Genomic DNA, 132,560 nt, shown 5'->3' on the forward strand with positions numbered 1-132,560 from the left:
TAATGACTTACAATTCTTAATGGAAATTTTCGACACTTTGGATATAGTTACCTGGAAACTATTTCAATGGTTCTCTCTCCCTCTTCCTGTTTTTTTGTTTGTTTGTTTGTTTTGTTTTTGTTTTGTTTTGTTTTGTTTTTTGTTTTTTCTGTTCTAACAGAATCTGCTCAAGGTGGTCTGGATAAAGCAGAGTGCCTCAGGCAATATTTTGCTGCTGGTTTGTAGTTATGGATTACCTTATATCATTGGCTTCAAGAGCGAAGTGACTGGGGCACCTGGGCGGCTCACCTCGGGTTATGATCTCATGGTTCCTGAGATGGGACCCCCGTGTTGGGATCTGTGCTGACAGGTCGTGATCTTATGGGTCATGGGTTCGAACCCCATGCTGGGCTCTGTGCTGACAGTGTAGAGCCTGCTTGGGATCCTCTCTCTCCCTTTGCCTCTGTCCCCTCCTGCTCACACTGCGCGCTCTCTCTCTCTCTCTCTCTCTCTCTCTCTCTCTGGGTCTCTTTAAATAAATTGATTAACATTAAAAAAAGAACCTTTTCAAAATCCCCATATTCACTTGAGTTTTCTGTGGGCTCACAGTGTGTGTGTATGTGTGTGTGTGCAGGTGCGTGCTGGGGGAACAACCTGACCACTCTCTGGTTAGGTAAGTATATTAACTTTAATTACCTAATATTGATGTCATTTCCCTAACTTGCCTTTAGGTCTTCTCAGCCTTTATTATCAACTCTTCATAGTCCCGACTGTAGCACCTGGCAAGGTGCTTTCACACCTGGAAATGAAATCATAATAATTCAAGGGCAACCTAACCGCCCCATATGCAGGCACCATTTATCTTTTGGTGCCAGGTTTGAACCATTTATCTTTTCTTATCAAGTGGCTTAGCTATACATTTGGGGAAGTTAAGTGAGGAAATGAGAAGCACTGTTCGAGACTGGCAGTGGTCTAAATAATAGCTTTAAAGTGAAAGTTCAGCCACCTGATTCATCTTCCAACTGGGCAGGGGCTCCTAGGGAATAAGAGGGCAAAGTTAAATGTGAAACTCAAAATCTGAGGCAAAGGACTCTCATCACCTGGACTTTCCTTCTCCCTAAATGGGGCAGCAGTACTGGAAATAGTGGTAATTAAGCTTTAGAGAGCATTTCCGGGGTACTAGGCACCATTGTAATGAACTCATTTCATCCTCACAGAGTCACAGGGAAGGGAACCACGTTGCCAACATTCACACAGCTTGGAGTAAAGCCAGGATTCTAATCTGGGTTATCTGGCTTCAAAGCCCATGTTCTCAACAGGCTCTCCTGCCTCTCTTGGGGAGGACACCACGAGAGGTCCCACTCTTGACTAGACTCGCTAGAGGGCCTCCTCCAGGATCTGGACTGGCACATCCCAGGGACCTCCACAACTGCCTAAGGCCTAGGAAAGAGAATGTCTCATCAGTGAGCTGTACTTCTGTCCATTCTGCTTCCTACACAACAACTGTCACCATCACCACCAGCAACTGGTAAATATTGATCGAGCTTCTCTTCTATGCCAGGTACTATGGATACCAAAATGAAAAGGAGACTGTGATCCTGCCCTCAATAGACACCTAAGCAAACAAGCCAACGAGATCGCAAACAGCCTCTGGTAAAGTCCAAAAGAAAGCTGTGGGAGTCCAGATGGGCGGGGTCCCACCTTGCCTGGATTCGCAGTGCCATGATTTCCTTCCTCTCTCACTGAGTTTCTGTTACTTCCTTGATTTCTTCTACTTACAACTCACAAGCCCAAATGGCAGAGATTTGAAGTTCTCTCTACAAGGTGTTGAGCTGTTCAGGAGGAAGATGTACTGTTCATTTAATAAATAGCTTCTGGATGAATAGAGGCTCCGACTCAGCATATGTTTATCTGCTTCCCCCACCCCAGGAAACAGAGAACATTTATATCTAAGTTCCTCCTTATCCGAGGTTCGCTTTCCAGGGTTTCGGGTGCCTGCAGTCAACTGTGGTCTGGAAACAGATGATCCTCCTGACGTATGATCAGAAGGTCTCTACTAGTCAATACGACGTCACAGTGCCCACGTCATTCACCTCATTTCATCTCGTCATATAGGCATTTTATCATCTCACATCATCAGTGAGGAAGAAGGGTGAGTACCGTACAATATTTTGAGAGAGAGAGAGACCACATTTACATAAATTTTATGATAGTATGTCATAATTGCTATTTTACTGTTGGTGGTTTTTAAAAAAATTTTTAATGCTTTATTTTTGAGAGAGAGACACAGGGCACCAGTAGGGGAGGGACAGAGAGAGAGGGAGACACAGAATCCGAAGCAGGCTCCAGGCTCTGAGCTGTTAGCACAGAGCCCGACGCAGGACCTGAACTCATGAACCTCGAGATCATGACCTGAGCTGAAGTTGGATGCTTAACCGAACGTGCCACCCAGGTGCCTCTGTCGGTGTTTGTTGTTAATCTCTTCTGGTGCCTAACTTATAAATTAAACTTTGTCATAGGTATGTGTGTAGAGGAAAAACATCATTATGTGTGGGCTTCAGTACTCTCCGTGGTTTCAGGCATCCACTAGGGGATCTTGGAATGGATCTTCAGTGGACAAGGGGGACGACTGTACTCTCCCTTCTTCCAGGACAGGCACCTTCTGTTCCACGTGCAAGCTATGCTAGCAGCCTTGCCCACTCTTTGTATCCCTACCTACCACAATAACAAACAGTGTTGCTGAGGCATTGTTGCTGATGTGTTGCCTTTAAAAAACACCCTCTTGTCATGGGATAAGCCCCTTCCTGACGATGGCCCATCCTTATCTGGCCTGCCAAGCAGCCCTGTTGCCATGGAGGGCCGATGGGATGAGGTGTGTTTTTCGCCTGCATCACTCCCACCGGGGTGTAACAAGGACTCTTGTGCACGTCATGCGTGGCTGGCCTGTGGCAGCCCGGGGGCCAGGCTCTTCCTGTAGGTAAAACCCAATCAACTGATCAGCTGCAGATAATATCAAGCCCTCTGTTTGATACGTTAACAGTGACAGACATGCTTCCACAATTCACAGCCCCGTACCCTTTGGCAACAGAGTCGTTGTGGGTGAAGAAAACACTCCAGTCACCAGCTTTGGGATGAGAGGGCTCGGGTTCATATAAACAGAACCTCGCGTCACTGCTTGTGACCACAGACTGTTTTGGGTCTTTGCATTCACCCTCTGATCTTGATTTCCTACATGACAACGTTCTCGGTTTATATGCCCTTTGGCAAGTGCAGCAAGCCTGTTTCCTGTTTCTAAACTTGTAGACAGCCATTCATGTGTCTCGCACTTGTCAATTTTAACCAGAAAACACCGGCCCCTTCTTGTTGCATTTTTACCTTTAGCCCAGGTGAAGAGGACCATAGAAGTAAAGCTGTTGATTTATTCGATAGAAAATTCTTCATTAATTTAAATAAACTTCCATAGGACTTGCAATTTCAAGAAGGAAGTAAGGGGAAATACACGCCTCCTTTCCTAAAGCCTAAAAAAATAAGTGGTGACAAGGCTAAAGATTTGAAAGCATTGAAACAACACACGATTTAGTTTTTTTCTTCTCTGTTTGTCAAGAGTGAAGGAAAGAAGAAATGGTCGATATACTTGTAACTGGCAGATGACCACCAAAATAAGAAAACTCTAAATACAGCAAGTAGGTCATTCGTCAGAATCAACAGGACCTGTGCACACTTTGTAGGTCAAACACATTTTAATTACCCTAACAATTTGTGTATACCCTTACAATAAAGTTGATTAACCTCATTCACTGGTGAATGTTACCTATGTAGTGCTACTATGTGCGAGACTTTGAACTTTTTCAATCTTAAGAGAATCTTTAAAAAAATCTTTAAAAGTCTTTAAAAAAAAAAGCCTAGGCTTTTTCTCTTAAGATGCTAACATTCTGTGGGTACCTGGGTGGCTCAGTCGGTTGAGCATCCCAACTCTTGATTTCGGCTCAGATCATGATCCCAGGGTCATGGGATTGAGCCCTGTGTTGGGCTCCATGCACACTTAAAGATTCTCTCTCCTTCTGCCCCTCTCCCCTGCTCATGCTCTCTCTTTCTAAAATTAAAAAAAAAAAAAAAGATGCTAACTTTCTGAAACCTTTACAGTGTACAATAAGCATTTACAAAAGTAAAATATGCCCATCCAACAATTTGAAAAATACATTAAAGCAGAGGAAAAAAATGTTACTCAGAGGTAAACTCCATTAACAGAGTAGGGCATATTCTTGCTTTTTGCTGACTGAGTTTGTGTGGGTGTTTTAAGCAAAGCTGACAATATACCATTTATATAATTATCATTTACTTTTTCTTTTGCTTAGTTTTTGTTTTTTACAAACTCTTCATAAATAAACTTATTGGTTATATAACAGTTATCTTTTTTTTTGTAATAAATATTCTTTTTTCCTATAAACATGTTGCATAGATCACAGATTTCTTAATTTCTAAGTCAAAAGTTTGTCTTGACTGCACTAAGATTCTTTGGAAAAGTTAATCTCATTCATGTTTGGGGATGACTACCATTCTTCTGGAGATATAAACACATACGCGCACGTGCACACACACGCGCGCGCACACACACACACACACACACACACACACACACACATCCTGGAACCTGACGCTAACTAAAACTGGAGATATGGGGTTCTTCTGGTCTTCCATCCAACATGACTGCCATGCCCCAAGCTCCCTGCTGTGCCCTTGTGGTGCCTCCAGAAGTAGGGGGGTGATCCTCCTGATGAGCAAGGCTTTCATGTCTTTTCTGGTGAATTCAAGACATGGTACCTCATGTTTAACTTCCCTCAGTTAAAGGAAGAGGAGAGCAGGTGGGGGAGAGGGGGCACACTGGACATTTCCTAACATCTCCCCCCTCCAGTTTGGTGCCTGCTAGGTCCTTATCTTCTAGGTAGAGGCTTTGACTCTCTTTATTGCCACTTGGATATACAAAGACACTCTTACTTGAGTTGGGAAGGGTGAGAATTGCCTGAGCGGGGTTAGAAAGCAAAGCCTGGATCTGTGGACTCCCATGTCCTTGAGTAAGTCAAGAGAGTAAAATTACCTTTTTTACTCTTGGGAGTCTCCTCAGATGATAGAACAAAATAGAAACTATTCTCCTAATAGCTTGTGTTTTCATGTAATAGATGTGGCATAATTTATCAAACCATTGCTCTCAGAGTAAAATCCAAAGTTCTAATACAATGTACAGAGCTGTTCCCCATTTGGCTCCTGTCCGCAGTTGGCTCCTTGCTCCAGCCCTGCTGAACTTCCAAGTTCTCCTCCAGCCGATATTTATCTCCAGGTCTTTGCATGTACTGTTCCTTTTTGCTGGAACACTCTTCCCTTCCGATTAACGTTTTCCCATTTCGGTTTAAACATCACTTCCTTTGATCAGGTTCCCTCTGCCCTTGGTTTCTGTAGCAAATGTCACAATTGTTTGCTTAACTGCTTATCTTCTCCCGAACTGAAAGTTCTGCAAGGGTAAGGACCAGGTCTGTGTCGTATTTGACTTCTGTTCTAGCTCAGTTTTTCACACATAGTAGATACTCAATGAAATATTGAAATGAGTAGTGGACATTTAGGACACATCCCGTTTTTATAAGCAATGCTGAAATGAGCAGATATTATGCATGATTATTTGTCCATGTTTTTGGAAATTTTAAATTACTGATGATAAATTCTTGGAAGTAGGATTAGTAGGTCAAAGGATATAAACATCTTTGAGGCCTCTTGAGAAACAACAGATTGCTTTCCAGAAAGTTTTACACTCCTGCCAGCAGTGAATGAGATTTCCTGTTGCATTGTACTCTTATCAGCACTATTAGGAAAAGAAATTATTTTTGCTAACTTGATAGTAAAAAATTTTTCCTTCTGTTTGCCTCAATTTTGCTGTGGTTAAGTGGTGAGATGGATATTTTCCATCTATTTTAAAATTCATTTTTATCTGCTCTATTGTGAATTATCTGGTGTCTTTTGCCCATTCTTATTCTGAAATTTTCATGTTTTTCTAATCAATTTTTATAAGCTCTTTAAGGTTTTTTTAAAAATATTTTAATGTTTATTTAGTTTTGATAGAGAGAGAGAGAGAGAGAGAGAGAGAGAGAGTGGAGGAGGAGCAGAGAAAGGGGGAGACATAGAATCTGAAGCAGGCTCCAGGCTCTGAGCTGTCAGCACAGAGCCCAATGCGGGGCTTGTACTCACAGACTGTGAGATCAAGACCTGAACTGAAGTGGGATGCTTAACTGACTGGGCTGTCCAGGTGCTCCAAAGCTCTTTATGTTTTAAAGATGTTAGGTTATGGGGTGCCTGGGTGGCTCAGTCGCTTGAGTGTTTGACTCTTGGTTTCAGCTCAGGCCGTGATTTCAAGGTTTGTGGATTCGAACACCACATCGGGCTCTGCTCTGACAGTGTAGAGTCTGCTTGGGATACTCTCTCCCTCCTCTCTCTCTCTCTCTCTCTCTCTCTCTCTCTGTCCCTCCTGTGTGCTCTCTTCCTCTCTCTCTCTCTCTCTCTCTCTCTGTCCTTCTTGTGTGCTCTCCTCCTCTCTCTCTCTCCCAAAAATAATTAAGTAAACTTAAAAAAACCCACCAATTTTATTTCACTTCAGTGTATCTTCCTGTAGTGAGTCAGGTTCTTCTTCACCCTGCTAGGACTCAGAGAGAGACTTTGAGGGGCAGGGTAACCTTCTCCTGCATTTGTTCTCTCCTGGGCTCTGCCATTCTCTCTTGTCTGCCTACTGGGAGCAGACTCACTGAGGCTCGACTCTGAGGCATTTAGGGAAAGTTGGACTCAATATCTGAAACTGGTCAAGGCACAATGCATTGGCATGAAAACCTACCAGGCTAATTTAGTCACATTAATAAATGTCTTTCTAGCATTATCAGAGTATAGCTTTCTTTGGTTTGTCTGGCATTAGATCTAAAAACACACAGCTTCTGAACAGATGCTCACTTAAAAAGTAAATACTCTGACAAGGACAGAATATCTGCAGCCTAGTATCCTAGTATTTAGAGACCTGAGTCTCTATGGTGATGGTTTCTTCTTTTACACAACACCATGCATTTGTACAAAGGGGGGAATGCCAGTCTTAACTAACTAAGACAAGAGTCGACAAAATGTTTCCTTTACAGGAAGCCACTAGCCACACACACTCAGAAAGGTGGTTGGGAGTAGACACCTCTATATTAAGTTAATGTGCTCTTTCTCTCTCTTTCATTCTTTCTTCCTTGCTTTTTTGCTTCCTACCTTTCTTGCTTGTTGGCATTCAACTCAGTTACACAGTGTCATAGTTCTTGCCAGCTGGTCCCTGACAAATTAGGCACAGAATTTAACATCTCAAGTTATGAAACATTGTCAATATTAATTTTCTGCATTTTCCATAAATTGAGCATTGGAAATAGACACAAGAGATTATTTTTAAATTTTAAGAGGCAATGGGAGGAAAGGACTCTTGCTGCTTCAGGAAAGTATTGTAATTTATTCCAAAATGCTGTAGGATTTATTTTTTAAGAGTTTTTTAATATTTATTTTTGAGAGAGAGAGACAAGCAGGGGAGGGGCAGAGAGAGAGAGGGAGACACAGAATCCAATGCAGGCTCCAGGCTCTGAGCTGTCCACACAGAGCCCAACGCAGGTTCGAACTCACCAACCGTGAAATCATGACCTGAGCTCAAGTAGGATGCTCAACCAACTGAGCCACCCCGTGCCCCAAAATGCTATGGGATTTAGATGGAAGCATTTAAAGACCTGCTCAAACCCTGCCCAAAAATGTGGTCTGTGTTTTAAAATAAATTAGTTCAATATTTATCCTGAATTCAAATGCAACATTTTTTTTTCCTCCTTAGGCAAATCAAATTGACATTCCTTTTCTTTGCTATTTGTTTATATATTTATGTATGTGTGTATTTTAGTCTATTATAATTTCTGCTTCTGGATGTGTATTTGGATGGTGTGGAGGTGTTACAAATATTCAAAATGTTCTAAAGGGTTGTAGTTTTATTTGCAAGTAGTAGACAGCAAGTAACAGAAAAACCAACTCATACCGGCTTACATGATAGAGAACCTATCCCCCAGCTCCTACTCCCCCAACCTCTACCTCCTTACCTTGTACTTCTTTGCCTTTTTCCCACAGCACTTATCACTGTCCAACATACTATCACTTTATTTGTTATGCTTATTGCCTATTGTTTGTCTCCTTCTCCACAAGGACAGGGATTTGTGGATTTGTATTGGTTTCATGCATTAATGCATTCTAAGGGTCTGGTACTGTGTCTGGCACATAAGTAGATACTCAATAAATATTTGTTGACCTCAATTTCACCAACTGATATCCCTGAAAGGTCCAGGTGTCTGGTGAGGTAGAGTCCTTTAGCTCAATGATGTCATCCAGGACCTAGTTCTTCATCGTTTTCATGGTCTACTTTGTGTTCCTTTAGTGTTGACTCTATCCTAAGTCAGGCCCCTCCTGTGATCCACAGACAGCTCTATCTCCGGGGATTGTCATTCAAATACAGCAAGGGGGTACAGAAAAGGTTTATCTTGCATTCTCAGCAGGAGGTCTGAGAGTCACTCTGAAGTAACTGGCTTAGGTCACAGTCATGGTGGCCAGGAGAAAAGATGTGCTGATGGCTTAGCCTCAGCTACATGTTCCCTCTTTACCACCAAGATGGAATTAGCCTTTCAGGAAACACATGGGTCCCCAAGCAGAAATTGAAGGGCTGCTGGAGAGGGGAAAGTGCAGAATGGATGTCCATGCTAGTCAGCAAGAAGCATGTTAACCAGTAAGGGTTTACCATTACAAGCAAACAGAATTTGGGAAATCCCCTCTCTGTGACTTCTTCTTAGTTTATGTGACCGGAGCTGAGATTAGACTCAGTTTATGTGGTTAGGCTGAGTTTATTTTCTCATTTTTTGGTGAGTTTGAGATTTCCTGAGTTGAAGGAATCTTCTAAAGGGATTCAGGAGAGCGAACAAAAAAAAAGCCGACTTTAAGGATTAAAACAAAAAATTGTTGCTTCTTCATTCTTTCAATTGATAGAACTTGACAGTGTTGTAAAAGAAGCAGTCACGTCACCCCTTTTCATTCTTATTCTGCATTGGCTCACCAGACGCTGGTACTTCTTCTTCTCCATCTTGGATTTATCGTCCAAGTCAGGTAGTGTAGAGAGAGGTCCCAGGTTTGTAGCCAATGGCCATGAAAAGGGTGTCACCCAGAGCTGCTCCTGACAAGGCCAAACTCATCGCTGCCTGGAGAGGACCAGCCCACTGTGCTAATGACTCCTTCCTTACCCTTCTGTGTCCCTGTATTTACTAACTCAGTATCCAACCACAAGTACAATGCTGTTTGATTTGGCTACCCATAATTCTTTAACACAGGTGCAGGTTACTACAGGGAGGTGCTGGATGTGGCGTAATTTCCTAAGTTATGTACCAGGTCAGCATATGTGCCAGAAGGTGTAATTCAGTCTCCGGGATCTTGATCTCCTATTTTATTCATGAGGGAAGCACCCTCACTTTCTAATACCTCAGCTTACAGAAGTAATATATAGAAATATATATTACAGAAATATTACTTTCTAATACCTCAGCTTACAGAAATAATATATAGAAATATATATATATATATATATATATATATATATATATATATATATAAATAATATAAGGGATCATTGTCTTCATTACTCCAGCTGGCTCCTCAGGACAATTTTGTTCCTGTGGAGTAGTGTTAATCAAACATGAATTACGTGAGGACGAAATATGGCCACTTACCTGTGCGTGGTCCAGTCCCTGCCGGCCTCGACAACTCCATCTCACGCTGATTTCCCCTTTGTCATTCTATTTCAAACACACTAGCCTTTAAGTTGCTGAAATAATCCAACATCTTTCCTTCTTTAGGGTCTTACACTGCCTGGAGTCAAGTTTTGCCTTCATCACTTGATAGCTGTGTGACGAAGGTATTATTTATCCTATGTTTCGTTTTACTCATCTGTGATGTGGAGCTAACAATAGTTCTACTTCACAGGACACTGTGTTAGCATTAAAGGGTATATATGAAGTTCCTAGAATGTTCCTAGTTCATAGTAACTAAAAATGTTAACTCCTCTCCCTCCTCTTCCTATTCCTTCACCATCTTCTCTTTCTTTTAGAAACTCCTTCCCTTCCCTTTTCCAAGTCTGTTTTTTTTTTTATTGAAGTATAGTTGACACAAAATGTTACATTAGTTTCAGGTGTACAACATAATGATTCAACAAGTCTACACGTTATGCTATGCTCACTGCCAGTGTAGCTACCATCTGTCACTGTACAACACTATTATAATACCATTGCCCATGTGCCCTATGCTGTGCCTTTAATCTCTGTGCCCAAATCTGGATTTTCAGTGACTTAGTTGTTATATGAACTGTCACTACTTCAGAGGCCTTTTCTGACCACCCCATCAGAAGTGGCTCTTTTGTTCCTTTCTTGCACACCCCTCTGTCTTCACTGCATCTGTTTCAATTTGCAGTTATATATTTATTTGCTTTTATGTACTTGTCTGTTACCTTTCTCCATGAATAGACTGAAAATTCCATGATAGCAGCGTCCTTAGCTGTTTCATTCGTTGCTGTGTATATTACATGTGTCTGCACAGAGCAGGGAGTCAATACATATTTAGAAATGAAAGCCTGATTCCTCTGAACGGTAGAGGAACTGCAAGGGGAAACTGAAATTCTGAATTACGAGTAATTCTGTAATATACTGGGCCAGAAGCCACGCTGCTGAGTAACCTCCATGGGGTTGGGCATGGGGTTGGGGAAAGGAAGCATCCCTCCTATCGAAAAGAGAATGCCATGCAGGCTGAACGTCTCCAATTTCCAGGGCCTCAGCTATGGAAGTAGAAGGAAGTGCCAAGCAAGTGACAGTGTGATGGCCAGCAAATGGCCGGGAGAGACCTTAGACTAGCTCCATGCAGGGACCTGATTCACCAACACATGGAAGATATCTTCTAGGGACCTCCAGAAGTATTTGAAAGATGCCTTTCAGGGAGGGTTGAAGGTCTGCTATTCCCAGGCTACAAAAGAGCCAAGGAATTTGAGTTGGTGTTCTCATCTGCAGAGTTGGGTAAGACCACAGGAAACTTGAATTATAGTATTAATGTTATCACAGCCAGGACTCATCCCCATGCACAGGATTCAGAGAGAGAAATATTCCAGTAAAGGGCCATAGTTTGTCCACTGAAGAGTGTCACAGTAAGGGAGGAAAGTACACAGTTTTATCAAAACTCCCATATCATCACCTAGGTGACCTTAACAGGCTGTAGAACGTATTGATGGGGAAAATGGATCATTTTCCATTGTACTGAAGCTTTTAAAAAATCACATTTCCAGCATTACCCAACAGAAAAGAATGTGGAATATGTTTATCTTATATTATCTGGACAGCAGGGAAAGGGGCAAGCTGATAAGCATTTTTAGTAAGCTGGGAAAAATTTGCCCTGACACTTTTAATGGAGACGGTGACCACCTGAGAGGAAGTCACACCTGTGCTCTTTTTACCCATTACCAGCTCCACTTTATGTTTATTTCTTTAAAAAAATTAAGTTTCTTTCTTTCTTTCTTTTTATTTATTTATTTATTTCTTTCTTTTGAGGGAGAGAGAGAGCACAAGCCGGGGAGGGGCAGAAGGAAGGAGAGACAGAATCCCAAGCAGGCTTCATGCCATCAGTGCAGAGCCTGATGCGGGGCTCGAACTCACCTACTGTGAGATCGTGACCTGAGCTGAGATCAAGAGTCAGCTGCTTAACCGACTGCAACACCCAGATGCCCCTTACCAGCTCCATTTTAAAAACTTGCAACAGGGGGCGCCTGGGTGGTGCAGTCGGTTAAGCGTCCGGCTTCAGCCAGGTCACGATCTCGCGGTCCGTGAGTTCGAGCCCCGCGTCAGGCTCTGGGCTGATGGCTCGGAGCCTGGAGCCTGTTTCCGATTCTGTGTCTCCCTCTCTCTGCCCCTCCCCTGTTCATGCTCTGTCTCTCTCTGTCCCAAAAATAAATAAAAGTTGAAAAAAAAATTAAAAAAAAAAAAACCTTGCAACAGGAGTGTATAACAAAAAATGTGACAGCCTTCCTCCTCTGTTGCTTAGCCAATCCTATCCCTTAGAGATAAACCACTATTAAGACAGGCTTTTGGACATTCTGTCACTCCTTCCACATATGTAATCACTTACACATGCCCCCATCACTTTGAATGATCAGCTTTTGATTGATAGACGTCCTCTTATTGATAGGCTGTTTCCAGTATTTCTTGACTACAAACAATGCTGTGACGTGAGCACTTGTACAAATATCTTTGTATATGTATTTTAGAGTATCTGTGAACTAAATTTCTAGATGTGTAATGTCTGTGTCAAAGTTATGGGCATTGAAAATTTCCAGGGCCTAATTTTTTTTTCTTTAATTTTTTAAATGTTTATTTTTGAGAGAGAGAGAGACAGAGACAGAGACAGAGACAGAGCATGAGCTGGGGAGGGGCAGAGAGAGAGAGAGAGGGAGACAGAGAATGGGAAGCGGGCTCCAGGCTCTGAGCTGTCAGCACAGAGCCCGACATGGGGGCTCAAACTCACGAACCATGAGATCGTGACCTGAGCCAAAGTTGGAGGCTTAACCGACTGAGCTACCCAGATGCCCCTCCAGGGCCCAATTCTGACTGGACATCTACTGGCAAATGCTGATGTGGGCACCCTGCTTTGAACTGAGTTTGGACTAGATCTTTAAAAGCCCTTATGGCTCTTACAATGGTTTCAGTAATGGTTTTGAGCAAATGCAGCTGACAATGAGCCCATGTTTTCCATAAATGTCAAGAGAGGACAGAATCGATTCAGCATGGACTAAATACCCTTAGCTATCACGATAAGATAGAGCTGAAAGGAGGGCTTCTCCCATGAGCAGATAACATAGATGTTTGAACTCAAGAGTCTTGATATATAAAGAGATTCAATTTCTTTGTACCGAATGGAGGGCATTGCACCAGGATTGGCACCAGCCCAACCCATAACCTTTGAGTTGAAGTCCTCGTGACTGTGTCATCAGCTGGTTTCATAAGAGAACATGGTTCAACCTGCCCAGTCCTTGGCTGAGGATCCTTTTAGGAAAATCCAGCTTACTGCTGAAGTGTCGTAGGTGACTCAGGTAGTAGAATTCTGCCTTTGAGTCAGGACAGAATTTTATCTTTTCCCTGGCGTGGGGGTTTAGTCACTAGAGCTAGGCTCTAAAGTCATATTTCAGGACCTATAAAAATTCCTTACAGAATATGTTATCTTGAAAAGGCAGCCTCATTTTAATCGAAAGATTCATGAACTTTTTCCTAAAGATTCTACTTCAAGTCTAGTTTAAAATATTATTCATTTCCTTTCTAGGAATAGTACATTTGACCCTGGAGAATGATCACCATGCTTCCATTGGTAAGTCAGATACAACAAGAGTGTCCAAACCCTATGACAGAGGTTTTAGGGTGTTCTTAAATAAAAACCAAAGCTAATCTTACAGCAATTATCTCTAGATAACAGGTAAAGCTTCTCCTTATTACAATTTTGAGTTTTTTTCCAATTTAATTGAGCAGCACCAGATCCTCAATCTATATTACTGAATTTTCTTAAATTTTATGAAATGGACAATGGAAGAGTGCTCAAAAATCACTGGATTTTATGGGAAGGAATACAGAAAATTGAACCAATTTATTAAACAAGACATGTAAACATGCATGTAAGTACAGGAGAGAATTTCTCTAAAATAGCACACCAAGAATAACTTCAATGAATGCTCTAAAGATAAGACCCTGACCTGCACACATGTTTTTCTCTTTGGGGCTTAAAGGTGCTGCCCCCAAGATGTTAATAGCTACATTTATTTCTCCAACATAAATCTATATTGTTACCAACCAAGAAAGGCCGGGATAAAGAAGTAGTCAGATGTACACATGATAAGATAGAGCTAATAGATGGTTATGTCCTGTTTAGAATCCCCAAACGATCCCTAAATTATTATATTGAATATAAATTACTATTTCTGTTTCTAGCCAAACTTTCACCCCAACACTGATGACTTTACTAGCATATTACATGGAAGTTTGTAGAGCTTGTTTAAGTGATATATCATGCTCTTTGGTTCTGTGGCTGAGATGGCAAATTGCCCCCAATATCTAGCTTTGCTCCATTCTCAGTGATGGACTTTTGGCTGGGTCCATGGCTATGCAGAAAACGACTGAATTTCTCAGGATCCCTTGCAGCTAGGTGTGTCTGAGTGATAAACTTCTGACTAATGGCTTGTAAGGGGAAGTGCCACATCGGTGGTAGCTTCTGGGAACTTTCCCTAGCAGACCAATGATATCTGTGCTCCAAGCCCTTTAGGCTTCTTCTTTCCCCTCTCTTTCTACTGGTAATGTAGGTCTGATAGTGGTACCTCCCTCCTGGACCAGAACTTCAGAACCAAACCTTTGGGACAGCAGAAGAGAAACCTGGGTGGAACCTGGGCCTCCAAAAAATTTGGGAATGAGAGCTGCCATACCAGACCCAGGTTCCTACCTCCAGACTCTTATGTGAAAAGAGCCTTCTATCTTTTCTTAAGCCACTGTTAATTTGTATCCAGTTCCCATTATTCATCACTTATTCCTTTGATGGACATTAGCCTGATTTTCCTTGATAAAAAAAACCTGACACATTTTTTTCTGAAGTCAGTATCAGGCTATATGATCCAATGCATGGCCCAGCAAATGGACAAGAATGTTTCGAATTGAGATGATGTTGAATAAGATCCAGAATGGAAGGTTGCCATGTGTTTAAACTACATATATGTCAGTAGTTTAGGTGGTGGCATTTTGGTTAGAATGGTTACAAGTAATTTAATCCCTAGTGATACTGAAATATGTAGAATGTTGATGGAACATTTTAGGGGGAGAGGCTTACGGATCTTCCCTTAGCTTTACTATGTCAGGATCAGTGAGCCTCTCTATTTTAAACCTCAAAAAACCTTGGCTGTCCAGTTCCTCTCCACCCCCCATCAAACACACCTCTTGTTAGGAGGTGTGAGAGTATATGTAAACGTACACTCTTTTATCTCTAATTTATCTGCTTTTTTTTTTCTTTTCCAAATAGTTTTCATGCCAGAAATTCTTAGAAAAAAGAAAAGAATGAAACAAAAAGAACAAGGCAATATCTTGGTACTGCTAATGAGCCATATATCTGGATAAATCAGAGGCAATGACAAACGAACTGGATTATTGTTTTACTGGTCTAGTTAGGAAAAGCACATGTTTAATTTATTTACATTTTAATTTATTTACATTATCACACAGCAATCACACTTCGTTGGCTTTTCTTCTAAAGCATCAGATGAGATAAGTTAGTGTCACTGCTCTCTTATCCTGTTTCAATGAGATGGGCCTTATCTTTTATTTTATTGTCATTTTTTTTTTAAATGAGAACGACTTTAAACCTAAAAAGCTAAATAATATGCAAGATATTTGCAGAAGGCAGAAGTGGTCCCCAAATTCCTCTAATAAAACCATAGATTATTCTTATTCTTAAGCCCCCAGCTTCCCCATGATTTTGCTCCAAAAGCTTCCTCAATCCAGGAAGTTTTATTGTTTGATTTCACATCCACCCTATCTACCCTCACAGCTACTTTCCTGTAATTCTGAAATTCCTTTTAAACTCGACTTGCATCATTTCAAATCCCAGAACTAGCCCTTCGGTCATCGCCATTTACCTCACTGAAGACATCCCAGAAATGTGGCTCAAAGGAAGGACCCTCTTGGAGAACGGGGTTGCCCGATAAATGATTCATTCACTACCGAGGTGGATTTTTTTAAATGTCATTTTCACTCTGGAAAGTAGGAAACTGGGTTTCCTGTCTTTTGAAGCATCACCACACAGCCAGAAGCTGAAGATCAGAGCTCCCAACTGCGGAAGCTTTCAATGACATGGAAAAAGGGTGATCCCAGAGGTTTGAGATCTGAGAAGGAGGTCTGAGAGCTCACGCCTATCTTTCTCTTTCCCTGCTTGATGAACATGCAGAAGCAGCCTCACTAACGTGCAGCCGTGATGTGACTCACGGTCAGCTGACAGAGCAGGAAGTCACCTCAAGCTGCACTGACAGATGGGAAAGTCCAGAGTAGATTGAACGTACTTTTTAAGTAAAGGAAATAGGGCACTCTGTAGCTGATGGGCTGTGTCACAAGGTCAGAAAGCCCGATTACATTTGGTAGTGCTGTGCAAGGCAGTAGCCTGGGCATACATTGATCTGTGTATCAAGTCATTACTATAATACTTGCAAGCCACACATGCATGTTTCAGTCATTAAATACAGAAGAGAACTCTTCCTGGAAGGATGAAATCACCCAGTTTTTACCAGGCTGGATTAAATAAGAAATTAATTGCTGGGGTTGGCGGGGGTGGTCGTAAGCAAAACGTGAAGCGGGACATCAGCTCTCTCAGTGTGGTTGCCTGCTTTTTGGAGTCCTCCTCTTGTCCCAGGGGTCCAGAAATCTCAGGAGGCCCTTTTTCTTTGAATGAGAGAAAGCGAACTGTTTTGTCAATCAACAAATCTGGAAATATATGCAGACCTGTGGTGTGCCAAGTACCCTGCCAGGGAGTATGGAAAGACCAGATCTTTTAAGAGCTCTGTCTAGTTGAGGCAATGAGATGTAAATATATTGATAGATGAGTAGCAGCGTTAGAGGTGTTCGAGGAAGTATATGATGAATTACCAAGGCAATATCAAGAGGACAGATACGCTGTGGGCGTTAATAGGAAGGTGAGGCTGGTGTGGACAAGGTTGGCCAGGGAAGTGTTTGTGCCAACAGTGGATCTGGAACTACACTCCACTTTGAAATTATAAGTAGGGGCGCCTGGGTGGCTCAGTCGGTTGAATTTCCACTCTTGATTTAGGCTCAGGTCATGATCTCACGGTCTTGAGATTGAGCCCTGCATCAGGCTTCGTGCTGAGCACGGAGCCTGCTTAAGACTCTCTCTCCTTCTCCCTCTAGCCCTCCCCCTGCTCAAAATAAAGAATTTTTTTTTTTTTTTAAGTACAGCTATCGGTAAGTGGCAAAGATCAAATCATCTCTCCCAGGAATGGCAAAAGCCAAGGTAGATATTTGAGTAGGATGCTGGTGCAGGTATGAGAATCTGAAGATCTGGGTTTGTTCTGGTTTAGAAAGACTATTGAACAGAGAAGCTTCTATTTCCTCATCTGTAGAATGGGTGTAATAAAGGCCCTACCTGCCATTCAGATCAAGTGAAATAATGTGAATCATGGTGTAAACTATAACTCATATAATAAACTTAAGTTATTGCTAATGGTGATGATATATTATGAATTTAGGAATATAATTTTGCATATAGAGGTATTGCTTAACTTTAAGGGCTTAAGTGACAATTTAAACATCAATACATAGGTTACAAAGAAGAGTTAGAGGTGTGGAGGGTTAACTGTAGATATGAAATCACAATGAGCACACACATAACCTTGGTTTGAGGTCTTGGGTGAAGGCATTAAAAATATTATGACTAACGCAGATATTATTTTTCTAGGAATATTTCCTTTTTTCCCTAAGAGTGAGGATAATTTGCTCACCATGTCCAAACTAAACATTACATTTTTAATCTGAACTTATAGAGCTTGCACATTGCGTGGTGCATATCAAGAACCCAGTCTATATTGAGTGAGGGAACTTTCTGGATTTAAGGTGCAATCTGGTAATCATTGCTTCTAATCTGGGGAATGGGGGGCATTTTTTCCCCTCTTAACCTTGATGGAAAAATGCTTGGAATATTTGTAGTGGGATCAAAATTCACACAAAATGAACCAGATATTCATAAAAAGAAAGAGTACATCTTTCTTTCTTTTTCTTTACAAGCTCATCTTGCTCAGAGCTCCTGTTTATCCTGATGAGAAGACGGGCATCTTTTCCTTGACAATTTCTGTTCTCTCCAGGCCAGCAAAGGTTCTGTGGGGTAAATACTGAATCCATTCAAAGTTTAAACCCTCATTCAGGACAGTTTCTCCCCTTTGAAGAACTTCCCTCCCCCTCTTCTCTTGCTCAAGACTGGAGGACTGTGTGGGGGTGGAAGGGTGAGGGGGTTCCCAAGTTGCCCACTGCAGCCCCCATCCTTCTGTTGGGGAGTGGGCTCCCTGAGTTCTGCTGTTCATAGAGGGGTGATTAGCCCCATCCTTCCTGGATATTGTGCTGTTGTTCCCCACCGATGTTCAGGGACCTGCTCTCAAGGTCTCCATGGGTCTGTGGATTGTCTACTCTGTCCTCAGGCCTCATCCAGTCAGATAGTCCCCTTCGCATGTATATCCTCCCTTCTCCCCCAGTCACATGTGCTCCTTGCCATCTTAGCGCCACGCTGCTGTGTGTGAGCCCTCTGGAACCCTGGGCAGCCCCAAGCCAGTCCATTCCTTCAGGTCAAGGGTGCTGAAAGTCTGCAAGAACTGACTGTTCTCCAAGCTCACGCTGTGTTCCCAGGTTCCCCGAAACCTCTCTAATTGACCCTATGCTCTGGTCCAGCCCTGGCCTTTCTCCTGTCCCTCCCATCTGGCCATCCAGTTCCTTTCTGCAGCCCAGGAAGGGTGCTGTGGGATTTAGTGAATTAGTCCCTTCTTGGGGTTAAGAACCACCTGTCTCTCCGTTCTGCCCCAGAACCAGTCCTCCAACATCAAGCCCATCAGACCACACACATTTCCTTTTTAACCCCTCCTTTTTTTTTTTTTTTTCTCAGCAAGGCTCAGCTTTTGCAAAACAAAAGTGTTTCTTTTCAGACATTTGCCTAACTGTAATCTTTTAAGATCCATTTTCAAACAAAGTGCAGTGGCAGCTCTCATTCTCATTGAGTTCTGCCCAATGGATCCAATGGGTAGTAACTTGTGAGACATTTCCAGAAAAGGAATCGCTAGAAACAAAACGATATTGACTCAATGCTTCAAAAATGGTAATTCTGTTACAGAAGTTTAAAGTATTTTGGTAGTTGTGACACTACTATGAAATGAGTTATGGCAACATCAGTCCCCTGGTTGGGACAGACTTGGTCATTCATTCTGCAACTGAAATGTTCCCAGGTTATGAGTCATTCACAAAATATTTGTTCAACAGCTACTTCATTCCCAATGTGGGAGAGGTGGACCATGTTTTGGCAATTGGTTGCTAAACACCAATAGGTAAACCACCCAACATGAAACAATTAATGGGATAGGAATAAAGGTAGAATTTTGGAGGCCCCAAACAGTGGAAAACCCTGGAAAAGTAGTGGAGAAGGACCTTGCCAGAATAGTGCGCCACAGTTTGAAGCCAAAGGTAACCAGAGAAAAGTGCCTTATACCGTCAGGAACCAGAACAAACCTAAAAGGCTCAAGGGCAATTAGCCATATACAATAAAGGAGCAAGTCCCAGGAGATCCAGCCCTGGAGGGAAGGAAGGACAGCAGGGCGAGGAGGGCCCTTACCTATTTTGAACCAAAGGATGTAGTAACTGGTCCAATTCAGAAGAGTAGACTTTTCTGCTGACTTATTGGACTTTTACCATTCTGGGTTTCTTCCCCTACCTTACTTTTGGTTTTTGCAATTCTTGCTTGCTAAAAGCTTGAAGCCACAGGTGAATGTTCAAAGAGAAATGGGAGTCTCTAGGCCTTCAGTTATTTGTGGTGGCAGCCACCATTTCTATTCAGGATTCCAGGGAGATGTGAACACAGATGTGGAAAAGCTAGGCAGGGTAGGGTTAGGATTGAATGATGGCAGACGCTGTTATCCTTCCTGCTTGGATGACGCAATGCAAGCAATTTTAACAAAAAATCATGCATGTGCTGTGTAAGGTCCGTATGTTTTCTTCCTTAGAAACAGCAAAGCTCCATCAGCCCATCACGACCTGACTCTCTGCTGGTAGACGTGACTAATAATGTCATGCGGGCAAAGTGAACCCAATGCTAAGCTGCAGTATTTCACCCACACTAGACCAATATGGGGGAAAGCATTTTTAATTTAAAGTTTGGGGTGTAGAAGTCTTTGGTCCTTAATCTCAAGGAATTGATCTATATAGGCGTGCCCTGTTCACGGGTGTAGTCACTGCCACGTGTGACTCCCTAAACGAATTATAATTAAATAGAACTAAACGTTCAATCATATTAGCCACATTTGTAAGTGCTCAATAGCCACATGTGGCCAGTAGCACGTTATTATATTGGGCATTGCGAATACAGATTTACATCATCACAGAAAATTCTACTGAGCAAGACTAGTACAGACCGTAGTGCAATAGTGTGGCAAGAGGAGAACAGAGGTTCAGGACATCTGTTGATAGTGTTGCTTTTTTTTTTTTTTTTTAAGTTTATTTATTTATTTTGAGAGAGTGAGCATGCGTGGGAGAGGGGCAGAGAGAGGGGAGGGGAGAAAGAGAGAATCCCAAGCAGGTTACACACCCACCGTCAAGGCAGAGCCCGACACGCAGCTTGATCTCATGAACGATGAGATCTTGACCTGAGCTGAAATCAAGGGTTGGATGCTTAACCAACTGAGCCACCCAGGCCCCGCTGTTGCTTTTTAATAACATGGTTTGGGAGTGGGAGTAGAGATGAAAAGAAGAGAAACCCATCATCATTTTCCTCAGAAATGTGGCCCAGTCACTCTCTTTACCCCAACTGAAGCTACGTGAAATAGCACTGTGAATTTGGAAACTGAAAAGGAAACTTGGAGAAATCAGCTGTGTTTAAACACTCGCAGCCATGACTCAGCCCTTCGGTGCCTGGCTTAGCAAATAGCCACAGCAGGCGGGAAGATCTACAGTGCCCCTCTGTCCTATAATCAGTCCCACTGGGTTCAAGTCCAGTTGCTCCATTCACTAGCTGTCCTCATTGTGGGGCAAATTGGTGCTTTTGATAGCTCTGATCTTGAATTTTATATCTTGTAAAGGGAAAATAATTATGCCCATCTACAAGCATTTCAAGCAGAGTCAACGAAAACATATACAAAATATTTGGCACCTAGTAGGTAGTCAATAAAAGAAGTTTCCAGTTTGGAAATTTATCTTACTAAGAGAATAAATGTAAACATATTAGATTTTTAACCTCATGGAAACCCTTAGTTATAAAAAGATCAGACCATAAACATTTTAGAAAGCATGCATGGGACACCTGGGTGGCTCAGTCTGTTAAGCATGGAATCCAGCCCCATGTTGGGTCTAGCTGACAGTGTGGAGCCTGCTTGGGATTCTCCCTCTCACTCTCTCTGCCTTTCTGCTCTCCCTCTCTCTCAAAATAAATAAATGTTTTGAAAAAAGGAAAAGGTACGTAAATATTTACCAGATCTTTGTATGTGGAAGGGTCTTTCAAGTTTAAAGGTAATGAGAAACAGAGAACACTGATAAATTTGATAACATAATTTTTTGAACTTTGGTGCAACAAACGAACTACATACACCAAATTAAAAGGCAAATAAACTGGGGAATATATTTTCAACCAACATGACAAACAATTGTTATATTTGATTTTTTCAAAATAAATGATAAAAATCTCTGAGAAAAACTCCAATATAAGGAAAAAATGCAACATTGCATGAAACTAAAAAGAAATAAAAATTGTTAACAAATGAAAAACATTTCAATGTTAGGAATTTAAAATATTGAAATTAAAATAACTGAAGATTATTTTTCTTCTCTCTCTGGCTCTCTCTCTCTCTCTCTTTTGTCTGTAAATGTGGTGATTCAAAAAAATAAATAACAATTACACTTCAGGAGAGGCATATGAAGCAAGCACTCATGCTGTACCCAAAATAATAATTGTGAGATGAGGATCTAAAGTTTTAGATAGTACAGGATGCATTTTTGGGTGGGATATTTACTAATTGCTAGTTGTCTCCTGGTCCCATGTCAAGGGTTGAGCCTGGACTCAGACCATACGGTTCCTATCATTGCATAGAAAAGACTTCCTTTGGGCCTATTATAGTTAGACCATATGGTTTTACTACCTTAGGAAGAGGAGGTCCAGCCAAGGAGAGGTGATGTCAAGTCAATGCTTTCCCGCCTAGGGGATTGTGGGAAGGAAAAGGGAATAGGGCAATTATAGAAGTGTATTGTCAGTGTTCTGATTCTCTTGAACTTAGTTTTTTAAGCAGGATTGTTTGGGCAGGAGTGAGGTGATACGGTAGAAAGTTCAGAAAGGACCAGAGGACCTGGAGAACAGCCATACCAGTAGCAAGTATGGCTCTAGAACCGCTTTGTCACAAGTGTTGGTGTTGCCCTGGTAGATGGAATTGTCTAAGCCAGAGGGTCTAAGGTGGTGGCCCTGGTTGCTGACAGTTTGGTAAGGAAATAAAGGAATGGTCTGCGGGCTAATATACCAGAGACCTGAGGCTGGGGCTTTGGGGCCAGAAGCAAATGACCAGGACTTCAGGGTTGGGTTGGAACACAAGACTTGGGGGTTAGGCTGGATAAGAATACAAAATACTTAACACAGCGTTTGACAAATAGGGCATGTTAAATATCATAATAGCAAGAATAAAGTCAACTTTTGCATGATATTAACATGTTTATAATGTTTTATCGTATGAAGAAGTGTTTATTACATTTTTAAGGAAAGGATGTAGGGTGTGTTTCCTTAATATTATATATGCACAAAAAAACCCATAAAGAAACATACCATAGTTTTTACAGTGTATCCCTAAGAGATGAAGTTATATATACTTCATAAGTCTACCAATATTTATCCATTTTACTGCTGATGGACATTGGGGTTGTTTTTAGTTTGGGGCTGTTATGAATCACGCTGCTACCAACATTCTTGTGCATGTCTTTTCATTCATTTACAAGGGCACATACATTTCTGTTGGGTTTGAACCTAGAAGTAGAATATCTGGATCCTCCAGTAGGTACACATTTAGTTGCCTTAGCAGTGATGCCAAACAATTTTCCAAAATGATTGTATGAATTTCCACACTCACCAGCAGCTTTGGAGCGTTCCCATTGTTGCACATTTTAATGAACACTTGGAGTTATCAGTCATTTTAATCTTAGCCCTTTGGGTGGGTGTGGAGCGGTATCTCAGGATGGTTAATTGCATTTCCTTGTCAACTAACGAGCCCCTTTTCATGTGTTGACTGGCCTTTCATGACTGCCTGTTGGAGTCTCTCACCCATTTTCTTCTTTTCTTTCCCCTCTCCTTTCCTTTCCTTTCCTTTCCTTTCCTTTCCTTTCCTTTCCTTTCTTTAGAGAGAAAGAGAGAGAGAGCAAGTGACTGGGAGAGAGGGACAGAGGGAGAGAGAGAGAGAGAGAGAGAGAGAGAGAGAGAGAGAGAAAGAATTTCAAGCAGTCTCCACACCCAGAACAGAGGGTGGGACTCAATCCCATGACCCTGGGATTATGACCTGAGCTGAAATCAAGAGTTGGATGCTCAACTGAGTAAGCCACCAGGTAGTCCCATTTCTTTTCTTTCTTTCTTTCTCTCTCTCTCTCTTTCTTTCTTTCTCTTTCTTTCTTTCTTTCATGTTTTTAATGTTTACTTATTTTTGAGAAAGAGAGAGGTAGAGTGCGAGAGGGGGAGGGGCAGAGAGAGAGGGAGACACAGAATCCAAAGCAGGCTCCAGGCTCTGAGCTGTCAGCACAGAGCCTGACGCGGGGCTCAGTCCCATGAACCACAAGATCATGATCTGAACCTAAGTTGAATGCTTAACCGACTGAGCCACCCAGGTGCCCCTCCCCCCCCATTTTCTTTCATAATCTTTATTATTTATAGTATTATTTATAATTTTCTTTAATAATACTTTAATAATCATAAAAAGTATTATTTCAGGAATGCCTGCGTGGCTCAGTCGGTTAGGCATCTGACTTTGGCTCAGTCACGATCTCATGGTTCATGAATTAAGAGTCCCACATCGCGCTCTCTGATGTTGGCACAGAGCCTGCTTCAGATCCTCTGTCCCTCTCTCTCTTTCTCTCTCTCTCCCTGCCCCTTCCCCCCACTCTCTCCCTCTCTCTTTCTCTCTCTCAAAAATAAAGTAAACATTAAAAATATATTATTTCAACAAAGAAAGGGAATTAAATCACATTTTTTCCCTGCCCTTAATCACATTTACATAAGCAATCTGACTGAGGGGTAACATCTTACCTGGCTATCCATAAATGGACCACCAACTTCTTGATCTGCTGTCAAATGCTCGACCCCTGAGCTATAACCCCACACACCGGACCACCAACTTTAAACAGACATTGCTTTATCTGTTCCTTCCCAAAAGTGATTATCATTTTATACATCGCTTATTGTTATTTATGTGCTTATCTTATGTCTTCTTCTAGACCATTAACTCTCAAACAATGGCCACTTTTTGATTCCCTTTGGTGTAATGCACCTAGCACTGAACACTGCCCACAGTAAAAGCTTTTGGAATGAACAGGAATGCATGGCTTTGAATAGCTTTTTATAGGACCTAAGCACTGGGATGCAAAATTCAAATAATCTAGTCTGCCGTTTCCTTTCAAAGGCAACCAAATTGAGGTCCAGAGACCTGGGTCTGAGAGCAAATGAGCAATGAAATAGGGCAAGTACCTTGATCCCTAGTCTCCCTCTGTTGCCCTTACACTACACTATTTCTAAGAGATTAGAAGGAGATAAACAATGAATTATAGCTCCCTCCAAATGTACACCACAGAAACTCTTCCAACTAAATAATTTTTTAAAATTAAAAATTTTTTTTTTTTTTTTTTTTTTTTTTGAGAGAGAGAGTGAGGCAGAGAGACTGAGAGTGAGCAGGGGAGGGGCAGAGAGAGAGGGAGACACAGAATCCGAAGCAGTCTCCAGGTTTTGAGCTGTCAGCACAGAGCCCGACACGGGGCTCAAACTCACAAACTGTGAGATCATGACCTGAGCTGAAATCGGACACTCAACCGACTGAGCCACCCAGGCTCCCCAGAAAGGAGAATAGTCTTATCACTAGAGACAAGAGTTAATGCTGAGATGATTCTGCACAAACAGATCTTATGAAAATAACCCTATCTTCCATTAATTTCGCCCATATATTTCCTAGTCACTCCCCGGAAGCCCAAACCCCTTTCCTTCGTCTAGTCCCTTTATAATTTAGTGCCCTTAGCTAAAATGGTACATAAGCCGGAGTCTTCTTTGGGGGTTTTCATTTCTTTCCTCTGCAGGCCTTCCCCATCACATTAAAATAGTAACATCCAATAAATTTGTATGCATTTCTCCTGTGAATCTGTCTTCTGTCATGCAGGGGGGACAAAATCTCCTCTAATCTCTTTGGGTGTCTTAAACTAGGCCTAAGAATTAAACTGACATAAGACCGATTAACACCTTCAGGTAAGCCTTCACAAGAGAATGAAGAGCAGGAAGCTGTGATACCTTTTAGATAAAGAAACCATCCACTTGTGAAAAATTGACAAGGCAAAGGGATTGGGCTTTGGGTACTGAGTTGTGAGGAAGTAACCAGGAAGATAAGGGTGAGTTTAACAAGGTTTGTGAGTACAGCTTTCCTGGCCCCAAATTCCCTGTCTCTGGTGATAAGCCTGCCTGCCTGCCTTCCGCTACAGGGAGGGCATGTTTCACATGGGGGCTTTATCTCCTACTTTCTGGGAGAAAAGGAGGATCAGAGTGTCCCTTTTGTACCTGCTGTTTCTTAAGTGCCTTGAATTCAAAATAACCAATATGCCAAAGTGGCATGTTTTGGGCTGACATGCTCTGGTTTCCTTCAGTCAGGTTATTTCACAGCCTCCAGGAAGCAAACATGAGAGGAGAGGAAACGTTATTCCTCTCCTGCACCGTACAATGCCCTCTAGTAATGTTGATTTCGAGAAGTAGAGAGGTCAGGTCAGCCTACCCTTGTACTAATGTTTGTGACGTCATAGTCAGTTTAGCAGGGATTTTCCCAAGGTTAGAAGCTTCCTGATTCCCGTCGTAGAGATTTGGAAGGCAGTCTTCATCCTTGGCGGCCGCGTAGTGGAAAGTACTAGAGGGATCAGGATCAAGGCCGAGCGTTAGGTTCGTAATAGCAGATATAAAATAGGATCCATCAGGCTACCCAGCCAAGGCATGGAGACTAGATACACAGTAGCCTAAGGTTCATGTAAGCAAGTCTAGTCTGCAGGCTTAATAACCTCAAACTCAAGCATGGTAAAAATGTGGTAAAAAAATGACTGAGGTTTTCATAAATTTAACATTTGTTGGCATCTGCATAACTGTGGTTGCTAAAGGGATTTCAGAGCACTTTGGAAAGATCATCAAGTGAAATATAATCTTCCTCAATAGATCTTTATTTTAGTTGAAGCTGTTTTCTTTCAGTCAAAAATGCCTAATGCAACCATAAGGTATCCGAGTATAGAGAAAGAGCCTATGTCCAATTCTAAAACATGAAAGGAATCATTCCCACTTCTGTTTGGTGGAAATACATCAAGCAGCAAGACAACTGTAAACACCTTTTGGTCTCCTTTTACTTATAAATAACAAGCGGTGAGCCCACTTTTGCAACCTATCATGTTTGTGTGTAGAACTCGCAAATTGGAAATGTTTGCAAATGTTATTCCATCTCAGACACAAAACTGCTTTCTCATAGCAGTGACCTAAACTTGAGAGTAGAGAAACTGGACCTTATGATTCTTTGTTCTTCCTACAGTACCAGCGAGATAGCAGATCTTTGGTACATACTGATTATTTGCTGACTGCGGGAAAGGAATAGTCCTTTACACAGTTTGGGCGGAAATGGCCACAGAACAAAGACGGCATTAGTTCTCAAGTACATTTAAAGTACAGAATGTTCTGGCAAAAGGTGAAAGCACATTAGGCTGATTTTCAGTTCATAAGTTTTCTTGCTCTGAAATATGTATATATATATATGTGTGTATATACATATATACACACATATATATATATACATTTACATATATATACATATATATACACATACATACATATATATACATATACACATATATATGTGTATATATACACATACATATATATAGATATATATACACATATATATGTGTGTGTGTGTGTGTGTATATATATATATATATATATATATATATATATATATGTTTCTTGTTAGTAGAGGAAAGACGCAAAGTTTTGAATGTAGCAGGGAAATAATCCTGAAAAAAATTTTTTTTGATTGTTCCCAGGCTTTAAGTTGAGACTTTTCCAGGCTGAAGTCACTTTTGTGCTGTGGTCTGCAGCTGTATAAAATCTGAAGCTCAGTCTTGGACCAAACTCATTAACATTTTCCCCCCAAAGATCTTTTAGGGGACTTAATGAGACTTTAGTTTTCACTAAAGATAGAGAAATACACAATAAACCAGAGCTGCAACCATCCTTGGTAAGGAGAACAGTTTTTATTGTGACTTGCTCTTCTCAGGCATTTCTGCAACCAAACCAGAAAAAAGAATAGGGTGAAGAAATGAGGACACTGCGGCCAACACTGGTCTCTTCTTGTTTCTGAAAGGACAAGATTTACGAGGCTGCAGCCCCAACTACCAGACTAGTGGTCCTCAGCCATTCTGTGAAAGTCAAAGTCAAAGCCTTTCTTCCATGTGCGGTTCCTTCCCTGCTCCTGGCCAAGCACATGGGGTGTGTGTGTGTGTGTGTGTGTGTGTGTGTGCGTGCGTCCCCTACTTCTTCCACTAAAGGAGTGATTCTCAACCTGGAGTGATTTTGCCCCTAATCCTCCCAAATATTTGGCAATGTCTGGAGACACGTTTGATTTCACAACTGGGTGTGTTACTGGCATCTAGTGGGTAGAGGCCAGGTGTGATGCTAAACATCCTACAATGTACTGGACAGCTTCTACAACAAAGAGTTACATGGCCTAAATGGTCCATATTTCTAAGGTTGAGGAACCCTGATCTAAAGGATCAGATATGGAGGCCTCATTGGCCATAGAACAGTGTCTGGAGAAGCTTTAGCTAAAGAACAGTTAGAAGCCACAAGCTATTGTTGGTAATACAACAGCAAGACAGTGAGGTGGGTAGATATGTGGACAACCCGAGCTCACGATCTAAACTCTGCCACTCAGCAGTAAGGTGTCCCTGACAGGTGACCTAACTTCTCTGAATCTCTTCCCAACCCTGAAAACATCACTACAAAGGTAGAAAAGAAATAGGACAATTTTATTATTGGGTAAACATTAAACCAGACTGTGATACATCAGTTAAAGAGATTGCAAAGACAGAAAGAAATCTCACTGTCATGTAATAAAGGGATCCAACCCATTTCATTAGGTGGATTTTGCAATTTGGAATCAGGTAACCAGTAGGCCCTTCTCTTCCCAGGACATCAGGAGATTAGGTGCCATCTTCCCTGATCATTACCTTTCAAAGAGATGGCCTCCAGTTCTGGAGAAAACATTCCTGAGTTGCTAGAGACTGGCCGGAGATTTGTATTTTTGAAAAGGCCAAAGAAAGAAATTGTGAGAGAAAGGGGACAGGAGAAAGAGTCTCTTCCCTTGTTTTCAACAGGGGGAGTTACACTTCTTAAATTTATTTGCTCTTATACATGCTGTCTATAAAAAGAAGATGGTAATAATAATGGTATTTACTCCTTAGAGCTGTTGTAAGGATTATATGGGTTAGAACATGTATACGGTTATTAGATTAATTAAACTGGGGACAGTTAGACTGGTGGCTCTAATGCCATGGTGGCCTGCATAAACACCCCCAAATCTAACCCTATAAATGCTTCAGGGTTACTAAATGGAAATGCCAAGGACAACCAACCGCAGCCGGTCAGCTGGACTTTAAGCTACAGGCAATCAAATAATTTCTTTCTTTCTTTCTTCCTTTCTTTCTTTCTTTCTTTCTTTTTTTATTTCTTTCCTATCTTCTCTGTGTAAGTCTTTCCCATAGTTCTAGTCTGGAGCATGCTCCTGGACACTTCAGATTTGAGGCTGCCCAGTTGGAATTAGTTTTTGCTTAAATAAACTCTTAAAAATCTCAAATTATGCCCAGTTCATCTTTTACCAAAGTTTAGACCCATGTGCAGCACTCAGTAAATGTTTGCTGCTTTAAGACCTTGTGATAGGCAGAAGTTTAAGCTGGCCCCAAGAGTCCCACCCCTGGGACACACTTCTTGTATAATTCCCTCTCCTTGAGTGTAGGCAGAACCTCTGAACATGAGGGCACATCCCTCTCATGATGAGGTTACTGATCATCTGGCTTTGGGTTAACTAAAAAGGGGATTATTCGGTGGGTCTGACTAAATCACACAGGCCCATTACAACTGGATCTAGATGTCAGAGACAAAAACAAAACAAAACAAAACAAAACAAAAAACAACATCAGAACAATTCAAGGTGGCAGAGGGCCTATGGAGGAGGCCACATGGCAAAGAACTACAGAGGGCCTCTGGGAGCCAAGAATAACCCTGGCAGACAACCAGCAAGAGAACAGAGGCCTCAGTCCTACAACCATAAGGAACTGAATTTGCCAGCAATCATATCAACTTGGGGAAAAGGACCCTGACCCACAGAAATGCAGCCTGGCCAATCCTTTACTTCAGTTTGTGAAACCCTGAGCAGAGAAGACCTAGCTCAGGTGGGCCTGGACTTCTGATCTACAGAGACTGTAGGGGTAATAACTAATTGTTGTTTGAAGCCACTCAATTTGCATAATTTGTTACGAGCAATAGGAAACTAATACAATCCTAAAAAAAAAAAAAAAAAAAAAGAAGTAACATTTCACTCTGATGTCACCGAATTAAGTGTCAGAGGAAGGACCTGACCTAGAGGGCCACCTCTGTCACAAGTTATATGTAAGCAACACCTGAAGTCTGTTTTGGAGGAAGAAAACCTATGAAAAAATGCACTAAACAAACTGACCAGGTGTGAGGCTTTAGGCGAGTCCCTTCAGCTTGGTTTCCCTTCTATAAAGTTTGCTGTAAGTGGAACCAGATGGCTGCTGTGTTTACTGCTCTTCTGAATTCTCTCAGAATTCCAAACAGTGAGTGCAGAAGAAACAGGGGTGGCTTTGTAATAGGGACCATTTCGTGGCTGAGCAAACTGGACTGAACATTCTAGCTCCCTTCTAACAGGTGCGCTCCAAGTTCCTGACAGTGTAGATGGGGATTCATTGTGGCAAGCCTCCAAACATGTAGTGGGTTTGGCTCAAAAATATCTTATTTATAGACACTTATTTCTCTTAGAAGTTTAAATTACTTGAAATACATGTAATTAATCTTCGATTCATTCTTAAGAATAAAGAGGAGCTTTACCTGAAGGTTCTGGAAAACTACTGACAGGCTCAGGAACACACTCGGGTGCTAGCCAACTCCAAGCAGACAGGAGACTCATATGAAGGTCTTTGGTTTTGGTGGGGGCTCTGAATGGGTTAAAATGAAGACAGCCTAATCTCCACTGAGCTCTCCCAAACATTTTGACTGGGAAGGTGCTGGCATGGGTCCCGGGAATTTGTGTTCTTAGCGAGCACCTACAATGATTCTGAAAGCAGATGGTCTGTGGAACCCTCAAGGAAGTATCACAAGTAGTAAATTAGAGGTTACTAGAGTATCAGAGAGCAGAATCCAACTCCTGTCACTGAACACAAAAAAATTTCAGTGAAGAAATTATGGAGGAATGGGCAGTGTAAGGGAAATGGAAATAAAGGACTCAGAGACTTGCAACACTGAGAAGCCATCACCACCTACAGGCGGGCTGATGGATCAAGGGGACTGTCACTAAATCCCACTGCGTGATGGGAGCTGATGAGGAAGCCCCCTCCTCCCCCGCCCCGGAGAGGCTGTGGTCAAAGAGGAATGTAGCAACTTGCTAGAGACTCTGCATGGAAGTAAGGAGGGTGCAGGGAGGGAGGAAGTGAAATCCAACTGGAAGCCAGCAGCAAGAATCCTGAACGCGTCGTCTCAGGAATTCAAGGGCACAGAACAGGGGAGAGAGGCAGTAAGTGGATAGTATTGGCAGGAGAAGCGATGAAAGATAATCAGCATGTTCTAAATCTCAAGGACAAGATCACAGACATGAAGAATGGCTGGACAATTACAGAAGTGAGTAATTCATCAAAATGAAGCCGTCGATACCATGAAGAGAATCAGTTACAGGAGATGGCCCAGGCCAAGTGCCTGGGACTCATCAGGGGATGTGGAGTAAGAGGAAAGAAGATGGTCTGGCTGGGCTCTGCTGCTTGGGCACCTGAAAAGTTCATCTGTTGCAGTCAAGACCGAAAACAGCAATAATTACATTTGAATGCACTGGAGCAGCCTTCCAGGGACATTCAGACTGAGTGGCATCATCAGCTTGCAGACAACCATCCAGTGTCTTCCTTTGCTAACATTGCCAAAGCTCACTGCTGCCCTCTGGATAAAACAAGTCAATGTAACTCACATTTAGAGCACTCATAAATGGCCTTGTCATCATGATTAATGAATGAGGGATTTTCTATTTTTCTCACTAGGTTATGACCACAATTGAACAAATTAAAAAACTATGGGTGTGTGTGTGTGTGTGTGTGTGTGTGTGTATAATTGGACCATATATTTCAGCTCATAGTACAGCTGAGATATACTGAGAGAAAGGAATTTCCTTATCTTCTAATTAAACTGGCACTCTTCCCGAGCCCCCACCCATTGGTAAGTAACTGGGAGAAAAGCTAACTGTTCAATCTGATTTAAAACCCTAGTAATTTAAAGAGTCTCTTAGGCCATCTCAAGTCACTACTGGATAAAGCTGCCCAGTGGCTCAGTTAGCCTGGCTTTCCCCACCGTGTTACAATCTAGATGAAATGGAAGAGTCTGGGTGTACTCTTGGAAAAGAGCATGGCTTACTGGTTCCCTGTTGTGTTGGTGGGGTACGGACAGACCCCTGGCCTCCGGAAGGCTCATGCATCCTACTGGCAGGAATCTGCACATCTCCAGGGGGCAGCCTCTGTCCAGGTAGTTCTGTTGCCCTCCAGAGCTGAAAGCTGCAGCTAGAGAACTCTGGCTCTCTCAAGTTTGTTTTCAAGAGTATGTCCTTCCTTCCTTCTTCTTTTCTTTTTCCTGTTTTTTTTTTTTTAATTTTTTAAGTTTTTTTTTTAATTTTTTTTTTTTATTTTGAGAGTGAAGGGGAGAGAGAGAGAGAGAGAGAGAGAGAGAGAGAGAGAAAGCACACATGCAAGTGTGAGCAGGGGAGGGGCAGAGAGAGAAGGAGAGAAAGAATCCCAAGCAGGCTCCACGCTGTCAGCACAGAGCGTGACGCGGGGTTTGAACCCACGAAACGTGAGATCGTGACCTGAGCCAAAATCAAGAGCTGGACACTTACCAGACTAAGCCACTTGGGTGGCTCAGGACTTGCAGACTGAGGAACAGGAACATTTCCCACTCACTGACTCTGCTTCTCTTCAATTCTGAAGAGCTACAGAACCCTGAGTTTCTGATGTTTTTCCTTAAGCTTCTTGGCCCGGTTGTCTACTTGCAGCCTTTGCTGGAGGGTCACCTTGCTTTGCCACAGCCGGCCTGTGGCAGGTCCTCTGGCTCTAAACTCAGCATCCTGTGAGGAAAGAGAAAAGGGAGATTCCAGATTGCCAGCTAGATCTTTCCTGTCTACTCATGACCTTCCCCCCTCGTAAATACCTAGATGACCGTGATGTGTCGGCATAGGCCTCCTGTCCTAGGAACTTCTTCAGATCCAAGTGGGCAGGTTGAGCAGCCCCTTACTTGAATGATACCGTCGACTTATCTAAAATATATGTAGTCAATCCTCATTATTTGCTGCTTTTATATTTGTGAATTTGCCTAATCACTAAAACTTGTTTTAACCCCCAAATCAGCCTCTTACACATCCATGGCTGTTTGCAGAGTGGTGAGAAATTTGAGTTGCCTGTTTTGCCCCTTCTCAGCTGGGGTCAAATAGGGTGACACCCGGTCTTACTTCAGGACTCACACTGTCAGCAAGTATTCCTTACATGACCTATTTGGTGCTCAACTCTTCGCATTTTCGTGCTTTGTGTTGGTGATTTTGCTGTTGACAGTGACCCCTTGAGGACAGTGTTGACGTGCTGTGGATGGCTCCTAAGAGTGAGAAGGCTGCGAAGTGCCTTATGGAGAAATCATAGGTGACAAGGGCTGAATGTTAGTGTCTTCCAAAAGTTATATGCTGAAGCCCTAATCTCCCGTGTGTCTCTATTTGAAGATGGCACATCTAAGAAGGTAATCAAGGTCAAATGAGGTCTTACGGGTGGGTCCTGACTGTTATCAAAAGAGATGAGGGCTTTCTCTTGTGCACTGTACTCGGGCGAAAGGCTAAGTGAGGGCAAAGTGTCCATCTAAAACCAGGAAGAAAGCTTCCACCAGAAACCTACCATAACCTTGGTCTTTGACTTTCCTGCTTCCAGTACCGTGGGAAATTCAATTTCTTTAAGCTACTCAGTCTGTGGTATTTTGTTATGGCAGCCTGAGTAGAAGCCCGAGATCACCAAGACGGCAATGTGTCAGACTAGCTTCCTCCAGGCGTGTTTTACAGAACCGTTGTCTGTGAGTTCAATGTTAATGAGTCAATGGTGTCTATTAAATAAGGTGTTCTTAAACAAATAGATACACACATAAAACAGGGTTATATGTTGATTATTTAATGAAGTAAAAACTTCTGCTCTGTGATAGATGCTGTCAAGACAATGAGAAGATAAGCCACAAAGTGGGAGAAAGATTTGCAAAAGACAGAACTGACAAAGGGCTAATATCCAAAATATCCCAACAACTCTTAAAACTCAACGACAAGGAAATGAACAACCCTTGGACAATGGACAAAAGACAAAAGACCTGGACGCCTCAGCAAAGAAGGTATGTGGAAGACAAATAAGCCTATGGAAAGATACTCCACAGGTTATGGCATTAAGGAAATGCAAACCAAAACAACCATGAAGGACTACCACATGCCCATTAGAATGGCCCAAATACAGGACAGTGACACCATCAAATGCTGGTGTAGATGTGGAGCTATAGGAACTCTCATCCACTGCTGGTGGAAATGCGAAATGGTGCAGCTGCTGTGGAAGACAGCTTGGCAGTTTCTCATAAAGCTGAAGCTACTCTTACCATACGATCTAGTGGTTACACTCCTTAGTATTTACTCAGATGAGTTGAAAACTTACATCCACACAAAACCCTGCATGCTGGCTGTTTATAGCAGCTGTATTCATAATTACCAAAACTTGGTAACCAAGTTGTCCTTCAGTAGGAGAATAGATACATAAACTGTGTATTCATTAGTCTGCTCCAGCTGCTATGACAAAATACCCCAGACTGGATGGCTTACACACAGATGTTTTTTCCACAGTTCTGGAGGCTAGAAATCCAGGATCAAAGTGCTGGAAAATTTGCTTGCTGGTGAGAGATTTCTTCCTGGCTTGCAGATGGCCAGCTTCTCGTTTTGTCTTCACATGGCTCTTCTTCTGTGTGAGCATGTCTCTGTTTCTTATAAGGACAGTCCCATCGATTGGGGCCCCACCTTTATGACCTCCTGACCTTGGTTAGCCTTAATTACCTTTGTAACGGCCTTGTCTCCAAGTGCTGTCATACGGGGGTTAGAGTTTCAACATATGAATTTCATGGCGGGGGTGGGGGAACATAATTCAGTCCATTACCCTGAGGTCTATCCAGACAATAAAATAGTATTCAGCATTAAAAAGAAATGTGCTATCAAACCAAGGAAAGATAGGGTGGAGGGGAGACTGAAATATATATTACTAAGTGAAAAAAGCCAATCTGAAAAGACTACAGGCTGTATGATTCCAACTATATGAGATTCTGGAAAAGGCAGAACTATGAAGGCAGTGAAAGATTAGTGGTTGCCAGGGGGTCAGGGCAGGGAGATTTTTAGGCAATGAAACTTTTCTGTATGATCCTGTAATGGTGGATATGTGTCATTGTTTGTCAAAACCCAGGGAATGTACAATACCAGGGGTGAGCTCTAATATAAACTGTGGACTTCGGATGATTCTGATGTATCAATATAGCTTCATCGATTGTAACAAGTGTACCACTTTGGTGGGGAATGGTCATAGTCCAGGAGACTATGAGTTTGTGGGGTGGGGGGGAGGAATATGGGAGCATTCTGTACTTTCTGCTTTCTGCTCAATTTTGCTGTGCACCTAAAACTGCCCTAAAAGAAACCTATTTGAAAGGAAAAAAGACGTTACCAGAAACCTAACCATGTATGTCCCCAAAGAGCAGTGGTCCAGTATTTGCTAATTCAGTGTTTGTGGTGATGTTATAGAACAGAAGTACAATGAGTGAGGAGAAGTGACTGGACGCAGTCCCACTCCAGGCCCAAAGCCAGGAGGGGCAAATGGGACACTCATCTGCCTATCGACCTCCCGCACCTTCCTTCCTCCTTTTCTTCTTCCTACTTCTCTGGGGTCAGAGACAGACCCCTTCCCCGCCACACAAACTGGCCTTCGCTAACCAACTTCCTGTTTTTGAAGTACTTTATGTAAAACTCTGGGATCTAGTTGGCCAGGCAGGCTCATTACTAGGCTATCGGGTAAAGACACGGGGACAATCCTTTCTCAAAATGTCGGGCAAGTTTGTAAAGCTAAGGTTACACGGCAAACCCCTATCATGCAAGGCTGGAAGGTGATTATTGTCTCAGCTCTCTTTGAATTCCTTCCCTACTGAACTCCCTAATCTCCTGCCCCTCCCCACTGCCTTCCTCCTCTCTGGATATTCCAGGCCAATGGAGAAAAAAACTGACCTACTGAGAAGGCAGAAAGAGCAAATTTCATTAATCGCTTGTAACAGGTTGTCCCTGTTTCTCTTGAAAGCCTCGTAGCACAGAGCTCCGCACCTTGAACGTGATAGGTGTTCGGTGACAGACGACGCCTGAGTCAGAAGCTGTCAAATAAGAGCCACCGTATGGTTGCCCCGCCTTCAGACTGCAGGCGTTGATTTATATCGTTTTCCTTCCTTCTTCCTCCTTTGATTGTCACACCTTGGTGATCCTATAACCAATATCCCCTTAAGGATAAAGACCCCCAAATGCACAGCCATCTTGGCAACACCTTTCCTATTTTAGTTCTCGGGCACTGCCTCTTCCGTGAGCTACCAGCTCTCAAGGAGAGCTTTCTGCTTTAAGGTTTTCATCCAATATCTTCACATACTTCCTTTCACAATGTGGATGGCACTTCAGTAGGTGCCCCTAACAACTTGAAAGGAGAGCACCCTGTATGGCTTAAATGAAGGAATGGGCACGCTAGAGGCGCCTGAGGGGCTCAGTCAGTTAGGCATCCAGCTTTGGCTCGGGTCATGATCTCATGGTTCGCGGGTTTGAGCCCCGCATCAGGCTTTCTGCTGTCAGCACAGAGCCCGCTTCAGGTCCTCTGTCCCCTCTGTGTCTGCCCCTTCCCCAGCGCACGTGCACGCGCTCTTTCATGCTCTCTCTCAAAAATAAACATTACAAAAAAAGAAGAAGAAGAAAGAAAGAAATCAGCACGTCAGACCAGCACAGCCATAGAAAGTAACTCTGTTGAATGCCTATTGATAAACTTAAGGGAAAGTAGAAAAAGGAAATGTCAAGGAGGAAAGGCATTAACCAGCATGGACCCCGAGAAAAAGTAGACTCGCAAAGGCGTGTGTCCCAGAAGAAGGTACTCTCTCCGTGACGATGTATTTGGTCTGTCTGGCAGGTGTATCTCTGGTATGCAGGTGGGTAAAACAGACTGCAGAACCCAATGCTACTGTGCTCCCGTTACCTTGGTTGTTGCCCGTGCCCGCCAAACAGTTTGGTGATAGTATAGCTTGGGCTACTCAGGCCACCACGAATACCACACTCTAAATTATCATTCTAGCTTTGTACATCATGTCTTCCAGGCTTTGTTTAAATGAGTCAGCATAGGGGCGCCTGGGTGGCTCAGTCGGTTGAGCGACTTCAGCTCAGGTCACGATCTCGCGGTCCGTGAGTTCGAGCCCCGCGTCAGGCTCTGGGCTGATGGCTCAGAGCCTGGAGCCTGCTTCCGATTCTGTGTCTCCCTCTCTCTCTGCCCCTCCCCCGTTCATGCTCTGTCTCTCTCTGTCTCAAAAATAAATAAATGTTAAAAAAGAAAAATGAAATGAGTCAGCATCTCAAGTCTGGCCAACCCTGGGACACTTACAAAATCATTTCTGCCCCCCAAGACTGTGAACCAGATTTGGGGAAGTGGTGAGTTCTCCAAGGTAAGTGCTGACTTGTGGGGTCCGTCTGGGGGCCAGTCTCCATCCACATCACTCTCTAGAGATTCTCTACCCTGGGGCGCCTGGGTGGCTCCGTTGATTGAGTGGCTGGCTTCGGCTCAGGTCACGATGTCACGGTTCAGGAGCTCAAGCCCCACGTCGGGCTCCGTGCTGACAGCTCGGAGCCTGGAGCCGGCTTCGGATTCTGTGTCTCCCTCTCCCTCTCTGCGCCTCCCCGACTCACGCTCTGTCTCTCTCAAAAATAAAATGAAAACGTTGAAAAGAAAAAGAAGAGTTATCTGTTATAAAGATTCTCTACCCTGCTTCAGCCTGTTTGGGCTAAGCAACAATTCTTGGGTAATGCACGAGAATGATATTGCCTTTGCTAGATGATTAGAGTGCTTCTCACCGCTGGTTGGAAATACCCGGGGGGCCTTGTTATCCCACAATACTGGACACTTCTGCTTCTGGTGAGACAAAGCTCTTAAGAGCAGTGTTTGTAAAACATTGAGTAAATTCATTAAAAATTTACCAATACTATTACAACTTCAGGCCAAAAGTTTCTGGGAAGTTTGGGTTTAAGAGGAACTTCTACCCCATTGCCACCCCTCCCCCCCTGTTTCCCTGTCTAGATCACCCTGGGGGCTGAAGGCTGGTAACGTGGGATTTCTTTTCTAAGTTCTGTTGTTATTGCCTTGTACCAAACAGCAGTGGCATTAGTCAAAGGAGTGGGCTGAAGCTGTTTCACTTCGAGAGTTGGCGGAGGCTGCCATTTCTACCATCAAATTGTACCTATTAATGAGTTTAAAATATGCCTGAGGTCTTGGTGGACTGCCTTGGCCATTTTCTAGCAACTTCTCTTCATTTCTGGACACGTACCAGTGCCCTGCCTACGTTTCCTTTACCCTGGCACCATGAGAACACTCGTACAGAAAGCAGGCTAACTGTTTTCGTTTCTGGAAAAACAGCGCATCATAGCACCATAGCAGCAAAAGTTAACCATGCACGTTTTAAACAGGATTTGGTCTGGAATGTGATAGTGACCCTATAACAAGCTATCAATACTGAGGGGTCCTTCATTTATTATATAACTCAAGTCGGCCTTCTCCTTTTTTTTTTTTTTTTTTTGATGTTTATTTATTTTTGAGAGAGAGAGAGAATCGAGAGCAGACTCCAGACTCTGAGTTGTCAGCACAGAGCCTGACACAGGGCTTGAATCCACAAACTGAGATTATGACCTGAGCCGAAGTTGGATGCTTAACCAACTGAACCATCCAGGTGCCCCTCAAGTCAGCCGCATTCTTAATATTATGGCTCTGGTTGTGACGTTCAACCATTCTCCCCAGAGATTTTAGCCGGCCCATTTCTTGTTTTATGCTAGAAATCAGGACCCTATTACATGGATTTCCTTCTGTGATGTAGATGACAATCCAATCCCATGAAAATTGTGAAAACCATTGGAAAAGCTAAATCGTATCTACCTAGCAACTGGCTGTAAACTCTTGTATATTTGTAAACAAAAAGTAGCATTTTCAAGAACATTATGTGACAAGTCCTAGCTAGGAAATTTGACATGGCCTGGAGCCATTTTAATAATGGATGTCCGACGTACTCAAACACATATTTATATGGGTCAACGTTAGCATTTGGTTAATTAAGAAGTTTTGCCTTATCAATCTCTTTGTCACTTCAGCGGGGAGCTGGCACACAGCAACATCTCTTAGTTCTGGGCTTAGTTATTTGTTCATTTTATTCTTGCTGCCAGTACCCCTGTTTCAAACTTCGAGGAGGTCTGAAAGATCTACCAGTTATCAATGCTCCCAAAGATGGGGATTAGAGTGGGGTTCCCTTCCCCTCTCCCTCCACTCCTAATAACCCATCAGTTACTCCAGGACTAGATCCCAGCTCACCGTCAGGGCAATGTTGAAGGTAGTGGTGATATCGATGCACATCTTATTTTTAAGGAAATGCTGAACATCACTGGGGAAAAAGCAGCCGACAACAACCCTTTTATGTTCACAGCTGCTGCCACCTGCAATACCATTAATGTTTAGTCTGATAATTTTCCTAGGCAGGGAAAATCACTTGCCTTCCTCTTCTGTAAGGCACCTAATGCACTGTGCCAAGAGGAGACGTTTTTTCCTGCTTTATGAAGTGAACGTATTTACTTATTTTACGTAGCTTTGAAAGTTCTTTCTCCAGTCTTCATGGGAATATATGTTTATGAGAGATTGGACCTATTTAATTAGCTCATAAAATGATACAGAATTTATCATTTCAAAGCTAAGGTTTCATATCAGATGCCTCCTGGAGAGTAAGTAATTTTATGCTTGATGTATTTAAAAAATAAAACTTTATTTTAGGCAATACAAGGGATTTTTTAGAAGATGTAAATGTTTTCAGAACAGGCAAGATTAGATTTTTATCCAATATACGGTCTGACAAATGAAACACCTTACATGTTTTCCTAGCCAAAGGCTTACCCAACGGTATAAGTAAGCAAAACAGTGCATGATACCTTTTTTATTGATAGATAGATTTACAATTTATTTCTGACTTTTGGTTCAGTTCAGAACATGATCAACAGCTTCGGGCCAGCATTTCTAGGCTCAAACTAAATTCTGCTGCAATGAGAGAAAATGAACTTGGGTTTCAGATTAAATTTTATATCTTTGAGTTTTCAGACCGAATGTATGGGTCTAAGAACGAACAGTTCATTTGTCTGACTCTCTATAACCAGTCTCAAGAAGACTGAGAGGGAGAGGGAGTTGGAAATGATTAAATGGACTCAGTTTTGATTAGTGAGTCAGAGGTCTCAGAAGTCAAATTCAGATCCCCAGCTGAAAGCCATAGGCTGGCGTAGAAGCCACATCAGATCAGATCAGTCCAGATCTCTGTATTGTTCATCTGGCTGTGTGACAGGCACGCTCTCCACCCTTGACTCAGCCTCAGATGGGGAGACTAGTGTTTCTCATAGGACACAATGCTAGCCCAAATTCTGAAACATGGGGAAAAAAAAAAAAAAGAAACAATTCATGCCAGCTTGTTTGGTTTGGGGAACCATTATTGAATATTTAGGATTAGGCATGATATGATGTTTGAATGATAACATGTTACGGATCAAAGGAGTAGATGTAGTCAATATTAGTCTAGTACTCAATCTCTATATAAGTGACAGTTTAAAAAAAAACAAGACGTGCTGTGATTTCTGCCAAGCTCAGTGGTTTGTAACATCTGGCAAGAAGTAGCCCACATGATTCCAAAACTTGGAATATCACATACGACCACTTAAAAGAAGTAGCTTGCGAAGAAGATGTTTAAGAAGCAGAGGTAGGTAGCTTCTGGGTTTTACAAATGGTTCTACACGGAAGAATGAACAGAAGCAAACCAGAAAGGCTGCTGGTGAGGCAGAGCCCAGGATAGCTTCTACTGCCTGCATATGTCTGCAGCAACACAGGGCATGAACCAACTTCTACTTGGAGAAGCCCGGCCCTGGCTGCTGTCTCTGGCAGGGAAACTGCCAGAGATATTCTGCCTAGCCTGCTCCTTGGCATCGGTTTGCTGAGCAAGAGGTTTAGGCTCAAGAGAGATGACCAATGAAATGCAGTAAAGTCCGCGATCTTTTGCCATGGGGCCAATACTCGGAGAAAACAGGGCTGTCTTTCAAAGTAGGAAACTGTCTGGGCACCATCTGGGACAGTTTTTGAGGTCCTTCCACTCTCCATTCTGGCTTCTGGCTGCTGGTGGCAGCCCTGTGTTCTCTCAGGCTGCAGGCTGCAGAGGAACTGCCAGGCATAACCAGTTCAGACTGAGTCTGAATTCCCCCAGGAAGTACAGCATTGGGCGTGCGTGTATGTATGTGTTAGGGGAGGGGTGAGGAGGAAGCAGTTATTGCCCGTCGATATGCCTGAAGGACCTGGTTCCTGGAAAAAAAAAAAAAAAAAAAAGGAATAGGATGGCTTGTCATTTGGGAACTTGGAGAGAGAGATTCTCACTTGGTAGCAAGGCATTGGGCTGTAAATTATGCACGGGTGAGAAATGTGCTTTCCTGCAGCTCTGTATGGGTGGTGGTATTTAATGGAGAGAACACAGAAGGCTACCTTCTTCTCATTGTTGACTGAATTTCTGTGTTGTAAATATGTAAATATGTACAAATATGTACGTGATGTTGGAAAATAAGCCTTAGCAGAGGAAGTGAAAGTGAAGAACGGGGTGCTTCCTTTGGAGCAGAAGGGTGGGAGGCAGGCAAATGAGCCACCCATCTTCTACCGCCATTAACACACACACACATGCAAATATAAACACAAACATGCATCATTGTCCAAGTGTCTACCTCCCCTATACCACCATCAACATACTTGGTTCATAAGAACCCAAGATTACCTGAATATGTCCTTCAAGCTGACAGTTTAATATTCCTCATGATTATTCATTTTATTTGCAATAAAATTCACACATGTTGAACTCAATGAATTTTGGTAAAAAAAAGAAAACTTCCAAGTAACGACCATATCAAGATATAGACCATTTCTATCACCCTGAGAAGTTTTCTATGCTCTCTTGTACTCAATCTCTCCACCTCACCCCAAGAACCAGGCAGCCATTGATCTACTTTCAGTCTGTGTAAATCAGATTTGCCTATTCTCGATTTCCATATAAATAGAATTATACAGTGTGTACCTCTTCATGTCGTTTACATAGCATGATGCTTTCAAAATGTTAAGATCCATGTTGCCACTTAAATGAGTAGTTCACTGCTTTTTACTGCAGATTAATACTCCATTGAATGGATATACCACAATTTATCCACTCACCTCTTGATGAACATTTGTGTTGCTTTCAGTTTGGGGCTATTGTGAACGAAGCTTATATGAATATTAGTATTCCAGTGTTGTGTGGACATACATTTTCATTTCTTTTAGATAAATACAAAACAATAATAATAATAATGATAATAATTGTGGGTTATTTGATTTCATTGATTTTACTATGTTGCTTCTGCATTTTCTATTGTGTTAATTTCTGCTCTTTATGATTTCCTTATAATTACTTTGGATTCAATTTACTCTTTGTTTTCTAGCTCACAAGGTAAAAATTTAGAGAACTGAACTTGAGAATTTTCTTATTTTCTACTCCCAAGCTTTCTTAAGATATTATTGATATATAACATTGCAAATTTAAGGTGTACGATGTGATGATTAGATACATGCATATATTGAAAGAATTTTCTTATTTTCTAATGTAAGCAAATAAAACTACAACTTTCCTGTTAGAGACCACTTTGACTTTACCTCACAAATTTTGATACACAGTGTATACACAATAGTGAAGGACCATAAAAATGACCATGCAAACTGAAATCCTGCAAAGTGATCTTAATAATCAATGGAAAAATTCCAACTATTCTGTGACCTTTAAGATTTTTTTGTCATGGCATTAGAAACTCTGCTACAACTGTGTAGGAAAATGAAAAAAAAAATAATGAAACTAATATTTATTGAGTACACTGTAATTTAAACCCTTGGAAGCATTAAACTGTTTATAGTGAAACGCTTTGAGGATTAAAGTGTTTTCCTTCTTTATAAAAAACTTAGGAAGTGGATACAGACTTTCAGTTTGGGAAATGAAAAAGTTCTGGAGACGGATGGTTGGCGATGGTTGTACAACAATGAGAATGTACCTAATGCCACTGAACTGTCCCCCTGAGGTGAAATAATGAATTTTGTATTATTTATATATTGCTACGATTGACAGAAAAAGCAAATTGAAAGAGTTTGAACGGTGTTTGCTGCCTTGTCATTGTATAATTTATGACGAGGAGTGATCACTTTTTCTATGCCTCTGTGAATTGTCATTCTCAGAACTTTATAAGTTTGATTCAGCTTCCAACATTTGATATTTTGCACCTTCAATGGTATGAAGTATCCAAGAGTCCTTTAATGTAACATTTTTTGCCAGGATCCCTTCCTCTGGGGCATCTTTATCCTTTCCATCGTAAGTACATTCCTCATTTATGTCACTTTCACTACATTCCTCGGACTATAAATCTAGAATCTCTCAAAAAGCTGCAATATTAAGATTCCCACATTAGCGATTTCTTCTCTAATCCCATTTGCATTTGATTCAAATTATGCTTCCAACATGACCACATTTTGTTTGTTTGATGTACTTTTATCTCTGTTGGCCGGTTCCTTCTTTGGGTCATCCATTTTTGTAAAATGTCATGTGATTTATCAGGGGGAACCAAGAAGGAAACAGCATTACTCTATGTGTGTGCACTGAGTAATAGAGGCACAGCAATAAATCACCAAAGAATTTTGGAAGAAGTGATGTGATTGGCCACTGATCATTTGCATAGTGATTCATGGACTGATAATCTAACAATGAAGTTTATTGAATTACTTACAGTTAATAAACTATGATAACCGAAATGTGGTAACTGAAATGGGAACCATGTTGATGAGGGACCAGTATTATTTATGGTAGCTGAAATCTGTGCATATGAGAACCTGTGCAATGCAAGGATTGCCTGTACTATGTTCTTTTCTTTTGACCCATGAGTTATTCAAAAGTGTGTTTCATTTCCAAATATTTGGAGTATTTTCCAGGTATCATTTTATATTGCCTTTTATTTTAATTCCATTTTGAGCAAAGGACATAGTCTATATAATTTAAAACCTTTTAAAGGTATTGAGATTTGTTTTATGGCCTAGCATATGGTCTATATTGGCTAATGTTCCTTGTGCACTTGAAAAAACTATGAATTCTGCTGTCATTCAATGTAACGTTCTATTAGGTCAAGTTGGATTATGGCACTGTTAAGGTTTCTAGAACTTTAATGTTTTCTTTTTAAAAAAAATTTTTTTTAACGTTTATTTATTTTTGAGACAGAGAGAGACAAAGCATGAACGGGGGAGGGTCAGAGAGAGGGAGATACAGAATCGGAAACAGGCTCCAGGCTCTGAGCTGTCAGCACAGAGCCCGACGCGGGGCTCGAACTCACGGACCGCGAGATCGTGACCTGGCTGAAGTCGGACGCTTAACCGACTGCGCCACCCAGGCGCCCCAATACTTAATAATTTTTAAACAAAGGACACTGTGTTTTCATTTTGCATTGGATCCCCTAAATTATGTATCTGGTCCTGGTTGAGGGATACCAAATGGAAGGAAAGAGCACAGAGAGAGAAGACAAGAAGAGGCATAAGAGGCGTTATTCCACCTTCATGGCCTGAGGTCAAGCTACCAGCCAGTGAGATGGCCAGGAGGGCTGAAGTGGCAGAGAAACTTGAGTGGCCACCCACCAGTGTTTCATGTGTCTCACACTTAGAGGTGGGCTTCTGAGCCATCAGAACCCATGGGACTCTCTCACTTGCCTCATTTAGTCCTGGGTTTACAGCCCCTTTTCCTGTGGTAGCACTTCCGTAACACCTTCCAGGTTGTATCACTGGTGGCTCAGGCTTCCTTCCTTTGAAGGACACCCGAGAGTCGGATGTCATTTGCTGTCATTATCAGTGACCTTAGTGACACTCGAGGAGGTAGCCAGACACAAAGGTTCTAAAGACTGGAGTGTATATCAAGAAACAGTGGCAGGAGTGATGCTGGAGATCATATGATAAATTAATCATTAAGCCGGGCATCTTCATTTTTTTGTTGTTTTTTGAATAATCAGCTGTTACAGCCTGCTGAGAAAACAGTCACAATCATTGCTAGCGTATCTGAGAACCTGTAAAACACCCTCCTGGTTGACACACTATGGTCAGGAGTGGGCCCCTATCCCTTTTGCATAATTTGAGACGAAAGATGACAATCCGATGTATCTAATGCATTTCCTCAGTGAATTCATCATTGGCGTTATCATCTTCCTTTCCAGGTAAGAGTTCTTCACGTACAACTCGTCAGACATTTATGTCTTTATGTGTCTTTTTTTCTTTCCTTCAGTACAGCCTGGACCGAAAACTGATTGAATGCCGCATTCTTCATCTATAGCTAGAGTTAAACTAGAAAATGGCAAGCCTTGCCCAAAGGAAAGTCCCCTCTTTGTCATTTTTATGAACATCTTTATAAGCCTTTAATGTATTTGGCTTCTGTGCTAGACTTAAAGCAAGTCTGAAGATAATCCTTGTCCTCAGGGCAGAAATATTGTATCTAGAACACACAGGAGAACACACACAAATGCCTCCTCACTGCTGAGGGGAAGCTGTCAACTGCAGATACAGAATACCCGGGAGTGGTGTTATAGAAATCTATTACGCTACAAACATAATGCACTGAAGATCAAATGGGCTTTTAGTTTGAATCTGAAGGAGCAAGACAGGGACTGCGATTTTGCTAATGTTCAAATTAAGCAACGAGACGTCCGAGTGACCTAAGTGAGAACACAGCACTGATGGCTGAGGGGAACTCCTATTCATCGCTTATGTACTGCTTTGCGCTATGTCCTTGCGAACAGTCTCCGATTTAGTCTGTACTAAACAAGTCGCATCACTGGCACTGAATTGATATCTGTTTAATGGTAAAGAATACAAATTTAAATCCTGTGCTCTCAAATAGAAATGTCATTTGGGCTATTTTATTTTATTTTTTGTTTATTTTATTTGAAGGAGAGAGAGAGAGAGAGAGAGAGAGAGAGAGAGCACATGAGTGGGGGAGAGGGGCAGAGGGAGAAAGAGAGAAAGAATCCTAAGCAGGCTCCATGCCCAGTGCAGAGCCCGACACAGGGCTTGATCCCATGACCCTGGGATCACAACCTGGGCCAAAATCAAGAGTCTGAAGCTTAATGGACTGAGCCACTCAGGAGCCTCTGGGCTCTTTTAGTCCTGTAGAAATCATTAAGTAAATGTCACCAGAATGAATGATGTCTTCTTTCATCAGCCTTCTCCAGTCACTATCTCCCTCTGCTCAGGGTCCCTCCCTTTAGATGGCAAGGGAGGAGGAGGTCGCTGCAGGGTTGCTCCAACCTGGAGTTGGGTCTTCGTTGTCCAAAGAGGTAACTGGAAACATAATGCTTAGAAGCTGTTGTATCCATCCTCTCCCACCCCAATAGGATGGTCTTTTAGCTTTGGCTTAAACAGTACAGGAAAAGATAACTCACCATTTGCTGGAATAGCCTATTCAACTTTTTTTTTTTTTTTACATTTTTTTTAACGTTTATTTATTTTTGGGGGACAGAGAGAGACAGAGCATGAACGGGGGAGGGGCAGAGAGAGAGGGAGACACAGAATCAGAAACAGGCTCCAGGCTCTGAGCCATCAGCCCAGAGCCCGACGCGGGGCTCGAACTCACGGACCGCGAGATCGTGACCTGGCTGAAGTCGGACGCTTAACCGACTGCGCCACCCAGGCGCCCCTCAACTTTTGAAATAAACATTTTAAGAGAGTTATTCCATATGTTGAATTAAATATCTGTCTCTCTTTTTAATTCCTATACACTGGCTTTCAACTTCTGGAGGGCATTCTATATCCTTTATATCTTTCTCTTGTAAATGTTTGTTTATTTGGGGGGGGGGGGGAAGACAGAGAATCCCAAGCAGGCTGTGCACTGTCAGCGCAAAGCACGACACGAGGCTCGATCCCCCAAACTATGAGATCATGACCTGAGCCGAAATCAAGAATCAGATGCTTAACCATCTGGGCTACCCAGGTGCCCCTCTGCTTTATATCTCTAGCCCTGAGTACTGGCCTGACAAAAAACAATGTTTGTGGAACAGTGGAAAGCTGGAAAGGGTCCAGGTTATGAATAAGCGGGGAAGTTGGGATGCTGTACCAGTCACAGAGATGATGCTTAGAACAAGAGGTGCAGATTGTGGGGGAGGCTGAAAAGTTTGGGTTTGATAACATTGGTAATCCCAGTTATGAATCACAAACTGGAAAAATCCAGTAGGCTATGAGGATTGAGAAGAAAGGGACAAAAACTAAGGAACAGATTAAATCATTCACGACAAGCCTATAGTGATAGGAGAGAAAAATGAGAGAATTTTAGTCCAACTGCAGTCATGTTAATAGGTTACAAATAAGTTAACAGGGTTATGACATTATATTAGTTAATGAGATAAAGGATATGTAATAAGATGAAGGATGGTGTTATGCTAGCAAATGAGTGAGAAAGAGCTGAAATGTAAAATCTGCATGAATGACTGATGTGGAAGTAAAATAAGAGCCTAAGTGGGAGAAAGAGTAGGTGTTAGCAGCAGTCGGCCTGAACCTGACGTCTAGCTGCATGATGGACATTAGCAGGTTATGAGATGATGAGAGTTACGTCCTCATATTTCACAGATGATAATAATTTGCTTGAAGCGAGAGAGAGAGAAAGAGAGAGAGAAAGCTGTTAAGGTGGGACTTCTTTGACTCTTGCGCTTTATTGCTTCCCTGAGATGTCATGCTATTTTCCTGGAATAGGAGTCAGAACACCCTGGAAAGGCATCAGTTGACAGGATTTAGGAAACGTCTACTGATTTGCAATAAGCCTGGCTCAGTGCCTGGCCTGGTATGAGCAACTGGATGGATGGATGGAAGGATAGTATCCATCCTTTTAAGGATGTCTTTTAAGGCTTTTAAGATTGTCAAAGAATTAAAATATGGACTTAATGATCATTTCCCATCACTCAGATAGCCCTTTGGACCGAGCCACAGATCTTTAGTAAGCATCCTGGGGAGAGGGACTCCAAATAAAATCTCAAGGACAGTTCTCAAAAATGATGCAGGCCTGGAGAACATGGCTTTGCATCTTTTCATGTGAATGAGGCTGGCACTCAAGTTGGGGAGAAGGGTTTTTCTCATTTTATCAACGTTCAGACCCTGGCAACTTTGGCTTAGCATTCCCTGCACACGAACACTGCAGGTTCTTAGAGTCTTTGGCTCAGTTTGTCACCTTTTCTTCTACAGAGCATTGATGAGGGATAAATCAGAGGGCCATTACTGGCAGGTGGTCGTAGTGTCTCTGGAAGGTGACCTCACAGAGTTGCAAAATGTACACATTACTTCCAAAATATGCAAAGAACATATAACTTCCATTTCTAGAACTGATTTGAACTTTCACAAGAGTCCCCGCTCCTTGGTAGTAGATACCGGGAAAAATTGTGAAAGTCTTTGAAGAGGGCAAAAAAGATAAGTATCCTATTTAGTAAACTCTCCTGGGTTACATCTGCCTTTCGTTGACCTTGAGCTACTTTACAACTCTGGCAAACTGTAGAACACCGATGACAATGCTTATGTTTTTTGCAAGTTGTGTCTGGTGGAGAGGCACTTACCTATTGCCCTGTAGATGTTGACCAATTTTTGGCCTTCATTTCATTCGGTATTCATATTCATCAGTCTTCCTGATGGCCTGTACTTGTGTGTGTGAATTCTCTTTTAAATCAGCTGTAAAATCTTACCAGTTTCCTCATAACTTGAGTTAATAAAATCTTTCACATGGGAGAATCATAGTTTTATCCTTTAAAAATAATCTTCTAACATAAAGGAAAACTGACTAAGCTTGACGTTTTATGACATTGCTACTTCTTCTGACTTAGGCTGTTTTAGGCAGCTGCTCAGTCTTTTTTTATATCACGTTCCACCTCTTGCTCCTTGCCATCTTGAAAGCACATCATCTTGATGTGAGGGGGACAAGGCACATATGACTTGTGGTGGGGGAGGAGAGACAAGATCTGAGGGCCACGTGGTGTCTGTGTGGTCATTTGTCCACCATCCTGTCATCTCTCACAGAAGAGTGTGGACCCAGTCGTATACTCTGTCTTCATCCTTAACACAGGTCTTTGTGTCCCTCTACATGGCACATGGAAACTTCTAGTTGCAGTGCATGTTTGGGTAGTCCGTGAGAAATGTGGAGTGCCATCCTTTATTTATTCACCAGTTCTGTGGTGTGGCTCCTTCTCCATGCTGACATGACTATATCCCAGACCCAGAATGATCTCAGTCTTTCCTATTCTCATGTGTGTATTTCTACCATTAAAGCATTGACGTCTAAGTCTGAACCTTCTGCCCTTCCTCTGTCTTTCTTCCCCTTCCTATCATCCAGGAAGACCAAATGAACAGGCATTCTACTTCCTCTTGCTGTTTGATAGACCCTTCCCCCACACTGTGCCCTCTGAAGTGTCACTCACTCTCCCCCTTTTTCCCCTGAACTGTCATGACAGAATGGTCGTTCTATGCATGACATATGGAGAAAGGGAATGAAAAACCCATTGATTTAGTAGCTTCAAAACATCATCACTCTTGTATAGGATGTTGGGGTTCTCAAAACCAGAAACCATCACTGGAAAACACAGCCCGTTGAATGTGGAAACCAGAAAATAGACGAGAAGGTTGCTTGAACAAGGACAGCACTCTCTGGGACACCACCTGTGAGCTTGAATAATGCAGTATCTTTATAAATACATTGGCATAAAAGGCAATCATTTTGAACCACCATCAAAAAAAGTATCACTTTTATTTTGGGACTTTATGCTTCTATAAACCCATAGTGGCCCCTAGGGATAACTGCATTTAAAACAATCTGCTTTCAAACCACATGCTTAATAATAGCTTTAGGAAATTTGCCAAGAGTAAACATTAACTCACTCATCTGTATAACTCAGTTTCTACCTTCTCTACTTTCAAAAAGAGAAAACACACATTTTAATACTTCAACTTTTTTCAACTCCTCCTATTGCCCCTAACACCAAAAAAAAAAAAGTGTGAAACAATAATTTTAATATTATATGGATTCTCAAAAGGCAAAGTATATTCTCAAGAAGTATGAATTTCCATGAGCTTTTGACTACTCAGAAGAAGTATGAATTTAGATGCAATGTGTTGAGAAGGCTCTAAGATTTCTGGAATGTATCTTTTTCTTTTCCTCTAAAGCCAGGGCATATATTGTGACCATGGGACAGCAGTTTTTGGCTGTGGGCAGGAGCTATGACAGCACATCCTCAGACAATTCTGTCCGTATGTGCAGGTTAAATGACTCCTTATAGAATTTGACAGAAAAAAAAAAAAAAAAAGGTTGTGACAATGGAAATACATAATTGAGACAGTATATGATTCTTCAGTGTAACATAATCAGGATTAACCCAGATATAATTTCCTATGAATTATGTGACCTTATAAAATAAACTTTTATACACACACACATACACACTTAGTCATCCTGGAAATAAGTGCTTGGCTGTCTCTTCATGTAGAATAGACATGTGGGACTCATTCTCAGAGGAAGTCCGTGGCTAATGGTTCATACCATTTTTTTTTTTTTTTATGCTTCTTACCATTAATGGTAGACAGAAACACAAAAGTACTAGTTCCTCAGTAGCTTATGCTGAACCAACAAGCTCAGTCCCGGTCCTATAAAATATATACAAATTTATCTTTATTGATTATATCCACATATGTTCATATATATCACATACACAACTGTCTCTCCATATAAAAACAGTAATTCAGAAATCTTTCTTATTTGAAAACATGGAATATCTGTCGTCATCCTCTCACATTTATGAGAATCCACTCTCTGAGCCAAAGATGGAAAGGACAGAAACCCTGTGATCCAGGAGAATGTATTCTAGTTGGACATTGGCTTCTTCTCATGGAATTTGGGTCAATGCATATTTTTTTTATTTTGAAATTCTTTTTAATGTTTACTTATTTTTGAGAGGGAGAGACAGAGTGCGAGCAGGGGAGGGGCAGAGAGAGAGAGGGGGAGATACAGAATCCGAAGCAGGCTCCAGGCTCTGAGCTGTTAGTACAGAGCCCGATGCAGGGCTTGAACTCATGAGCCATGAGATCATGAACTGAGCCGAAGTCGGATGCTTAACAGATTGAGCCACCCAGGCGCCCCTGGGTCAACACGTATTTGTAGTTCTTTGACCTCAGATCTCTGATCCACTGCACCAAATACAAAATAATCTCAGCCCATAGGCCCTGGGTGAGCTCTGTCTTCTGGAAGCCATGTTGGGATCGCTGATGTTTTGCAGTCATCATAAATTGCTTTCCTTTTTGAGACTCTTTGTCAATTCTGTCGAGTACACTCACTCTTCACAGCTCACTGCTTTGTATGCCAGAGAATGCCGACTCTAATTGTCTGTTCCTCACCCAACGATGTCTTTACCACTTGCCAAACTTAAGAAGCGCTCAATTTGACCTCCCATGAGAACTCTAAATGTCACGGTCCTTATTTTCTCAAACACTGAGTTGCTTCAGTGTCATCTTCAGGGAAACTCCGTGGACTCCCCGCTGATCACAGTGATATTAGTGTTGGTGATGGTGGCCCCTGTTATGGCTGTTGTTCGGCTGTCATGAGACCAGGGTCCACTGCGGCTGAACACTCCTCCTTAGACAGCCTCATGTTGAATCCACAGGAGATGTAGAAGCAAACAGGTGAAGGAAGCCCCAGATTTGGACACGTATGCTACCGACCTTTGGGACCCACATCGCTTCAGGTGTAGGGAGTATCTGTCTCCTGACGATACTTCAGACCTAGAGTTGTCTTGGATGACTGGTCAACTGTGGTGGAGGGGGAAGAAACAAAACAAAACACCTTTTCTCAGTCCTCCTAGGTTTTCTGGCCCCAAACCTGCAAAGTAGAGTGACACTAAGACAAAAACAGAGTTTATTGAGGTGTGCATGGCACCTACATGTGGGAGCATCTGTGATGAGTCACTCAGAGGGGTGGTTGGAACTGGGGCTTCTCTAGCATCTTCATAAAGAACAATAACTTTGTAGAGAAGAGATAGGATGAAGGAAAAAGGGTTTAGGCGATTAGGGGCGGCAAACCGTGGTGAGGTAAGTTTTTTCTTGTGTCTGCTTCTTCCCAGCTGCCTTCAGCTTAAAATAGTCCTTAGGTCAAAGTGGCAGATTTGGGGACGGCATATTCTGATCTCCTGCACCACCGAGGAGGAGGCAAGCAGCGTAAGGACAGTTCTGTTTTGTTCTGAGTTTTACGCGAGAAGCACAAACTCCAGTGGGAAAAGGAAATGAAGGTGTTGCCTTGAAGATTTCTGCTCTTGTGTTGGCAGGCCGTGTAGACAGCATGACGCTGACTAGCATTCACCGAACGTTTGCCACTTGCCAGGGCCTGTACTCAGGACTTGATACGCATTAGATCACTTAATCCTCAAAATAACCCTTGAAGGCACTACTGTTCTCAATTCTTTTTGTGGATGAGCCCCTGGAGCTGCAAATGAATTCATTTGTCCAGGGTCCAGTGTTGGGGATGGTGCTAGGCTTAGAACCCTGATGATCCCTGCATGAAAGCCCAGGCAGGTAAGGCTCCCAGAGCATGGTGTCACAGGCACCATTTACAGCCCCTTTGTGGGCACCGGTCAACAGGGCAAACTTGCAGGACTGTGACCCGTCCCGTGCAGGGAACCGCAGGGTGGAACTCAGGTATGCCAGACTCCAGAACCCGCTTCCTTCTTGTCAGCTCTGCACTGCCCCTCCGTGAGAAGCCTCAGCCCTTCTGGTGGTGATGTCCTTCCAGACTTGGAAGTGGCAGCCATCTTAAGCATGATACTACCCCCTTCCTCCTCTCAGCTTAGGAAACTGATGATGTGTTTGCTACGGGTTGTTCTCCTTTGCCACCCCTCCCCCCCCCCCCCCGTTGTCCTCTATACACGATCTGTACTTGCTTGTTGCCATCTTGACATCCTTCCACTGAGCTCCTGACTTAAGCCCTACTGAGTCTTGTGTTCCGGGCACCTAGCCCGGCCTGGCACGGAACGTGCTCTGAGGACGCAGCTGGTGACCGAGGAAGGAATGACAGTGGATCACGTGTTGCCCTCCCAGATACCAGCTGTGGTCATAAAGGTGATAAACTAGAGGAGGGACTGAGGGTGATGTGTCGAGGGAAAACCTTGGACCCTGGGGCATCTCTGATCGTCTCCCGCCTCAGAGAGGCGTTCTCTAGAAAAGCAGTCAGGAAACCTCCTTGTAGGGGCCTGACGCTGGTGCAGCCGCGCAAACAGAAGGGGTCTCATGGCTGTTTTGTGTCCCAGAGCAACTCTGGCTGCAGCAACTCCTCAGGCAGGGCAGGTGCCGGCCTTCTCCTGCTCTCTGGCTTCCCCACCACCGTCAGACCCTCTTCCTTCTGTAGAAAGAGCATAATAGTAGGAGTCCAGAAAGAAAAGTCTATCCACACACCCCTGGCTCGCTGTGGGAAATTAGAAGTCACTGTGTGCTTCCCTGAGCATTCATTCTGTTACCTCTACAGTGGAAATTGTCATATACAGCCTGCCTACCCCATCAGGTTCTACAGATGAGAAAAGACTGTACAAATGAAAGTCCTTTTTAAACCAAAGCGCTCTGCTTGTCTAAGGTATTATCCCCATCTGCACACTCAGTCTTCCCAGGGTGATTTCGGTGCACAGACGCACCTCTGGTACATCTCAGGAGATTCCTGCCAGACCTGGTACTCAGGTGCCATTTACTTGTCCCCGGGTCCTAAGACACCCTGGGAGATTCTCCTTATGTAAAGCCTCTTCTAAAATCTGTCTCTCTGAGGCTTCCAGGTTTTGGCATCCGTAAAATGAGCGTCTGATGTGACTCTAGGCCTGTAAGTAAAAACCACATCCCTCTTGTCTCTGTTCTGAGAAGGAGGTCAAGCTACAACTCCTGTGAGAAGGGAGCTTCTTGGTTCCTGTTCTTGCTGAGGCGTAAACTGCTAAACCACCCCCAGAGGTACATGATGGGGCTAACCAAGGGGGTCACCCCGGTAACACACATGCAAAAAAGCAGGTGGCTGCATTGCCGTTCAGTGATTGGGGAGCAGAGAAAGCAATTCTTCGCGGGGGCGAAGGGGCCTGGAAGAAAGGGCCCGGGAGGCTAGAGGAGGGGCGGGAAGCGAGAGGAGAGAGAGGACGGGGACGCCGAGCCACGAGGGAGGCTTGGTGGTGTCGTGGGGCCCGTCTGGGCCGGGATCCTGGGAGCAGTCAGTGTCCGAGAAGGGAGCGTGGCTGCTCGGGTTCTGCTTGTGCCCGTTTTACTCCCGATTCCCGTTAGTAGGGACTTCCTCTCACTGTTTTTTCTGCCTTTAGGTGTCATGTTTCAACTGTATAAAAATGGATATGGTTTTTTTTTTTTTTTGGCTAGTGGGATGGGAGGCAAGCAGAAGCATCCTTGCTCCAAATGGAGGTTCTACTGCGAAGAAGGCTCACGCTGCGTGTTACCACCTTTGGGTTCTCTGGGTGGGGAGAGGTTGTTGGAAGAGCGCTAACTCGTCCCAGAAAGTGCAAGCCTCACCAGCTCTGCGTTTGTCAAGGGCTTTGTTATCCGTCCCCGTCCCTGGGAACCTGAGATTGCACTGTGTTTGGTTCATTATTTCTCCTTGGCCCAGTATAAGGCCCGAGGCTGCGATGAGGTCTCTGACCCTGAAGCCAGTCTGAAGACATAGAAGAAAAAGAAAAAAAAAAACCCGCTAATATTTCAGTTTTATGAGGGGTTTTGGAAAGTTCTAAACCAACGACTGATTTTTTTTTTTTTTTTTCACAAAAGGGATTGAATCTCAGAGAAAGGACTGTCACATAAGGCTGAACAGGTTGTTGACTGCTCAGTTCTAGGGTCATTAGAGACTTTTTTCCCCCCCCCACTGGGGTTAGGACAGTGCCCTGAGGAAGGGAAGCCTCTGCCTGGTGTGCCTGGGGACACCGTGGGGACTAGAAGCTGTGTTGCTCCGGGGAAAAAAAAACATCAGCTTATTCAAGTATTAAAAAGACGGGAAACATTCCCTACACACTGCCTTCTTCTTAGCTGGCTGAGGTCGTTCAGACTAGGCTTTAGTAACATTTACTAAGAATTTTCTACATAGGTACCATTGTCATCCCCATTTCACACCTGGGGAAAATGAGATGCAAAGAGACCAAGCAATTTTCTAAAGGTTACGCAGCTAGAAAACGGCAGAACCCTAATTTGAACCTAGGTAGTCTGGCTCGAACGCCTACAGGCTTAATCGCCTGGGTTATCAAGACCGTATCTTCGTCTTAGTAAGGGCATCATTAACCCAGAGGAGCCTCTGGTGAAATAAGTGGGGAGGAATGTGGATAATCCCCGAGGACTCCTGCCTTATTCTAAGTTGTCTGGCAAAGAGAATACAATAAGGAGGCATGTGGGACTGTACCCTTTCCCCTCACTGCCTTACTTTTCGCTCCAGACTTGGTCTTGCTTTCATGTTTTGTAAGCACGGCCATAGCATCAGTGAATATAGAGGTTTCCCCCCTTACACTCAGTTTTCTTACAATGCTGGACATAGTAGTTCTGTATAAATAACTACTGAGTCTCCAAAGTGCCTTCACACTGATTTCCGCATTTGAACTTTCGTAACAACCTAGGTAAGGAGAGCATTCTTATGCCACATTACAAACAGGAAACTGAAGCTCAGAGAATTTCCAGGGGGACAGAGGTCAAGGTAGTTCTCAGTCCTGGTGTTTTGGTTCTTAATTCTATGTTCTTTATACTATATTCTGTAAGGACATCAATACTGATGGGTATGTGTATACGTGACAATATGAGCGTTTTAAATTTTATTTTGATTGAAAACTGTAGTTTTGAAGAACACAAGTGAGGATCTCTGGGTGAGTTTTGTCATGTGTCTGGGGGTAACGCAGGTCCAGCCTGTGGGGACTTGTTGGTGACACTGGCTTTGGGGTGATTTGACATTGCTGCCATCAGGACCCACCGGGAAGTGAAATTTCCCACTCCACCTAGTCATTGATCTTATGTGCTTATGTGACCATTTCCCCCAATTGCAAGGCGCATTATTTTGCAGCCCTGGTGGGACCTTTGTGAAACTTCCCCATTTTCTCTCAAGGCATTTCAGGTTAGTCACTACCCTGTGCATTGACTTTTGTGATTGCATATACATTGTTCTCAATAGCACTAAGAGAAATTTCCACAGAGGAAGCCTGCAGCCAGACGGCAAATGCCTGCAATGCCCGGGCATGCGAGTGACTAAGCAGTCAAGATGTGTTTAAAGTATAATCTTCAAGCAGGAACTTGAAACTCCCTGAGACTTCCATGTCTGTGCTATTTCAGCACACCCCTCCAATTTGCTATGGTCATTTTCGTTAAAAAGCTGGAAGGCTTGGGGCGCCTGGGTGGCGCAGTCGGTTAAGCATCCGACTTCAGCCAGGTCACGATCTCGCGGTCCGTGAGTTCGAGCCCCGCGTCGGGCTCTGGGCTGATGGCTCAGAGCCTGGAGCCTGTTTACGATTCTGTGTCTCCCTCTCTCTCTGCTCCTCCCCCGTTCATGCTCTGTCTCTCTCTGTCCCAAAAATAAACAAATGTTGAAAAAAAAATTAAAAAAAAAAAGGCTGGAAGGCTTAATATTAGAAAGCACACATATTATTAGGGATGAAAAAGCAAACGTTGTTACCTTCCCAGTTGGCAGTGTCTTGATCATTAACTGATCTTCCCCCTCACCCCCCTCAATTTTACGAAATGCACTTGGCTGCCTACTTTTTGTCTCACGTCCAACCACATATTCCTGAAAAAACAAACAAACAAAAATGCCATGTAGTCCTTTCGTAACGTCATTTCTTCTCCAAGAATTCATTGGATTGGGGCTCATTTGTACTCCAGTGGAAGATGTCCAAGGAAACTTCCAGAGAATTCAGGAAATGCTGTTTTCGTTACTAAAGAAATACTAATTCAGCATTACGTGTTTTTTGTTTGAAGTGATTTATACATTATTTAGTCACCATAAAAGAGCATGTTTCTTCTCTGACAAGGACGCCTCTTTGTGACCCAGAGTAAATCACTTAAGGTATCTCCCTCCAAAGTCCTCAGCTGCAAAAAAAAAAAAAAAAAAAAAAAAAAAAAAAAAAAAAAAAAAAAAAAGGTGCCAGGCATGTTGAATTGATTATGTGATAAGGAAGGTGACTGAGTTCTTGGGTATAACATATCCTGAATCTCAAAAGCCATATACGTACAACATAATTAGTAATACTCTGTAGCATTTGGTGTAACCTAGCGAATTAATGACCTTGAATTATTATGACTCATCTGCTGCATTGTTTTCAGTAAAGTCATTCTCAAAAATGAAAGTAACATGAAATAAAGCGTTGGCCCAACATTTTGACCACATAGCAAACTGAAAGAGGACTAAAGGAAAAATCTTCTTCAGTGGTGGATGTGGTTTCAGTAGACACAAAATAACCAAAAGGGCAATAGGCAGGGAAGACATTCTAAGTGCCTGCGAGACTCCACTTCCTCGGAGAGCCCCACTTTGCCCAACTTATGCAAGTCCTATGAGGTGGACCAGCTTATCTGCACGGACACGCAGAAAACCCTGAGGAGGCACGGGTGGGAAATCTTTGGGGGAAGAGAAGTGCCAGGGACCAGGAAAAGAAATGATTTTAGGAATCCAATATGCTGCGGAGAGGAGCTGATGCCTTAGGGCAAAACTTTTGTTTTCTTCCTTCAGAGCTTGATGTATCCATCAAGTTCATCCATCAAGTTCATGACGAGCAACCCCCGAACTCAGTCGCGTGCTCCATGGACCCGAATGTCCTGTACTCTTGCGTCTAGGCAACGATTCTTCTTCAAAAAGGAGATTTAAAACCCAGAACGCATTGAGCATGGTGAGTGAAAACAAACAACACAAAGTGTTCTGTAGCAGCCCTGGGACCCACTGTTAAGGGAACCAAAACCCACAAGCACAAGACACGAGTCGTTATGAGGCAAACAACAGTCGGTGACCTCGGAAGCTATTCTTGTGTAGCGGCAGCTGGCCCACTGCCCACTGCTGTGAATGACCCAACGTGCTCAGTGCCTGTTCTTGCTTTGCTTCCCTAGCTCTTGTCACGAGTGGGGAAAGCATGTGGGTGTGCACATATGTTTGCTTTGTGTATTAATTCCAATTTCTTCCTCATGTTGTACGTCAGGAATGAGAAATAGTCTAGGAAGGGTTCCTGAAACCCAACTCTGCCCCCCTCCCCCCACACACACATACAGAGTAAATCAAGAGAGACATCAAGTATAAAATATTAATACTTGTTAAAATCCAAGAGACTTGTGTGGAGAGGAATATTCATTACCATTTGCACTTTGTTGAGGGTCTAATGTATTCATCTTATTTATTTCAAATTAACTTCTTTGTGTTCTTTTTAGAGAGAGAGAGTGCAAGCGGGGAGAGAATCTTAAGCTCCAGGCTCAGTGCCCAGCCCAAGGCAGGGCTCGAGGCCATGACCCTGGGATGATGACCTGAGTGGAAATCAAGAGTTGGACACTAGCCACCGACAGAGCCACCCAGGTGCCCCTAAAATTAACAAGTAGCATTCCTTTAAATATTCACATACTGGGGGCGCCTGGGTGGCTCAGTCGGTTAAGCATCCGACTTCGGCTCAGGTCACGATCTCGCGGTCCGTGAGTTCGAGCCCCGCGTCGGGCTCTGTGCTGACAGTTTAGGGCCTGGAGCCTGTTTCGGATTCTGTGTCTCCCTCTCTCTGACCCTCCCCTGTTCATGCTCTGTCTCTCTCTGTCCCAAAAATAAATAAACGTTAAAAAAAATTAAAAAAAAAATACTCACATACTTACTGTCCAAATAAATAAAAATATAACTCCCTCACCTGTTACACATTGATTATAAGCTTAAATGTATCTAAAATCACATGTCAGGTCTATCAAATTTTCTTAGTAACTCTTTGTCGTAGGCTTATTTTTGACCACCCAAAGATTTCAGGTCCTAATTCCTAGAACCTAAATGTAACCTTGCAAAGAAAAAGGATCTTTGCTGACTTAGTTGAATGTCTTGATACGGGGAGATTATCATGGATTACCTGGCTGGGACTTAATCCAATCACAAGTGTCCTTATAGGGGAAAGACAGTGAGAGAGCGACAGACACACAGAAGAGGAGGAGCCCATGCGACCACAGCGGCAGAGATTGGAGTGATGTGGTCACGTGTCAAGGGATGCCTAGAGCCGGCAGAAGCTGGAGGGGGCAAGGGCTACACCGTCTCCTAGAGGTCCTGGAGGCAGCCAGACCTTGATTTCAGCCTTCTGTCCTCCTCCAGAACTGTAAGCGAACCCATTTCTATTGTTTTACGTTTGTGGCGATTTGTCATGCAGACACAGGAAACTAATATACTATCTACCACCTTAGGAAGCAAACAGCACAACACAAAATGTCGCTGTGGTTACAAAACTATTTAAAAACCTTCTCGTTATTCCTGATTTAAAAAAAGTTCAGTGGATTTGATGTTGCTTCTTAATCTTATTATTTAAGGTTTTTAAGAAGCCTGCCTTCCTAGGTTTTCAGCCATTGTACTGTCCCAAAGATTTCCAGATCAATGGAAACTTTCTTCACTTGGGTGGGTCCTTGAACCTGGTTGTACAGCCCATGGTGATTCAAACCTGAGCCACTCTTCAGACTGAGATCCTTCTGTGGCAGTGCTCTCTGGTTTCATCAGAGGAGCTTAATCACCTTTCCTATTGAGTTTAGTGGGAGGGGGTTCCTATTCTTTCCTTTCTCTTTCTCTTTTCTCTCTTTCTTTCTCTTTCTTTCTTTCTTCCTTCCTTTCTTTTCTTTCTTTCTTTCTTTTTCTTTTTTGCAACTTGAGGTCTTTAAATTCTTATTGCCTATAACTATAATATAGTGACATCATCTATAGGATGACTATATATGTCTTACAGGTACTTCATTATACTAGTAAGGAAAATCCAGCAGATTCATTTTCTTGGATAGGCAGTTAGCTCTCTTTTTAATGATCTGAGAATGCCCCTGTTTTTGGTTTTTTGCTTTTTGTTTCAACTTTTTTTAATGTTTATTTATTTTTGAGGGAGAGAGAGAGCGCGAGCAGGGCAGGGGCAGAGAGAGAGGGAGACACAGAATCCGAAGCAGGCTCCAGGCTTTGAGCTGTCGGCACAGAGCCTGACATGGGGCTCAAACCCATCAACCGTGAGATCATGACCCGAGCTGAAGCCGGACGCTCAGCCAGCTGAGCCACCAGGCACCCCTTGCCCCCGTTGAGATTGTTCCTGAGCTGATTATTATACATGCCTCCTTGCTCTCAACTATTTCTACCTAGTGGTTGGGTGAGACCAGGGGCAGTGAGTGATCCTTTTCCTGCCACTGATACAGCTCCAGGACTCCCTGGAAGGTCTACAGTTTTATCCTCCTGGTCCTCGTTACCCTCCTACGAAGTCACTAAAGATGTAAACATACTCCACTGTATATATGCGCCACCCGCAAGGGGCGGGGGGGGGGGGGATTGGGTCTGTGACTGGAGGTCTTTCTCCTGCTCTGCATTCTCAGTGTGTGGACTCTGCTTGTGGGTCTTGCTTCATGGATTACAGATGTCTTGCTCCAGAGGTTGTGCAGGAAGAAGCACGATGGGCAACTGTGCCCTGTGGCTACCCCTCCGTCATGAAGGCAAAAGCTTTCCCAAAATGTGCTCCCCCAACAGAGCAGACTTCCCAGTACCTCTCACTGGCCAAAAGTTTGTCATATGACCTGCTGGTTTCAAAGGAGACCGGGCACGGGTGTTTAGAGTTTCTAGTCTCTAGTTGAGTAAGGCGAGCAAGGAGGGAAGGGTTGGGAAGGGTGATGGGTTAGCCAGCTTCCCACCTGCCGCACAGCTTCTCTGTGCATGTTGGCTTTACGCTTCTCTCTATAGACAGACCTCCTTCTTCTGCTTCATCATTTGTTTGGCTAAAAATGTCCACCTTAGCTCTAGAGAAGCCCCCAGCCCAGAGGCCTGCTTCTCAGTTTGTGATCTGTGGCATTCCCGTCTTAGACTCACTGGGGATACTTGCTAAAAGTATCCTGTAGGGGCGTCTGGGTGGTTCAGTCGGTTGAGCTTCTGACTCCGGCTCAGGTCACGATCTCGCGGTCCGTGAGTTCGAGCCCCGAGTCGGGCTCTGGGCTGATAGCTCAGAGCCTGGAGCCTGTTTCGGATTCTGTGTCTCCCTCTCTCTCTGGCCCTCCCCCCTCTCATGCTCTGTCTCTCTCTGTCTCAAAAATGAATAAACATTAAAAATAAAAAAAAAATTTTTAAAAAGTATCCTGTGCTTCAAACCTGCTGCAGATCTGCAGATACACCCTGAAGATCACAGATCCTGAAGATCAAATATTTTTCAGCTCCAGACCCAAAGATATGGTTTTAGAGCTTGGGAATCTCACATGATTCTTATGTACATTAAACTTTGAGAGCCAATGAACTAGAGTCCTTGTGTCCCAGTTCCAGACCCGTGGGAGAGGGCTCCAGGTTGGCCTGTTTGGGTTCTGTATGTATAACCCTTAGTCCAATCAGTCAAGGGTGCCATTAGAAGGCAGGCGGGCTCAGGGCCCACGGCACCGACCTCCCATCAGTGACCTTAGGAATAATCTCTCTAGGGAGGATGGGCGGGGCAAGAAAGGTGACTCTGTGAACTTCTCCGCTGTGGGGCTCCCCGTTCCCAGCAGGCAATTTCTCCTTTCACAGGAGCCCTCTGCTGACCTCAGGTACGCGTCTCACCCAGCAGGTTTCTGCTTATGCGGCTCTGGCACTGCCTCTGGCCCAGCGTCCCACCCTCCCCTCTGTGCTGTGGAGGCCAAGCTCACCTCCCCTCCTCCCTAACCATTGCCTTATCATTCCTGGCCTCACTCATTGTCGCTCAACTTTGAAATGCCATGCAGCTTTCAGCTGGTGTATCGTAACTCAGGCCACGCAGCCATTTCCAAATGTACAGCTGCAAATCAAATATGAAGAAGTGTAACATTTTGAATTCTTGTGTGATTAAACTCAGCTCAGTTCCATTTGTCAACTTCATTTGTCCTGATAACTGATAACCTAAAGCGGTTAATAGTTCCACATTAAAGTAGCTCCTTACTTCCAGTTTAAGATGTTGCTTCTTTTTGTAAGGAGGCAGTCATAGTCAGAGTTCCCCCCCCCCCCTTTTATGCCCTAGGAGTGACCTCAGTGTGTAGGGGGCTTAGAAATCATCTGGGTTTGGGGGTGCCTGGGTGGTGCAGTCGGTTAAGCATCTGACTTTGGCTCAGGTCATGATCTCGCGGTCTGTGAGTTCAAGCCCCGTGTCGGGCTCTGTGGTGACAGCTCAGAGCCTGGAGCCTGCTTCGGATTCTGGGTCTCCCTCTCTCTCTGTCTCTCCCCCGCTGCTCATGCTCTCTCTGTCTCTCTCAGTCAAAGATAAATAAACATTAAAAGTAATAATAATAATAATAATAATAATAATCTGGGATTTTATGCAGTCCTTTGCCTTTGACGGCCACTGTGCAGTCATGCTCTGGGCTCTGGAGAACTATGGCTTGCATCCTTAAGGCATCTCCCCTCCTGCCTGGCCTTTGATGTGGAAGGCCAGCTGTGCTGTTGAGGACTCTGGGCTCTGACCTGACCCCCATCAACCATGAAGCCAACACTGCTGTGTCCTCCTGCCCTGCTCCTAGACCTCTCGTGACTTACCAGCTCCCATACTCCCTCTACACCCCTGCATGGGTATTCAAAACTCTCAATTGCCTCTCCTTATTCTTCAGTGCCATGCAGGACTTTGCAAGGCTGCGCTAAGGCCTGTCTGCTCAGACACATCCCCCCATCATTGCCTGTCTGGATCCAAGAGCCAAACTGCTCCAACGTCTTTCAAATTCAAAGCTTTTCTATGAGACTCGCTGTCCTCTTGGGCTCTGCCTTGGAAGGTGTTTTTGGAAGTCTCTTAAACCTAACGAGTGTCTTTACCACGTTCCACATAAGGTCTGACCGCCAGAGGGACCAGATTTTGCCATCAGTTATGTTATTCTTATTAAGTACCCTGTCTTAATCATCTCTGAATCTCTTCCTCTGGCTCACTGGTAAATCTTCATTTCCTTTTTGGATGGAAAGGTAGATACATCGACTGGCATTCCTTACTATTCTGTGGAAGTTAGTCCAAACCAAGTGCTCATTCCACCAAACTTGGTTCTTGATCCCTAAAGCTCAGCTCTTAGAATTCCATGGAACCCATTTGTTTGTTTGTTTGTTTGTTTATTTATTTTGAGAAATCTAGTTCTTATAAGTAAGTAGCCCTTTGGCTTTCAGATGATTGTGCATGCTGTGCGTTTAAGAAACCCAGTTAGAAATTTCACAAACTCCTTTGACTTGGGATGATTTGTTCTCCCCTGAGAGTAGTTCACCTAGAAGGTGTCACCAGTGCTGGCAACATGTAGGAGAAAAGCAACCAAGAGCGCAGATCAAAATGCACACACACTGTTGTCCCTTTCACGCAGTCAGTTACATTGCCTTTGCCTGTGTCTCATGTGTGTTAAGCGAGTCGCTCATAAACTAGATGCTCCCTGATGGCAGCACCGGGATCCTACCAGAGAAGAACAGAGGAGTCTAACTCAAATCAGTTTGTCATGATGCCTGCCAGGCCAGCTTGGATAGCATTGGATGTGTCAAGAAAAATAAAACTCCGTGGGTGTTTCTCTCTCTCTTTTTTCCTTCCAGAAGAAGGGATTTTAACTACACCTATCCCAAGATGTGAACCAGTGAAGCAGCACTTTATCTAGAATCAAGGACACTGTGCTTGCTGTATGGGTTTTGTCGGTATGGAAACCGTGTTTCTGATACTGCAACGGAATCATAACTTGCTTCTATCACATTTTGCTGACCACAGGCAAATCATAGTTTTACTGAGCCAACCCTTGTGTGTCAATAAAAGTAGCTTAAGAGTCAGTTAAATAAAAGTTTTCAAGATCTAATTTCCTGAAAACCAGTGAATATCTCTTGTTATTGGGCTCAAACTTTTTTTTCAATTTAGCAAAACTGAATTGGACACTTCCCATGATGCACTTTACATTATACCTGATACAAATATTATCTCCCAGGAGTGCTCTTGATCTCCAGCCTGTGTGTCTACCTGTCTCCTTGGCATCTCTACTTATATGTTCGACGATCCCGACATCAACCATGCCAACCCTCCTCTTTACTGTCATAATAATGGCATTACTGTTCAGTCTGTGGCTCAAGTCTAGGATCTGGGAATCAACCCAGATCTCTTTCATTCTTTCACATCAATTCCTTGGAAGTCATCTCTCCCTCCCAAATAGAGCCTTAATCCAACCACATCTCACCCCCTCTACTGCTACTAGGCTAGTCCAAGAAGCCACTGTGTCTTAACTGAACTGCTCCTATAGCCTCCTAACTGGTCTGCTTGCTTTCACCCTCTCTCCACCCACAGACACTCCCCTTCATTCTTCATACATCACACAGAATCCTCTTTTTAAAGACTATATTTAATAATATCACTCACCCTCCCATTTAAGTCCCTCCCATAATTTCCTACTATAATTAGAATATAATACAGGGGCGCCTGGGTGGCGCAGTCGGTTAAGCATCCGACTTCAGCCAGGTCACGATCTTGCAGTCCGTGAGTTCGAGCCCCGCGTCAGGCTCTGGGCCGATGGCTCGGAGCCTGGAGCCTGTTTCCGATTCTGTGTCTCCCTATCTCTCTGCCCCTCCCCCGTTCATGCTCTGTCTCTCTCTGTCAAAAACAAAACAAAACAAAAAAAAAAAACAAAACAAAAAAACCAACGTTGAAAAAAAGAATAAAATACAAATTTTGTTAGGGCCCAAGGACTTCCCTGAGATGGTCCTGCCAATATCTTGGATCTAATCTTGTACCCTTTGTCCCATCACTCATTGGCCTTTAATTTGTCTCTGGAGAATGCAAAATTTGTTCTCGTTTCACAGCTTTTCTTTTTGCCATTTCCTTTGGTTGGAATGCTTTTTCTCAAGATCTCGACGTACTCCAGCTTCCTTTTTCATCAGAAAAGACTCAGAGACGATGTGACCTCTTTAGAGAATCCTTCCCTGACTACTTAGCTAGACTAACTACCCTTTGCTGCAAGATACCTTCTATTACTCTGATATTTTTTTAATGGGAAATATCACTCCCTGAATCTCCCTCCTACCTCTCCTTCTTCCCTCTCTCCTTGTCTTCCTCCCTTCCCTCTTCTCCTATTTCTTCATTGGCTATTTGCTCCCACCACAACGCACATGTCACCAAAACAAAGATCTCTTCCATTCGTCACTGTAATTTTAGCACCTAGAATAGTGTCTGGAGCATTGTAGGTGCTCATTGTAAATACCATTTATTGAGTGACTTCTGTGTACCCGGCACTGTTGTAGTTTCCTTAGACATCTATCCCCATTTCTCAAAGCAAGCTTTCAAAGATTTAAATGTGAATAAGTTGAAGCACAGAGAAGTGATGTGACACAGTTAGTGTTAAACTAAGTTGAATCCAGGTCTATCTGATTTCAAACTCCATGCTTTAAAAACAATTTTTTTTAATTCAACATTGCTTCACTCTACTTGATTTTCAGGTTCCACATTGGTGACCAAGCATCCTTGTGTTTGTTTTTCATATTTGATTTTGCCAAATGATTGCCTTTATACAGCTACTGATATCTGGTGTCATTTTGGCTAAGGTTGATATGAATACATTTGTGCATCTTTTGGATTATTTGCCTTCAAAGGTACAAGACAATTTTTAATCAAATACAATGACACTGATGTTAACTCGTATGGAAATGAATTTTTTTTCTGAGATATTAGTAGATATTAGTAATTGTAATTTACCTTCCTTAATTGATTTCTTTGGGGCTGGCTCTTTTACAGAGAGGATATCAGCTTGTATACTTGCTCCCTCCATTCTCCACGTAGTTTTTAATTTTCAATTTCAATGCATACAGAGCATCAACTTATAGACGTCAGGTCCTTTTTTTTTTAAAAAAAAAGTGGGTGTGGGTAGCGAGAGGAGGTAAGAGTATCAACCAAAATGAGCACATGCATTTGGAAGCGTCCTGGCAATCGAGAGATGTCATTCTGAACGTCGTAAAGACAAACAACAAGAGTGGGAGAAATGCCTGTGGTGAGTCAGGAGGACAGCGAGCACGGGGCTGACTGGACCGAGGGCAGGCGTTCCTGACTGGGGTTTCGTGTACCAGGTGTACCTTTACGTCCCTACGTGGTGGGGCAAATCCAGACGCTGCCGAGGATGACCCGAGATTGGTGGGGCCAAGTGCAGATTTCGGTCCACAGACCTCCTCCTGCCCCTCTCCCTGCCTTCAAATACCCATAGACTCCCCAGTATCTTCTCAGTTTACTGCTTTCTGCCACAAGCCGGGGGACGATACCCGGGAGCCCGGGTCCCAGCTGCCCAGTGGTGCCTGAATTAGCTGTTGTTATCTCTTGAGGGGAAGGGGCACCAGAAAACATAGAATGAGGAAATATGCAAGACCTAAGACTCAGTCTTTAGTTTGAATAAAACTATGAAGCCACACCATGGGCTCCCCAGGTACCCCCACTCCAGCTCCTTGACCATACAGCTGACCCATTTCCTTTGCCATCTGTCTTCCTTCTTTAAGGTCATCTTCTTGGGACCAGATCGCACTCCTTTCCCTGCGCTTCCTGAGGCTCCTGTGAGCTACCCTCGCCCTGTCCCAACCCACCCACCCATCAGCCTGTCCTGACTCTCTCAGGTTCCTGTCGCTTGGGACCTCGTCTCTCCAGCCTTGTCTCTTTCTGTCAGTGCATGAAAGGAAATCAGCCTGCCCATCTGTACTTTTTCAGTGAAGCCCACCTTCCTTTTACACCATGCCACTCCCATCCTCGCCATTAGGTTTTAAAAACATAAAAACTAGTTCCCTACCATCAACAACACTTACACACCTCCCCGATCAGCAAATATTAAAGGTCTACTGAAGTGGGGTTTCAGCGCCCTTTGCCAAAGAAATTTTATTTCATGCATAGGGTATGATGCAAAAAGAAAAAAAAAAAAAAAAGAGTGTGGGTAGTTCCCTATCTCTACTTTACAGTTTCAAAGCCTCAAGAAGTTAAAATTTGCCTATATTCGGTGCTCAGTCTATACTGACAGAAACTCTGCACCATCGAAAAGTGTTGCAAACCGTGAAATTCTGCTCAAAGAGGTTTTTCTTTTTTCCTCCAGGTAGTTAGGTCAGATAATAACCTCACAAAAATATTTAACTCCTTTCATTTTTATCTATTGAAAGTAAACGCCAGTGTGTATTGATCTGCTGTGTTAAAGAGTGTATGCGAATAATTATAGTTCCTATGTAGTAACTTTAAATTGTATAATTTTTTAGTTCCAAAAGGAAAAAAAAAAAACAAACAAGTTGTTTAAAAGTTAATAGAAAGGGTAAAATTCACCCTACGTAAGTTATTTTCTATATTTCTAGACATTTCGGGTGACAGGCTTTTTTTAAAAAAATGTCATAAAAGTGTTGTGAAAGAATATTTTTATATTTCATGAATCTTGATTATTTTTACAGTGTAACAGTGTATCATATTGCATGATTGGAAGCAATGTATTTGTTATGTAAAACAAGGCTATATTTTCCAGAGTAATATCTCTATTAAGCGTAAATATAATTTCCCTCAGCAAGTCCAGAGAACATTCTGGTAGGTTAGTCTGCTTTTTGGCATACCTTGATGAGCATTTTCCTAGGACGGTAAATATTCCTTGAAAACCTGATGTGTGGTGACTGTATACTATGTGATTAAACACTGTTCTTGATTTTGTTGCTGTCTCATGAGATTTGGGTTGTTTCTTATCTTTCCATATTAAAAAAAACTAGCGTCATGGTTTCTTGAGTTCTTTTTTAACGTTTATATCTTTTTGAGAGACAGAGAGACAGAGCCTGAGCAGGGTGAGGGGCAGAGAGAGGGAGACACAGAATCCGAAGCAGGCTCCAGGCTCTGAGCTGTCAACGCAGAGAGCGACACGGGGCTCGAAGCCGCAAACTGCAAGATCTGGACGTGAGCTGAAGTCAGACGTTCAACCCACTGAGCCACTCAGGCGCCCCAAGACCAAGTTTAAATGCTACTGCTGGATGCTTCAGTCCTTTCAGTCCGTGTTTGTCTTCTGGATGGCATGGGGAGTTTGGGGGTTTTAGATTTCCTGACAGATTTAGCCTACTGCTTCTTTTCTTCCTGGCTAAGAGCTGGGCCATCTGACCACAACTGGGTCAGGATGGGTAGAAACAGGAACCGCTGGGCTCTGAGTGGCCAGGGCCAAGCTGGAGGGGAGGTCCAGCTAGTTTCCTTGATTACTCTTCCGCTCTGGGCCTATTTTTCCCATTGGGTAACGATTCTCCCCCTTCTTCCTTAGATCAGTCCTCATCTGGTACTACCGTTTGATAGTACCAGATGGTTCCTTTCAGTTCCAGTTCTCAAATTTCTCTTCAAGCAGCTGCATAGACAACTGTGATATTGTGATTTATGGTAAGAAATGGACATTTAGTCTTTGACCCCATTCCAGACACAGAGCTCATAAAACTCTAGGAATTCTTAAAGCGTGAAAGTGATAGAGTTGTCGTTTGTTATGTTAATGCGGGGGTGTTTGGCAAGCACCTCAGGATGGGAGCAGGTTGCCTGGGGAACCAACCAACCTAGCAAATGAGAAGTTTGGAACTCAGTCCTATTGGCTCTGACCTCCAGGGAGGGGAGAGAGGCTAGAACCAATGGCCAATGATTTAATCAATCATGCCTTTGTAATGAAGCCTCCATAAAAACCCAAAAGGACATGGCTCAGAGAGTGTCGGTGTTGGTGAACACACATAGATTTGAGGAGAGTGGTGTGCCTGGAGAGTTCATGGAAGCTCTATGCCCTTTCCCCATACCTTGCTTCATGCATCTGTTCCATCTGGCTGTCCCTGAGTTATGTTCTTTCAGAAGAAACCAGTAGTCTAGTAAGATATCTCTGAGTTCTGTGACCTGCTCTAGCAAATCAATTGAACCCAAGGATGAGGTTGTTGGAACCCCCAATCTGTGGCCAGGCAGAAGCACAGGTGACAACCTGACAACCCGAGTGGGGATGGTCGGAGTCTTGTAGAACTGAATCTTTAACCTGTGCAATCTGACACCGCTTCCAGGCAGACAGCATCAGACTTGAGTTGAATCGTAGGACACCTAGCTGGTGTCCTACAGAGAACTGCTCAGTGACATGGGGAAGAAAGCCACACGCTAAAATCAGTTGGAATCAGAATCTTAACAACCTAGACTTGTTTCAGCACCACAGTCCATGTTGGGCTTTCACGTTCCACCCCCAGAACTGGATCCTGACCTGGCACCTGGTTCCTGCTCTCTGCCAAGAGCTTCTGGATACCTACTAACCCTGTCTGCCTCCCAGACCTGGGAGTTTCTTCACAGTGCCTCCATCACTGTAATCAACTCCTGTATGCTAGGGTTCCTTCTCCAAATGTCCTTTCTCTGAAAAGCAGAGCTCTCTTCTAGTGTCTGCAACTGTATCCATTCTGTAAGTACTTGCCCCATGCCCGTGATGAGGGCCAGCTCCTCCTGTTACGAATCATCCCTTCTAATCCTGGCTCCTCTTTACTCTGTTGTCCTGTGACCCTGCCTCTCTGTGCCTCTACTGCATCATTATGTGGAGATAATAACAGCGCTTGTCTCCTAGAGTTAGGAGATGGCAATAAATTAACATGCGCAAACAGCTCAGAAAGTTGCTCTATACTTCAGTGTTTAATGCATCTTAGCTCCATACTTAAGTGTTTAATGCATCTTAGCTTTATTATCTTAGCAAATTTCTCTCCAAGCTCTGTTATCACCAGGGATGAAATTCAGGCTGCTCTTTCCTTGAAGTCCCACTACAGGGACAAAGTGAGGCAGGGGAAAGTTCTTGGACTGCTGCTTCTCTTTCTAGGACATCACAAATGGCCCAACAGTCCTCCTGCCAAATTCACAGCCAGCAGTCAATAGTATTTCCCTTTTATCTTTTTTAAAACAAGGTCCTAGGGGCGCCTGGGTGGCTCAGTCGGCTAAACGTCCGACTTAGGCTCAGGTCATGATCTTATCCGTGAGTTCGAGCCCCACATCGGACTCTGTTGTTGCCAGCTCAGAGCCTGGAGCCTGCTTCAGATTCTGTGGCTCCATTTCTCTCTGACCCTCCCCCGTTCACGCTCTGTCTCTCTCTGTCTCAAAAATAAATATTAAAAAATAAATAAATAAATAAATAAATAAATAAATAAAACAAGGTCCTTAAAAGAAATATTGACTTCTGAATTGTACACAATAGGGCTCTGATGGGTGTTTGTTAAAGGGAGCATTCCATGTGTAGAAAGGGCTTGCTTTGAGCTGTATCTCTTTTAGTCTCATGTTCCAGGCTCAATGTGAGGTAAGACGAGGCTGGGAAAAGTATGTCAAAATTCAGTGTATTATATAACCCTCAAGAGGTGGACCACAGAAAACTGAATGCTGACAAATTCATAGAAACAGAATAGAATGGTGGTTGCCAGGGCCTGAGGGTGGGGGAAATGGAGAGACATTGGTCAAAGTGTACAAATGTTTAGCTTTAAGATGATTAAGTTCTGGGGCTCAGTATTCATTGTGGTGACTATAGTTAATAATATGTATCGTATACTTGAAAAGTTGCTAAGAGAGATCTTAAACGTTCTTACCACACAGAAAAAAAAAATTGTAATACTGTCAGGTGATGGATGTGCTAACTAAATCTTACCATGGTCGTCATTTTGCAGCATACGTGGGTATCAAATCATAATACTGAACACCTTACACTTACACATTATATGTCAATTCTATATCTCACGAAAGCTGGGAGATCGAGGAAGGTGTGCTAAGAATGCTTCACAGGTGGGCCAGCAAGTTGTGATCCAATTTCCGAATTTATTGATTGCAAAATCAGTTTCTTTGTGTAACATCTTTTAGTGACTGGTTCTCATTTCTGACTTGTTTCACCTTGGTTAGAGCCTATGAATCCTTCATATATGTGCTTAAAGTCTTGTGCTGAATGAGAAAAAAAAAAAAAAAAAGCTTGCCGCTGGAAGATTCTAAAAATGGGCAGGAGAGATCCTTCAAGTATATATTAAGCATGATTGGAAGTCCCACAATGCAGGTGACACGAATTGGAAATAACAAGGAAGCGTGTCAAGTGGAAAAACCACGGGTTAATTCTAATCTTCCCATTGTGCCAGCTCTGAGGCGTCACCAGAAATAGCTGTGGGTCCTGGAAGCTGTGGTCATAGTCTGAATATGCCATGAACACGGGAGGAAATGGGGATGAGGAGGCCGGTTATGCCTCATTCCCTTCCAGCCCCCTTACGTACACAGGAAGTAATAGCCAGGACTGTCATCTTTTAGGACAAAGGATGATGATGTAAAAAGAGTCTGAAACATAAAGATTGCAGATGATCATCCATAAGTCATGTAAACTGACTGCTTGACCCTTCATCTGATTTACTTTTTAAACCTGAACATCTCATTGTGTGATTTCCTTGCCTGTATATCCCCTTCTGTGCCCTGAGAATGAGACACACTCTTTTTCCCCAGCTAGTCTTCGGGGACCCCGAGTTATTTTTGAATGGTTCTAAATCCAGTTTAAACACAGAAAAAGGGAAGGTCTTAGAAAACAAGTATTTTTGTTTGGTTTCCTTTTTTACAAAAATAGAATACATCAAGGTAAGCTAAACAATGGACTTAAGAGATCCCTTTCAGATCATGTTCATTCTGATAACGGAAAAGTTGGCGACTCTTATGCCCTCACTTTGATGCTGATGTTTGTACATGTAATACATTTAAATAGTTGGTGTTTGTTAGCTATTCTTATGCATAATTTCATCAACCACTTTTTAAAAACATATTTTCCCTTACATTTGGAACATCTTTCACTAACCATCAAGTTAATAAATTGAAGGTTTTGAAGTTTTCTTCATAAATGTCATTAAATTTTAAATAATTGCTTTCATATATACATCCCTTTAGGATTTTCAGAATACTATTAAAATAGTTGCTTTTGATAGATATCATATTCAAGGCAGTAGCACCTAATGTTTTTAACATCTGAATTCTTGCGGAGTAATTTTCTGGATTATTTCCCTTTCATTCCTTTGAGAATTTATACAGGCAACCCGTGCTTTGTATGTGTTGTGTTAACTGAAACTCATTTGTATTGGAACCGTGAGGAGTGAGGGCTGCTTTATGTTTGTTTGTTTGTTTGTTTGAACCTCATCAGGGTTCAAACATCACTTTTGGGAGACTAGAGCACCTTGGTATTCTGATAGTAGTGTCGTTTTTCTCTAAAATTATTGAGAAATTATTGAGATTGCCTTTTACAGACGTATATTTCCTCTGTTAGTACCAGCCGCTGGCGATGCTTCCAGTGCAGGACAAACACAAAAGGATCTCTGTGCAGCTCAATGTTCCCACCAAGTTGTTCGGCTAGAATTCTGGTCCTTGGTCCAGTTCTTCCCAGCGTTCATGAAAAGAGCAAGGAGAATCCCCTAAGTGACCCTGTGTGTCCCACATGGTCTTGCGGGTTCCCAGTCACTGATGTAGCAGCCAACTATTTTCAAGGAGTCTGGTGAACCTGTACCACTGTCCCCAGACCGTCCTTAGCAGTAACCTGACACCCGTGTCAGCATGTGCCCCAAACTCACCCATGCTCGACTCCCTAGTTCCCCCCATCCCTGGCCCTTGGCAATTTATTCATCTGTACTGAGAAAAATGGAAGATACTATTAGTGTGTACCTCATAGGGTTGTTTCAAGGGGGTAATGAAATGCCTACAGTGCACTTTGTGTTTTGCAAACACACAGTAATTATTCAGTGTTAGCACTTATTATTGTCCCATAGAGGATAATTCTGAGGCTTGAAGCCCTACTCTTAGGAGACATTAACTTTCACTTTTCAAGAGCCTTTGAAGCCTCCATTCTAATCTGACCTGGGCCACTGTATCAGTTTCCTGTAGCTGCTGTAACAAATTACCATAAATTTGGTGGCTTAAATTAGCATGGATTGATTACCTTATAGTCTGGAGGTCAGAAGTCCTACAATCCAGGAGCCAGTAGGGCTGCGTTCCTCCAGAAGGCTCGAGGGGAGAACCCATTTCCCTTCTTTGTTCAGCTTCTAGAAGCTGTGATCTTCCTTGGTTTGTGGCCCTTTCCTTCATCTTCAAAGCCAACAGCACAGCATCTTCACATGTCCTCCTTTGTCTCTGTGCACCTGCTACCATGATCCTATCTCTTGACCTATGACCCTGACACTGCTGCTTTTCTCTTCTCGGGAACACTGGGCCCACCTTGACAGCATGGTAATCACCCCATCTCTCCATCACAAGATCACAGGTTTGGAACATGAGGATGTAGCCATAATTGGGGGTCCATTATTCCACCTACTAGTGCCACTTTTCAGATTTAATCTGATTTCTCATTTTTAATATAACCCAAATACTAGGTGACACTGAAGTGTTGAACTCAGCCAACTCAACTCTCAAAGCCGTTCCTTGCTAGGGTTGTTTACACATTATCAGGTATCAGAAAGATCCAGACAAGAACTCTGGCAGATGTTGTGAGTTGGCTGATCTATCACCCATTTCTAACACTTTTCTCCTTTTATTTCCTCTACTCAAAAGTCTAGGGGTACCTGGGTGGCTCAGTTGGTTAAGCATCCAACTCTTAATCTCAGCTCAGGTCATGATCTCACGGTTTGTGAGTTTGAGCCCTGCATCAGACTCTCTGCTGTCAGTATGGAGCCCACTCCATATACTCTGTCCCATTTCATGCTCGCTCTCTCTCTCTCTCTCTCTCTCTCTCAAAAATAATAAATAAATATTTTTTAAAAAGTCCATACTTCCTTGGAATGGCCAAGCAGCACAGTTTTTGCCAATCAGATATAAGTAAAAATCTGTTGTGAATTTTGAGAAACTTTGCTTGCATCATTAAAAAGGACATATATCTTCCCTTTTGGGGGATGTAAATCTGATAGTTGGCGCTTCAGCAGCCATCTTGTAATTATGAGGAAAAGGCAGGGCTAGGGAATCACAGAAACATTGGCCTTTCCATTGTTGCATTACTGACACAACTTCAGTAACCACACTAGCAACTTCTGTTATGTAAGAATAAGTCAACTCATATTTTGTCTAGCCACTGTATTTAGGTTCTCTGTTACTCGTGGTTGACCAAACATAATACCAGATTAAAAAAATTACCTAGCCTAACCATAAATGCCTCATCCCGCAGAAGCCATATGGAAACCTGACAACAGTGGGAATAAACACTAATAATATTATAATGGATAATGAACTTATGCTATTATATGATAATTTTTAGACTTATTAATGGAAAACCCCTCTTTTGAGTGAAACGAATAACTTCACAGAACCAGAATCAAATTGTTGGCTAATGTAAGCTGGCCAAGGAGACCTTGCCAAGTATTTTTCTTTTCAAAAACATCTCCCATTCTTGCTTTTAATCTTAGCTCCTGCTTGTCCTTAAACTCCTTATTTCTGTAATAAATAATAATTTTCTGCCTCTGTTTATACTAGACTTGGTTTACTTATTTTCTCATTAGTGTTTTTTTGGGGGGTCGTTGAATTTTGTTCCTTTCAGTTCTGAAACGTCAAGGTTCTGTATCACTGCAGAAGAAAAACCTTTGTTTTTAAAAGCTAAAATACTTCTCTCAGAGGGGTTTTCCAGAAGAACTGAGTGGTGTACTCAGGAGTGCAAATTAGAGGGAAACCCCTTAGCTTCTCTCATCCCCCAATGGCAGCCAGTTTCCATGAAGCGTTGATTACAGACTCCATAAAAGTATGTGCCCATCTTCTGACCTCTGAAGACACAGACAATAAGCCAGAAGGATGCGTAATCAGCAGCATGTATATAGGATTATGTGGAATGTGGGATGCTTAGTGAGAAGCAGAAAAAGTAGAGAGAAGGTAAGAGAGAGAGGTTCAGTTGTTAGCCGGTCTTAGCAGAAGATTTAGTCTTTATAGAAAACTCTACAGTCTTATCTAAAACACATTAGTGGTGCATCTGGATGACTCAGTGGGTCGGGCTCACAACTCTTGATTTCGGCTTGGGCCATGGTCCTAAGGTTGTGGGACTGAGTCCCGCATAGCGTGGAGCCCTCTTAAGATTCTCTCTTTTTTCCTCTGCCCCTCTCCTCCACTTGTGCTCGCTCTTTATCTTTAAAAAAAAAAAATTAAAAGTAAGTAAATAAATAAAGTAAAACACGTTAGTTAAATTATTAGAACTGTTCCCAATGTAATTCTTTAATGCTAGAAAACTCGTAGAAAATTCTATAATTTTAGGTATTTCCACCCTGAAATACATACATATATACATATACATATGTGTGTGTGTGTGTGTGTGTGTGTGTGTAATTTTAAGATGCTGTAGATTTTATAAAGCACCATCAATTTAAATGCAGCTTTTGTGTGTGTAAGGAAAAAAAGCAAATCACATTGAATGGACAAACCAATTCTTACACAGACTACTTTCGGAGAGACTTAAAGTATGCAAAGCAAAGATTTTGGTCTTTGAAGGAAAGTCATTCTTTTGGCTCCTTCAGGAGAGATCCGAGCTCAGATTCCTCACTTGGAATGTGAGGAATGGGGGTGGGGTGTTGGGGGGTTGCTAGGGAGAAAGGCCAGGAGAATTATGAGAAAAAAAGATCAGATCCCAACTTGGTAGATACTTACAACAAATGTAAAACTTGGTTGTCTTCAGAGAACAATAGAATTTCCTGAACAGGTTTTACTTATCCTGGTTCATTTGAAGATATTGTGAAAAGATGAAGACCTTTTATGGCTCATGGGAAAACACCCAGGATAATCAGGAATGTAAGTTTGGGTTCTAACTTTACAACTAATTATGGTGTGACAGGAGCACATTATTTAAGCTTCCTGGCCTACAATATTCTTTTGGAAAGTTAACACAATAGACCTTTGGTCTCCCACAAAATATCGGAGCCACCGGGAGCATAGAGATGGATTTCTTCAGGATTATACAGTGAGTTATGGGCTGGAGTGAGACAGGGGAGGTCCCCCCATTGCAACAGAGTGGCCTCAAGGCCTTGGCTGGTGAAATGCAACTACTGGGGCCAGGGGGCAGCAGGTGCTGGGGGCAGGAGATGGCACCAGACACCTACCACCAATCTTCGAGCTCCTTAAAGACAGCCCACCAGGCAAAGGGGCTGATGAGGAGTGAGGGCAAAACCTTGGGAAGACCATGAAGACTGGCAGAGGCTGGGGGCGCCTGGGCGGCTCAGTCGGTTAAGCATCCGACTCCTGATTTCGGTTCAGGTCACCGTCTCACCATTTGTGAGTTTGAGCCCTGCATGGAGCTCTGCGCTGCCAGCGTAGAGCCTGCTTGGGAATCTCTGTCTCCCTTGCTCTCTGCCCTTCGCTCTCTCTCTCTCTCAAAAATAAACATTAAAAGAAAGAAAAAAAAAAACTAGCAGAGGCTGAAAGTAGTGAAGCACCTCCCTTTCCAAACTGCGTGACAAGGACAGGTGGTGAAAGCCAAGTGGTCAGTTTGTCTCTGCCTTTAAGCCTTAGTTTCCTGCCTATCCTGTCTTCATGGTTTGCTCTGAGGCACCAGTAAGCATGTTAACCTCGTCCAGTCTATGTGATAGAGCAGTGGGCAAGGAGAGTTTTAAGATTGCAAAGTGGCCAAAATGTGAGAAAATGTAACAAACTGAATGTAGGAGGGGCGTGTGGAATCTACATATGCAAATGGAATGAATCTTAAAATAGCAAAGAGGGGTACCTGTGTGGCTCAGTCCGTTAAGCGTCTGACTGTGGCTCAGGTCTGACTTCAGCTCAGATCATGATCTCACAGGTCATGGGTTCGAGCCCTGCATCTGACTGCTATCAGCACAGAGCCTGCTTCAGATCCTCTGTCCCCTTCTCTCTCTACCCCTTCCCCACTTGTTCTCTCTCTCTCTCTTGCAAAAAATAAATAAACCTTTCAAAATAAAATAGAAGAATTATGGAGAAGAAAGATTTATCATAGAACACAAGCTTATCAGTGTCCCATGCCAAGCAATCAACGGTGATCACATGTTTTCTACTTACAAATAAATAGACTTAAGAAGGATCCTTTAGAACATAATCTAATCATAGAACAGGACCTTTTGTTCTCATTCTAGAATGGTGTTTATTCAAAATATAGGTCACACTCACAAGTGTGTCATAAAATCAATTAGTGGGTCATGCGTAGCAACTTTTCTCTCTGATAGAGTAAAGTAGAAGATATCGGATTATATCACACAAAATAAGTTCTGTGAACTTGAGTTTCAGGTGGGTGTGTGCTTGCGTGTGCTGGGGCATGATGTAAAATATAGTTTTTACTATGGGAAACTGTCAATAAAAATTTTAAAAAAAAGATCCTGGTGTGACATTACATGGGGCTTCCAGAAATTTGGGGGCAAACTCTGAGTTATGGGTTGAATTGTACTCCTCAAAAATATACATTGAAGCCCTAACCCCCAAGACTTATGAATGTGACCGTATTTATATATAGTGTCTTTGCAGACCTAACATAGGTTGATACAGTAGGGAACAATTTAAACATAACGGGGATTTCACATTTGATTATGTACAATTTATTCTGGAAGAAACCCTAAAAGAGTGCATAAAACTGCACTGGCAGAATCGAACTGCGTAAGAAAACTCAAACTACAGGCACGCACCTCAGACACCTACCTGAGCCACATCAGTTCACTGTGTATTAGGATCCGTCCTCATTCGTGTCTGTCACTGCACCTTACCTGACTGATTTCAGAAAACTTTCTTTCTATAACATGACACTAACTCCCAAGCTACAACCCCTTTCACAAGCAAAGTTCATCTTTGTCAAGGTAAAGGACCGTGTTTATTGTAATATTCATGCGTGTCTTATCCATTTCACGTGTGTGAAACTGTGCTACTGTTTTTAGCAGGCTCTCCTTTTTGCAAATGCACCAATGACGTGTGTGAGTTTTGTGCACCAGTCACATTTGCCATTTAAGCCCCGTGGTTGTCACTGTGGGATTTTGCAGGGCACGGTGATTTTTAGGGATGCTGTGTTGTGTCATAGCAGAACTGAGTGTATGGTATTAAAACTGTGATAATGGATGAGATCATCCAGTGGGTCAGTAGAGAAGAGGGCAAGGGTCGAGTCCAGGGGCACTCCAGCCTTAACAGATAGAAAGGAGGAGCCAGTGAAGGAACCATTTTGTGACACAGGAAGAAACTCAAGAGACATGGTGTTCTAGAAGCCAAGTGAAGGCAGAGTTTCAAGGAAAGGTCTAATCAATTGCATCCAGTGCTGCAGAGAAATCAAGAAACAAGAGCACTGACTGATAAGTCACCACTGAATTTAGTAATTTGGTGGCAGAGTGGGGAAAAGCCTAACTGGAGAGAATATATTTTTTGAATAATCATGAAATAAATTTTCTTTGATTTTAACACAAGTCTTTTTCAAGTGAGTTCTGCCACTAACATGCACATTTATGTCTTTTTTTTTTTAAATTTTTTTTTTCAACGTTTATTTATTTTTGGGACAGAGAGAGACAGAGCATGAATGGGGGAGGGGCAGAGAGAGAGGGAGACACAGAATCGGAAACAGGCTCCAGGCTCCGAGCCATCAGCCCAGAGCCTGACGCGGGGCTCGAACTCACGGACCGCGAGATCGTGACCTGGCTGAAGTCGGACGCTTAACCGACTGCGCCACCCAGGCGCCCCTACATTTATGTCTTGTAAGGTGTCTCATAGAGCAAGTTCTGCTTACAATTTTTAGTATCGCTATGGAGTCCCTCCTAAAGGTCTGACAGTGGGGCAGAAGCACTGTTTAAAGGAGCAGATTCTACAATTAAGACAGACTTTGTTGTACATTTCAGTGTCACTACTTACTAGTGATCTGACGTAAGCCTTACTTCAGATTTGCAAAGTGAGGTTCATATCCTACCGTGGTCATTGTCAGGACTGGGTAAGGGAAGTGCTTAGCATGGCATCTGACATAAGGATGCCTCATAAATGCTATTATTAATGTTTTTTTTTTTTACAATGATCTATGTAATGTTTGGCCTTGAATTTACAATGAAGTTGGGGGGATAAGACACAAAAAAATTAAATAAGCATAAATGAATAGAACCAAAGTAACCAGGGAAAGTGATACTTCCAACAGGACTGAAAGGAGGAAGAGTGGTGAGAAGGGTCCCCTGGGCTTGCTGTGCACCTGCTACTCTGTAAAACCATAGCCACATGTCCTTGGTTGGTCCTCATACCACACTGTGATGAGGCATTCTCCCCAGCCCAAGGGTGAGAAGACCAACACTCTAGTAGGCTCATACCTTCCTCCAGGCCCCCGGTTAACAGGAGTGAGTGAGCTCATCTCTCAAATCCACGCTTGAGGAGACAGAGTGGAGCAGCAGAGAGGTACGGGGCTACGTCTCCACTCTCCGCCATATGCAAACACTAACAAGACAACAAAACAAAACCTGTGGCAAGCAAAGCTTCATTTTAGCCTGATATTTCCTCTAAAGAACGACATCTAAGAAACAAACCCAAGGGAAGCCTGTGGCATATTCTTACCCTGGACCTTTTCTTCTTCTGGTAGCGTTAATCATATGGTGGAGCACAGTTCCAGGAAGGCACAGAAGGAGGACAGGTGTGGAAATGAGCAGCAAGTGTGTATAAAGGGGTGCTTACAGGAGACAAACACCGTGGTGTCTATTTCCCAACCTGGCTGATCCACACATTTACTCTGCAGTGGACTGTGTACCTGTAGTCCTGGTTGCTGTGTGGCTCCTGTTGGGGTAACTAATGGGGGGGGGGGGGGGCATTTGGGTGGATTTCAGGATGTCTCCACACTAGTTGAGCCTCTCAACTCAAGCTGGCAGAACATGGGTGACTGGTGCCCTGCAGGGTATGGTTCAAGGACTGGCTTATATCTCTCTCCTCTCATTGGCCATTAAGGGTTCTTAAAGTGCTTCCTTAAGCAGAGAGTAGAGTCTAACTGGAAGAGATAGGTTGTGCCCCTGGGCATCATGTTAGCTAATTGTGAAGCTAAACGCTCAGTCTCCCCATGTACTCTCAGTGGGTAAAGGCCATGGCCTTGAAGGATAAACCCATGACAGGTATGTTTTGATGGGCCGAGGGAAAATGGAACATGAAATTTTGTAGAGCTCCATGGGACTTGGAAGGAGAGCGTTGATCAAGGTGTGTACTAGTTTCCCAAGGCTGTCATAACAAATGACCACAACTGGGTGACCTAACCTACAGAAATTTATTCTCTCACAGTTCTGGAGGAGGCTAGAAATGTGAGATCAGGTGTCGGCAGGGTGGGTTCCTTCTGGGCGTTCGGAGAGAGAATCTGTTCCATGCCTCTCTCCTATCTGCTGGTGGATGGCTGGAAATCTTTGGTTTCCCTTGGCTTATAGGTGTATCTCTCTGCCTTCATATTCCAAGGCTGTTTCTCCCGCATCTCTGTGTCTGTGTCGTTTCCTCTCTTCTTACAAGGACATCAGCGATATTGGATTAAAGCCCTGTCCTACTCCATAATGATCTCATCTTAACAATGATCTATATCTGCAAAAAAAAAAAAAAACCTATTTCGAAATAGGGTGACATTCTGAGATTCCAAAAAGAATATAAACGTTCCAGCCCTTACAAGAGGGGAGCATAAAACCATTAGGAGTTACTGTCTGTGAGAGAACAGAGAGGAAAGGAGAAGAAGGCGTCTCTGAAGGAAGGCTTGAAAGGACACAGAATACCAGTGAAGCAGGACAGGGTTATAACAGGAAGCACATGTACCATATGGGGCAGCGGGGATTTTAAAGTAGGAACCATTTACAGTCAGCGGTGGGGTGAAGTAAAAACAAACAAACAAAACAAGAGGGTGACGAAGAGCTCCAGAGCTAGCACAAGCAGGACGCCATTTCCACTAGCCCTCATGCCCTCCTCTTTCCTCCCACTACCGCAGAGAAGGGTTCCACGCGGGCTTCTACCAGCTTCTCTGCCGCTGACCTGCTCTGCGATGCCTCTCCTATCCTGTGCTGGGGTTTCTCTGATGCGGCGGCTGGGCTGCCTGGCACTCAGGTATGCCCAGCCTGGAGATGGGGAGTTAGTGCCAGGGTGCCACCCTTGAGGAGGGGGGAGTGGAAGCCGGTTGATGCCCACTTCCCTATTTCTTCCCTAGCTGACTGCTCTGGGATACATTCCATAAGATTCCTCAGAAGATTCTGAGGGATTGAGCACCAACTGACGACAGCGGTGGCCGATTCAAGAATTCATCCTCGTGTTGGGGTTTACTTCCTTCGCCTTCACTCGCCCCGCCTCTCACAACTGCCCCCTGAGATACATGTTCAAGCAAACACACAGGTACACAGCCTTCATTTCAGGCTCTTCTCTGAGGGAATCCCAGGCTGAGCAACCACTGTCAGCCAGCGAATTTAAGGGGGTTGAGGGATTTCTTGGAAAGAGTGAGAGAAAAGGGGGGTGGGACGGGAGGAAAGGATGGAGAGAGAGAAAGGGAGAACAGAGGAGGAAGAGAGGAAGAGAGAGGGAGGAGGAGGGAGAGGAGAGAGACAGAAAGAGAGCTGAAGCCAAAGAAGGCAGACTGTAGTCCTCTGAGCAGGAATACAGTCTCTGCCAACCCTCAGGCCAGTGGGCAGCTGGGAGGAAAAATACAAAGTACAATCGCCTGCCACCCACTGCCCCCTGCCAGAGACTTCTGTGGCTGAACCAATTCCCAGAGGGGGAGGAAGGGTCAGCCTTCGTGCAGTTCATAGAGGTCAGCCTCCCAGGGCACAGAATAGGTGAGAAGGATAGGAGATAGAACTGGAAGCAGAATTGCCAGCACAACCACGTCTGCCCACACCCCAGTTTTCTCTCCTGACAGAAGAGAAATTCTTACAGAATTGGCCACAACATCGATATCTTCACAAAGCCGTCTTTTCAAAGTGGTAAATGCTTCTAGGATGAGGTTGCTCTTGCAACCACGCAGAAATAACGTGTTGGCTACACATAATTTTGGTTTATCGCCATTGAGCATAATCATCATAATAACCGCAGTCATCATCTGGATTTAGCAGCCTCGTTTGTATGAAGACAAGTGTGGACCTGCATTCAGAACATCCCCTGGTTCAAAGCCGAGTGCTGCTACTAACAAAAATTGGGCCCTAGAACGAGTTTCCTTAACCCTCCGAGCTTGGTGTTCTCATCTGCAAAATAGGATTAAAATATCTACCCCACCTCACAAAATTTTTGTGGGGATTCAGTGAAAGGAGATATTGCAAATGGTGGCAAATGGACTTCGCTTGGGAGCAAAGAAGAAGGGACTTCTTGTCACAGGGCTCATCCTCAGCTGTGTTGAAAAAAACGTTCCATGAGAAGCTATGACTTACGTGTTAAGGAAAGAATGTACTGTCTCAGGTGTAATTCATCTTGTATCTAAAAATGCATGATTCTATGAAATACAGCATACTTATTTCTCTCTCTCTCTCTTTTGTCCTTTGAGGAAAGTATACCCATTTCTTTTGAAGTAGCACTACTATATAAAGGAAACCACCTTTCTTGCCTTGTAAACAATTTTTCCCATTATTTTGTTCCTCTTTCCCAAACAGGACTTTTTTAGTGGGAATGAAGATAAAAGAAAAAGAGTTTAATGAAAAGACAAACATGGATACAAATTTATGATCATACTCACCTTTTTTTTTTTTAATTTTTTTTTTCAACTTTTATTTATTTTTGGGACAGAGAGAGACAGAGCATGAATGGGGGAGGGGCAGAGAGAGAGGGAGACACAGAATCGGAAACAGGCTCCAGGCTCTGAGCCATCAGCCCAGAGCCCGACGCGGGGCTCGAACTCACGGACCGCGAGATCGTGACCTGGCTGAAGTCGGACGCTTAACCGACTGCGCCACCCAGGCGCCCCTCACCTTCTTTTTTTTTTTTTTAAAAAAAAGGAAAAATAATGAAGTTAAAGCAAATTGGATCACAAAGAAAAAATCAGATGTATTATGAAAATAATAATGTTTATGTTTTCTCTCTGGATTATGTAGTTGTTAAACCATATATTTCATTTGTTGACTATTTTGCGGTTATCACTCTGTTTATAAAAATGATTGCCAATTTCAAGCCTCATTCTGGAGAATGAGCCAGAGGGCATTGGGATAGGTGCGCACTAATCCTAAAACTGTGTTTGAACATGAGAGCTGGTTCTCCTTAGTAGGACTCAGGTGTTACAACCAAGGCTTAAGCCACAACAGAATTAGAAAACTATCCTTACATGGAAATCTTTTCTCAGAGGGCATATATTTTTGAATCTCTGTTTTCAATGAACAGAGCAAGCAGGGGCTGTGAAATGCATTTTCAGTTGGGGAGAGGGAAAGGGGCTTGTGGAAGGTGGCTAGTTAAGGGATGAATTAAATCTTTCCTTTAAAAAAAATAAATCAGAAAATCCATGTTTGGACCAGGCATTAGGAATACTATAGCCTTTGGTGCTCGGTCAATGGGAAATTTTAATCATAGATCCTTGGGAAATTGACCAGACTACTCATTGTCCCACAGTAGATGTCAAGTATCTACCTGTCATAGAATTTCCTCCACCTGTTAGAATTTGGATGCCACTCTTTGGGGAGAGGTGGGCCTCAGGTAGCACTCTCTCAGATGGTGCAAGTGCAGGGTGGGTTCTGGGCAGTGAGTATCTCCTTGTATTTTGCCTCTTATGTGCCTTGCTGTCCTCACCCTAGTGTTAGCCCTGAGAGGCACCCGACAAGGTCTGAAGGGTCTGAGAGTTAGTCAATATAACAATTCGGGCATCTCCCAGGCACGTGCAGATCTGGGAGAGCACACTGGCTTGGGTGCTGCAAGAGCTCCAGTAAAGAGAAAATGCTGGTTGCTATGCCTCAACCTCAGCTGTGTAAAGTGACAGTTTACTCCTCTGACCAAAATGTATCTAGAATGTTAGAAAGCACCTGTGCCTGATGCATCTCCCAGAGTCAGTCTAGGCTGGTCTGCCTGCCTGTGTGAGCAGCTGAGAATGTATTTTCAAAGCTGTCTAGTGACTATTGCTCAAGTGGCTTACAGATGTCTGGGTTGGTCCTCTGGTAGATTCTCTCTGGAGCATTCTCTCTAATTCTGACCTTCTATCCCTACTCCAGGGATCTTGAGACCCACCTCTCTATTCTGTTTGGGGATGTGGCAATGACGGTTGATATTCTTCTGGTCAGAATGCCCAGATGCTGGTTCTCAGCTGTGTCTTCTCCATTGTAGGGGATGAAATTGTTCTTGGAAGAGTTTTAGGACCTGATGTCCTCACTTATTGGATTTTGCATATTTAGACAAAGATTTTCCTTATGATTCCCAGATATGGCTCCTTCTCCTCTACTCCCCAAAGCACCTGGCTAATATCTGTTTATTGCTTTCTCTGCCCTGTATCCACAGTGCCTAGTGTATACATCTTGGCCTCACCAGACTATGGGTCCCACAAGTCCAAGGACAATGTCTTATTTAGCTCTGATTCTCCCCAGCAGGTAATCCAGCACCTGAGGGTTGAGATGTGTCCCAGAAAGAATTCTTAAATGAATCAATGGGTAAATAATTGAATTTATTACTCTGGAAGGGAATTCATCAAAAATTTTGCTTCTTTTTTAAGTATTTTTTAAAAATGTATTTATTTTTGAGAGAGAGAATGCGAGCAGAGGAAGAGAGAGAGAGGGAGCCGCAGAATCTGAAGCAGGTTCCAGGCTCTGAGTTGTCAGCACAGAGACTGACACAGGGCTCGAACTCAAGAACCGTGAGATCATGACCTGAGCTGAAGTCAGACCTGAGCCACCCAGGCACCCCCAAAATTTTTGCTCCTAATTGGACAGAAAAGTATTCTTGGTTCTCAAGCTTCTCTGTACTCATCAAAGTACTGCATTTGGAAGGTGTTGTGGTAACTGAGTGATGGCCAGAGGAAGCATGAAAACAGATGCTGGAAAGAAACATTACTGTGAGTCAAGCTTAGGTATTTGTTTAGATAATAAGGGGTAATGCCAGAGTTAGTAATGAGGGAGACTAGACACTTTAAAAAGTACAAAATGAAGAAATAATTGCTAGTTGGGATCCTGCTGCTTTAGAATGTCCGTGAAAATGTTTAGCAAATTGTATTTATGTGGGATCAGATCCCTAGACTCTATTATTCCAAATATATTGTAAAATTGTTATGACTCAGGATCGCGTATCCATGTGGTTGATCCAGGAATGTCATGATGTGATAGAATGATTCCTCAACGTGCCCCTCTACCATTGTCTGGTTGGTTGTTTTTGAATGAGGCATTTAAATTATAGATCAATTTTTGTATAGAAAACAAACAGAATAGGCTAAGTGATGCCTATGATCTTTCCAATCTCCAAAATGTTACAATTTTACACTTTTAGGTGATTTTGAAAAAGACACAATTATTCAGAGTGCTCTTTATGGGGAAAAAAAGATCCATACATACTCTTTTCCGTGAATATAATTTAAATATTTCAATGTAATATGGTATATGTTCAATGACTCATTTGAAAATATTAATATTTTAATAAAGAATATGTTAATGAAATCTCAAAATGTATGAACCGTTTAATTAATTTTTAACCTTTTTTAAAGTTTATTTTTGAGACGGAATGGGGAGAGAAGCAGAGAGAGGATCTCAAGCAGTCTCTGTGCTGTCAGTGCAGAGCCCGACGTAGGGCCTGATCCCACTAACGGTGAGATCATGACCTGAGCTGAAACCAAAAGTCGGATGCTTAACCGACTAAGCTACCCAGGTACCCCAAAACATGTTTGTTTGTTTGTTTGTTTGTTTGAATGTTTACCTACTTTTGACAAAGAGCAGGGGAGGGGCAGAAAGAGAGAGGGAGACACAGGATCTGAAGTAGGGGCTTTGCTGACAGCAGAGAGCCCAATGAGGGGCTGGAGCCCACCAATTGTGAGACCACGACTTGAGCTGAAGTCAGATGCTTAACCAACTGAGCCACCCAGGCACCCCTGGACCCTTTCTTAACACGATATCTGCATTTTTCTCAAAAACAAAACAAAAATACTTTCTACTTGAAACTCCACATCATGATGATATTCCCCTTACAGTTTGCTGAATGACATTTTGTTAGGGCTGATAGGAGGGGGTTACTCCCACAGTCCTGGAGTCATAGAAGCTGCCTGATGGGAAAAGTGATGTGCATGTCACAGAGCATAAGTAGGGAAGGGATGGGAGGGGAAGAGTCATCCCTCATATTCGACTCCTTCCACAGCAATTTTCTTCCTACCACCACTTCTGTGGAGCCAGAGGAAGCATAAATGAGACAGAAGTGACTTACTTATGTATTACACACAAATTGGAAACCAACGGTTGCCCTGTCCTTTCTGGCTCCAATTATTTCCCCAGCGCTCCCAGTTGTGAAATGGGGTGACCTTACATCAGACCCAGAAGAATTTTGGCACCGGCTTAAAGCTCCTGATGAAAATAGAATTCTTTTTGCTTTACAAAAGTATATTAATTATGTATATAAAATAATTCTTTATGGTCTTGAGCATTAAATCCCATCGATGCATCACATGCTACATTCTTTGATTCAGCAAAAGTGTGTTAAAAAATGAGATTTTGCAACTTTCTAAGTGGGTTTAATAATGAGGAAGGTGGTAAGGGCTGGCTTTTCTCTGGTTTAAATTAAAACAGTTTCTGATAAAGACAAACCAAACTTCCCTCCTCTGTGTTTCTCTTTTTTTTTTTTTTTTTTTTAAAGTTTATTTATTTTTGAGAGAGACAGAGACAGCGCAAGTCGGGGAGAGGCAGGGAGAGAAAAAGGCAGAATCCCCAGCAGGCTCCCCACTGTCAGCATGGAGCCTGATATGGCGGCTCAAACTCGTGAAACCATGAGATTATGACCTGGGCCAAAACCGAGATTCGAACACTAAACTGACTGAGCCACCCAGGTGCCCCCATGTTTCTCCTCTTTCATAGCTTTGGGTCCTTCCAAAATATCTATCATCTCAGAATAGGGTAAGATGTCTTGAGAATGCCCTACACAGAGGAAACCACCTTTTTGGTGGTGCATTCATGATCGCCATGCAAAGATATTTCTATGGGGTGAGGTCTCCTTGATTGAAACCATAGTCTTATGTTCTTTCCTATCTCTGATTAGCCACAATTCATTTCCAGGGAATTGTGCAACCGATCCAGGATTTTATTTCAGAGAGAGCCTGGGCTATGCATATATTCTTTGTGGACACATTGGCCCTGAAATCCCAGAAAGTCCAGAGATGAGTCATCGGCAATACGGTTGCCCTGGTACACGAAACTGTGACCCAAGTCGTGTTATCTGGTGTGTTATCAGAGTGTAGATGAGGTGTAGGTGGCAGATGGAGGAAGAAGGCGATTTGACGAATGACAGCTATTAAACTGAAACCAGGGAGGAGCAGCTCTCAACTGTGGGCCAATCTATACCGCCATGTGAGGAGGGACGCTGTGTTGGCAGTGACAAGCTGGCAGGGCCAAGGAAATGAAGTCCCCTGGAAGTGTCAAGGTTGGCCAGAGTTCCCTCCGAATAAGAAAATCTTTACTGCACTGTCAGTGCTCACTGGAGACAGAAAGGAGATGTTGAGTCAGTGCCCAGAGAAAAGCAGAATCAATTCTGTACACACTCTTGGCTAACACAGACCATCCCTGAATGCATAGCCAGCCCCCTGCTTGAGAAAAATCACACCTGCGCCTCTACCTCTCCGACTTAACTTGTATCTTCTACCAACTTCATGACGAGTTTGGTTTCTTCATCTTGTAGCACAATGTATTCTTCTCCTTTATTTCTCTGGCGGAGAAAAATATGGAGAATTAGAAAGAAAAGGAGTATCTCCACTCTTCTTTCAGATTCAGTCCTAATGCTGCTCTTGAAAAAGGCAAGCGTGGGGAAAAAAAAAAAAAAAAGTACCCAGCCTGTGCAAGTTTTTGTTTTAGTCTTGTCGTCTTTGTGGATGTGTTTAATAGTGAGGTACTTTGTGCGGGCTTGCAAAGTCACCGTATTGGGCAGAAGGAAACTTGTACTGCTCTTCCCTAGGTTGGTCCTGTCCAGCTGAGGAAGGGCACACTGTTAGGAGAGGCATAATGACACCCACACCTTCTTGTGAGTTCCATTACTGTCACTAGCTACCCCTTCAGCTCTAGGCTATCTTTCAAATGCGTGCTCAAACACAGCCTTCTCAGAAATCCTTCTTTCATACATATTCGCTACTGTCCCACCCTCACCCCCAAGGAATCACTTTCCTTGCACTATTTCTAGACTTTGTGCATATCTCACTCTACTGAAACCATTGACCTACCTTGTTTTCATGTCTCTCACACTAGAGTGTGAACCCCTACGGAGAATAGATGCTATCTTGCCTAATAGTGAAAGGCAAATAGTAGGGACCAAATAAATGTATGTTTGACTGACTGACTGGCTGCAGTCCTTATCATGGGGCACACAGGCAGGGCAGGAGCTTACTGTTCTCTGAGTACAGGATCTATCACACCAATATTTTATTTATTTTCTGGCTCGGTACATTTCCCTTAAAGCCAGTTCTGGTCTATTGTGAAATGTCTTTCTCATGAGCCGCTTCCCCCTCCATCGTGTTAACACATATACACACATAGTCCAGGCAGAAGGTTTCTTTGTGGATGGAGAAATGAAAATACCATATTGCATTAGTTCTAAAACACAGATTTTTTTTTTCACCTTTTGAATTGAAATTAGGGAGTTTTTGCCAATCGATGGCATCTTACAGCTATGATTGGCAGTGCTTCTTGGAATCAGACCCAAAATGATGCGTCTTTCAATGATGGCTTCTTAGATTTGTTAAAATATTGTACTTATGGAAAAAGCTGTACCAGGGGCCAAGCCAGCCAGAATTTATATGGTAAATTCTGGATATGTTCCGAATGCTACATTAAAAACAAACCAAAAACCGACTTTTCCAGAATAAAGTGAGAGGATCAGACTTAAGGATCAGCAAGCAAGGATCATGTGACAGTCATTGTTACACCTCTGGCATCTGATCTAGTACATGCCTGGAACATATACATACTTACTGCATAAAGTTAATTGATAATAGTTTTGAGTATCCACTCTGTTTTAGTCAGTGGATTTTGAGTGCTTTTTATGTTTAAGCTCGTTTAATACTCAGGATATCACTCTGTGTGGGACTATGATCCCCATTTTTCAGATGCATAGAGTGAGGCTGAGGGCCGGAAGGTAATGTGCCCTATGTGCTATAAAGAGTACGCGGCAAAGCTATGGCTGGACCCCAGCTTCATTTGCCATCAAAAGCCATGCTCTTGTGCTCTATGCAGTGCTTTCGTCCCAGTAAATATTGATTTTGAATAAGTGATATTTCTACTGGTGGTCATTTGCTTGGTCAGTTGTCAGTTCTCAACTTTCTGTCCAAATTGTCCACTTTCCTGGGCCCCATATACTCCACTAGTCATCAAATGACTATCCTGGATCTAACATTTTGATGAATATTGTTTGGTATAATAAACAGCCCATTGGAAAAATATTTCCTTTATTTAATGATTATAGGCAAAATCCTATCAAAACCCAAATGCTCTAAGAGCCATTTGTGATTATGATGTGGTTGTATTTCACAAACGCAATATTGCGGAGGTAAGATAAATTCATTTTGGGGGTGCCTGGGTGGCTCAGTGGGTTAAGCATCTGACTCTTGATTTCAGCTCTGGTCATGATCTCACGGTTTGTAAGATCAGGCCCCAAGTTGGGCTCTTCATTGACAGCGTGGAGCCTGCTTGGGATTCTCTCTCTCTCTCTCTCTCTCTCTCTCTCTCTCCCACACACACACACTCTTGCTCATGCTCACTCTCTCTCTCAAATAAATAAACTTAAAAAAAAATTTCAAGAAAAAGTCATTTTGTAAGTAGTAGGAAAAAAAAAAAACCCACCATCTCTCTTTCGTAGGATTGCCACCCTTGAGGTTGTGTAGAAAAAAATTAAATTTGGTGGGCTTTGATTGATGTCATCTTTAGGGCCTGAGACCTGTTTTTCTGACACCGAGACACTCAAGCATAATATTAAGAAAATCCTGAGGAAATTCACTTCAGGTACAAAAGATTGTGCTAGACCACCGTTTACTCTTTGTAGTCACTGCAGAGCTCAGAATGAAGCGTGGTGCCCTGGCCACCATGCTGGGCAATGGAAGAAGCACGGGTCTAAGACCAAGCCCCAATGTGCACCCCAGTTTCTTGGAGGGCTTGTTCAAACACAGATTGGGTCCAGCAAACGGCTACCTGTTGTATCCATTTTGTTTGTTTGTTTTTGAGAAAGAGACAGACAGACAAACAGAGCCTGAGCTGGGGAGGGGCAGAGAGAGAGGGAGACACAGAATCCAAAGCAGGCTCCAGGCTCTCAGCTGGCAGCACAGAGCCCAATATGGGCTCGAACCCACTAATCGTGAGGTCATGACCTGAGCCCAAGTCGATACTTAACCCACTGAGCCAGCCACATGCCCCTGTTGTATCCATTTTCTAAGACTTTCGTGAAAAGAAATGAAACTAACATGTTTGCAAATTACTTAAAAACCTATTATTGTTGGTATTACTAATATTATTGCGAAAGAAGCTATAGATTTATGTCACCCCAGACAGCAGCTGGCAGAATTTTTGAGTTACACAAGGCCGAGGGGTAAAAGTTCAGATAATTCAAAATGAATGTTGTGCCCTAAAATAGCACACAGGGGCCTTGGGAGCCAGCCTGGAATATAAGCGGTAAGGACACGGGCTCTGTTCTACTCATGTGTGTTCAAATCCTGTTTCCCGTCTGGAAAATCGGAATGGGAGCAGTTACCTTGCAGGCTTGCCGAGAGGCCTATTTAAGAGAATGCATTTAAAGAAGCAGCACATGGGGCGCCTGGGTGGCTCAGTCGGTTAAGCGTCTGACTTCGACTCAGGTCATGATCTCACGGTTCATGGGTTCGAGCTTCGCATCCGTCTCTGTGCTGACAGCTCAGGGCCTGGAGCCTGCTTCAGAATCTGTGTCTTCCTCTCTTTGCCCCTCCCCCACTGATGCTCACTCTCTCTCTCAAAAATAAACAAACATTTAAAAATTAAAATAATAATAATAAATAAAGAAGCAGCACAGTGCCTGCCGTACAGTAGGCACTCTGTAAATATTGGCCAATATTTAGATTTCAGGTTGGTAACACAGCCATTAAGCTGTTCCATGGAAGCAGCCAGTTCCTTGATCCTGAAAGTCCATATTCTAACTATGCTGCTTTGAACAAGCAGTTGGACTCACTGACCTCTAAGGTTACTTCCAACTAAGACTCTGATGTCAGCACAAAGCAGGCAAATCTGGCCAGTTGCCAGCAACCAGGACTGTTTTCCTCAGTCTATAACCGACAGCTTTACCACTCACGTCTTGGCCCTGCCCCATCCCATAATCGTCAAGCAGACTTTCTGGAACTCCCTAGCAGGCAAAGCACTAACAACAGAAAACTTAAAATGACACAAAGACTGGTGTTCACAGCTCTTCACTTCCCCCGCTGGGTTATGTGACAATTGAATCAAGTCTAAACCAGAGAACGTGTGACAGTGCAATGAACAAATGCCAGATAAGCTTCAGCAATGTGCTCCGGGTAGGTGGAACTTCCAGGCTTGCAAAACCCTGTAGTTGATGGAGGCAACAACTGGAGCACAATTGCTGACCAAGTCGTGGAACCTGATGCCGGGTCATGGGGCTGGAATGCGGCTCGTGGTACCCTGTTGGGCAGACTTTCCTTTTATACCTCATGCAGACTAGAAGTTATTCACTGAGGCTGTGTGTCTTCTTGCACAGCACAGGGACCAACACTCTGCCCATTCAACCTGACATCACAAGTGATATGGGCGGGTAGGGCGTCCTTGAACATGCAAGCCCATTTCAGTGATGGCAAGTGACTGATTCAACAAACTTGGGAGAGAATTTGCTCAGTTTCCATCACTCTCTTTCTCACTGGGTTTAGGGTGACTGGGTGGGTCACGGGACAGGCAAGGAAAGATGACGGTAAAATATTTCAGTTTGATCTGACAGCATTAGTTGCCTCTTCTGACATTCCTTGGACAGCAAATACAAAAAATATAATTCTTTACGGGAATGCCTATTTTAAAATCTTTTTCCTAATTTTAAGTTGGGAGTGAGAGCATTTTTTTTTCTTAAGGAAATATTTCATATGATTGACAGATAATGCACTATCCATTTTTTAGACAATTTTTTTTTCCCGACTCCTGGTAAACCTTTAACTTTTCTGTTTCTCTCTGCATCTGGGTCCCAGTTACCTCCAATTCTGAGAACTTTTTCTCACTTTCTTCAAAGCTCTCAGCCTCTAGAGTACTGACTTCCTTTCCATATGATTCATTGCCAGCCTTCACGGTGACTTCCACATTCATAATCTTCCAGTCAGACGAGCACGGTTTTCATTCTATCTCAGCCACACCCTAGCAAGGCCATGTCTTACACTTGGCCACAACTCAGTTATGCTTCACTTCCAGGATGGCAAATTCTGAAATCCCTCTTTTTTTCTCAAAGTCCATTCCTTCCTCTCTCCCTCTCCCCCTCTGCTTTTCCTTTCATCTCCGTTGAGACCTCTAGTTCATGATGCTTACCTACTCTACCTATCCATCACCTGGATTTGGTTTCATTGCAGCAACCTGAACCCATTGGCTTATCACATCAATTCAGCATCACCCATGATTCCCTCTGTGATACCCTTTCCATTCTTGCTGGCTCTCTAGAGAGCACTTGCAGGGATCTCCCACCTGGTCTCTCTTTCTTCCAATCTGCTCTGTTCTAATCCATATTAGTTACCCCTTCTAAAATGCTCACCCTGATTTTAAAGCCCTGAGAAAACTTGTGTAACTCTTACCCTCCACAACCTTCTAGTTTTTCTTCCAAATCTTGCTCATGCTTTTTTTTCATCTCCACCGGAAAGATACCGTCTATTGTATTAAAGTCCATCTCAAATAACACGTCTGATTCATCCACCTTCATTTGGTCACTTCTTAATGTTATGTTTCTTTGCTAGCGGCAATGGTCTGCATATTTATCTCCTTGCAGTGTGATTCAGGCTAAGGCACATGAGCGCTGGATTTAGAGAGAGATCCAGATGAAGACCCCAGCTGTACTACTTACTGTATGTATTAGTTTTAAGATCTTGGGCGAGTCTTTCCATTTGCCAAGACCACACTTCCTCCTCCAAAAAGGGGATAGTACCACCTACTTGGTGGGATGGTAATAATGATTCAATTAGAACAAAAGACTGCCATGTAAGAGTCACTCAAGAAATATTATTTCTCCCATTCTTCCCCATTCCTTGTGTCTTTGAAGTAGAAGACCACGTCTTACTCATTTTGTTTCCCTTGAAATGTCAACAGAGTTTGGCCTTTCATGGGCCATAAGTAAATAGTCACTGAATTCCCATGTCTATATCATGCGTCCTTTTTTGTTGTGAAGGTTGGAGCTCCAGAGACAATGCATTTTTTTTATCTGCATTCCGTTTCCTACTTAATTTTGGTATGTTTATTTACTTTGTTATTTTTTTAAGTAGGCTCCTTGCCCAGTATGGAGCCCAATGCAGGGCTTGAACTCATGACACTGAGATCAAGACCTGAGCTGAGATCAAGAGTAGGACGCTTAACTGACTGAGCCACCCAGGCACCCCCATTTTGATAAGTTTAAAGCAGAATATTCTTTTTGTCTTAATTTTTAAATGTTTATTTATTTTTGAGAAAGAGAGACAGAGAGTGAGCAGGGGAGGGGCAGAGAGAGAGAGGGAGACACAGAATCTGAAGCAGGTGCCAGGCTCCAAGCTGTCAGCACAGAGCCTGATGCAGGGCTCGAACTCACGAACCGTGAGATCATGACCTGAGCTGAAGTCAGATGCTTAACCAACTGAGCCACCCAGGTGCCCCTAAAGCAGAATATTCCTTATATGCTGAGCAGACACTTAATTATACCAAATTTCCCTACCGTGGATAATTCTATCTGCTCTATTGAGAAAGACCTATGGTTAGGTGCCCTATGTCTGGCCTGGAGTAAGGAGACTTTTGTGTTTGTGTGAAGAAAGCTCAGTCATAATAATGATATCTGAGAATCTTCCTCTTGGGGTGATTGACTCAGCATGATCCAGTATGGTTGTGACCCATCATGCCCTCTCCCACATGTGGAGCTAATATGAAATGAGTTGGGAAAACTGATTCACATCCTCCTATGCAGAGGGACCCTGTTACAAAAATCTAATAATAGTACAGAATTCCTGGCAAAATAAGTGCTTCCCTGGGGAAAGGCAAGGCTCCCGGCTCAATGCTTATTAAAGGTATTGTGATGTAGTAGAAAGCTCATTGACCTTGGATTGGAAAGGCCTTCACTCGATCTCAGCTCTACCACATATTAGCTGTGGAACCTCATATAGGTTACTTGGGCCTCTCTTGTCTGTAAACGATGATAGCACACTACATCACAAGTTGTCATGACACACCTGGAAGCAAGCACCCAGTGGCATGCACGGCATAACCAGAAAGAACAACTGACAAACGCTAGTAAAAACATCAAAGAGCATAGAGGGATTTTTCATTTAAAAAAGACCTAGCACCATTTGTAGACGTGAGTAGTATCTATTGTGCTGTCAGCGACTACCCACGTGCATAGTTCATGTGTCAACTTGGCTGGGCTTTGATGCCGAGACATTCAGCCAAACACCAGTCTAGATGTCACTGTGAAGGTATATTTTAGCTTTTACATCAGTAGACTTGGAGGAAAGCAGATTTACTCCCCATTGTGTGTAGGCGTTGTCCAATCTGTCGAGACCTTAAGAAGAAAAGATTGAGGAATCCTACTGGCAGGCTGCTTTCAGACTAGAGCTCCAATGTCAGTTCTTCCCTGGTCTCCAGCCTGCTGACCTGCTCTGCAGATTTGGGACTTGCCAGACCTCACAACTGTGTGAGCCAGCTCCTTAAAATAAATCTCTATGTAGATACACCTCCTATCGGTTCTATTTCTCTTACACAGCCTCCCCTGCTCACTAGGTGGTCATTAAGTGTCAGGAACTATATCCAACTCATCTTTATATCCTCAGCACCTAGCCCAGTGCCAGATATATGGTAAATATTCATGCTTATTGAGCTGAAAAAGAATAGCTCGCATTCATATACTATTTTGTAAAAATCGTTACACTAATCAATGGCTCTACTTAGTTCTTCATTCTTCAAATGTTTTTCAGATGACCACGCTTAATGCTGATGATGCAGAAAGACAAGACAGAATGTCTCTTCTCTGGCAGTTGTTTAACGGTGGGTTGGAGTGAATGGGGCTGGTGCATAAATGGAGGGTAAAACTGGACACTTGGGACCCAGCGTATCCAGGCGAGAGAGCATGAGCTCCTGGTGTAAAGCAGGGGCAACTGGAAGAAAGAGGAAGGGATGAATTCAAGAGAGAACTAGGATATGGAAATAGTGAGAAACAGGAGAGCAAGGTGTCTCCCATGACTCCCCGGTTTCTGTCTGAGAAGACGTGGGAGGAGCAGAACTTCTCATCAGCTCATCTGATCCTAACATTCCTCAACATCACAAAATACAACCCCTTCCTTTAAGGGATGCAGACACTGAGGCTGAGAGGGAACAGATCAACTGCTCCAAGCCTCATAAATCAGGAGCTGGCAGAGCTGGTATCAGAATCGCAGGCCATACCGTCTGGCTATGATGCCCTCTCTTCAGCTTCCATTATGCAGCCTGGCAAACCCCCTGGGCAGTGAGGAGCGAGGAAGGGCCTTGGCGCATCCCTGTGACTTCTCTATGGTATCACCTCACTCCTTTGAGTGGTCAGATAGCAAACCAGCCTGTCGCCCTATCTGGATGTACAACTGAACTTCATAAACGACCCAGGAGTCATTCACTTCCTTTCCAAGAAGCTTACAGAGAGTGAAGCAGATTTGCTGTGCTTTCAGTTGGTTGTCCTAGATGGGAAAAGGAGGGACATTTATTTGCAGTCAGAGAGGGAGAATGTTAATTGGTAAAAACGAAAGTACATCTTCCCCCAAAGCGTGAGGTCATCCTCTTCCTAATTTTAATTCAGAAGTGCCCTACATGGAATCAGTGTTCCCTTTCAAGTAAATGACAACATTTGACTTGTTGTCCTTTAAAGCCTGCCCACCCATCCCCTTCCTGCTCTCTCTGCTGACCACAGTTATTAACCCCGGCAGCATGAATCAAGGAATTCTAGCAACCTGAGCCCTCTCCGTAACCTGGCAGTTGTCCAGCAACTGGTAAGGAGAGAACTGCTTTCTCTTTCTTGCTCTGAGATGCACCTGGAAGCGGGAACCAGGAGCCAGGAACCCAAACCCACCTCTGGTCTCCCACATCATTTTCCAAGTCCCTCTTTGTCTGCCTCTCAGCTCTCATTGTCTTGACTGTCTTAACATGGCCCCTAAGTTGAGGGGACCCACAGACTGCTAACCTGTCTTCGAGGGCACCTGTTCACGTAGCTTGACCTTTGCCTGGGTCTCAGTTTCTGATTTTTTTTTTCTTTTTTGACAATGCTGCTGCCCCCAGACCAGGTGGGCTCATGTTTAATTCATCTCAGGGCTAATTCTAGCCAGGTTAGGGAAGGGGCATGGCAACTTTGGCCTCCCACCCCAGGCCTTCCTGCTGTCATGGTGACTAAGGAATGGTGGGGGACAATGGTTTGTGTCCCCCTCCCTGCCCCAAGTTCGGGGCAGTCATGGCAGCCTCCAGCACCTGTTCCCAAAGAGCATCCTCATAGGACACACTAATGGCAGAAACACAGGTACGAGGCCAGTGGGAAAGAGGCATGGAGATGCCTTGCAAGCAGGCAAGGAGAAACATGCAAGCATCAGGATGCTCCTTTCCCTCACTTGCAAGGGTCAGGATTGATCCTAATACCTGGTATATGCCGGTTATTCCACTATCTTCCAGGTGGGCACACCAAGACTGACGTCCCACAGCAGAGAGGTCCAGTGCCTCTGAGTCTTCGCTCCTGCTGTTCCCTCCGTGTGACTTGTGCTGCCTTCTTATCATTACCTCAGTTTCTGAATTCTTATCTAAGCCCTCCAGGACACTTATTTTTCTAGCACCTCCCCCCACTCCCTGTCTTGCAGGACTGCCCTCCCATTAACCACTTAGCACAGTGGCAGAGTGGTTACCAGGTGATTCAAGTGGAATTTAGAGCTCTGCAAAACACAAGTGCTCAACATGTGTCAGGTCTTTTGACTCCTGCTTGACTCTGAGCCTTGCTCATCCTGGAGGTTTACTTCATGCACCATTTGGGACATCTTCAAACTGGGGTTTCAGGCAGCCCTCGCCATCCTAGAATGAGTCTCGGATGGGGGGCTAAATCTGAGGTCGGCTGGGCTCTGACCCAACACCTGACTTATTCCAGTGGGAGGGTAGTTCTAAGGCCAGGCCTCGGCCCCTACCCCCACCCCAGCCAAGTTCAGCTGTGATTTGAGAATCATGACTTCCTGGGTCTCAAGGGGATGGCAATCAGATCTTTGCCAGATGGCGAGGCAGCTGGATGCTACTTTTGCATAAAATCACTACAGAGTCTGTAACCATTAGAACTACCATTTTCATGGAAGCCAGCTCAACCTTGTTAATTGAGCAAATTTGGAGCAGCTCCAAACATCCATCCAGTTGATGAAATTGGTGCTCTCCAAGCATGCCACATCATTTTGAGTCCAAATTCAAAGTTTAATCTCCATTGGTGGTTTCCTGAGAATTGTCGTCCTGAGCATTGGGAGACGGCACAGGAAATATCGACGATCACCCCTTCATCATCAGATTGTGATTTGTGAACTAACATTCCTGGCCAGAAAAAGTTGCAAGAGGCTAAAACTGTCTCTTAGCTCACATTTTTTTTGCAATTTAAAATCAATGATATAATTAGATTTCCGTATCCTACTGCTTAATCCTTTGTTTAGATTTCATGCTTTCAATTATTCGTAACACCTGGGGTTTCCAGTTTGGGCAATTAAGAGTTGCCACCTTGCACAGGAGACTCCCGATGTCCCTGGTGGAAGGTCACGGTGATGTCTAGCAGCCTAGGCTGAGTCCCACTCCACTGGCTTCCAGAGCTCTGCTTGCCCTTGGGTGTTTGCTGTCGGCTGGGCTGTGTTGCATAAGGTCAGAGCCTGGAGCTGCCACATCCACAGCTCTGTCCCCAGCACTGACTCAGTGCCTGGCACTCAGAAACTGCAGAATAAATATTTATTGAGTGAATGCCTCGAGAGCAATCAGCGGCTGTGTAATGGAGTTCTTTGTCCTTTTCTACAGCAAATGGATCTCAAAGGTCAGGAATGAGAAGATGAAAACGGAATTGAAGCAGATTAAATCAAGGCACAACATTGTCACCCATGGTACATGTACATCTGCACCCAGGGTTCTGCTCAGAGAACCCTCACAGAGCTTCTTTCTCTCTGCACCACCTTTTTAAAATCTTTATTTATTTGCGGGGAGGGGGGGCAGAGAGACAAAGGGGGAGACCCAGAATCCAAAGCAGGCTCCAGGCTCTGAGCTGTCAACACAGAGCCTGATGCAGGGCTTAAACTCATGAACCGCGAGATCATGACCTGAGCCAAAGTCGGCCACTTGACCAACCGAGCCACCCAGGTGCCCCTCTCTCTGCTTTTAAAAGAAAACTGGACAGTCTCCTGAAGTTCCAAAGTCGAGTGGGAAAAAAAAAAAAAAAAAAAAAAGCAGTGGAGAGAGGGGAGTTCAGAAGGAAAAGTCCAAACACCCTCTTCCCTATAGTAATATTAAAAACAGTAAAAACAATAAGGCTAAATTGTATTCAAGCACTTTCCATGTGTCAGGAACTGTACTGTACATTTATTATTTTATTAATCTTCGCAACAAGCTTATGAGACAGATATTATTATCATGCCTATTTGTGGATGAAAAATAGGAGCTTGAAGAATTTGAATAATTTGCTGAAGCTGGTAGTTAGGGAAGCTGGAATCCACCCCAGGTTTGTCTGAGTTTAGCCACGGCCACATAAGTGTTGTGTCTTTGTCCTTTGCTGGTTTCAGTATTTAAGAACAATGTGCAAGTCTCATGAGTTGTTTCACTCAGAACACCTGGCTCAGGGTCATGCATATCATGTGAAGATAGTAAATATTTGTTGATTTGGAAGTAGAGATAGTCAAAAGGCACTAGGATAGGGTTATCACACTTGAAAATAAGCACACATGAAAGGAAATTCCAAAGCCAACCAAGGGAAAGCAGTGGTAAGTGGTCTTGCAGCTCACAAAAGACACAATGTATCATTAAAGGTGTTTGGAATTCTTAGCATTAAGTCAAAAGAGTATTTTAAAGTGGCTCCAATGTGTCTCCCTGCTTAAGTTTTTCTTTCCATTGGTTGTATGGACTGAATTGTGTCCCCCTGAAATTTATATGTTGAAGTCTCACCCTCAACGTGACTCTATTTGCAAACGGAGAATTCAGGGAGGTAATTCAGGTTCAGTAAGATAGAAGGGTGGGACCCTAATGGCAATAAGAAGAGGAAATACACCTCTCTCTCTCTTTTTTTAGATTGCTTTTTAAACTGCTTTATTACCTTTAGAGCATGTAATAAACATCTTTTCCTGCAAGTTGATGAAACTTCCCTGCTTACAGAAAAACTTCCAGAGTAAGGCAAAATGGAATCTCTAATCAGAAAAATGACATAACACCATAGGTTCACATCAAGAAAATGCAACTTCGGGAAGCAGGGGGGTTATTACTACTAATCTCAGCATTGGAGGCATAAGGCAAAACTCATCATGATGGTCATGGTGAGGGGGATCTCCTATAAGAATGGGCAAACTGTACCTCAACTGAAGCTCCCTGATTTCCTCCTTAGCCGCCTCATGTCATCCGTGAAAAGTTCCGTATCATCTGTGTCTCCATCTGTCATGTCAACGTTACTGACAAGCTTGTTGGGCATATCCTCTCTACCATCATGGGCAGGTGGGGCCAAATCCACTCTAATATTTCCTCCAGGCTCCTGGCCTTCACCACCTCCCAAAGGGTGGGCTTCTTCTTCATTCTGCACTGGAGCCTGCCTTTCTCCTTCTCTTTCCCGGAGGACATTTTCCATGTTGAAACTTTTTTCCTGCTTACTTTTCCTGCAGGGATCCAACAGAGTCTTTCTCTCTTAGCCTTGAAATCTGCTGTGCCAATGGACCTGAATTTCTTGAATGCAAATGGACGACTTGCTGGGCGGGGGATGGTGTTGGTTGGTGACGTGGTTTATTTATAAGGAATTTCAACATGGCTGGGACCCAACAGCTCACCCTCCTTTCTCTGCCCACCATTTTTATCAACACCTCTCTTTTTCTCTCTGCTTAAACACAGAGAAGGACATGTGAGGAGACAGTAAGAAGATTGGTCATCTACAAGAAAAAGCGAGGTCTCACCAGGAACTGAATTTTCTAGCACCTTGATCTTGGACTTTCAGCCTCCAGAATGGTGACAGAATACATTTATGTTGCTGAAACCTCCCAGTCAGTGGTACTTATTATGACAGTCTAAGCAGACTAATATAACAGACCACCCTACATTGTGTTATCAGAATTATATGCATACAACAATAAACTCATCTCATGCTTTAAAAATCTTCAAGGTCCCCCACTGACTTGTAAGTCCAAACTCTTTAGCTTGGAACCTGAAGCCATCCTCTGTGTCACTCTTGTAGCAGCCTGCCCAGGCTGCAGTCCTTTACCACCTTGTTTTTAGCAAACATTCAGCGATCTTGCTGTCCTCAAGACACATCTGGCATTTTCTGAAGATGCAGTGAAGAAGGGCGGTGCCTTGGGGGGCGGGGGGCACATGAGTTGCATGTTAAGGGACAGCAGGATGTGATGGAGAGGAGCCATGTTGCAGACACGGTTACTGCCTGCCTTTCTTCCTTGTCAACAGTCCTCACTGAGTTTGGGGGACATGATAGGCCCAGGTGCTGAGTGAATACTAATGCATAAGCTAGGAGTTAGCACGCTTGTTTCATAAAGGGCCAGGTGAAGGTAAACATTTTAGGCTTTATGGGCCATCTGGTCTTTGTTACAGTTCAGCCTTTCTAGCATGAAAGAGGTCATACGTCCTACATAAACAAATGAGCATGGCTGTGTTCCAATAAAACTTTATTTCTAATAGCCAGTGGGTTAGATTTGGCCTGTGGGCCATGGTTTTTCAGCCAGTTCCCGATGTGCCAATCCCTGAGCACTGACATTGTTGATCTGAGTCAAATCTGGGACTGCTTTCAGATTTTCCTGTGATATGAAAGCGGGAAAATTGCATTTTTTAAAAGTCTTGCTGTTGAAATTGTAGGTTTTAAACCAATAGAATCAGCACCACCTGGGAGCTTGCTAGAAATGCAGAATCTGAGCCTGGGTGGCTCAGTCGGTTAAGTGTCCAGCTTCAGCTCAGGTCATGATCTCATGGCTCATGGGTTTGATATCCACATTGGGCTGTGTGCTGACAGCGCAGAGCCTGGAACCTGCTTTGGATTCTGTGTCTCCCTCTCTCTCTCTGCTCCTCCCCCACTTGTGCCCTGTCTCACACACTCGCTCTCTCTCTCAAAAACAAATAAACTTAAAAAAAAATGCAGAATCTCAGGCCTCACTTCAGACCTCCTAAATCAGAATGTGCATTAAAAAAATTTTTTTTTTCAACGTTTATTTATTTTTGGGACAGAGAGAGACAGAGCATGAACGGGGGAGGGGCAGAAAGAGAGGGAGACACAGAATCGGAAACAGGCTCCAGGCTCTGAGCCATCAGCCCAGAGCCCGACACGGGGCTCGAACTCAAGAATGTGCATTTTAATAAGAAGCTCTGGTGACTGGAAGATACATCACAGCTTGAGAAGCGCTGGTTGAAGCCACTGTTGATGGAACGTTCTATTCCTTGCAGCTGAAAGCATTCCTAACTTACACCAACAAGCAGGAACCACATCATGAACAATCTTATATACTTTGCTAAGGACTTTGATGTTTTAAGCAGGGAGTGAGAGGATACATTTTTTGGGCATATGTCTTCTTTCTTACGGAACAATGAACTCCTAAAAGATACAGCGTGTACCAAAGAAACAATTCCTGTAACTGATTCTACACTACAAAGCCCACCAAGTAGGCCCTCCACCACTGGCGCACCGTCTGATGGAATTCAAAAGCAGTTTCTTCTGTAAGACCTGTTCTCCTGTCTATAACCCACTGCTCTGGGACCTGGAAGGATGCTCTGCTTCTGGTATATTCTTAGGGCTCAAAAGTGGCTGTGGGCTGTAACTCTGGGATTACAGTTTGGACCCTGAGTCTGTGACCTGCAGTTATTTACATTCAACACTCCACCACTCAGCTTGGTTCATTTACTTTCTGAATGTGTACTCACCTCTTCCCTAAGACTATAAGCTACTTCACTGGAGGCTATCATATTTTTGGATTTTTGCATTCCTTCCACAAGTGAAAAATGAGAGTCAAAGATCTAAATATTATCAACTCTTCTGCAAGCTATGTCTTATTTACATTCTTTATGTTGAAGCTCCAGCACAACCCAGGAATTCTTTGATAAAGAACTAAGTACAAACATTTGCTTTTAGGGCTGCCCCATTTATCAAGTCACTACATCCTCCTGTGGTTTGTTTATGAAGTGCTACAATCCAAACACACACCACCTACAGCCCACTTGCGCAGTATGTGGGCTTGTGCTAACACGTGAATAGCACATCATAGTCAGATTTGTATAAACAGCACCTCGCTTCATCCACAAAAGACCCTAGGAATGGGTAAATTAATATCCCCATATTACCAATAACGAAACTGAGGTACAAAGTATGGATGTACCTAGCGTAAGATCACACAGCTAGAAATCTGGTGGCAGTAGGAGAGGGGTGAGAATCCAAACCCAGAGTCTGTGCTCTGAACTGCTAAGCATTGTTCCCATGAACAGAGCTCTGGTAAGTCAAAGGCCAACGTCTCATTGCCTTATTTTCTTTCCACCTGCAGGCATCTTCAGCTAGGATTTACATGTGATAAATAATTTATCCTAAGCCCAGAGACAATGAAAATAAAGTGTTAGAGCCACTGACTCCACGGTCAAGTTCGGTGAATGACAATGTCCATATTTACCCTTCCTCAGTAGGAGCTAATGAGTTCATCTATCAGTATTAAATCTGAGGAAGTACTTTATTTATTTATATTTTTGAGAGAGAGCAGGGGAGAGTGTGTGAGTGTGAGCAGGGGAAGGGTAGACAGAGGGAGACAGAGGATCCAAAGTAGGCCCCGTGCTGTGAGCTCAGAGCCCGATGCGGGGCTCAAACTCACGACCCTGAGATCAGGACCTGAGCCGAAATCAAGAGTTGGCCGCTTAACCAAGTAAGCCAGCCAGGTGCCCCAATCCCCATAACTGGGGAAATACCTTTAACATCAAGTTAGGAGGGATTACTTTTTCTTTCTCTTAGCAGTTAAATTAGAGTAGAAAGTTTTTCGCCATCGTTTAAGAGTCTACAGGAAAGATTGTAGAAGGAGTGCCTGCAAATACAATCTTATTAATCTGTCTAAATTCCAGAGGCTTTCTGGCAAAGCCTGTGACCACATCCAAACAGTTAAAGTAAAGCACAGAACATGAAGCCTAGAGGTGGTGGTTTATCTCCGGATTATTCTGATCGTCGGTCCCAATTCCTGTAAGAATTCAGCTCGTGGCTTCCCCTGGCTCTGCCATTTTCTAAATCAATATGACCTCAGAAAAGGCACGGATCATCTCCAACAAAGGCTTTTCCTCTCCAAGAGATTAGAGCAATGACTTTGTGCCAAGCAAGTTAACACCAGAGGATGTGTGCCTTATGTGTGCCTTAAGATTTCATAATTGTACCTAAAGATTGCTTTCTTCACTCCTGACATCCGTTTTGGCCTCTTCCCCACTCTTTCTCTTGTCTCTCTTCCTTTTCCTGTCTTTTGTTCCTCGTCTGCCATCACCCAGTTGCTCAGACTGGGAACCCGGAACTATTTTTTTTCTGAATGCAATGAATAACCAGTCCTGCAGATGAGACCTCCAAGGTAGATTTCACAGCTACTTCCCTTCTTCTTTACGACTTTCTCCGGTCCAGCCATCGTCATTTCTCCATGTGAATGTCAACCCCTGGAGACACCTGGTGATACCACCTGGACTGCTGCAGGGCCTTTCATTCAACTCCTGCCACTCACTCCTCCTCAGCCATCCTTTCTTCATACAAAGTGGCATGCACCACTCCATTGTCCAGTTGGCCTCAGAATACCATCCAAATCCATGTGGGATCTGGCTTTTCTCCAGCCTCAATGAGACCTCTCACTGCACACTAGCCAGACCGAGCTTCCAACTGTTCTTACAGTGGGCCAAGTTCTTCTCCATTTCACAGACTTCTCTTCTGTTTTCGGCTCTGCAAGAAATCCTCCCACTTACCTACACACCCATCACATCCTTTAGGTCTTTGCTCAAATATGACTTCCTCAAGGGGCCTTTCTAAACTTACACGCTAGCTTCCTATGCTCTTCACCCTTGTTTCCCTAGGATTCTTCATAGAATTCCTTTGTTTGTACATTTATGTATTTATCTCTGGCCTTTCGCGACAGATTGTAACCACCATGAGGTCATGGACCATAACCTTTTGGTTGATGACTCAGCATTGGGTCAGGTCTATGGTAGGTAAGGCCTTGGTTATTATTTGTCGAGTAAGCAAATCAACATAATCTGCAATACATGCACATCTCATGAACTACAAAATGGGTGTGTCTCTGGAAAACAAAAGAAGAGGTTCTTGGGTTCTCAAAGATAAATGACAATTTAGTGGTGAGCTCTGGTGGGCCACCCACACATTAATACAAGACTTGATTCTGTGAAATGAATAACAGTAATGGAAATATTAGTATGTTTGAGGAAGCATGTGGGAAAATCACTTTAAAAAAGATGTCGAGGGGCACCTGGGTGGCTCAGTTGGTTAAGTGTCTGACTTCAACTCAGGTCATGATCTCACAGTTCGTGGGTTCGAGCCCCGTGCTGGGCTCTGTGCTGACAGCTCATAGCCTAGAGCCTGCTTCGGATTCTGTCTCTGCTTGTCTCTCTGTCCCTCTCTCTCTCTCTCAAAAATAAATAATAAAACATTTTTGAAAAAAGAAAAGAAGATGTTGATGTATATACCAACATCTAGCACAAACACAAACATTTTTATGATGATTTGCTCCAGCAATGTCACATGTGTGCATTCCAGTGACATAATCCAACTTCCTCCATGCTACTAGTGGAGCAGAAGCAAGTGTGAGATATCGACCCTCCCAGACCTACGACATGAGATTTTTCTAGCCTAGGAAAATTGCCCACGTGTCAGGGGTACTCTTATATACGCAGCCATTATAGCCAGAACATTGGACATCTCTTCCTCTGGGTACCAGTGTCTGGAACAAAACAGTTTAAGGCACGAAGCTAACGTTAATTTTACTTACTTGTTCACATATAGACATGTTAGTGGTTAAAGAGAAGAATATGAAAATCCTTGACTTAAAATTAACCCTTTACTACCAAGTAACATTTCCCATAGCATTCCTCAATAATGTTATTTTTCAATGCATAGCCCATTTTCTAAGTACTTTTATATCTAATGTAATCTGATTCTGGCCCGCGACTCTGGAAACCCTATTTTCCCTGTGCCACCTCCCTGTAGGGTTCTGCCCAAAGGGATCCTGGAGAGAGGCGGGAAGGCAGGAGCGGGGCAAAGGGACTTGGTCCCCCCAGTTTGCTTCTTGCCCCTGGCAGCACCAGCGGCTCTTCACTCAGGCAGTGGCCCTTGGTTCCAACCTCCAGCATCTTCCACTGCCCCACGCAGCTTCGTTGCTCCCACCCAGGAAGGTCAGCAAGGTACGGGCAGTGCTCCCTCTTCGAGGGTTTTAAATGCCACTTTATAACCCCACAAAGCTGTCTTACTCACTTGGAGATAGGGTCATACTGCAGCAATTTTGCGAGGTGTAGCGAGCGGCTATCTAATCCAGTGACTGCTAGAAGCAGGAACGAAACATGGTTTCCAACTGCGCAATGCGCGTGCGCAGAGAGGGCCCCGCGACGCCCGTCTGCCCGCAACGTGACCACGGAGCGGCTGCAGCGTTTCCCGCTACGCAATGCGCATGCGCAGAGATGGACCCGCGATGCCAGTCTGCCCGCAACGTAACCACGGAGCTGCCTGGGGAGCTGCCTGCGGCCAGACGCGGGCTTCGGAGCCCAGCGCGCCTGTCCCACGGTGAGCTGCAGGTGCCATAAATCTCCCGCCGCGCTTCTCCGCAAAAACTACTGGGAGATTTTGCAAGTGCAGCACACGAGTGTGCGTGAGGGTACCGGACTAGCATAGCCGTAGTCAGTTTTTAAGGCGGTTATCCCGCTGATTCCAGATGAACTGACAAGAGCACGGAGTTCAGGGGGAGATTTCAAAGACAATTGTGGATTCTGGGAAATAGGGCCATAGGGCTTCTAAGGGTTTGTGAACCCCAATTGTATTTATTAAGTGCTTGTGCAGCGCTTACCCTGTCAGCACTGCTCTGAGCACTTTACAACTCTCGGCTTAGTTATCCTCCTAAGCATGTCATGAGGTGGGTACCCGCTGGCATCCCCCTCCCCACGTGTCCTTCCCTTCCGCCCCCTCCTCGTGCGGCCCACTCCCCACACCCCCTCTTCACACGCTCTTCCCCGTGCGCCCCCACCCGGTGTACCCCCCTTTCCCATGCCCCCTTCTCCCTGCACCCCCTCCCTCCGCGCCCCCCCCCCCCATATACTCCTCTCTGTAAATTCTTCTCAGGGGGTGAAAGAAACAGCGTCAGCTTAGAAACATGACCTAGCTTCAAGTGATTCCTGGTTGGAACAGCTCACTTCCCGTGTGACTTCGGGCAGGTTATTGAAGTTTCAGCCCCTTCCTTAGTAAAATGATACTACTCCCCAGTTTTCTGCTCCCACAGCTAATGGCATCTCCATCCCAGGGACCGAGGCCTAAAGCCTGGGATGCAAGAAGGACTCCTCTCTTTCTCACTCCCACCCCCAATCCAGTACCAAACCCTGTCGGTTCTACTTCCAAAACGTCTAGAATCTCGTCACTTCTCATTACCTCTGCTGCTACCTCCTTGTGGGAGCCACCGTCATTTTTGCCTGCATCACTGCAGTTCTCTCCCAACCGGCCGCCACGCTCTGACCCTGTTCCTGTCCACTCGGTGCAGCCAGACTGATCCTGTGAAAATGTTCATTGAACCACTCCCGTATCCAAAAGTCTCCAATGGAAAGCATTTTAGAGTGAAAGCCAACGGTGTTACGAGGACATGGCGGGCCTTGTAGGGATGCCCCTGCGACCTGTCACCTTGTCCCCCACAGGCCAGCTCACTCCTGGCTGGCCACACCGGCCTCCTTGCTGTTTGGCTGCTCCTGTTTCCAGAGCTTGCCAGTAAAGCTTGCGGCTGGACTCCTTGCACGTCTGGTTCCCGTGTCTGCAATCCGCTTCCTCAGGATTTCTGCCTGTCTTGCTCTCCTGAGTCCAAGTCTTTGCTCCGCTGTCACATTCTCACTCAGACCTTTCCTGATCACTCTATTTGAAGTCCTCCCCCTCCCCTCTTTGCTCTATTTCTGATGCTGTAGCACTTTTCATCCTTGTCACATGGGAAATTATTTCATGGCTACGACAGCCTCTAAATCCACAACTAGGCAAGCTCTCCTGGAAAGGCTCGCAGATCCAATTAGGATGATTGAATCACATGGTTTATTAAATCAATTGAAACTCACACAAAGAATGATGGGGTTCCTTTACATGCTTCACACAGCACATGGTTAGAAAAACCATAGTACCTGGGTCCACAGCGACACCGATACTCAAGATGTCTGTTTCTCTCTCTCTCCCTCACTACCGTACCCTGATAGTTACCAGGACCAGAGTTGACTTTGATCATGGGGTCTCAGCAGACAGACAGGGTGTTTGGAAGTATTACATGGCCCTGGCTGTTGCTTGTCAACCAGCCTTCTGAGCAGCAAGGATTTTGTGTTCTTTGGGCAAAGGTCACTTAGGGCCAGAACACATTACCTAGCTGTGTGGCCAAATTAAGAACTCACGAATACTGAGTATCGTTCGCGTGTTTTAGTATCGTGACTATCAGGTATCCTGGCCCTGCTGTTTCTTCCTATCTGTGTTCTAATTCATCTTTCTAACACACCTCGCTTACCACTAATTTTCTTATTTATATATGCTCACATATGAGTTCCCTCCGTATCAGTTGTTTTCTTCTACTGCTGAATTGAATATCCTACACAACATGGCAGATGCACCTTACAGCCTTCCAATGAGTCTCATGGTTTGGCTCTTTATTTTGTTTATCATCTGTCTCACCCAACTGGGACAGACGTGCCATGAACAGAGAATTTGTCATCTGTGTTTCTCAACCAATGTGTCTCAGCACCTGCACGTGCACCTGGTACAAAGTAAAGACTTAAAAACTAAAGGTGGAAATACGGATACAATTCTGAAAACCATGACGATAAAGTGAAACAAGGTGTGAACTGCACTAGGACGGGAGGGACAGTGAGTTGGAAGAGGAAGAGATGAAGAAAGTGAAAGCCAAGTCCCGCAGCCCCTGTCCTGCCGGATGCCAATCCCTCTCCCGGCCGGGGTGTGGGCCTCATCGTGCTTATTCTGAAACTGGGGACATCGCCTCCCCTGGAAACGGTCACATTTATTTCTTTGCTCTCCAAGTGGCTTTTCCTTTGCCCACCTCACTCTCAGTCACACTAGCTGTAATCATGCATCTTGAAGTAATTCAATGAAGCAACTGTCCCAGTTGTCCTGAGACTTCAAAGCCATTGTGAGGACTGGTACTTACAGCGACTTCAGGTATTGCAGCCTCGAGCGCCCAGGGCCATAGGCCTAGTGTTAGAATGTTCTGCCGTTATAACAAAATACTACAGACTGGGCGGCTTAAGCAAGAGACATTTGTTCTTCACGGTTCTGGAGGCTGGGAGGTTCAAGATCAGGGTGCTGACTGATACGGTTCTGGTGAGGACTCTCTTCCCGGTGTGTGCTCCTCGCTGTGTGCTCACATGGTCTTTCCTGTGTGTGTGCAGGGGGGGAGCTCTCTCCCTTTGCCTATAAGGCCATCCAGCCCTGTTGGATTAGGGCCCCATCCATATGGGCTCATTTCACCTTAATCACCTCCTAAAGACTCTGTCTCCAAATACAGTCACATTAGGAGTCAAGACTTCAACATAGGAATTTGTGGGGGCACTGAGTTCAGGCCATAGAAGGCCTGATTTCTGCTGAGCAAAATATCTTTTTTGATGTTGCTTATCAACTTAAAAATTATGCATTTCCTGTGAAATCCACAGTTAATCCTTTGCAACTCCTGTCCTGCTTCACGCATTTCATTGCCTACCTCCTTTAGAGATTTAAGTTTTGATCCTTGGCCTATAGGTTTAGCCAGCAGCTAGATTTTCCCAGAATGAAATTTAGGACATATGACATCACAAGTATGAATGTGCTTATGGATGAATACGACAAAATGCCTGAGGTTAGGATTGTTCTGGAAAAGCACGGATATATGTATAACAGTGATGATAAATGATAAATGACAATTCTCTGTTTCTGTACCCCAGTGGTTTGGGGAGAGCTTAATTTAGCTTGCTGTTTAATGCCTCTCACATTCAACCAAAATCTACTTGTTAAATTAAATTTTTGGATAGCGAGGAGCTTATCGGTGTTGGACTATAAAAATACACAGGTTGACAGCTGACACAGTTTTCCGCGGCAGAATTTGGCAAGTTTTCTTTGGCCATGATCCAAAGCAAGAAATTAAACCTTAGAACTCTGTACACAGAGATGCACCCTGATCTATTCTAATTCGAATTCTCTTCTCTTTTCTATTCTATTCTTCTACAATGCCTGTTATGGCTTACCTAGTTGGTTTCCAAAACAGGAGTCAATTGCAACTGATATTTTAAAAAACACTGTCCTAGTGGACCAGTCCACTAGGCTTTGGTTTCCTTTTTGTTAAGAAATATTTTGGTTAACCTGAAGGTTTTTGCTGTTGTTTTTTTTTTTGTTTTGTTTTGTTTTGTTTTGCTGTTGTTGTTGTTGTTAAAATACATATGGATACTAGTCTTGGCTAGAATCTGGAGAAAATGATTTCATCCTCTTGGACACTTATCTCCTGCAACTTTTTTGGCCACAGATCAGAAATTTTCAGAACTGGAAGTGGTCAGGTCAGTATGCATCACTCGAATTCTTGTGCTCATGTGAAAGCTCCCAGTGTCTGGTAATAGGGACCCTAGAGAGGTAAATCACAAAAATGGGTTTTTCTGACTTTTGACTTTTCTGAACATAACTAGTCTTCAACTTGGTTTGCTAACAGCCTACTTGCCAAGATCTCGTTCTCCCTTAAAAAGCTCACAGTGTGGTTTTTGTTTTATTTTGTCTCTCATTTCCTCCCCGTTTTTTCCAGGTCACAGTCCCACTGTTGACTTGGTGATTGTGGTTTGAGGTCACCAAGAAGCTTAATCTAGTGAGGGAGGACAAAAACCCCAAGATTTTATTGCACACTCAAATCTCCATCTGATGACAAGGAGAGCTGCAGAGGAGCTCAAGAACTTGTAGAATTTTCAGTGGACTCACCTAGAGAAAATTAAGGTTGAATCCGCTAGTTGGTGAAGAAAGGTGGATCACGTGCTGCCATCTATGGGCGATACTGTGAAACAGCAGAGTGTAAGTGTTGGCAATTTTTAATGCCACTTGTTTTTACAAAATCCTGTTTTGGAGGGGACTATAATTAGTTTCACTTATTTTCCAATATTTTATTTCCCAGGCAGCTTGGCTTCAAGCTAAAGCATCTGTAGATGGGAATGCCCATCTTTCACCCTCATGAAGCTCGCCTGTAAAGTAGACCAAAGGGAAGGGGGAGTTCCCAGTCCGTCTCATTACTGTCCAAGTCGCCACACTTCCCCTTGAGGACGGTTTGAGGGGAGGCGAGACTGTCTGCTTCTGTCAGAGAGATTTCAAAGAACATACTGTTCCCGTGCTTTAGATCTTTCTGATTGCTTCATGGGTCTCCTGAGATGACCAAATGTTATGTGCAAAAGGCAGCTTTGAAGCAAAACAAAATATTCCCGCCCTCTTTGGAAGCGTGTTGATTCTAAACACTGCACCATTGTGAATAGGTTTATTTATTAGTGAGGGAAACCAGACATCAGGGCCCTGCTGCTTCCATATTTAAAGGGTCCCTGTTCATTAAAAAAAAAAAAAATGAAGACATACCCAAGTGGAGTTAACAAAATTGTACATACGGAATGTTTACACTGGAATATCATTATCATTCTTACGGAGAAACGCAATGCAATTTGTGTTAACCATTACGTAAGTGTAAGATTTATTTCCAATATTAATTCATAAAGCACTATAGCAATAGAATGAATTGCTATTGCCATGGAATGCAAATTTAAAGCAGAGGGCTAAGCCCTTAACTCAATACAAGGATACATCAGTGAACAAAGCACACTAAAATCCCTGACTCTAGAGCATACGTTCTAGTGGAGAGGGAGGGGATACACAGTGGATAGATTAAGTTAATTGTGTATATAGCATGGGAAGTAAGTGCTATAGAAAAAATAGGGTGCAAGGAATGGAGATCGGGAGTGTGTGTGGGGTTGAAGGTTGTAGTTTTGAGTCGTGCGGTCATGGTACACCTTGTGGAGCTGGCATTTGAGCAGGGACTTACAGTTCCTGATGAGTTAGCCATGTGGATATAAAAAGGAGCATTCCAGACAGGGGAAAGGAGCAGCTTGTGCAAAGGCCCTGAGGCAGTATTCTGAGGTGGGTGTGTGGGGTGGGGGAATGGGGAGTAAGAGGAAATGAAGTTGGAGAGAAATGCTGGGAGGGTGGCTTGGGGTGGCTCGTGGGCTTTTACTTTTTCACTTTGGCTTTTATTCGTGAGTGCAATGGGGAAATCATTGAAGGCTTTGAGCAAATGAGGAATATAATCTGATATAGCTTTTAGAAGAATTATGCTAGCTGCTAGTTTGGAAACAGGCCATTGGGAGTGAGGGCAGACACCAGGCATGGTTAAGAGATGAGTGGAGTAGCCCAGGAGGGGGATTCTGGGGCTCGCACTGGGCTCACAGGGGAGGTGATAAGAAGACACCTGATTCTGGATATAATCTGAAGATGGAACCAACAAGGTTTGTGGATGTAGATCTGTTGTGAGAAGTGAGAAAGGGAGGGGCAAGGATGACCCGAGGCTGTGGGCCTAATGCACTGGAAGTTTGAGCTGGCGTCAACGAAAATGGGGAGGACTGAGCATAAAGAAAGTTTCCGGGAACATACCACAGCTTCTCTTGGTCCTTTCAGGGGGTCTTGGGGATATATGAACAGCCTCACTGGGTCATACAATCAAGAGTCTAAATTTACAGCTTTTTGGGACACCTAGATGGCTTAGTAGGTTAAGTGGCTGACTCCTGATTGCAGCTTAGGTCATGATTTCACCGTTCGTAAGAGCCAGCCCCCTGTCCGTGAGATCGTGCCCCGTGTCAGACTCTGTGCTGACAGCATGGAGCCTCCTTGGGATTATCTCTCTCTCTCTGCCCCTCCTCCTGCTCCTCCTGCATGAGCTCTCTCTCTCAAAATAAATAAACATTTTTTTAAGTTTTTTTTTCTTTTTTTTTTTTTTTTTTAGTAAATAAATCGACAGCTTTTTGGCTGCAAAGGCTTCCTCTGTGAGAAGGCCTTCCTAACCCCATCTTCACAGAAAGTCTCCCCAGTTCCATCATGACTAGCAGGTGTCCTTCATAGACTCCTTCACACTTTGTACTTCTTCACACTGTACACTGTAGTTATGATTTTATATTTGTGTGATTATTTGCTTAATTTCTATTTCCCTTACAAGGCTCTAAGTGCCATGCGTATGGGGAGTGTGTCTGTTTCTCCTTCCAATCCCATTCCCGCCTGCTCAACAGGCCTGGCACATGATAATCTTCCAAGAAATGTTAGTTGAAGAAAGGATAGATCACAGTGAGATTTTAGGGGCCTTACAAGACCCTCAGGAGTCCAGAATTTGTAAGCCCTCGAACTGTCCAACTACCCTCAGTTTATTTAACTACCCAGACTGCTTTAGGTCATGGACTTTTAGGTGCTAAACACAGGCAGTAGTGGAGTGGGCCCTGTTCTAAGAGGCGGCTGTTCTGGGAGGGGGAAGGCAAAGGGCCTGGGTACATGCATCCTGAAGGAACAAATTTGCTTTGCCTTCCTTGCCTCTGTGCCCCAGCCATTTGCTCTCGTTCCTTCTCCTGCGGCATGGTCTGGATAGTTTGCTCACCAACGATTCCACTGTTGGAGGTGTCAAGGGGGAAGGGCACGAGCTGACTCTGCCCCCCCCCCCCCCCCCCCCCCCCCCCCCCCCCCCCGCCATGGTCCTGCTCCCAGGGCAACATGGACCTGGCCTGGGCTCCGGGTCACTTATGCTTCTTCCCATGGATTTTGGAGCCAGAGAGAAGATGGGAGGTCCATAGACTCCCAATAAGGAACATACCTCCTCGCTCTCCTCTGTCTCAAAGTTCACACCTTCCTTATTTTCCACACTGTATGTTACAGGTCCTCTGACCCTTAATTTCCTTCTCACTCCCAGATTTACTCTAAGGCAGGGTTTTTGAACTTCAACACTATCGACATCTGGGGCTGGATAAGTCTTTATTGTGGCTTGGGGGACAGTTGTGTGGTGTACAATGTTTAGCAGCATCTCTGGGCTCTATGCTACAGGTGTCAACAACACTTTCTTTCTCAGTCGTGACAGCCAAAAATGTCTCCAGACATTGCTAACTGTCACCTGGGGGGTAACATTAACCCCAGTAGACAGCACTGGTCTAATGTGTGGCTATATTTTGTAGAATGCCTTGTGACCCCCTGCTCTGGAAGGCCTCACTGCTCTGGCCCTCCCTTGACCCATCTCCTCAAGTAATCCTGTTGTGTTGATGATGCTCGATCAGAAGGGTGGTTCTGGCCTCTCTCTCCACCAACCACTTCATCCTGCAGCCCTCAGAGCTGCCCTTATAATCTTCCGCATCCCAGCTTTCTGATGGGTTTTGGAGGCGAGGGTAGTGCTGCTCTTTTAGACGTTGTCTGAACCTTCACCCCTGTAATAATCATGTTTTTATTGTCTGTATTCAGTATTTCCCTTGTTAACTTAAGAAATGCTTTTTGGTTGATTATAATACTGATGATGGAAAGCTCACAGAAGTTGTTAGATGCCAAAATAATCTTTGGCAGAAAAGCCTGGGAAACTCCCGAGTCAGTGGGAAAATTACTGGGTTTTGTACGATATGACAAGCCATCACGAATCCTGGGAAGGGGGTTGTTAGCAGGTCTGCAAATGGGGAAACTGATGAAACGCAATTTGTTATGAACAGTTACATGAAATGTGTGGTTCAGTAGAGATAGAAACAGATCTCAGCTTTCCAGACTATAATCGGAGAAAGAGGAGCTCGGAGAAACTTAGAGCCCAAGGGCCCTCCAGAAATCAACAAAAGTCCCTCATTCAGGAAATAACAGAACATCGGGCCAAGAGAATAATTGCTTTGCCCAAGGGATGTAAATAGCACTGGAGTCTAGATTTGAACTCAGATCTCTCAGTTCTCTGTTCTGAATTGTTGTGATGTTTCCTCAATCCACAGCAAAATGAGAAAAATCAGGACAATTTAGAAAGGTTTTTGTAAATGTGAATTACTTAGATTCTAAAAACTGTCCTTTATCTTGAGATGTATGCCTTTAGGGCCTACATCTTTAGGGCCTTTAGGCCCTTCTACTTTTGTGTGTGTGTGTGTGTGTGTGTGTGTGTGTGTGTGTGTGTGTGAGAGAGAGAGAGAGAGAGAGAGAGAGGGAGAGAATGTTGTCTCTACTAATAAATAGTGGCTCTAGATGTATTTGGAGTTTTGGGGGTTTTCTTAATTCCCTTATTTTGGCAATTCCAAAGCAATTTACCATATCACCCCTTTAAAACAACAACAACAAAAATCTGGGAAGCACTGACATAGAGTCCTTGTATCCAGAGAACAGCTGAGTTTCTTAGGTTTTCCTAGAGTGCAGGGCAGGGTATACAGGCCTATTGGGTGAAAGAAAATGAAGCCCCCCAGGTGGGCAATCCCTATAAACAATGCTGTCCAACAACCCAGACCTGGCCTTCTCTGGAATCACCCTTCTTCCTTCCCTTCACCCCCTCTCAGTGGATCAGAACTTTCTGGAGTCCTTCAGCAAGACTCCTGACATGGCGCCCCTCTGGGCCACCAAGATGGCTGTATCAGGTCTGACCAGACTCTTCCGTGTATCTGGCTGGAGTGCATGTGCTTTGGACTCTGGGCCACCCCTTGTTCTTTCTGGCTGTGACTTCCTCTAGAATGCAAAAGGTTTAGGATATTAGTTCTCCAATTTTCTTAAGCCCTCTGCTTGAGAAAAGACTACCAAAATCCAGGGAAAAACTTTGTGATCCTTCTAGATGTCGTACAATAACTGCTCCTTTGTATCCTTCGCCTCTAGCTCATTCCTGCCCCCGGGAAATGGGGTGGGGGGGGCGGGGAAAGTTACCAGAAAAGCTTCATCAGGCTTGACTCCCCACCAAAATGTCCTGGAGTACCAGGTTGACCCGACTATTCAGATTCCACATTTACATCTTAACAGAGGTTTCTGAAAATGCCAAACAATTACTCTCAAGAGGTGAATGAAATGGCAGGCTGGCCGCCCACCCCCTACCAGGCCGCAGTTAGCTGGGGATCAGCGCACCATAAGCCTGTGAGTGTCCTTCAAATCATGCGGCCTCAGCCGCCAACCAGCACAGAAGGAAGGATATGAAGGGTTTTAAAAGAGGAAGGTGAAGGCGGCATGTCTCTGAGATCTGCAAGTTTTCAAAGGAAAAGGAAACCGAAAAAGGAAAGAAATACGTGGTCACCATTTATCTCTATAGCCTCATCGTCGAGTTGAATTTCTATCCACCCATCCCACTGTGTAAGGGGCCAGATAGCTCTTCCCTGGGTAGACTGTTCTAGTAAAGTGACATCTGGGCAAGGATGAAGCTGCCTTTATAGATTGGCTATTACTTAGACTGTTGCAGGTGGTCTCACATGCCCCCCCCCACCCCAGGAAAACGAATGCAACCCCAGGAAGCAGCAGCTGCGAGAGGGGAGAAGGGAGCTAGCAATTATTGAGCAGCTTCGTGAGGGAGGCCACACTGAGGAGCTGTGCATGTGCTTTTCTCATTTTATCTTCCTGGCAATCTCACGGCGGGAGTATGATTACCCTCACTTCACACATGAGGGGATGGCTGCATAGAGAAGTTAGGTAACTTGCCCCGTCACAGGGCTCAAGGAGGACAGAACCCACGTGCAGACCCAGACCTTCCTATCTCCAATCTTCGCACAAGATGCGGGGCATCTGGTCATCCAATGCATTGGAGAAATGGGGAAGGGGACTGTGGTTTCTGAGCCATGTTGGGACACAGAGAGATTCAGGATGGAAATGCTCCATTGGAGCCCATGCAAAGGTGGACGTTTGATGAGAGTGTATTTCTAACAGTTCCTGGAGTCAAGAAACATGTAAAATTGTTTGCATGATGTCTTTGTTACAGAACTACTCCCCAGTTGCCTCATAATTCCATTTCAGATCATTAATATCAACTAGTGTCAGAGATATACACGTTTAAAGGTAGAAAAAAGTAATGTGGACATTTTTAGAAAGACATCAAATCTTCGGGAGCCAACATGGGCCATTTTGTGACAGCTCAGGAAATCCGCTGGCTTCTGCTTCGGATCTGAAGATTGTTTACATTCCAGTGGAATTCCTAGGAAAGTCCAGACCTCTCTGGTGTTTTGAAAACAATGGCTTATGGAGATCAACCTCCCAGCTGCAGCCTCTGGGCAGGAGGGAAGGGCCAAGAGGGTCCCTCTGGGTGGTGGATGGCAGGTTTGCCTCTGGTAGGCAGACTCCTGCCCGATGAGCCACAGCTGGGTTCAGAAGATCATTGCTACACCCCTGGTCCCCAATGGCCATAAGTGCTGATAATTCCTACACGTTTCCAGAGTCGCAGCCTTTTCCTGGACAGACTAAATACTTCTAAGGTGCAGCTACCTTTTGTTCCCTAAGTGGTCCTGGAATTAGAACCAACCGTAGTTTACCTTCAGCGGCACTAAATCCTTCCTTCTACAGAAGAGGAAACTGAGGCCCTGAGGAATGTAATACATTTGTTAAAAATTATATCGTTGGATCCAAGCTTTATTTGTTTATTCACCACATATTAATCAAACTCTGTACTATGTGTAGGGAAAGAGCATCATCTAAACTCACAGTGTCTGTTAGTAAAGGAGGGATGGAGAAGGTCTATGCTGCAGTTTTGTTTAGTTATTCTGTATTTATATAGTGAAGGGAACCTGAGTATCCGTGTCATGTTAATTGTAACTATGAGAGGCCAAATAGGAAATATCGTCCCTCATGCCAGGGTTGACTCACGGATGGTCTGGTCAAGCGGATGTGAAGGGAAATTTGCTGTGCGTTCTGGGAACGATTTTTCTTCCCCAAAGGTTGTCATCTGTGGATGCAAAGCATTGAACCAGGGGCCAGCCTCTTGACACACGGTGGCCAATAGAGAAGAGAGGTGGAGAAAAAAAAAAACACCTAAGACCCTGAGGACATCATGGGGCTACTGAAAAACAAACTGGGAGGCCCCGCAACGTTTGGTGATGTGTGAGCTAATAAAATTATTGATGAAACCCGTTGAGTTGAATTTTCTCCTACTTGCAACTGAAAGCATCCTTCAACGATACTTGAAGTTTTAGGGGCCAGGTCATGACTAGAGTTTCCATCTAAGGAGTTTTGTTTTCTCTTAAGGCAGTGGGGGGGATGGGAGATTTGAAGACGGTGAAGAATCTGAAAGCAGCACCTTAAGGAAAATCAGACGGACGCTAAGGGACCTGAGACATGACGGCAGCAACCTCCCCACTCAGGTCACCTCTCTCCAGCTGTGCTCAGCAGCCCCAGAACAGCCCGGGAGAAGACAGGTCATTACAGGCAGCAAGGTTTGGGGTTTTTCCAGGTGGGTGCTGCTCCTTGCCTTCCTCTTTATTATCTTCCAGACATCAGTTCAGCTCAATATTAACACATGTCTACCATGTACGAGCCACTCCTAAGTTTCCATAAAACTAGAAGAATATTCTTGTGACTTCCAGGTTGGCCCAGATAAATTCAGAAGCTCTCACCCCAGATCTCTGACTTCATGGCATTAAATGATCTTCAGCTGGGGTGCCTGGGTGGCTCAGTCGGTTGAGCACCCGACTTCAGCTCAGGTCATGATCTCATGGTCCATGAGTTCGAGCCCTGCATCGGGTTCCGTGCTGACAACTCAGAGCCTGGAGCCTGCTTCAGATTCTGTGTCTCCTCTCTCTGCACCTCCCCTGCTCACACTCTGTCTCTCTCTCTCAAAAATAAATAAACATTAAAAAAATTTTTTTTAAATGATCTTTGACTGTGAGATTATATATTGTCAAAATGGAAAAAAAAAGAAAAAAGTCACATGAAAAAGAAAATGTCTCTGCAGGCTATTTTTAAATGTCTTTGGGTTAAAAGCAAAGGCAAATGGTGATCAGATGCCTTAGGTTTACTTTAAAAACACAAGACCGCCCAGTGTGGATACACTCATTCATTTATTCCGTACTCCAGCACTGAGTGTCCCCCAGGAAATGAGTTTGGGTGTTATGAACACCGGCTTGCTTTTTTGGAAGTCAAATGGAGGAAACAGTTAAAAGCTAATATTTATAGCAAAATCCAGAATTTACTCATGGCAAAGGGAGTCGTAAGGGGAGTGCCAGCTCCTCTTTGGATCAGAGGTGGGATAGGTCTGGTATATGGCCAGGGAGGTTTGTACAGGAGTCCTAGTAGACATTCTATAGGTGGGAAGGGTCGGCGGCACATTTTGTGCGGCAGAAGCCTGCCTGAAGGCCAGGGACCCGGAGAAGCCTGGCCTGTTTGGGGGCTGCTAGTAGTGTTCTGGTGCTGGAACCAGGAGGGGAGTTTAGGAGGACAAAGATCAGGGTCATTTGAGAAGCTTAGATTCTGCTGGAAAGAGGGAGCCACTGAGGGGCTAAGGAAGGCAGGTAATGCCGTCAGATTTATTTCTGGGAAAAGCAACCTGTGATAGCACAGAGGCTGAAGGGGGCACAGGGTCTGAAGAGTAAGGGAAAAACAGGCAAGTGTTTCGACTCGTGAGATAGGCATTATAACAGGAATAGAATTCAAATTTTAAAACAGAATAGAGCCTGGCGTTTAAGGAACAGAGTCTATAGACCATCACATTTGGATTTACAAGTTCAAAGCTTATTTCCGAATCCTTTGTCAAGTTGGAATAGGCCTTGTGCTTTCTTGGACTGCTGATGCCTGGCAGACATACAGTCCAGTGACCAAAAGAAATTTTTGAATAAGATTACATTAATCCTTGAGTTAAGTGATTTAAGCCACACACCCTCCCCCCCAACAACAGAAAACCTGTGAAAAAGATCCAAATGCACAACCAAAACCACTCCTACAACAGTTCCCTTTCGTCTGAAACATGCTTCCCACACACTCTGCCTCCAGCCTGTGCTAAACCTCTCCATCCTCAGCCCCATATGGCTCGTCTCTCTTGACCATTCCACGCCCTCCCTCTGCATCTGCTTCTATCACATCTCCTATCAGAGAGACCCCATCTTTGAGGGGTTGGGAAAGCTGGAGAGGGAGGGGATAGCACCAGTGATGAATAGATCCTGGGAGAACAGGAGGAGGCTGGGGTTACTCCCACGTTAATGATTTCTGAGCCAGCTTGGTACTTTCTGTCTTTAAACTTGTATTGTTTTGTCAGACTTCAGTCATCAATATGAAATAAAAATTGAGACAATTATCTGAGTAATTCTGAAAAAGGGAAGAGAGTTCAGCTTGAATCATTCATTGATATTTTTCTTCTTCTTCTTCTTCTTTTTAATAGACTTTATTTTCTAGAGCAGCTTTAAGTTTACAGCACATTTATTTTAACAGAGCAGAAACGAGCACTCAACGTTCAGGAAAGTTCTGACTTAAGCAGAACCTTGCTACAAAGATTTTATGGGTCACAAAATTTCACAAACTGTGAAATGACCTTAATGCTACCCTATGGGCTTCATTGGATTCATTGACATGATGATTATAGTGCAGCTTGAAGCTAAGATTCATTGAGCTTTAAGTCTGTGCCAGGCCAGTTCTGAGGGCTCTACTTGTATTAATCCACTTACTTCTCACAACCACCCAAGTATTGTCATTTTGTAGCTGAAAACCTAGGGAACTCAGCTAGTAATTGGTGGAGCGAGTGAGGGCTCAAATCCAAGGCTCTGAGCTGTCAGCACAGAGCCCGATGCGGGGCTCGAACTCACAAACCGCGAGATCATGACCTGAGCCGAAGTTGGACGCTTAACCGATTTAGCCACCCAGGTGCCCCCAAAGCCCAATTTTAACCACTAATTTCGCTGGTCTTGTGCAGGAATGTTGAACTTGTATTTATCCCTGGGACGTGCTCTCTTGGGTAGAAGCATAAGGAATATGGGGTCTGCGTGCTAAGGTGCTGTGTAACTCAGGAGGTTAAGCCATGAGATACGAAGGGAAGGAGACTGGAGGTCCTGGATGGTAAATGCAGCTTATGAATCCCGTTATCTAGAGTCAGAGCATTTCTGTCTTATATTACTTCTGTTAAGTACTCTTCTAGGAGAGTTTGAGGCACTAGGCCCTATTTTCTGCATAGACAAGAATGTAAAGGAGAGAACAATGCTGCCAGAGGCTATTGCTGCCAGAGGCTATTGTGATCCAGTGAGTATTAAAAGAAACTTCCCAAGAAGAGGAACAAGTCAGAGCTAGAGTCCAGTTGTGTCTTCGGATGTAGGATGTTTATTCCACTGCTAATATTAGAATGTCTGGATATATCCTTATAACATGACTGGGGATGGGAGATGGGGGGGTAAGCAAGTTGGGTTTTTTTTGTTTTTTGATTTTTTTCAAAAGGCACAGTATAGCCACCAGAAACTAAAAAGGGTTTTGTGCAATGAAAAACAAGGCCTAAAGCTGCTAAGCTATGAGACTCTGTATCTCCTCCACTCACTACCTCTCTTCAGCGCTCTCATGTTAATATTAAGATTCACATTAATGCTCTCAATGTCTTCTGTTTGTCTTTCCTTTCCTGAGTCACTGGTCCCATGCATCACTAAACCGTCCAGTGTAGTGGCCCTTGGGTATGCACGGCTGGTCATAAACTTCCCATCAGCCTAATATAAAGTAAATACTCCATAAAAGTCAATAAATTCATAAGCAACATCAAAACAACATGAGAAAGAAAGAATGAACATTGAACAATCAGCTCAAAATGGCTTTCCCAAAGTTTTTCTAAGTATCCTAAAAATGTCAGGGGGTGGGGAAAATTATTTCCTGTCTTTCTCATCGCCAAGGGATTTTCTCTCATACGCAGCTCATTGGCAGCGGCTTCCCCGACTTTCTGAGACCAAGTAGCAGCAAGCGTAGACCAAAGAGCATACACTGAAGGTAAGAGACAACTTTAATCAGGCGGAGGCAGTCCCAGAGTCTTCCCTCAGTGGGGATAAAGAGACTGAAAGCATCTCCGCTCCAACTCCAAGGCATTCCCCTCTGCCTTCATATTTCTTGGAGCGGAGTTTCTCAGGCATATTTTCACCCACACAAAGATACTGACGTTTGTTCTTGACCTTTCTACTTCAGTTCTTTCCAAGTGAGTTTCCACATTTTTACTGCTGTGAGATACCGGGCTTATCATTCTGCTTCCATCTATTCTGGTCACCACTTGGCATGGGATGGGGGGGAGTTCCATGCCCGTTTCCTACAAGGCTCTGGTGTGTTGCCACCTCAGTTCAACTGATGTAGCCCTTGAACAAAACATTCCATCCAGCTTTGACCTTTGTCCACTGATTCAGTGTGCCTTCCTCTACCTCCTAAAACTTGAGCATGGAACTATTTCCTTGTTTTGTAGACATTCAAGCCACCACAGATGAAAGGTCTGTCTCCACATCTGTGCTGCCGAATAAATATGGAGTTCTAATATGCCGTTCTTGATACCTTCCAAACAACATATGAGCTTGGCCGTCTAGTGTTGGGGGGGAAAAGCCCCCCAAACACAAAATATGACTCAAAGAGACTGAAGAGTGAATGAAAACGAGGAAGGCACTCTGATTTGGGAGATAGGTCCATCAGTAGAAATGGAATTCACACTTTAAAAATACAATGGACCCTGGCATTTTGGAAACAGAACATATAGAGCATTATATTTCAAATTGCAAACTTGAGAAGTCACTTCTGGATCCTTGACCAAACTGGAGTCCATTTTGTGTCTTCTGGGAAGGGTGACATTGTTGCCGAAATACAGTCTAGTGACCAAGACTTTTTGAATCTTTGCTTAAAACTGTAAATTGAGGGGGCGCCTGGGTGGCTCAGTCGGTTAAGCGGCCGACTTTGGCTCAGGTCATGATCTCGCAGTCCGTGAGTTCGAGCCCCGCGTCGGGCTGTGTGCTGACAGCTCAGAGCCTGGAGCCTGTTTCAGATTCTGTGTCTCCCTCTCTCTGACCCTCCCCCGTTCATGCTTTGTCTCTCTCTGTCTCAAAAATAAATAAACGTTAAAAAAAATTAAAAAAAAAACTGTAAATTGAGGGGCACCTGGGTGGCTCAGTCAGTTAAGCATCTGACTCCTAATTTCTGCTCAGGTCATGATCTCATGGTTCCTGAATTCAAACCCAGTACAGAGCCTGTGTGGGATTCTGTCTCTCTTCCTCTCTCTCTACCCCTTCCTTGCTCATTCTCTCTCTCTATCTCAAAATAAATATAAATAAACTTTTAAAAAGCATGTAAATTGTGTGGGGCTGGCGTGCAGAGACTTGCCTTAAAGATATTTGATAGAGAATCTGCAAACAAAAAAAGCTCATTAAAAATCTCATCTTTCTTCAAAGGTCACTTTACATTGGCACTTAATCAGGCAAAACCAAGCATACCTCCTCTTGGAATGACCAGAAAGGATATATAGGAGATATCTATCTATCTATCTATCTATCTATCTCATCTATCATCATATATATAGATATACATATATGATGGATATAATATGTCCAGCAGTGGATAAGGCCTGACTTAAAAAAAAAATATCCAGGGGCGCCTGGGTGGCTCAGTCAGTTGAGCGTCTGACTTCAGCTCAGGTCATGAACTCACGGTCCATGAGTTCAAGCCCCACGTCGGGCTCTGTGCTGACAGCTCAGAGCCTGGACCCTGTTTCAGATTCTGTGTCTCCCTCTCTCTCTGACCCTCCCCCACTCATGCTCTGTCTCTCTCTGTCTCAAAAATAAATACACGTTAAAAAAAATGTTTTTAATAAATAAATAAAAATATTTAAAAAATTCCAGAGAAACAAACTTGGGTTAATAATGAAGTTTAGAGTGGCCTTATTTCAACAGGCTGTCCCTCAAGACTGAAGGACTTGCTGAGTGATGGGAGCATGTGCTCCCTACCTGTGTTTCCTACTTCCTTCCCTGTCACCTGGGTGAGGCACACTCAGGCCAGAAATGGATAAGAATATTTTGCCCAATGGGGAGGTTTAGTTCAAGGCATCTTAGAAGAGGTGGCCTGAGCTGTCCAGATCAGCCCCACCTTAAAGAAGACACAGCAGTAGGTAGAAAATGAACCAGAGAATGAGTAAAGACAAAGTGAGATATGTAGTAATGGATATTTAATGCAAATGGTTATCCCCATTCAAACCCAAAAGTATAGACATTTTTAACTGGAGGAAGTAAGGAAAGTCAAAGAAGCATTTGAGGAAGTGAAAGGTTTCGGCTTAGCCCTGAATCTGGAAATGAAGGAGCACTAGTGATTATGAGGAGTGCCACCCAAAATTGCTGACCTCAAATTGGTCCCTCTTTATTCCAGACATTGTTGAAGGAACCCTGGTTTAGCTTCTCCATTACAGTTTTCCATCCAGATTCCTCAGAGTTCTCCAGAATGAGAAAAAAAAGTATGCCTGTCGTGTAAAAGATGATGTTGCAGCACGGGAAGATAAACATAAGAAGAGCTAAATCCAAGGAGCTGAAAATGTTTTCCATTTTCTTTTTTTTTAAGTGTTAATAGTGATGAACACCTGACCAGATGGAGAAAATGACCCGGGTGGCAAAAGCAGCCGAGGCAAGATGTGGCAAGGATGGGGGATTTCTGCTATACAGACAGCTAGATTCAACCAAGCTAAAAGCCAAGCCTGGTAAGTCTTTGACTTACCTGGCTGGACGTTGAGTCCAAGCCAAAGGAACAGAAAACTAGGAGAGGAACTTCTACCTTGAATGAATTATGAAAAACAAGTGAGAACAGGTTAGTGAACTGAAGTAAGAAGGGTAAGAGCAAAGAGCATACACATCTTCTGAGTTCACAAGACACTTAAAATACATCATCTCATTTACCCATCTTGCTGACTGTAAGATGTAATGTGGCCTCGTGAGGTAAGGCGTGAGTATCTCCACTTGGCCTCAGAGAGATGAAGGAACTGGCCCGTGGTCACCCAGTTAGTTTGAGTGGGTGCAAGCATGGAGGAGAGCCCTGACTCAGAGTTCAAGCCTCCTCCACGATCACATTGCTTCCTTGAGAACCTTGAGAAAAAATATCCAAGTCCCCTGAAGAGTGTCAGGCATCTGAACTACATCTGGGAAAACACTTCAGAAAGAATTCACTTAAAGGCTAGTGTGGGCCTATGACTTCAATCACAAACACGAAGTGACATAAAATGTTTGGGTGACAAACAATCTCTGCAAATAACCCAGCCTGAGTAAAGCTGGAGAGGTCAGCAAAGGATTGATGTGACTCTCAAGGAGTTCAGCTCAGATTTTAGAAAGATACAGAGAAAAGGTAGAAAAACTCCCAGTTAGGGAGAAACACACAAGTGAGGTTACATCCAGCATCTGGAATACCGAAGTTTGGCAAGAACTTAGTCTGGCGAAAAGTGCTGAATTGCAAAGTGGGGGGGGGGGGGGGGAAGGGCATCTGGGGCTGTACTCAAAGCAGGAAGTAGGACAAGGAAGGCAAAGACCTGTTCCAGAAGCAGATGGTGCAGTGTCAATAGGAAACTTGGAGAAAAACAAACTGTTCTACTCCGATTTCACTTCCATTGTCTTCATCAACGAGAGTAATCTTCAGACCTGCAATGTTGAACCAAACTCTGGTAAAAGACTTGAAACCCAGCTGCCTTAAGTAAGCTTAAGTCTCTTGGCTTAGATTAAAGAACTGCCTGAGAGAAGTCGCCAGAAAGATCACACTGCTATATTAATCTGAGACAGTGAAGAAATAGCACAGGCCTCACAAAAGTGGGGTTCAGCATATGCAATTTTGATCTTCAAACAGGAGGAAGGTGAAGTCCATGAACCATTATCTGGCAAGCTTGCCCAGGACAGATCAGGAATCAGTGTAGATTCACCACAAATGAGCCATGCTGGACTCACTTCATTTATTCGTAGAGTTCTTACTTGAATAGACCAATTGAAGGCTGTTGGCAAAGAATATAATAGTCTTTAATACCCTTGAAGATGAAAAGGAAAATTGGGGGCTAAAATATTATCAATTAAGTACATTTCTAACTGATAAGGGGCCATAGCCAGGGAAATGCTGCTCATAAAACCGTGTAATCCTGGAGAGAGGTCTCCAGGAGCTTTCATCCACCACCTTATCCTATTATCCATTTCTGTTTCAATTAATATGGGTTCAGCTGGCCTCTTAAGTAAAGTTTCAGATGACTGAAGATTGAGAAGGATGACAAACACTAGATGTCAGATTAGAGTTCAAAAAGAACTTGACGGGCTAGAACAATGAATCCAACAAAGAAACATGCAAATATGGTTAACACTTGGATTCCAAGGTGAGCTTCACAGATGTGCAAGTCCAAACAGTAGCATATGCAAAGAATACCTCTGGGGATTTTGTCGACTCAAAATGAATGAAGAGTATGAAGGAGGTGCCAAAACTTAGACTGTCATCTCTGGTTGCATTAATAGAATACAGTCCCTAGGACGATGAAGTTAACAGTCTCTCTGTTCTGCTCAGGTTTGACTGCACTTCACGAAGGGTGTTCAGTTCTGGGTGCACTCTCCAAAAAGGATAGCGACTATTGGGAGCATGGCCAGAAAAGAGGAATGGAGATAGGAAATGAGAAACAATTAAAGGAACTGAAAATTTGGCCTGGAGAAGAAAAGGTGATAAAGAATAGGGTTTCTTCTCTATAGTCCTAGAAGGTGGAACCAAGGCCAGCTACGTAGACTTTGGGCAAATTGTCAGGAAAAATGTTCTAATAACTATAGATGCTCAGCACACAAGTGGTCTGGCTCACAAAGCTGGGTGCTTCCCTTCACTCTTACTCTTGAAATACAGGTTGGACAATCACTTGCCAAGGAGGAGGAGACCAGAGATTCTTGTCTGAAGGTTACATCAGCCCTGGTGGCTGCTCATCTAGCCTTTATCTTGAACACTTCTTGGGAGAGATCACCACCTAATGATATCGCCTAAACATTTAAATAAGAGCTTATTAAATATCGCTTTCACTTTTTAGATTACTACAGAGCCTCAATAACTGCTATAATGCTTTTCAGAATTTGGAAATGTCCCTTGGATTGGATCTAGGATGAATTCCTCCCTCCATTTTTTGCTGCAGCTCCTCACTCACCCCATCATCTCTTGCCCAGAATACAGCAATTCTTTCCTGAATATACTCTCCCAGACTTTATTTTTATGTCCCCTTCAATGTTCACTCCCCACGCTGTCCACCGTATTCTTTCTTAAAAATGTATTTTTTCAATTCAGTACCATCTGTAAGATCTTTCATGACACATTTTCTTCAACAAATTCCTGGCATAATAAGGTGAGGTAGAAGGGAAGGGAGATGATTGGCTACTGTGTAATCAAAGAGACTTAAAAGGCCTAACCACAAAATGCAGGATTTGGACCTTGCTTAGAAATTGATTGGTACACAACTACTCCAGATGTTTTTATACGTCATGATAGAAATCTTTGGATTCATTTCTTAAGCTCCGCCCCCCCCACCACCACACAAGAAACCATCCCATTTCACCTTTCCCAATAAGCAATCTAACACACATAGTCCCTATCTTTATAAAAAGATGCAGACTGGAAGCACTAATCGAACTCATCCATCTGACTGATCACTTGAGAACACAGTGGAAGAGGTGACCATCTGCATGGGCCATTGCCCTATAGTGATCTATCCCAATTAAGACACAGTCTTTTAGTAGAGAAGTGGTATGGTCCACTCTTGGTTATCTGCTAATAGATGGAAGCTGATGCAAATGTAATTAATTGATGAATACTTTGCCTAGTGTGTTCTACTCTCTTAACAATGTCTAAAGACCTGGCTATAAAAGAGTGTTAAACAGCAGGGAGATAAGAAGCAGGCTTTGAGAAATGTCTGGGAGAAGATTTGGTGGTGAACTTGGAATCTTGAATTCTTTTTCTTTTGACAACTGTTCCTAAATTACTTCTTCTAAATTATTTATCCTGAGCTAATAGCTTTATCCTCCACCCCCCCCCCCCCCCCCCCCCCCAGGAAGGTTTATATTGGAATTTTCTCTCTACAGGTGACTGAAATTATGATGTTTAAGTTCTGGAGCTGTGGGATGGTTCTCCAAGTACCCAAGAGGCAGAAGAGACTATAAAGCAGGTGGCTTGAGAGAAGCAGAGGGAGATATGGAAAGGGAAGCCTTGGGGCTTTCCTAACCTTGTTATGGTGGCTTCCAGAAGCCCGGTTGCCTCTTGGAGTTCTTAAGAAACACCTTTATTCTTATAATAAACTCTCCCTTATTGGCAATAGAAACTAAAAGAAAAACTAAAGTGAGACCCGATCATTAACATCTTCCAAGCTCTTACTTCTATGAAAACTCTCCTGATCACATTAGCCCGAGCAAAGCTATCTTCCCAATCCATATGGATATTTATCATCTCCTCCACTCACTGAACTTTTCCGTGAACTGCTTGAATTGTAAGTTATACTTATATATCCGCAAGTAGGATAGACATTATTTGAGCGAAGAAATTAATGTCTTTTGCTCTTTTGTATTCCCCACTGCACTAAGCAAAGCATATGGTAGACCCCCCAATAAGTATTTATTGATTTATGAGACTCATTCATCCCCAGCAGTTCAAACTCTCCTGTTGTCAAGTAATTGAAATCACCCTGGCTTGGGATAAAACAATAGAGCTTACATAGGCAAAAAAATTTTTTTAAATGGGACACTTAGTAATAACTGCAGGGGAGATCCTAGATTACATGCCATTTTAGGAACAGTTTTAAAAGACCCCCAAAAGAGTGTGTAAGCCTGGATTGGTCACCCTAAGATGTTAACATAGTAAGCCAGCTTAACAAATGTAATTAGTTGGGCCCACTCACGCGTGCTATATAATTTGCCTGGTGAGTTGCCTTATTTTCATGTGTTGACAGTTATCTATGCTGAGCTTTTCCCTATTTACATCACCCAGAAAAATAAAGAACTTACTGTACGAGTACAGGTTTGGGGAAGTCTTGACTTGGCAGGCAGTCTCCTGTTGTGAAACAGATCTAGGGGCTTTAACTGAGCTCGCGCTTAATGTGAGTCAAGGGCTTGCTTTAGTTCTTTAAAAGACTCGTGCAATCTTAGACCAACCTAGGCAAAGAATCACATTAACTGGGAGTCGGGTATTTTGGTTTTCTAGAAGTCCAATCGCTTGCATGGTGTTGGATTTTTGCTATCTCAAATCATCCAAGGTCTCTCCTTTGACCCCATTAGTGACCCCTTAAATAGTCCCTTCCACATAGCACAGCTCACTCATTAGGAAACTCTTTAGTATTTTAAGCTTTATCTACTACCTATTTTTCTGGCTCTTCCACCTATAGAGCTCAATTCTACCCAGTGACTCACATAAACCAAATCTCACTCTCCTCCTTCATTGTAATGGGAACATGTCTATCATACCCCCCCCACACACACCCCCAGCTCTGGACTTAACATCTCCCCTGTTCTCTCTTTTTCTTTAAGACTTTATTTTTTGGAGCAGTTTTAGGTTTACAACAAAATTGAGAGGACAGCACAGAGATTTCTTATATACTCTTGCCCCCGACACATGAATAGCCTCCCCCACTATCAACGTTCCCCGCCAGAGAGGTACATCTGTTACAACTGATGAACCTACACTGACACATCAGAATCATCCAAGGTCCAGAGTTTACTTTGAGTCCACTGTTGTTGTTATACATTCTATAGGTTTGGACAAACACATGTCCATCAGGTAATGGATATCATAATACCATCCAGAATATTTTCACTGCTCTAAAAATCCTCTGTGTTCTGCCTACTCATCTCCCCTCTGCCCCTTGCCTCCCAACCCCCCCAGAAATTACCAATCTTTTTACTGTCTCCATAATTTTGTCTTTTCTAGAATGTAGTATATAGTTGGGATAATGAAGTATGTGGTCTTTCCACTTAGTTATATGCATTTAAGCCTCATCCCTGTCTTTTCATGGCTTGATAGCCCATTTCTTTTTAGTGTTAACTAACATTCCATTGTTTGGAGGTACTACAGATTATGTATCCATTTACCTTCAGAAATACATCTTGGTCGCTTCTAAGTTAGGAATAAAGCTGCTCTAAAAATCCATATGCAGGTGCTTGTGTGGATATAAGTTTTTTAACTCCTGCGAGTGAATACCAAGGAGTATGATGGCTAGATCGTATGGTAAGAGTATGTTCCCTCTTGTGACAGACCACCAAACTATGCTCCAAAGTGGCTGTATCATTTTTCATTCCCAGCAGCGACGCACGAGAGTTTCTATCGTTCCGCATCCTTGCCAGCACTTGGTGTTGTTGTTGGTCTCGACTTCAGCCATTTTATTTTATTTTATTTTATTTTATTTTATTTTATTTTATTTTATTTATTTTTTAATTGATCGTCAAGTTGGCTAACATAGAGTGTATACAGAGCGCTCTTGGTCTTGGGAGTAGATTCCTGTGGTTCATCGCTTACATACGGTACCCAGTGCTCATCCCAACCAGCTCCCTCCTCAATGCCCATCACCCATTTTCCCCTCCCCCGGCCCCCCCTCCCTCAACCCTCAGTTTGTTCTTTGTATTTAAGAGTCTCTTATGGTTTGCCTCTCTCCTTCTCTGTGTGTAACTATTTTTCCCCTTCCCTTCCCCCACGGTCATTTTAATAGGTGTGTGGTAGTATTCCAGTTCTCCTAAAGAATTCTCTAGGCCAAGCAATTTCCAGGTCCCCCACTGTTCTGCTTGCCATTCTTACAAAGCTCTATTTTATGAAGAAACTGAGGTTCAGAGAAATGTTATCTGCTCAAAAAAAAAAAAAAAAAAAAACCGGTCAGCATCAGAACTGAAATTTGTACTCATTGTTATTTGCAATAAATTGAATCACACTGTAGTGATTTTTTGTTTTACTGTGAATGGTGCTATACTGTAAAACATCAGGAATTACAGTCTATAGAAAGAAGGTCAGACAATGTCTAAAATTTCTGTATCATTCAGATGAAAGCATACCTGCCATGAGACCGAAAGGACTGAACAGATTTGAAAGGAATCAGTATTGTTTTTGTTTTTAAGTTAATGAAAATGATTGTTTTTGAAGAATATGCTAAGTTTATGCTAAGCATAAGAATGGAATATGCTTCTCTTATGCTAAAATATGCTAAGCTTTCCCAGAGTTAAGAAATCCAAAGCAGATAATAAGCATGTCAAATTTTTAACATCTGATGCTCAGATTTAAGATGGTCATACATATCTCCTGTATACTTGGGAACTTGTTTTTTTATCTGAACTTTCTCAAGAATATAAACAATGTGTAGCTTCATACTATACTTCATTTTTATTTAAGAGAGCAAAATGCGTGTAGTGATCGACACTTGGGTTTATTGTAACCGTTAAGCTTTATGAATCGTCAAGTAAACTTTACCAAGAATCCTGGAAATGAGTGATTCTGATTTGACTGATTTCTCCCTGAGGTTAGTTCTAGGTCACTGTATTCTGAGCCTTTATGCCACTTAGTCATGATGGGAATTATAGTTGACCTGGATTTCCCCATTGACATTTCCACTCGATTAGCCCTGAAATATAAAGTGTATGAATTCTGTTTCATTCTAAACTTAAGTAGCAGGAAACTTCTGCTTTTCTTCCCAAACACTCCTTCAAATTTATAGAAGTCAGAAGTCCCAGTAGAATCACACAACAGATGTTTCTGGCATATGATTCATTCACCCATAGGGGCTCTGTGGCCACCAGGATAGGAATTTTTCATAGGTTGCCCAGTACCGCTTAACAAATTAGAGCCACTAACTAATTCAAACTAATTGGACAAAGAGCAGTCTGAATTAATACAATCTTTTAATCATATAGTTAAGAAAACTTTTTAACTGTGATAATTTCACACTTGGAGAAAAATTATAAGAATAATTCATGAAAATTCACATCTTTTTAGCCAGATTTCCAAATTGTTTATATTTGTGCCACATTTGTTTTATCATTCTCTCTATTTGTGCATGTTTTTATTCTTTACTTTTTTTCCTGAGCATTTTGAGGGGTTATTCTTCTATACTTCCCTTTACCTCATATTACTTTCTGAGAATTTCCTAAGAACAAGGGCATTTTCTTTCATAATCACAGTACAGTCATCAAGTGTGGGACATTTAACATTGATGCAATAGTTTTATCTAATCTACCATTCATATTTTTTCAATTACCCTAATAATGTTCTTTATAACATTTTTTCCCCCAGGATCTAATACGGGACCATGTACCACATTTAGTTGTCTTTTTAGTTTCTTTAAATCTGGAACAGTTCTGTAGTCTTAGTCTTTTCTTTGCCTTTCATGACAAAGGCTAATAATTTTATAGAATGTTTCTCCATTTTGGTTTGCTGATGTCTCCTTGTGATTAGGTTCAGGCTACACATCCCTTGCCAGAAAACTACGTAAATGTTGATGTGTCCTCTCAGATATTCTAAGTATAAGATATCTATTTGCCCCTCATTCTTCCAACGTTTTTTTTGTTTGTTTGTTTGTTTTTTTATTTTTATTTTTGGGACAGAGAGAGACAGAGCATGAACGGGGGAGGGGCAGAGAGAGAGGGAGACACAGAATCGGAAACAGGCTCCAGGCTCTGAGCCATCAGCCCAGAGCCCTACGCGGGGCTCGAACTCCCGGACCGCGAGATCGCGACCTGGCTGAAGTCGGACGCTTAACCGACTGAGCCACCCAGGCGCCCCACTCCCATAATTATCTTTAAAACACTTTCATGGTTTCTAGTTCAAACAAGCTGTTCCAGACTCCTCATGTACCTTCCCTGCCCAGTACCAGACTTGGCCATTTCTTCAAGGACCTCTGCTTCCTTTTAATGGGAAATAGTATTTAGAAACCGAGGTCTTAGCCCTACATCTTCTCATTGCTACTGGGGTGTCTTTGTCTCTAGGCCCTTTCAGGGGACAAAGCTGGGAAACTATAGGTGCGCATGCACATACACACTCACACAGACACACACATGGTGGTTGTGTGTGTGTGTGTGTATATGTGTATATATATATATATATATAT

General features: G+C 43.4%; 2 long non-coding RNA genes and 1 pseudogene across 3 annotated transcripts; 1 reads left to right on the forward strand and 2 right to left on the reverse strand.

The window, feature by feature from the left end:
- The first annotated feature begins 58,995 nt into the window (after positions 1–58,995).
- Positions 58,996–98,391, forward strand: LOC121013402 (uncharacterized). 2 transcript variants are annotated; one of them, XR_005782684.1, is made up of 3 exons: positions 58,996–59,140; positions 95,118–95,187; positions 98,185–98,391. It is a non-coding gene; the product is annotated as an uncharacterized LOC121013402 (long non-coding RNA). The 2 variants fall into 2 exon arrangements; XR_005782685.1 differs by lacking the exon at positions 58,996–59,140 and adding an exon at positions 93,901–94,998.
- LOC121013401 (uncharacterized) lies at positions 80,117–105,931 on the reverse strand. The gene is made up of 3 exons (XR_005782683.1): positions 105,836–105,931; positions 87,610–87,685; positions 80,117–80,437 (listed from the first exon to the last, which is right to left on the reverse strand). It is a non-coding gene; the product is annotated as an uncharacterized LOC121013401 (long non-coding RNA).
- On the reverse strand, positions 99,572–100,204 carry LOC121013400 (protein BEX5-like; annotated as a pseudogene).
- Positions 105,932–132,560: the final 26,629 nt, after the last annotated feature.

The sequence above is a fragment of the Herpailurus yagouaroundi genome, unplaced genomic scaffold (genome assembly GCF_014898765.1).
Source record: "Herpailurus yagouaroundi ecotype Mexico unplaced genomic scaffold, PumYag 198, whole genome shotgun sequence".
NCBI classification, from domain to species: domain Eukaryota; kingdom Metazoa; phylum Chordata; class Mammalia; order Carnivora; family Felidae; genus Herpailurus; species Herpailurus yagouaroundi.